This window comes from Panthera tigris, chromosome A1 (assembly GCF_018350195.1).
Source record: "Panthera tigris isolate Pti1 chromosome A1, P.tigris_Pti1_mat1.1, whole genome shotgun sequence".
Classification (NCBI taxonomy): Eukaryota; Metazoa; Chordata; class Mammalia; order Carnivora; family Felidae; genus Panthera; species Panthera tigris.
In genome coordinates, this window is record NC_056660.1 from 116,452,745 (window position 1) to 116,577,911 (window position 125,167).

The 125,167-nt window shown below is 40.2% G+C and overlaps 11 protein-coding genes across 16 annotated transcripts; all 11 read left to right on the forward strand.

Annotated features, from left to right (window-relative positions):
• Positions 1-1,025: 1,025 nt before the first annotated feature.
• Positions 1,026-3,482, forward strand: PCDHB1 (protocadherin beta 1). The gene has a single exon (XM_007077907.2). The coding sequence runs from the start codon at positions 1,026-1,028 to the stop codon at positions 3,480-3,482; it is 2,457 nt and encodes an 818-aa protein (XP_007077969.1).
• A 20,088-nt stretch (positions 3,483-23,570) lies between these two features.
• PCDHB2 (protocadherin beta 2) lies at positions 23,571-27,246 on the forward strand. The gene is given in 2 exon segments (XM_042985493.1): positions 23,571-24,108; positions 24,110-27,246. Coding segments are annotated over 2 exon segments (2,394 nt in total). The 5' UTR covers positions 23,571-23,880; the 3' UTR covers positions 26,276-27,246.
• A 2,359-nt stretch (positions 27,247-29,605) lies between these two features.
• LOC102955779 (protocadherin beta-3) lies at positions 29,606-61,373 on the forward strand. The gene is made up of 2 exons (XM_042985523.1): positions 29,606-32,253; positions 60,627-61,373. The coding sequence occupies exons 1-2, from the start codon at positions 29,983-29,985 to the stop codon at positions 60,636-60,638; spliced, it is 2,283 nt and encodes a 760-aa protein (XP_042841457.1). The 5' UTR covers positions 29,606-29,982; the 3' UTR covers positions 60,639-61,373.
• On the forward strand, positions 42,638-64,977 carry LOC102956068 (protocadherin beta-4). 2 transcript variants are annotated; one of them, XM_042985503.1, is made up of 2 exons: positions 42,638-45,502; positions 64,493-64,977. In XM_042985503.1, exons 1-2 carry the CDS (start codon positions 43,222-43,224, stop codon positions 64,534-64,536), a joined length of 2,325 nt encoding a protein of 774 aa, XP_042841437.1. In that variant the 5' UTR covers positions 42,638-43,221; the 3' UTR covers positions 64,537-64,977. The 2 variants fall into 2 exon arrangements, with proteins under 2 accessions (XP_042841437.1, XP_042841433.1); XM_042985499.1 differs by lacking the exon at positions 64,493-64,977 and adding an exon at positions 46,574-47,444.
• Positions 53,486-60,710, forward strand: LOC102956351 (protocadherin beta-5). Of its 2 annotated transcripts, none has more exons than XR_006217432.1 (2): positions 53,486-56,480; positions 60,627-60,710. XR_006217432.1 is itself a non-coding variant. In XM_042985505.1 (2 exons), the coding sequence occupies exon 1, from the start codon at positions 53,999-54,001 to the stop codon at positions 56,384-56,386; it is 2,388 nt and encodes a 795-aa protein (XP_042841439.1). In that variant the 5' UTR covers positions 53,486-53,998; the 3' UTR covers positions 56,387-56,404; positions 60,627-60,709. The 2 variants fall into 2 exon arrangements, 1 of the variants encoding a protein (XP_042841439.1); XM_042985505.1 differs by having other exon boundaries at positions 53,486-56,404; positions 60,627-60,709.
• A 13-nt stretch (positions 64,978-64,990) lies between the features above and the next one.
• Positions 64,991-78,945, forward strand: LOC102956921 (protocadherin beta-6). Of its 3 annotated transcripts, none has more exons than XM_042985479.1 (2): positions 64,991-65,006; positions 65,605-68,369. In XM_042985479.1, the coding sequence occupies exon 2, from the start codon at positions 65,714-65,716 to the stop codon at positions 68,159-68,161; it is 2,448 nt and encodes an 815-aa protein (XP_042841413.1). In that variant the 5' UTR covers positions 64,991-65,006; positions 65,605-65,713; the 3' UTR covers positions 68,162-68,369. The 3 variants fall into 3 exon arrangements, with proteins under 3 accessions (XP_042841413.1, XP_042841421.1, XP_042841418.1); XM_042985487.1 differs by lacking the exon at positions 64,991-65,006 and adding an exon at positions 71,189-73,856 and having other exon boundaries at positions 65,017-66,139; XM_042985484.1 differs by lacking the exons at positions 64,991-65,006; positions 65,605-68,369 and adding exons at positions 69,353-73,078; positions 78,867-78,945.
• A 2,998-nt stretch (positions 78,946-81,943) lies between these two features.
• Positions 81,944-84,657, forward strand: LOC107179227 (protocadherin beta-7). Its single transcript, XM_042985513.1, has one exon. The coding sequence runs from the start codon at positions 82,065-82,067 to the stop codon at positions 84,450-84,452; it is 2,388 nt and encodes a 795-aa protein (XP_042841447.1). The 5' UTR covers positions 81,944-82,064; the 3' UTR covers positions 84,453-84,657.
• A 2,745-nt stretch (positions 84,658-87,402) lies between these two features.
• PCDHB16 (protocadherin beta 16) lies at positions 87,403-98,022 on the forward strand. Of its 2 annotated transcripts, XM_042985594.1 has the most exons (2): positions 87,403-87,702; positions 95,434-98,022. In XM_042985594.1, exons 1-2 carry the CDS (start codon positions 87,486-87,488, stop codon positions 97,602-97,604), a joined length of 2,388 nt encoding a protein of 795 aa, XP_042841528.1. In that variant the 5' UTR covers positions 87,403-87,485; the 3' UTR covers positions 97,605-98,022. The 2 variants fall into 2 exon arrangements, with proteins under 2 accessions (XP_042841528.1, XP_042841519.1); XM_042985585.1 differs by lacking the exon at positions 87,403-87,702 and having other exon boundaries at positions 94,548-98,022.
• Positions 98,023-98,108: 86 nt separating this feature from the next.
• On the forward strand, positions 98,109-102,785 carry LOC102957182 (protocadherin beta-10-like). Its single transcript, XM_042985572.1, has one exon. It carries the CDS (start codon positions 99,745-99,747, stop codon positions 102,136-102,138), a length of 2,394 nt encoding a protein of 797 aa, XP_042841506.1. The 5' UTR covers positions 98,109-99,744; the 3' UTR covers positions 102,139-102,785.
• Positions 102,786-107,734: 4,949 nt separating this feature from the next.
• On the forward strand, positions 107,735-111,271 carry LOC102957462 (protocadherin beta-11-like). Its single transcript, XM_042985565.1, has one exon. It carries the CDS (start codon positions 108,535-108,537, stop codon positions 110,926-110,928), a length of 2,394 nt encoding a protein of 797 aa, XP_042841499.1. The 5' UTR covers positions 107,735-108,534; the 3' UTR covers positions 110,929-111,271.
• A 6,990-nt stretch (positions 111,272-118,261) lies between these two features.
• LOC102957756 (protocadherin beta-14) lies at positions 118,262-121,471 on the forward strand. The gene has a single exon (XM_042985560.1). It carries the CDS (start codon positions 118,593-118,595, stop codon positions 120,987-120,989), a length of 2,397 nt encoding a protein of 798 aa, XP_042841494.1. The 5' UTR covers positions 118,262-118,592; the 3' UTR covers positions 120,990-121,471.
• Positions 121,472-125,167: the final 3,696 nt, after the last annotated feature.

A 125,167-nucleotide genomic window follows, 5' to 3' on the forward strand; every position in this document is an offset into this window, starting at 1 on the left:
GTTCGAGCCGCGTGTTGGCCTCTGTTCCCACAGCACAGAACCTGGAGCCTGCTTCGGATTCTATGTCTCTTCTCTTTCACTCACAGTCTCTCTCTCTCTCTCTCTCTCTCTCTCTCTCTCTCAAAAATAAACATTAAAAAATGTTAAATAATGTGTACTTAATAGAGCTGTTGCAAGGATTAAATAATGCATGTAAACCACTTAACACAGTCCCAGTGCTATATAGAAACCATACCCAGTAAATATTACTATCATTATAATCCTAAGTGCCAAGCCAACTGCTTCTTGAGGGTGAGGGTTCTAGGAAAGGAATGGATTTGTGCATATCAAGAGCCTAGTTGGCCAGTTCTCCTATCAATGTACCTACTGGACACCAGGTTCCTGAAAGAAAAACCTCTGTCTGTCCCCTTTCTTTTTCCTGCTGACCACTTTCTCCAAACCCCTGCCCCTGCCTGACTTCCATCTGGCTCCAAAAGACACTGCAGGATCTTTTTTACTACCCCCCCCCCCACCTTTTTTGGTGCAAAACAGGTGATTTTATTAAAACACAGGGACAGGACCCGTGGGCAAAAAGAGCTGCCTTTTTGACTCTCCCTTGATCTCTGGACAAGCAAGGTAGCTTGCTTACTTCTCGCTGTTTGCCGGTTGCTGCAGCAGCCCCAGCCGGCTCCCAGATTGGTGACTTCAGCTTAAGTGACTATCCTCATTGGCTTCTTAATTCCCAAGGACTTTTTTTCTGAAAGGGAATTAAAGACTCTGCGTTGCTTTGGCAACAACTTTCATCCTCTGCCTAACTCTCCAGAATGAGAGCATATCTATTAATACACTGGATAGACTGGGGAGTTGAGTTGCTCAATGCAAATTTTCTTCCAAGTGCAAAACAGCTTACCGGGCTTTGCTAGCCCGGTGCTGCAGTTACAGAGGAGCAAAGCCGAGAGCAGCAGTTCCAAGAATCTGTGGGCAGAAAAGTGAAGTATACCCGCAACAGGTGGCGGCTGCTGCAGAGAGTGCGCTTGTGAGACCGGATGGCGGTTGCGCACAGAAAGCTCATGCAGAACAGGCAAGTAGGGTCTCTTCTCTTTTTTGTGTGCATATCTATGGGAAGTGCAGCAACCATCCGCTACTCCGTGGCAGAAGAGATGGAGAGCGGTTCGTTTGTAGCTAATGTGGCTAAGGACCTGGGGCTGGAGGTAGGGAAGCTGGCTGCGCGCGGGGCGCGGCTGGTTTCCGAGGGCAACAAAGTGCACTTCCGGCTCCACCGCAAGACAGGGGATCTGTTCGTGAAGGAGAAACTGGATAGGGAGTCACTCTGTGGCAAAGCTGACCCGTGTGTTCTGCATTTTGAAATAGTCTTGGTGGAGCCGCTGCAGTCCTTTCGTGTCGAGGTCAGGGTATTTGATATCAATGACAATGCCCCGATTTTCCTAAACAAGGAGCCGCTTTTAAAGATTCCGGAGAGTACCCCCTTGGGTTCACGTTTTCCTCTGCAGAGTGCCCAGGATCTGGACGTGGGCCTCAATGGTCTCCAAAACTACACCTTAAGCCCCAACACGTATTTCCACCTGCATACCCGCTTTCGCAGCCATGGGCCCAAATACGCTGAGCTGGTGCTGGATAAGCCCCTGGACAGAGAGGAGCAGCCTGAAGTCAACTTGACAATTACAGCGGTGGATGGCGGGTCCCCTCCCAAATCTGGCATCGCTCACATCCGTGTGGTCGTTCTGGACGTCAATGACCACGTGCCTCAGTTCTCCAGATTGGTGTACCGCGCTCAGGTACTAGAAAATAGTGCCAATGGTTCTTTGGTGGTCACTGTGAGTGCCACAGACCTGGATGAGGGCTCCAACAAAGATATAACTTATTCCTTAGCTCAAAACCCAGAAGCAATTCTCCAGACGTTTCAGATTGACTCGCAGACTGGGGATGTTCGACTAAGAGGGCCCCTAGATTTTGAAGCAATTGAAACATATGATATTGACATTCAAGCCACCGATGGAGGGGGCCTTTCTGCCCACAGCAAAGTCCTGGTGGAAGTGGTGGATGTTAATGACAATCCTCCTGAAGTGACAATCTCCTCTGTGTCCAGCCCTCTCCCTGAGGACTCCCCATTAGAGACTGTAGTGGCCCTTTTCTCTATCCGAGACCGGGACATTCGAGTGGGAGGAAAAATCATCTGCTTCCTCAGAGAAGACCTTCCCTTTGCAGTCAAACCTACTTTCCGGAATTCTTACTCTCTGGTTACTGACAGAGTCTTGGATCGGGAAGAGGTCTCAGGCTACAATATCACCGTTGTTGCCATGGATACTGGGCCACCCAGTCTGTTCACAGAAACTGTGATTGAGGTGCTAATATCTGACATTAATGACAATCCCCCAATATTTCAGGAAGACTCATACATTTTGACTGTTCGAGAAAACAACAGCCCTGCAATTTTTATTGGCAAAGTTCATGCTGAGGATCTAGATTTGGGTGAGAATGCCCAAGTAACATATACTCTGCTTCCTCCAGAAAGTGGAGATTTATCAGTCTTTGCTTACATCTCCATAAATTCAGACAATGGGAAGCTCTATGCACTGAGAACCATGGATTATGAGGCCATTCAAAAATTTCAGTTTGTGGTAAAGGCAACTGATGGGGGCTTCCTGTCACTGAGTAGCCAGGTTACTGTCAGAGTGGTTGTTCTGGATGACAATGACAACCGCCCAATGATCTTGTACCCACTGCAGAATGGCACCTTGCCCTGCAATGACCTAGTGCCCAGGTCTGCAGAGGCAGGCTACCTGGTGACCAAGGTAGTGGCTGTGGACGGTGACTCAGGTCAGAATTCTTGGCTTTCATATCATCTCCTTAAGGCCACTGACACTGGGTTATTCTCTGTTCAACAACAAAATGGGGAAATCCGTACACTGCGGCAGATAGCTGAAAGAGACCCCGTGGTTCAGAAACTTACAATTCTTGTTCAGGATCATGGCCAACCAGCTCTTTCCACTACTGCCTCACTCAACATTTTGCTGGTAGATGGGTTTTCTGAGCCCTATCTACAGTTTCGGGATCCATCCAAGCATCCTACAAGGGTAAATCCATCCACTAAATATTTGGTCATTTCTCTGGCTGTGCTTTCCTTTCTCTTTCTCCTCTCTGTCACAGTGATCTTTGTTATACACATCTACCAGAAGGTTAAATATAGAGAAAAGTTCACAGTTCAAGAGCATTTCTATGATGACTGTAATTTCCCTAACAACTTGGTACAAGAAGGAGCCAATGGATCTTTATCTCAGCCATGTCCCTATGAAATGTGCTCTGCCACTGGCACTGGCAATAGTGAGTTTCGGTTCCTTAAGCGCTTTATGCCCAACTTCCCCTTCCCACATGGCACTGGAGAAGCAAAAACAGAGGCTGGCTCCAGTTTACCCCCAGATTCTGGTAGGAATAGGTCTCGGGGGTCAGAGGGCCATGGCCAAGTACCTGATAACTATATGTAGTTCTTGCTCATGAGCTATAAGTAATCATTATTCATGTGTCCTCTGGACACATGAATTCTGGACCTGGAAATGCTCAGTTCATTAGTTCTGGACCTGGAAATGCTTAGTTCCACAGAGATATCCTGTTATTTTGCCTTTAAATTGTTTTCTAGTAGACAGTTATGCATGCATGGGGAAGAAAACTAGCTTCTAGTTTTGATACATCAGGAAGCAGTTAGGTTTGAGAAACAGATATATAGCTTATCATTACTCAGAAATTTCTAGATTTTTATTCCTTAGTAAGTGGAGATCATCTTTGAATCATAAGGACACAAATGCCTGGTGAATGGTCCTCATAGATAATCAGGTAAAAGGAAAGGTAAAGAAAAAAAAAGAATTGACTTATTTGAGACTGTGAGTAAGGGTAGAAAGACTAAAGAGATTCAGTTCAGGAATGTTCTCCAAAATTAAGTTAGATGGGATTTCTTAATGGTCGTTTAGGCCTTAGGCAAGCCGAAACCTCTCTTTGTATACAGGTGTCTATCCCTTACTTATCAGAGAACAGTTATTTGAATGTGGAGAATAAAAGGTAGATGAGGGGGAAAAAAATCAGTAAGGCTTATTGTCGTTAACAAATGCTATCAAAATAAAAGATATTAAAGGAAAAAGTGATAATACCAATTAAGTGGCCTTAAGAAAAGATACATTTTCAGATATTACCAGATTGGATTTTAGGCCATTTTCCCTTCTGAGGATTCTGAAGTGATGTCATGGAAACTGAGAAAAAAGGTACTTCCTAGCAAATCATTCATAAAATGAAATGGAATCATGAAAGAAGTTAGGCTTTTTTTTTGATTATCATGGTTTTGCCTTCATAAGCTATTTTAATTTCTCTCATTCTAAAATTTAAAAAACCAATATTAAAACGTTAACATATTTCAATGATGCTAACCACACTACTAACTTGCCTTAAAAGTTTTTTTTAACGTTTGCTTTAGTGACACTTTAATCATGTGCCTTATTTTATTTAAATGTGTGTAAATTCAGACCCATGAGGATATGTCCTGTACAGGAGAGCACAATATTTGTACCTGGATTTCTTAGGGTACAGAAGTATCTCTTAAAATACTTCTTAAATCATATTCATTGATATAAGCTTCATTCATAGAATTATGACTGACTCCGAATGGTACTATCTGGCTGCCTACCTGGTGACCAAGATATACTAAAATTTAGTGATAAGTTATTTTTAAAATGTTAGAAATGCTTAGGGCAGAACTGGTATAACCTATGTCTGCCTTCAGTATTTTCCTTAATATTTTGAGAATGGATAAATCAAATGTGGAATACCAATGAATTGTCTTTTTTATTAATATTAACTGTTTTCCATAAATCATGTTATAATCTGCTCATTTGGAGTAAAGGTCTTTCTTGAACAAAACATGGAATAGTGTTTCAGTATATTTAGGTTAGGATTGTTAAGGTATGCTGAAATCAGAGGCCTTAAGTGAGAAAGAAGATAGAATTCTTTTTTGGGTAAATAGTAATTAGTTAAAACATTATTAACTAAAAGCCTCTGGGTTAACTGCATTTGATTAAATAATTGTCATGGATTAACTGTATTTGATTACATTTCATGATGTGACCATAATCAATGGCAAGACTCTGGCTTGATAGTAAGAATAAGGAAAGAAAATTGTATAGAATGGTGATTTTAAGACTTTGAATTTCATTTTTTTTAAGTTTATTTATTTATTTTGAGAGAGCGGGCAGAGAGAAAGGGAGAGAGAATCTCAAGTAGGCTCCCCAACATTAGCACAATGCCTAACGTGGGGCTCGAACTCATGAACTGTGAGATCATGACCTGAGCTGAAATCCAGAGTCCACGCTTAACTGACTGAGCCACCCAGGTGCCCCTAAGACTTTGAATTTCAAATAGTAAAGTTCACATACACAAATACACAAAATGGATGGAAAATGTAGATTTGTCAACTTTTTCCATGTATGGAAAAATAATTAAAATGAAACAAACACTATTAATTTGTAACATTATTTCACAAAGGAAATGGCATTTTAATGTAAAAATGATAATACAGTGATCCAATAAAGGAAACTGTCCTCTAAACTAAAAACGTCATTTTATGAAAAATGTATTATGCCATTATTGGGCTCATTTTTGCCTTAGACCAGTGAAACTTTGGCCATGGACTTCAGATTGACAACCACTGTGTTAATTGATGATCTATCATTTTTATTCAGACTTCAAGTTTCTAAGAAAATTCCAATTGTACTTGATGATTAAAAACTAAAAACATCTCTGTATCAATTTGCTGAATGTGATGTGAGCCATTTGAATTTGGAGAGCACTCTATATACCAGCTGAGATTAAGTCAGATTTCCATCCGCAAGTTAAAATAAAGAATGGAAATAATTAGGACAGTTACCTTCCCTCAAATGTCAACTGACGTTATAACTATGTATTTAGTCAAAGACCTAATTCAAGTGCTTTAAAGTGCTCTTGTATAAAAAGGCCATGATAAATATTCAATTAAAAATATCTAATTTGGGCAAATTGCTTCAATAACCTATTTAACTTTGAAATATATATAGACTTACATTTATACTGGAAGTTTTAAGTTATAAGGAATTTAAGCCCTTTAGAAATTTTTTGTTATGAGATAATTTTAGACTTACAAAACCACATGAGTAGTATAAAGTTCCCTTCACCTAGCTTCCCTTAATGTTAACATCTTACATAACCGTTGCCAGTTATCAAAATTAAGAAATTAACCTTCGTACAATTCTATTAACTAAACTACAGACTTTACTTAGGTTTCACCACTTTTTTCCCTAGTGTCCTTTTTCTTTTCAAGGATCCAATCCAAAATCCTACAACACATTTAATTATGTCTCCTTAGTTTCTACCATCCATGATAGTTTCTTAACCTTTCCTTGTCTTTCATGACCTCAAGACTTTTGAAGAGTACTAGTCAGTTATTTGTAAAAATGTTCCTCAACTTTTTTCAGTTTTATTGAGATATAATTGACATATAGTACTGAATATGTTAAAGGCATACAGGATAATGACTTGATTTACATGTATTGTGAAATGATTACCATAATAATTTTAGTTAACAAACATGTTCCTCAATTTGAGATTGTCTTTGTCTTCTGTAGATTATTTTCCTTTTAACTTTTTTTAATGTTTATTATTTATTTTTGAGAGAGAGAGAGAGAGAGAGAGAGAGAGAGAGAGAGAGTGGGGGAGGGGCAGACAGAGAAGGAGACACGGAATCCGAAGCAGGCTCCAGACTCTGAGCTGTCAGCGCAGAGCCCAATGCAGGGCTTGAACCCGTGAACCATGAGATCATGAGATCATGACCTGAGCCAAAGTCGGACACTCAACCAACTAAGCCACCCAGGCACCCCATAGATTATTGATGCTATGCATTATTGGGAAGAATACTGCAGAAATGATATTGTATCCTTCTCAGTACATCATTATCAGGGGGTACATGATGTCAATGTGTCCTATTGACTGGTGACATTAATCTTTTAAAAAAATTGTGGTTAAAAATAACACAAAATTTACCATGTTAAAGATTTTTAAGTGTACAGTTCAGTAGTGTTAAGGTGATATTAATCTCCAACACTTGCTTAATATAATATCTGTCAAGTTTCTCCACTGTAAAGTTACTATTTCTCTCTTTGTAATTAATAAATACTTGGAGAGAGACGCTTTGAAACTATGCAAATATCATGTTTCTGCTTAAACTTTTGCCCATTAATTTTTGTATCCATTGCTGGATATTTCCTATGGCAATTAACACTGTGGCATTTAGATGGTAATTTTCTATTTCCCTGATTCCTTTTACACTAATTAATTGAAATTCTCCTATAAGGAAATCTTGTCATTTCTCCTCTATTTACTTATTATGTAGTCATTTCTTTATGTATAGTCTCATGGATATTTACCTTTTTATTTGGGTTATAATTCAATGTTATTATTATTTATTTTGTTGTTCAGGAAGTCTTTTTATCTGGGATGAAAAGCAGATTTATAAGACTGGAATTATCCACATAGAACACATTTGGCCAAAATAAGTATTTCTTTGTAACTCTATATTCTGTATGATCTTAAACAAGTATAAGTTTCTTAAATCTTGTTAAAGTTTCTTCATAATGATGTTTTAACTTCAAATAAAAATTACATTAATTTGATTTAAAATTTCCATTACAGTTATAAAACTACTAAATAAACAGTAAACTATGAAAACTTTAAATTTTATTATGTGGGCATGTTTATATATTTATAAGCTATGTTTAATAGAGTTGTCAGTTAAGACATAGATTTATATGCTGAAATTAGACATACAGATATACAAGAAATGGAATTGGTCTGTCTGGTTCTACTTAATTCTCCTAAAAATAAGTAAATATATTGCTTTCTCTGCAATGTCTCTGTATTTTGCTGTTGTTGGTTTCTTTTTTTTAATGTTTTTAAATTTATTTTTGAGAGAGAGAGCATGAGAAGGGGAGGGGCAGAGAGAGAGAGGGAGACAGAGGATCTGAAGTGGGCTCTGCTCTGACAGCAGTGAGCCCTATGTGGAGCTCGAACTCAGAAACCGCGAGATCATGACCTGAGCCGAAGTCAGACACTCAACCAGTGAGGCACCCAAGTGCCCGTGTTGGTTTCTATTTAAAGATGAATTTGTCTCCTTTGTGGAAGCAGAACTCATCCATGTAAGTCTCCTATACAAAGGCCTATTTTCTGTACAGTTGAGTATCATTAAAGTATGCAACTAATCAGACACTCTTCAACCAAAAATTTGACTTCATTTACAATTTCTGTAACACTTAAAAATATTACTAAAGTATTGGTTGTGTTTATATAACACTGAAATAAAATATTAAAAAGTAAAAATGACACAGTTTTCTCTTAAGCTGGTGAAGCAAGCTTATACTTCTGTGCACCATGCCCTGCTCACATGAACACACAAAAAAATAGATAAAAATTAAAAATTAGAAAATGTGTAAAACAAAATGGAACAAACATAAAATAGTGAACAAGGATGAAGCCCTTATATTTCTGAGCTACAGAATGGGAAGCTGGCATTGGTTGTCATAAGTTTGGCTCTGATGGGCTATTGGGAGAAAAATGTTCTCCATGCAAGATGGAAAATAAAAGCTGGGGTCGCTGCTTAGAGCCAGAAGCTAAATGGGTCTATCTTGCTCATGAAAAAAATGTTGAAAAACCACTGCCAAAAATTTCTGAAGTTATGACACACACAAATGGAAATATATTCCACTCTCATGGATTGGAAGAAAAAATATTGTTAAAAGGTTCATACTACCCAAAGCAATCTATAGATTTAATGCAATCCCTATCAAAATACCAACAGCATTTTTCACAAAACTAGAACAAGTGATCCTAAAATTTGTGTGAAACCACAAAGGACCCCAGATAGCCTAAACAATCTTGAAAATACAAAACAAAGCTGAAATTATCAAAATTCCAGATTTCAAGTTATATTACAAAGCTATAATAATCAAAACAGTATGATATTGGCACAGAAATAGACACATACATGAGTAGAACAGGATGGGAAGCCCAGAAACAAACCCATGATTATATGGTCAGTTAATCTTAAACAAAAGAGACAAGAATACACAATAGGAAAATGACAGTCCAACAAATGATGTTTGGAAAACTGGATGGCTACATGCAAAAGAATGAAACTGGATTACTCTCTTACACCATAAAGAAAAATAAACTCAAAATGGATTAAAGACCTAAATGTAAGACCTGAAATCATAAAAATCCAAGAAGAGAGCACATGCAGTAATTTCTCTGATATTGGCCATAGCAACATTTTTCTAGATATATCTCCTGTGGCAAAAGTTAAAGCAAAAATAAATTATTGGGATGAGATCAAACTAAAAAGCTTCTGCACAGCAAAGGAAACAACGAAACTAATGGAAAACCAACTGAATGAGAGAAAGACATTTGCAAATGATGTATCCAATAAAGGGTTAGTATCCAAAATATATAAAGAATTTACACAACTCAACATCCCAAAAACAAATAATCCAATTAAAAAATAAGCAGAAGACATGAACAGATATTTCTCCAAAGAAGACATCCAGATGTCCAAAAGACTCATAAAAAGATGCTCAGCATTACTCATCATCAAGAAAACACAAGTCAAAACTACAATGAGATATCACCTCATACCTGTCAGAATGGTTAAAATCAAAAACACAGGAAACAAGTGTTGGCAAGGATGTGGAGAAAAAGGAACCCTCATGCACTCTTAGTGGGAATGCAAACTGGTACAGCCACTGTGGAAAACAGCATGGAAGTTCCTCAAAAAATTAAAAATAGAACTACTCCATGATCCAGTAATCACACTACTGGGAATTTACCCAAAGAACACAAAAACACCAATTCAAAAGGATATATGCATCCCTATGTTTATGGCAGCATTATTTACAATAATTAGAAGCAGTCCAAGTGTCTGTTGATAGATGAATGGATAAAGAGGTGAAACACACACACACACTCACACACACACTTGAATTTATTCAGCCATATAAAGAATGAAATCTTGACATTTGCAACAACATGGATGGAGCTAGAGAGTATAATGCTAACCAAAATATGTCAGTCAGAGAAAGACAAATACCATATGGTTTCATTCGTATATGGAATTTAAGAAACCAGTGAACGAAGGAAGAAAAAGACACAAACCAAGAAACAGACTCTTAACTATAGAGAACAAACTGATGGTTACCAGAGGGGAGGTCAGTGGGGGAATGGGTGAAATAGGAGATGGGAATTAAATAGTACACTTATCACGATGAGCACTCAGTAATGTATAGAATTGTTGAATCATTATATTGTATACCTGAGACTAATATAGCACTGTATGTTAACTATACCAGAATTAAGATTAAAAACTTAATAAAAATTTAAAAAAGAAAGTCTCAGTAAAGAAATAAAAAATACAAAGAAGAACTAAATGGAAATTTTAGAACTGAAATATACAATAACTAAAATAAAAAGCTTAGTGGATAGGCTGAATAGTAGAATGGAGGAAATAGACAAAAGAATCAGTTAATTGGCATACAGAACAATAGAAATTACCCAGTCTGAACAAGAAAGAAAATATACTTTAAAGTAAATGAACAGAATTTCAGAGATGTGTGGGAAAATAACAAAAGATCTAATATTTGTGTCATTGGAGGTGTAGAAGGAAAGGAGAAGGAGGATAGGGCTAAAAAAGTATGCAAAGGGATAGACTGACAACTATCCATATTTGGCTAAAGACATACGCTTGGATATTTAAAAAGCTGAGCAAGGGGCAACTGGGTGGCTCAGTCAGTTAAGCCTTTGACTCTTGATCTCAACATAGGTCTTGATCTCAAGGTCATGAGTTCAAGCCCTGCATTAGGCTTCATGTTGGGCTCTGCACTGGTCATGAAGCCTACTTAAAAAAAACTGAGACTCCAAACAGTAAAAAACTAAGAAATCCACACCAAGACATGTTATAGTCAAACTTCTGAAAACTAAGACAAAAAGTCTTGAAAGCAGCTAGAAAAAGGACACTAAAAAATTACCTATAGGGGAAAACCAATTTGAATGATAGGGGGTTTCTCATCAGAAATGATGGAGGCCAGAAGCAAGTAGCACAATGTTTCTAGTGACTGAAAGAAAAGAACTGTCAACCCAATATCCCATACCCAGTTAAAAGATCCTTCAGGAATAAAGAGGACATCAAGACATTCTCAGGTGAAGGAAAACTGAGAGCTTTGTCATTAGCAGACTGACCCTAAAAGAATGGCTAAGAGAAGTTCTCTAAACAGAAAGGAAATAATTTAAAAGGGAACCGTGGGGGGTGCCTGGGTGGCTCAGTTGGTTAAGCGTCCAACTTTGGCTTAGGTCGTGATCTAGGAGTCCATGTGTTTGAGCCCCACATTGGGCTCTGTGCTGACAGCTCAGAGCCTGGAGCCTGCTTTTAGATTCTGTGTCTCTGTCTCTCTCTGCCCCTCTCCTGCTCGCACTTGCCCTTTCTCACTCTCGCTCTCTCTCAAAAAATAAATAAACATTAAAAAAAAATTTTTTTAAAAGGAAACTTGGAACATCAGTAAACAATAAAGAACACAGTGAGTAAAAATGGGTGAATACAATAGGCTTTCTTCTCCTCTTGAATTTCCTAAATTATGTTGAAACAAAAATGGCAACACTGCCTGATGTGGTTCTGAATGTATATAGAGGGAATAACTAACTATATTTCATTCAAACAGATGAAATGATATAAGTAGACTGTGAAAAGTTATCTATATATAATGTAATACCTAAAGCAGCCACTAAAAAGTCTTATAAAGCAATATACTCAGAAACACTATAGATAAATCTAAATCAAATGTTTAAAAATGGTCAAGTAACCTACAGAAAGATAGAGAGAAAGAAAACAGAAACAAACAGAAACCAAAAATTAAAATGGCAGACTTAAGCCCTAGCATATGAATAATTACATTAAATGTAAGTGATCCAGCGGTACCTGGGTGGCTCAGTGGGTTAAGCATCCGAATTTGGTTCAGGTCATGATCTCACCGTTCATGGGTTCGAGCCCTGCAGCAGGCTCTGTGCTGACAGCTCGGAGCCTGGAGCCTGTTTCAGATTCTTTGTCTCCCTCTCTCTCTGTCCCTCCCCTGCTCGCACTCTGTCACTCTCTCAAAAATAAACATTAAAAGATTTTTTTTAAATGTAAATGATCCAAACACACCAGTTAAAGACAGAAGTTGGCAGAATGGATTAAAAAACATGACTTCAATATATACTGTCTATAATAAATTCACTTCAGATATAACAATACAGGTTAGTTGAAAGTTAAAGTATGGGAAAATATATATCATAAATATGTTAATAAAAGAAAGCAGGTGTGGCCATATTAATATCAGAAATTTCAGAGAAAGAAAATTATCAGAGGCAGAAAGGTACATGATATAGTGGTAAGAAAGTCAGTTCACTAAGAAGCCATAGTGATCCTAAATGCTCATGTGTGGAACAACAGAGCTGCAATATATGTGAAGCAAAATTGATAGAACAGAAAGGAGAGACAGACAAATTCACAACTGTAGTTTGGAGACCTCAGCATTTCTCTCGGCCATTGACAGAAGAAGTAGACAAACTCAGCAAGAACTCGACAACCAACTAACAGGATCTAATAGACATATATAGGACACTCTACCCAAGAAGAACAGAATTACACTCTTTCTAAGTGCTCACAGAACATGTACCAAAATAGTAGATTATATCCTGGACCATTAAATAAATCTTAACAAATTTAAAGTAATTATTATGATAGAGAAGGCACTCAGCAACCACAAAAAAAGTAAACTAGAAATCACTAATAGAAGGATAAGATAAAACTATCCAAAACACTTCAAACCTAAATGATACACATATAAATAATGCACATATTAAGGAGGAAGTGCCAAGGGCAATTTTAAAGTGCATTGAACTGAATGAAAATGAAAATACAACATATCAGAATTTGTGGGGCACAGCTAAAATAGTGTTAGGAGGGAAATGTATAGTATTAAATGTAAACATTAAGACAGAGGAAAAGCCTCAAATCAATAAGCCTACCCTCAAGAACCTAGACAAAGAAGAACAAAACACATCCAAAGCAAGGAGATGGAAGTATATAATAATAAAAGCAGAAGTCAATGAAATTCAAAACAGAAAAATAATAGAAACAATTAGTGAAGCAGAGAGCTTGTTCTTAGAGAAGTTCAAAGAAAAAGAGAAAATACAAAGTACTAATCCCAGGAATGAAACAGATCATTACCACAGACCTTGGAGATATCAAAAGGATTAAAAGGGAGGGGCGCCTGGGTGGCTCCTTGGTTTAAGCTCAGGTCATGATCTCATGGTTTGTGGGATCCAGCATGTGAATCAGGCTCTTTGCTGACAGAGTGGAGCCTGCTTGGCATTCTCTCTCCCTCTCTGCCACTCCCCTGAATGTGTTTTCTCTCTTTCTCTCTCTCTCTCTCTCTCTCTCTCTCTCTCTCTCTCTCTCTCTCTCTGTAAATAAACATTTAAAAAAGCTGATATTGTTAACACAACAAATTACTCACATGTGCATACAACTCAAGTTGCAGGACTCTGCTTTAAATTGAGTATTAGACATCTGTACCAAATTCAAATCAGAAAAAAGGGCCCATCCCTAGTCGTTTAGTTGTCAACCCACAATACTTCATAAAGTCTCTGTGCTGTTCACCCACTGAAAGACTGCATTGAGGGGCGCCTGGGTGGCTCAGTCGGTTAAGCGGCCGACTTCGGCTCAGGTCATGATCTCGCGGTCCGTGAGTTCGAGCCCCGCGTCGGGCTCTGTGCTGACAGCTCAGAGCCTGGAGCCTGTTTCAGATTCTGTGTCTCCCTCTCTCTGACCCTCCCCCGTTCATGCTCTGTCTCTGTCTCAAAAATAAATAAACGTTAAAAAAAATTAAAAAAAAAAAAGGAAAGACTGCATTGAATTTCACATAAGCCCTGATGTTCCCATCTTTTGAGAAAATCTCATTTCTCACAAAATCAGAAATACTTCATCAGGAGTAGAAAATAATTTCACTGGGTTTGTGTTTAAGTTGGTACCATAAAATTCAACTTAGTTCAAACCTCACCTCCTCTGGAATCTTCCTCATAGCCCATTTCTGTTCTTACTTAGTATCCCTTTGAGTAGTCATAGTGCCTGTGCAAATCTCTTATCTTGGCCCTTAGCTCCCACTAAGGTCATTGTCTCTGGGTCCCCCTTCTAGGCTGTAACCTCCTGGGGTGTAGGCACCAGGCTTTATTCCATTTTCTACCCTCAATATCTTTCACACGGCCTGGATATAATCCCAAACACCTGCCGATGAATTAATAAATTCAATTAATGCATGGCCAAATGGGTGGCCTCTCTGAAATGGAAGAAATCCAGTTCAAGTTACTCTCAAAAGAAATTGTACAGCTATGATAGTATAACAAAATAATTGATAATTAGAAATATAATAAAACCGTGCACCAATTAATAATTGTTTTTGTTCACATTGGTTAAACCAAAAACCCGAGGAGTAGCCCGAAGAAATAATTTAAGAACTGTGCCACCAGACGACGGACATGACGAAGAACAGATTTTGACAGTTTCTGACGGAAAGCTTGGTATATACATCAGGTTTTCAGTTCGGACGCCTGGTGGTGCTACAGGCTAAAAAGTAGGAGGAGGAGCCTGACATTTGCCGCAGACTCCATTTTAGAAAAGACAAAACCTGAAAGGTGCTGGGGATGGACGCGGCTTGGAAAGTGTCGGCTGCAAGCTCGGATTGCAGACCTTTCTTAAAATGAATGAGAACTAGACATAAATTGACGTTATTCCTCTTGCAGGACTCCCAAAGGCTTCGTTTGTTACAGACAGCGCCTTCAGAGGATGTGCAGGAAATTGTGGGAGAGAAAATCTGGCAGAAAAGGCAAGTGGTGAGTTTTCCTTTTCTTCCCGAGCGTATTGCAGGCGGCCCTGGGAAAGGAAGGTGGCTATTAATGGCCGGAGTTTCCGGAGATTTGGCGTCGGCTGCGGGAAGGGGAGCGTCCGTGTACCTGTGGGAGGACAGACAAGAAGAGCAGGGTGGTTTCCAAACAAATCCAAGAATATTTTAGCTCCACCCACAGAAGAGTCTTTTCTCCCGAACAGGAAACCATACCTGTAGGAGTTCAGCGTTTCCAAGTATTACCTGTAAACTTCTTTTTGGTTTTCTGAGAAAAAGCTATGAGTCTAAGATGTACCTTCTTTGAAAAATTCTTCTGAACGTTGCAGAATGTGCACCGGGGACACGCGTGAGATTTGGGTGAATTTTCCGTAACTGGAAACTACACCATCAGTTCAATATCCATTCTCACAATAAAGTGCGATGCAATAGTGGGGTAAGTAATTTACTCATTCGTGGCAAAAGAAATCTCTGGATGAAGAACAACCCAAGGTAAGTCTGACTGTCACAGAGAGGAATGGTAGTTATCAGCACTAGTTGGGACCTCCTAGGTCCAAATAATGACAACCAGCGACAACCCTTTTGATGCATTCCCCTTGGCAACCTGGTTGTCAGAAGTTTCTGCTGAAGATTTAGTCTTAATAATTAAGAAGCGGCTCGCTGAATAATCTGAGCTCACTAAATCCTCCAATATCTGGAAACTACTCGGGAACATTTTAATTACTGCTGATATCTGTGCATTGTAAATATGCACTGCAAGGAAATTACCAGGCAGTTTCAGGGCTATGTGCTGAATACTTAGAAAATTTACAGCAGAAATAGTTTCAGAAATCTTTCTCCCTGTGAAGGATGTTGGATGACAATCTCAATGGATCACAGTTCCACAGAATTGGTCATGTTGACACTTAATCTTCTCATCCTGGAAAACTTCCAGAAACAGACTTCACCTTTTCAAGGATCATAATCTAAGCACTCTGGACTAAAAAGAAGATGCCTTGATCCTTCCTTCCAGAATTTTTTTTCCATTAAATGTTCAAAATATTCCATACTCTGCCAGCCTAATGCAGGACGGAGAGAAGAGAGATTCATGCAAGCAACATCACTTTATCTTCAATGAAACTAAGTTCTTTGAAGCTGAAAACAAGACAATAGGTAGATACAGCTATCATCCTTGGTATTGTTGCTTTGGGGCTCTGGATAAAAAGCAGAGGAAAACATCCCTTTTCTGAATAGCATCATAGTTGTTTTACCGCTCTACCTTTAGTAGTGTTTTCTTCGGAGGCACAGCTAAGGTTAATTTATAGTCAACAAGTACTGATAACTTAGCTATTTTTATCTTTTTATTTACCTCATAATGGTCTTGGTTTAGAAGCCAGTAACTTCTATATTAAGTACTGAAAAAGAATGCATTGTTTTCTGTGCAGACCTAATTTCCTTTGATCTTTCATAAAGGTAAGTTACCCCTAAAATTTTGTGTACACTATCCTAGGAGGTATCCCAGTGCGTGACCAGGAAACTCATCCCACTCTATCCATAAAATGATAATCTTCAAGAGGGAAGTATTCCCAGGGAAGGCTGGGCTATTTCTTTTAAAGTCATCTTTTATTTTCTTGATATTTCATAGAGGATGGCCCATAAATTGTGATAGTTTACTTTTCAGCTAGACTCCTGTCCATCTGCTAAATTCAAATAACTATTTGATTACTATTATGTAGTTTTTACTTTTTATTGAAATAAAGTCACTTTATTTTGATGACATCGATGAGACAAAATCAAATGCAGATATCAAACCTCAGGAAAAAAGTAATTGATAGAAATAAATGTCTCCTTCATTATTTACGGTGTAATCCACTGAGTTGTGTGAAGCTTATTTATTGATATGCTAAATTTGTATGTGTTAATTTTTACTAAGTTTTCTTATTAAGATAAAAAAATAATTCATTCTTTAATAATTAATATCCCAGCATCTCCAATACACTGAAACAGAATGCCATTTAATATGGAGTGGTGAAATAACCTCATCTTTCTTCTCTTTGCATCAATGTTTAATAGTCTCTGGTATGGTTTAGAATAATCAAAGACAGCAGATACAAAAGCATGATATGCCTCAAATGAGATCTAATTGCTGGTTTTTAATGTATTTGTAATAGTTGCTGAGAAACTAAAAATACACATTATTCAATACATTAGATAATAAGCCTATTACATAAATATGAAATATTTGATATTTATGTTTGTCTCCCTAAAATACTTTTCTTCTTTCTGGAGAGTTTGAAAAACTAAGAGAAGCCTGGTGATTACACTGCAGGCTCAGATGGTAGAGCAAGCTGACTGCAAATATACACTGTATGCTCCATATTAAACTACCCTGACTTTGAGAGTGTATTGGAAGCCTGAGACTCTGGTGGCATAAAGAACACAAAGATCAGTGTGATAAAACTGGTTATTCAAAGCTGTATTTGCTAAAAAGGTGTTAGAAGAAGGAATAATGGAATACTTAAAGCCCAATCTAAGACAAACTTTGATTGTTTCTATTTTACTTAGCATATAACATTGAGGAAACTGAACTCCTACAGAATTCTGTTCCAGAGGCACTAGGGAGCACTTCCTTCATTGCTAATTTAGCAGATATTTTGGGCCTGAGAGTGGGGAAGCTATGGGTGGTGGTTGAGGGGGGTGGGGATGAGAGGGTAATTAATATTTCTGAAGATAAAAGACAGCATTTTCGAACCAACAGACTCAGGATTTGCTGCTAAATAGAAATTGGATCCAGAGTTGGTGTACAGACCAAGCGAGACACGGGCGCTGAATTTTCAGTTGCTAAAATAAAATCTTTTGCATTTTTCCAAGATGAGATTCATGGATACAGTCATTCACCAGTGTCTTCTTGGACTTGAAAATGCTGCAAAAAATCCATTAGAGCATTGCTATATTAACCAAAGTCCATAAAGGTGGCAGGACTTGGATATAAACAACAGTATTCATAAGTATACCTTGAATCCCAATTCTCATGTCTACTTTTGACAACTGCCAGGACAGTGGTGGCAAGAAATATCCAGAGCTGGAATGGCAGATTTCTCAGTGGAAAGAAATGGGTTGGGTTTAACTTAACCATAACAATATTGGATGATCAGTATTGGTGGCCAGACCCAGATCTGCACTGGTCTTCATTAGAAAAGTTGTTGGTTGTCAGTTATTTTGCTCAGCTGTATTATAAATTGTTAATCCCAGAAGAAAGCTTTCTCTCCTTGGCTATCACCATTTTTGTCAGAGATTGGAATATAAGATATAATAGAGAAATATTTTTAAGGTATTTCTGGGCTCCTAAAGACTTAAGGAAAACTTCTGATAAAACATAGATATTGGGGGGGGGGTTAAGCAACTGACTTGATTTTGGCTCAGGTCATGATCTCATGGTTTGTGGAATTGAGCCCCCCGTGGGGCTCTACACTGACAGCACAGAGCGTATTTGGGATTCTCTCTCTCTTTCTCTCTCTCTGCCTCTGCCTCTCCCACTCATAAACACACGCACACACTCTCAAAATAAATAAACTTTAAATAAACATAGATAATGGTTTTTAAAAACCCATTAATAAAATCCATAGATTCCAAGGCAATATTAAAGTACAGTGTGTAGGGGCGCCTGGGTGGCTCGGTCGGTTAAGCATCTGACTTCGGCTCAGGTCATGATCTCACGGTCCGTGAGTTCGAGCCCCGCGTCGGGCTCTGTGCTGACTGCTCAGAGCCTGGAGCCTGTTTCACATTCTGTGTCTCCCTCTCTCTCTGCCCCTCCCCTGTTCACGCTCTGTCTCTCACTGTCTCAAAAATAAACGTTAAAAAATATATATATATTAAAAAAATATTCAAAAAAAAATAAAGCACAGTGTGTATTCTGAGATCATCAGTTATGAAGGACTTTCTGGAAAGTATATTGTCCTGATGTAAAGAAGACTCCACTCCTGTTAATCATGTCATTAATTATGAACTACATCCCAGGGCACTAGTTTGAGACCTTAGTTGCTGTTTTTGTTTCAGATCCAAACCAGATAAACAATAGAGATGTTCTGTCTTCATAATACCTTCCCTACACCCTAAAACCTTTGGTTGAGATGGACATTAAAAATACAAGTACAATTCTATTATCACTGCCAGAAATCAGGAGTTTCTCAAGCTGAAAATGAAACGTAATATAACCATATCTTTATTTTCACCAAATGGCCTCTACTTAACAAGCAAGAGAACACAGCTTCTGAGAGCATGTGCTCTAGTAGCACATGTAGCTGCTGTAGATACTTAGAAAACTGCCCAAGTAACTACTGCCTCCTGCTGCCCCTCCCTCAAAATGAACACAAAGAACTTGTTTGCTCTGACATCTCTGAATTGTAAGGCCCTAAGTATCAAGTTCTGCATAAGGGAAAGAGCAGCTGTCTCAAATTGAGCAGCATGTATATACTACCAGTATATACTACCAAGTTTCTGAGTAATAGCAACCTACCCATGATCTGACTTAAGGTTATAGTCAAGGACACTGAGATGCCACCTTACTCCATGTTCAGACTATGACCTGTTGCTGGTCAGTTGTCTTTTTCAGCTCTACTGACCATATTTTAACAGGTGCCAGGAAAAGTTTTAGACTCCTCACTTAGCATCTACTTGGTCATTATTGTGGTCTCAGTATTCTTCAGCTATCTTATCTGCCTATTCCTTTTCATGGTGTGTGTTCAAATAAGTACCCTAATGTGACAGTACACACTCATAATTGCATTTTCTCATTTTCAGATATTATTTCCTTATATATATTTATCACATTTAAATTGGTAATTTATGCTTTGTATTTTGTAGTCAGATTCTCAGGTTTCCTTCCCGTTGACATATTCTTTGCCTTCCCTTACATCTTTAGACTTCATTATTTATTACTTTTCTGTATTGTATTTAGTAGTTAAAAAACACTTAGGCATATTTTCTTTCTAAAATGACATTTCAGGGCGAGGGGATGAGCAAAATGGATGAAGGGAATCAAGAAGTACAGACTTCCAGTTACAAAATAAATGAGTCATGGGGATGTAAAAGTACAGCATAGGGAATATAGTCAGTAATACTGTAATAACTTTGTATGGTGACAGATGGTAACTACACTTATCGTGTGAGCATTTTGTAATGTGTATAAATATTGAGTCACTATGTTGTATACCTGAAACTAATATAATAGCATATGTCAATTATACTTCAATTAATTTTAAAGAGAGAGAGAGAGAAACCAAGAAACAGACTCTTAACTATTGAGGACAAACTGATGGTTTCCAGAGGGGAGGTGGACGGGTGATGGGTGAAATAGGTGATGGGGATTAAGGAATGCATTTGTCCTGATGAGCACTGGGTAATGTATGGAATTGATGAATCACTATATTGTACACCTGAAACTAATATAACATCGTATGTTAACTATGCTGGAATTAAAATGAAATAAAACAAAATGAAATTTTAATTGTGCTCTTAGTAAAAATACAATCATCTACCAGACTGCCAAAACCTGATACAAATTTTAGCTTATTTTAATAATGGGAGAGAAGATATCTGAGATTCTTGGGAAAAAATCATATAGAGTATATGAAAACATATGAAACATATATATACATATGTACGCATATATACATATCCCTAGGAGAGAGAGAGAGAGACGTAGTCCAATATATACACAATACTAGCCAGAACCCATGGCAATGCCTGGTCAAGACTTTCTTTCAAGGGAACACTTTGTACTAATAGACTATGATAATTCTCCTAAAGCAAAAAATGCCAAGGTTCTTATGCAAGTGTCCCTTTCCCAACCATTAGTTGCACATTCATTCTGGGGGAAGCAAAAAAACAGCATCTTCATATCCCCCACTCGAATCACCTTTATTTTGAAATCCTGCTTGCTTGAGATTTGTAAAATATATATCTTAATGGATTATGGGAAAACTTAGTTGTTTGTATCCTTAGTAATTCAAAAACAAATTGTTTGAGTATTACCACAGGCCCACAATTTCCACATTAGGATAAGTGCCAGAACACTTGCTATCAAATGAATTTAAATTTTTTGTTATAATATTAATATAAACATAATTATGAAGAGAAAAACTAATATCAACAGAATAAAGTAGGCATTTATTTTCTAAATGTTAAGGAACATGTGATTGCCCAATTTTTTTTTTTACGTAATTACAGAAAATAAATGAGAACTTTAAAAAGTGTTATGTCATGATTACATTTAATAAATCATCCATTCCAGTTTTCTGGAAATACAGGGGATAGAGGAACAGGTCAGATGATACCACAAGGAAGCAATCAGACAAATTCAGAATGTAGAACAACCTACAAGACAATGAGTCTGGATACTGAAAAAAAACTCAGTATCATAAAAGACAGGGGACTGTTTTACAATAAATAGATGCAACACCAATACAATCATGAAACTGTTAAAAAACAAATTTTCTAAGACATTCTTTATAACAAGTGGTCAAGAAAGTAAGTGCATTTATAAAAGGAAATCAAGAGTGCATATGAGTTCTTACTAAAGTTAAAGGCATTGAGGAAAGATAATAGAAAAATAATGAGATTCAATAGGGATTGGATTTTAGATAATGTTATGGAATTATTGTTAATTTTGTTAAATGTGCTAATAGGATTACAATTATGTAGGATAATGACTTTATACTTAGGAGATGCCTGCTGAAATATATAGAGGTGAAGTATTATATCTTCAAATTACTTTCAAATGGGTAAGCAAAAAAGGGGGTATTTGTGTGTAGAATAAAAAATATATAAAGATAAAAAATATGTAGACAGAATAAATGTGGTAAAAATAAGTTTTAAATTTGGATGGAGGTTAGAATTGTGTTTGTATAATTCTCTTTTCTATGTATTTGAAACATTTCTCAATACAAATATTTAATTGGTAGACTCAATATTCTAGAGAAGTTTTAGGTTTTACAGCACATTGAGCAGATAATACAAAAGGTTCCCATATACCCACTTTCTCTCCCTCACAGTGTTCTCTATTAATATCTTGCATTAGTGTGGTTTATTATAATTGATGAATCAATATTGACCCATTATTATTAACTAAAGTCTAATTTAAATCCGGGTTCACTGTGTGTTGTTTTATGGGTTTTGACAAATGCCTAATGTCATGTATTCACCATTACAGTATCATAAAGAAAAGTTTCAATGCCTCCCAGATCTCACGTGTTTTACCTCCTAATTCCCCTCCTTCTCCTTCCCTCTGGCCACCACTAATCTTAATGTATCTTTACTTTTGTCTTTTCCAGAATGTCATGTAGTTGCAGAAATAGAGTATGTGCCTTTTCAGACTAGTTTCTTTTTTTTTTTTTATTTTTTTTTAACGTTTATTTATTTTTGAGACAGAGAGAGACAGAGCATGAACAGGGGAGGGTCAGAGAGAGGGAGACACAGAATCCGAAACAGGCTCCAGGCTTTGAGCTGTCAGCACAGAGCCTGACGCGGGGCTCGAACTCACGGACCACGAGATCATGACCTGAGCCGAAGTCGGCCGCTTTATCGACTGAGCCACCCAGGCGCCCCCAGACTAGTTTCTTTCACTAAGCAATATGTATTTACATTTCCTACATGTCTTTTTTGGGTTGATAACACTTCTTTTTATAAACATTTTTTAAATACAAAGAGACAATCTTTAAACACCTAACAACAAATTGCAACGTATATATCTTGATTGGCACCTGATTTAACAAATTATCTCTAAAAAGACATTTTAAAAGATAATTGAGAAAAATTCACTACCTACTATTTGATAAGAAATTATTGGCATTGCTAGATGTGACAGCTGATTTGAGGTTATGTAAAAAATGCTCCTGCTGCATCTGGGTGAGTCAGTCGGTTAAGCCTCCAACTCCGGCTCAGGTCATGATCTTGCAGTCTGTGGATTCAAGCCCTGCATGGGGCTCTGTGCTGACAGCTCAGAGCCTGAAGCCTGCTTTGGATTCGTGTCTCCCTCTCTCTGCCCCTCCCCTGCTCGAGTGCGCTCTCGCTCTCAAAAAAAAAAAAAAAAAACACATTAAAAAAAGAAAATAAAAATACTAATACATTAACATGAAGACATTTTCCGACTACTTTTGGAGATTTTCATGTGGCCCAAATGCATCAAATTTCAGGGAAATGTGAATTGAAAGTGGTCCCCAGAGAAAGAGGAGTAAGAGGAATATTTCATCGTCCTAAGAGAATGTTCTCATTTGAATACTGTGCTTGTCCTGGGTTTCTATAGTTTTTGGTTTCTTTGGGGTGTGAGGATGGTAACCTAAACACCACCGAGATGCATACATGCCCAACTTCTAAATAAAACTGGGAACTGCCTACTCAAAGCCTTGTTTCCTCCTGGGACTGAAGTTATTCCCTTCCAGTTTCCGAAGTCGATTTTTTTTTTTCTCATTTAAAAAGAGCCCCTTCGATCTGTGAGAAAACTGGAACGGAAATTTGTCAATGCTTGCCATGGTTGTTATGGATGCAATGAAAAAGCCTTTGGAGACGCAGATAAGACTTTGAGATATTACTTGAAAATACTCCCTTTAGATGGCCATCTGTCTTGAAAGAAAGGATTAGGATTTTCTTCCTGTTTTGGATAAACTAAACACTCGGGAAGGACGCTGGGTGGCGCTGCAGCATTATAAGTAGAACGAAGAGAGCTACCAGCCGGCGCTCCTTGAGCCAAAGGCTCCGCTGAAGAAACAAGCAGGAAGGGGAGGCATTCTAAGGTGGTTGCTCCGGGAAATCAGGGCCCTAGGCGTCTCCATTTCTCCCACCATCTACGAGATACTGGGAGATAAGAGCGACAACTCGAGCCGAAGCTGGGTCAAGTTTGCTGGGAGACCGGAAGGCGATGGAGGCCGGAGAGGGAAAAGAACGCTTTCTAAAACAAAGGCAAGTCTTGATATTCTTTGTTTTGCTGGGCATAGCTCAGGTTGCTTCCAAGCCTAAGCAGTACTCAGTGGCTGAGGAAATGGAGAGTGGCTCCTTTGTGGCCAATTTGTTAAAAGACCTGGGGCTGGAGGTAAATCACCTAGCTGCGCGGGGGGCTCGGGTCGTTTCCAAAGGGAAAAAAAACGCGTTTGCAGTTTGATAGGCAGACAGGGAATTTGTTGTTAAACGAGAAACTGGACCGGGAGGAGCTGTGCGGGCTTGCCGAGCCCTGTGTGCTACCTTTCCAGGTATTATTGGAAAATCCCTTGCAGTTTTTTCAGGCCGAGCTATGGATTAGAGATATAAATGATCATTCCCCGGTTTTCCTAGACAAAGAAATACTTTTGAAAATTTCAGAAAGTATCACTCCCGGAACTACTTTCCTAATAGAACGTGCCCAGGACTTAGATGTGGGAAGCAACAGTCTCCAAAGTTACACGGTCAGTCCAAATTCCCACTTCCATCTTAAATTACAAGACAGTTCCGACGGCATATTACCACAGCTGGTGCTGGACAAAGCGCTGGATCGAGAGGAACAGGCTGAGATCAGGTTAACTCTCACTGCGCTGGACGGCGGGACTCCACCCAGGTCTGGCACTGCCCTGGTCCGCATTGAAGTTTTAGACATCAATGATAACGCGCCCGAGTTTGCAAAGCTGCTCTATGAGGTGCAAGTTCTGGAAAACAGTCCTATTGGATTCCAGGTTGCCGTAGTCTCTGCTAGAGATTTGGACATTGGAACCTATGGAGAAATATCTTATGTATTTTCCCAAGCCTCTGAAGATATTCGCAAAACTTTTCAAATAAATGCAAAGTCAGGAGAACTCATTTTAACACAGAAACTGGATTTCGAATCCATTCAGAGTTATACATTAAATATTCAGGCGACAGATGGTGGAGGCCTATCTGGAAGTTGCATGGTGTTTGTCCAAGTGATGGATTTGAATGACAACCCTCCGGAACTGACTATGTCAACACTTATCGATCACATCCCAGAAAACTTGCAGGAGACCATAATTGCTGTACTCAGTGTTTCAGATCCTGACTCGGGAGACAATGGAAGAATGGTTTGCTCCATTGAAGATGATCTTCCTTTCTTCCTTAAACCTTCTGTTGAGAATTTTTACACCCTACTGACAAACACACCTCTGGACCGAGAGACCAAATCCGAGTACAACATCACCATCACCGTCACCGACTTGGGGACCCCCAGGCTGAAAACGCAGCACAACATAACCGTGACGGTCTCCGACGTCAACGACAACGCCCCCGCCTTCAGCCAAACCACCTACACCCTGCGCGTCCGCGAGAACAACAGCCCCGCCCTGCACATCGGCAGCGTGAGCGCCACGGACAGGGACTCGGGCGCCAACGCCCAGGTCACCTACTCGCTGCTGCCGCCCGCGGACCCGCAGCTGCCCCTGGCCTCCCTGGTGTCCATCAACGCGGACAACGGGCAGCTGTTCGCGCTCAGGTCCCTGGATTACGAGGCGCTGCAGGCGTTCGAGTTCGGCGTGCGCGCGGCCGACCGCGGCTCGCCCGCGCTCAGCAGCCAGGCGCGGGTGCGCGTGCTGGTGCTGGATGACAACGACAACGCGCCCTTCGTGCTGTACCCGCCGCAGAACGGCTCTGCGCCCTGCACCGAGCTGGTGCCCAGGGCGGCCGAGGCGGGCTACCTGGTGACCAAGGTGGTGGCGGTGGACGGCGACTCGGGCCAGAACGCCTGGCTGTCGTACCAGCTGCTCAAGGCCACGGAGCCCGGGCTGTTCGGCGTGTGGGCGCACAACGGCGAGGTGCGCACGGCCCGGCTGCTGAGCGAGCGCGACGCCGTCAAGCACAGGCTGGTGGTGCTGGTCAAGGACAATGGCGAGCCGCCGCGCTCGGCCAGCGTCACGCTGCACGTGCTGCTGGTGGACGGCTTCTCGCAGCCCTACCTGCCGCTCCCGGAGGTGGCGGCGGCCGAGGCGCGGGCAGACCCGCTCACCGTCTACTTGGTCGTGGCCTTGGCGTCCGTGTCGTCGCTCTTCCTGTTCTCGGTGCTGGTGTTCGTGGCGGTGCGGCTGTGCAGGCGGAGCCGGGCGGCGTCTGCGGGTCGCTGCTCGGGGCCCGAGGGCCACTTTCCGGGCCACCTGGTGGACGTCAGCGGCGCGGGGACGCTGTCCCAGAGCTACCAGTACGAGGTGTGTCTGACGGGAGGATCTGGGACCAACGAATTTAAGTTCCTCAAGCCGATTCTCCCCAATTTCCTTGGTCTGGGTGAGGAGAGGGTTCATGAAGCAAACCCCAGTTTCAGGAATAGCTTTAAATTCAGTTAAGTATTAATTAATAAGGGTCTACTGAGCCTAGTCTCCGTTAATTTGTGTAAAGTCTTTTTGTACTGCCTTGCCCACTTGGGTTCTTTTTATTTGGTGTGTAGCTATCCTATTCCAATTCGGTGCATGTTACTGGTGTTTCTAAATGCCTTCGTTTGTAGTGTAAGGAATGCAGCTTTCTTTTTCTTTTTGTTGATTAGTCTCACTGTAACTTAATTCAACTTAAAGTGTGAAAGTAAACTTTGTATTTTCTGAAGTCTTTAATTTTTAAGTTAGAGCATCTTTTTCCAAATTCACCTTCCACAGTTTCTAGGTTACTTTTCAGAACTTAAAATTTAAAACATTTTTTAAATGTTTGCAATCACTACATAAGCTTATTCTTTTTCCAGAATATTTGTGTTTGTATATTCTCTTAAACTAGTATAACTTTAATTCTCTTCACTCACATTGGCTAAAACTTTTAACATATGTATGTTCATGAACACTAAAGCAATGTCTCACATTTTTCTAAATATGTATTTCCTTAAAGTATCCTTAAATGGAAGTTATGATTCCTTTGAGATTGTGACAACCTTGACTGTTGGATTCTACAAACCATTCATATTAAAATGCTCAATAAATCAACCACTAATATTCTCAAATGTAGTTAAATAAGTAGCATATGTCCAGTCGTTTTCAAAGCCATGTAATTCTTAATGCTTTCTATTAAAATTTTTTTCTTTAAACTTTTCACATCAATTCCCCCTTTAAAATATTAGTTTTAGCAATTAAAAACATCTATTAACTTTGAGCAAGTCCTTAAAATCCAAAAGATATGAGGAAATAAACATGTCTTTGTCCTTCACCAAATTTTAGAAACTTCAAATGTAGTTTGGCATTGCATGTTTCAAAAATTTTGGATTGTTTATAATTCCTTTGGGAATAAGCCTGTGAGGAAAAGATTTATCTTGGTCTGGCCATTATTTTGTGTTCTTCTTCTTCTTTTTTTTTTTTTTTTTTTTTTTTTTTGCACCACTATTTTTCCCTGTTCAGTTTCCTAGGGTTTTCAAAGCTCTTTTCTTTTTTTAAGTTTATTTATTTTGAGAGAGAGAGAGAGAATGCATGTGTGATGGGGGGAGGGGCAGAAAGAGAGGAGAGAGAATTCCAAGCAGGCTATCAGATAAAAGCCGGTTCTGGGACTTGAACCCACTAACCGTGAGATGACAACCTGAGCTGAAACCAAGAGTTGGAAGCTTAACCAACTGAGCCACCCAGGTGCCCCAAAGCTTTTTTCTTTTTATGTGCTTGAATATGTGTCTCACTAGCTGCCCTTTTATTGCATGACTAGTGTAGTAACTGGAAGATTATAGGTTCTTAACAAAATTTTTAAATGATTGAAAGGAAAAAGTGTCTTTTCTTCACCTGTGATATTTTGATATTTAAAGACACTAAGATACTCATAGGACAAAATTTTGCTGGCATTAAATGCTCTCTGATTTTTAAGGAATTACATATATAATTTTTGTTTACTAATTGAACCGATGATCACTGTTATTCAAACAATATGCAGTTTCAGTCCCCTGTCTCTCTCCTTCAACATATTTTTGCTTTTCCCTTTCTGCTTAATTGGAGTCTCCTCTCCTGCCTTCTAGCTTAAGGAATACATATGGAGAAACTTTTTTTATTTTATAATTTAAATTTCAGTGTATAATTCCCTAATTCATCCAACTTTATTTGTTGTAGTTCAATTTCTGATCCATACATTAAAACACATTTTTAATTCTTAATGTTCTTCAATCTGTCTTTAAATTATTGTATATTATGTTTATTTGAATGAGCTATACTATTAAAATTATAATATGAATTTTAAAGGTGTCCTATTGAGATTAGCAATGTAGAGCACTATCTTACTATCAAAATTCTCTGATCACCCAACTTGTTACCTGTAGAATCTTGGACAAGTCACATAATTTCTGTCCTGTCAAAAGGATAACAGCTATTTCTATAACTTGAAACCATGACTAAGGTAATACAAAGATATAGAAGTGCAATCGCTGTTATTTTTAGCGTTACTAATATTAAGAGTAAACCTAATAGAGGATCCTTCATGTAGCATTCCTAATTATTGTGAAGATGCTAGATTGAACACATGATATTTGCATTGTTTCATTTCTCTGCTTAAAACCTTGCAATATCTTCGTTTTATTCTTAGAATAAAATCCAGTCACCCATTATTTGCCCTCAGTTTATATCTCCATCCTTCTCTTCCCACTTACTCTTGAGACACTAAGTTTTAGGTGCATTGTCCTTTTATTATCTAGAATAGCTATACTTTACTATTGTATGGCCTTTACCTATCAGTTTTTCATTTATGGGTTCTTCCCATTTTACAGTTTTAGCCTGGCAAACATCTTTTCTTGAATGTTTATTTATTTATTTATTGAGAAAGAGGGAGAGAAAGCATGAGTGGGAGAAGGGCAGAGAGAGAGAGAGAGAATTCCAAGCAGGCCCTCCACTGTAGGTACAGAGCCCAATTCAGTCCCACTAACCATGATGAGATCATGACCGGAGCAGAAATCGAGTCAGATGCTTAAACCACTGAGCCACCCAGGCATCCCAAGCCTAGAAAACATCCTTCATGTTCCAGACTAAATGGCACAACTTTGACAAAACTTTTTCACCCCCCAACTCATTAGGTCAGGTCCCCTATTTCATACTTTCCATGCACTCAGTACCTTTCCTATATAGCACAAACTTATATTTGTTTGTTTGAACATATATTTAAAGTCTGTTTACCCCCTTAGATTGAAAACCATATAAGATATATAGACACAGTCTGTCCTGTTACCACTAGATGCTTAACTTCTACAAACTCAACAAATAGCTGTTTCCACAGATGAAATACAGTTGTACAGTTAATAGTTAATATAGATGAAACCAGTAAGTACAAAAGGAGAAATCTGTGTTCCTTGAGTGATTGTGAAAATTTTATAGAAATTAGGCATTTGTGGTCTCTGGATAATATCCCCTGACATGATCTATTATCATTTTTTGTCACCTTGCATGAGATAATCTTTTCATAGTATTTTTTTCTGAGTATAAATGCAACTGATGCGCATTATACAAACTCTGGAAAATAAGAGAAAAACGCAAATAGGATATGAAGCATGTCATAATTTAAAAAACAATCTTTTAAGGTTTACGTGTAATAATTACAGAAGGGCAGGCGGAGTAGCCCTAGCAGCGAAATCATATAAATAATCAAAATCATGTAAATGAGGACTCCACCAGAGACAGTGGGATTTTTTTTTAGATAACAGCACATTTCATTTACCTCAGTTGTGTTAGTTTCACTGATATAACACAAGAACCTCCTCCAACAGCGTCATATGGGTTTGATAAGGGGAATAAGCGATTAAAATATCGAAACAACACCCACCCCCCTCTCGCCCGAACAAAACACCTTCTCCGGAGATTTCTAAACTGCCAGCGAACGCATGGTGGCACTGTTGTCTAAGAAGGCGAATTAAACCACAGGAACTGTGCGCACTGCGTAAGGCACAGATCCAGTGCCGTAAACTAGGGGTTGTGAGCCTGAGCAGATTTTTAAGCAACCAAAACTGAGCCCTGGAAAGAATTATTCGCTAGGCCTTCTTCAAAGATTGGAAGGCAAAAGACTGCGTTTCCTAGCACTGCCAGAGGCTTAGCTTGGCAATATTTCCAGGAAGAACATGGCCGAAAGCACAATGGAGGCCAGAGGGGAGCGCTTTCTTAGACAAAGGCAAGTCCTGTTTCTGTTTGTTTTTCTGGGTGGGTCTCTGGCTGGGTCTGAGTCAAGACGCTACTCTGTGGTTGAGGAAACAGAGAGGGGCTTTTTAATAGCCAACATAGCAAATGATCTAGGGCTTGGGGAAGGGGAACTGGCTGTGAGGGGTGCACAAGTTGTGTCTAAAGGAAACAAACAGCATTTTCAGCTTAACCATCAAACTGGCGATTTGCACCTGCGTGAGAAATTGGACCGGGAAGAGCTATGCGGCCCCACGGAGCCATGTATACTACATTTTCAGATATTACTGCAAAACCCTTTGCAGTTTATTACAAATGAGCTTCACGTCATAGATGTAAATGACCATTCTCCGGTATTCTTTGAAAATGAAATGCAGCTGAAACTCTTGGAAAACACGCCACCAGGAACCATGATTCCTTTGGGAAATGCTGAGGACTTGGATGTGGGAAGAAACAGTCTCCAAAACTATACGATCACTCCTAATTCCCATTTCCACGTTCTCACACGCAGTCGTAGGGATGGAAGAAAGTACCCACAACTAGTGCTGGACAAATCTCTGGACCGTGAGGAGCAGCCAGAGTTCATTTTGACTCTTACCGCGCTGGATGGCGGCTCTCCACACCGGTCTGGGATCGCCAAGATCCACATCCTGGTCTTAGACATAAACGACAATGCCCCAGAATTTACACAGACACTCTACGAGGTTCAGATTCTAGAGAACAGCCCCCTTAACTCTGTTGTTGTCACTGTCTCAGCTACTGATTTAGATACAGGAAATTTTGGGACAGTATCATATGCATTTTTTCATGCTTCTGAAGAAATTCGTAAAACTTTTCAGCTAAATCCAATTACTGGTGATATCCAGCTAGTCAAATATTTGAATTTTGAGGAGATGAATACTTATGAACTGGACATAGAAGCCAAAGATGGCGGAGGCCTTTCAGGGAAAACAACAGTGATAGTTCAGGTGGTTGATGTGAACGACAACCCACCAGAACTGACATTGTCCTCAATTACCAGCCCTATCCCTGAGAACTCTCCAGAGACTGTGGTGGCTGTTTTCAGTGTTTCTGATCTAGACTCTGGAGAAAATGGAAGAATTATGTGTTCCATCGAGGACAGTCTCCCCTTCATCCTTAAACCCTCTGTTGAGAATTTTTACACCCTACTGACAAACACACCTCTGGACCGAGAGACCAAATCCGAGTACAACATCACCATCACCGTCACCGACTTGGGGACCCCCAGGCTGAAAACGCAGCACAACATAACCGTGACGGTCTCCGACGTCAACGACAACGCCCCCGCCTTCAGCCAAACCACCTACACCCTGCGCGTCCGCGAGAACAACAGCCCCGCCCTGCACATCGGCAGCGTGAGCGCCACGGACAGGGACTCGGGCGCCAACGCCCAGGTCACCTACTCGCTGCTGCCGCCCGCGGACCCGCAGCTGCCCCTGGCCTCCCTGGTGTCCATCAACGCGGACAACGGGCAGCTGTTCGCGCTCAGGTCCCTGGATTACGAGGCGCTGCAGGCGTTCGAGTTCGGCGTGCGCGCGGCCGACCGCGGCTCGCCCGCGCTCAGCAGCCAGGCGCGGGTGCGCGTGCTGGTGCTGGACGACAACGACAACGCGCCCTTCGTGCTGTACCCGCCGCAGAACGGCTCTGCGCCCTGCACCGAGCTGGTGCCCAGGGCGGCCGAGGCGGGCTACCTGGTGACCAAGGTGGTGGCGGTGGACGGCGACTCGGGCCAGAACGCCTGGCTGTCGTACCAGCTGCTCAAGGCCACGGAGCCCGGGCTGTTCGGCGTGTGGGCGCACAACGGCGAGGTGCGCACGGCCCGGCTGCTGAGCGAGCGCGACGCCGTCAAGCACAGGCTGGTGGTGCTGGTCAAGGACAATGGCGAGCCGCCGCGCTCGGCCAGCGTCACGCTGCACGTGCTGCTGGTGGACGGCTTCTCGCAGCCCTACCTGCCGCTCCCGGAGGTGGCGGCGGCCGAGGCGCGGGCAGACCCGCTCACCGTCTACTTGGTCGTGGCCTTGGCGTCCGTGTCGTCGCTCTTCCTGTTCTCGGTGCTGGTGTTCGTGGCGGTGCGGCTGTGCAGGCGGAGCCGGGCGGCGTCTGCGGGTCGCTGCTCGGGGCCCGAGGGCCACTTTCCGGGCCACCTGGTGGACGTCAGCGGCGCGGGGACGCTGTCCCAGAGCTACCAGTACGAGGTGTGTCTGACGGGAGGATTTGGGACCAATGAGTTCAAGTTCCTCAAACCGATTATTACCAATGGTCTGGTTCAAGACACTGAGTGAGACTAAAGCAAAGCTCCAATTTTAATGATAGTTTAGGTCAAAAAGTAATTGTTTGGCTTTGATTGTTTTCTTTTATAATCAAGAATCTTTAGTTGATGTAATATTGTCTTTAAATATTGATTTTACTTTGTGGTTTTTGTTAATCCTCGTGTATTCTCTTTTATCTGCTTCCTGTCTTAGTAATGCAGTCTTAATGCCTCTTTTCTTTTTCTAATAGGTGAGCAGAAATAGATTCATTATCTTTTAATGGTGATTTCAAACAAGTTTACTTTAAGGAACTATCTCAAATTCTCTATCCAAAGCAATGTAGATAGAGTTCCAAAACAGTAATCTTGTAATTTACCCTGTTGAATACAGTCAGATAATGTTCTTTATAATATACTTAAAGCAGCTTTGTAGTTAATGAAGTTTGTGGATAGATTAAAATGTGTTTTCTCTAAGCTGTACCTTCTTTAAGGTACACCATGTTTTTAGGGACAATACATTTAGTTCATTTTCTGTTTTGACATTTGCAATTAATATTTCAATATTTTTACATTTCCGTTGTCATAAATGCACACAAAATACAGGCTATAAGGCAAATTACTCTTGGATTTGCCAAGAATATTCTCATGAAGACTGAAGAAAAAATATAAACCTACAGCATTTTGAAAAACAGATTGTGCTTTTACATTTTGCATGAAAATGTTGTTTAGTGGGGCATCTGATGCTATGACAATTTAGTGTGTAAATTCTGAGAGAAGTTATCAACCTAAGAGTCGTTTTTTAATAATTTCAAGAAAGCACGTACATGTATGATCTCTAAATGCTTTATGTAAAAGTAGTGTCCCATCCAGTCCTACTTTTAAAATTAATATCTACTTGGCATTTAGATGGTGATATATGAGGGAAATCTATAACAAAAATTATAATATATACATATATGTATATTATATAATTTTATTATATTTTATAAAATTATATAATTTTATTATATATATGGATACATACATATATATGTAATTTTTGTTTTTTGTCTTGGTTCCCTTCTCCTGATTTCAACCTGACATGACCCAGGATTATATATGGTCCTTCTGAGGACTGTCCATCCACACTAGCATTCTACCACCTACAATGTAATTAAAAGATATACAAGAATAGGTAGTTCTAAAGAAGACAGAGCAAGGGGCTCCTGGGTGGCTCCAGTTGGTTGAATGACTGATTTGACTCAGGTCATGAATCTCACAGTTTGTGAGTTTGAGCCTTGCATCAGGGCCTGTGCTGATAGGTCAGAACCTCCAACCTGCTTCAGATTCTGTGTCTCCCTCTCTCTCTGCCCCTCCCCCACTCATTCATTTTCTCTTTCTCTCTCTCTCAGAAGTGAATAAACATTGAAAGTTTTCTAAAAGAGCAGTATCACTGTGAAAGTCTAAATTAGCTATAACTATGAATAAAATCTGGAGGCAACCAAAGTCACATTTTATGGCTATTTTGAGTGAAAGAGAAAAACTTATTTTTAAGTGATAAAATATTTAGTCCCCAGTTAAATAAGTTGATTAGGAAAAAATTGGTTTTCTTCTTGAAGGCATTTTCTCATCCAGAAGGACAGAACTTTCCAAGAATTGAATACTTATGACTAGAAGAGAGAAAACTGAAGTTTCTCAACAAATTTGAAAATCCCCAAAAGAGAAGAAAAATTTAAGATTGACATGACTTCAGTCATATTTTAAAGTGCAGCTATAAATGGTGTCATTTTACATAACTGAGATCAAATGCATGAATCCTTAATAATCAGGGGAAAGAGTATTTCCTTTCATTGATGAAGCACTTTATAGAGATATTTTAATCTGGCTCTTCTGTTTAGATTTTTTTTTTCTTCTTTTCATAAATTGGCTGAATTTTCATTAAGAGAGGAAAAGATCAAAGAATTGTGACCAAGTCTTCTCTGTTTGGCTGACTTAGTCCTAGGTAGTATCAGAGCTACTATTCCATTGTGGAAAGTATAGAAAGCAGTTCTTTTTTTGGCCAATATGGTATATGATCTGGGACTAAAGTTGGAGGAGCTATATGCTGAGCACTCATTTAGACCCAGAAGACAGAAGAACAGATGCTGTTAGTAACTTGGTAGATCCATTGAATTCACCTATTGTTGAGTGAACAGAATTTAGTAAAGCCAGAAAAGATCTTCTAGACTAAATTTGAAGATTAGAAACAATTACACCTTACTCTTGTTTCAAAGTTGATTTTTATTTCTGTGCTGTTGGAAGGTTTTTCCCTTTTATTTAAAGACAATTTTCAAAAACTTCTTTACCTGGATATTAAGTACAGGACAGAGAAGGTACCATATGTATAGTACTATCTATTGTGGCCACTTTTTGGAATTCCCATACTGAAAGTCTGGTACAAGGTAAAAGCGATGACCTTCTATGTTAATGATAATTTTTAGTAGTCTTCTGTGAGGACTAGTAAGTTCATTACTGTGAGTTATTTCCAAATTGATCTCTAATATTCTAATTTTCAAAAAGTAAGAGAAATTAAAATGGCTCCTCTGCCCAAATATACTAAATAACCTTACTAGACTTTAAGGAACTTGACAGTAGACTCTGTTTCTGTTTTATTCAGACTTGTATCTCCAACACATGGCATTATGCCTCACACATAGTAGATGCTTGAATAACTTTTGCTGAATGAGTAATTTTTAAAAAACATTTGAGAAATCAATGAATTTTTCAAGAGCTCATTTACTTGGAACTTATCTGTACACTGAATTTCAAAAGAACTAGCTACCTTCAGAAAGGGCTGGGGATTGATAATGCCAATTTCCATAGAACCAATATATTATTTAGCTGTCTTCCTTCACTTGTGTGGAGATTTCTGGAAACTCAGAGAATTGTAAAACAATGTACTGATCTCCAGTTGGGTTCCAGATGCACTTGCTCACATCTTTGATTTCAGCAATAAAGAAGAAATGAAATAAAAGTAATTTATAAAAGCACTGTCAACTTCCCAGACCTTCTGTTTACCAAATTAACTTCCTGAAATCTGTATTTAAATTCACTAGCCTCTAATCGATTATTCTCTTGAACTCTGGTTAGTCCTCGTGGTATAAAAATTAAGTGAAATTTGCAAGATCTGAAAGTCTTTGAATAAACTTTAAAGTAGCCAATCATTAATGTATTTTCAAAATGTAATTCTAGATAGTGTACATTCTTTTACCTCTCTGAAAACATAAATTCATAAATAACTTAAATATTTCCTTGACATTCACAATCTAGTTTTTAACACTTAAAAGCAAAGAAATGACAATGAATTTAAAACTTTTATGTAGGTTTGTTAAAAAACTAAACTAGGGGCGCCTGGGTGGCGCAGTCGGTTAAGCGTCCGACTTCAGCCAGGTCACAATCTCGCGGTCCGTGAGTTCGAGCCCCGCGTCAGGCTCTGGGCTGACAGCTTGGAGCCTGGAGCCTCTTTCCGATTCTGTGTCTTCCTCTCTCTCTGCCCCTCCCCCGTTCATGCTCTGTCTCTCTCTGTCCCAAAAATAAATAAAAAAACGTTGAAAAAAAAAATTTGAAAAAAAAAAAAAAACTAAACTATATTCAAGTATCACTCATTAAAACTAATGAAGTAAGTTACCATACTTTCTAGAACTCTTTCTTAATCCTTAAATATGGCTTCCTTGTAAATGAGGACTTTTTTTTTTTTAATGCAAGTTTTTCTGTACATGTCACCACTTTTATTCTCTATTTATACTTGCTTCTTAGGGTAGCTTGCTGTATATTTTAAAGCTAGAAATCTATACTTTTATGTCTAATAGTTCTCTTCTTAGCCAATAGTTTGGTTGAACATAGATATTTAAATCTAAACTCATTTTCCTTCTGTTCTTTGGTATTCAACACTGTTGATTAAAAGTATGAACTCAGTATAGTTGCCATTTTTTATCTGTAAACTTCTTTATTTTATTTTTTTAAAGTAATCTCTATTCCAACTATGGGGCTTAAGCTCATTCCCCAAGATCAAAGTCACATGCTCTACCAACTGAGCCAGCCAAGAGCCCCTTCTTTACTCTGTTTTAGATTTTTTACCTTTATCCCGATGTTCTGGTACTTTCTCGGTCTCAGCCTGAGATTCACCCAATATACTGAAAAAAAACTATAGTTTTTTTTTTCTTTTCAAAATTTCCATTTGATAAGTTTTCATAACAGCTTGTTCTTTATTTACAACTTATTTTTTGTTTGAGGACATTAAATGTCTTTTACTCTTAAGTTCTTTCCATATTGTTCTGAATCTGTGTTTGTTATGTATACATTCTTTTATCTGTTGAGTGCATTTTTCACACTGTTAGTCTTCCTCATATGCTTGGTGATACTTTACTGATCACTCCTCTCCTACTGGAGGTTTCACTCACACCAGTACTGATTTTGGTAGCCTTATCGAAGGGAGGAAAGAGGAGTCTCACGGTGGTTTCAGTCCCAGGTTCTACAAACCCAAGCCTTAATTAAGAAGCTTAGCTCAACTTTGTAAGACACAGAAGTTTGAGACCAACACCTAATGATGTGTTTGATTTGGTCCCGCTCTCCCTACTACAGAGTAGGTGGTCCTACTCTGCATTTGCTCCATGAGGCAAAATCTCAGGGAGTGTCACCCTCTGCCTCTTGTTTATCTTGGTGTCTGTTACAGCTGTAGACTTGGGAGCTAATGGAGACATTTTTTACTTTTCAATCTTCAGAGTGAACAAACTGATTTTGAGGAAAATCGAGTTGTAGCTGAAGTAATTGATACATAGGGTTTACCTACAGGAAAAAAATCATGGTCTTTATTAATATATATGACACTGCTGCACATGGTAGTCCTGGATGACACACATACTTGCTGGATAGCCAGAAAAACTTGCTGCAAAACTATCTTATTTTATGCATTGAGCTGGTGCCACATAAAACAAGGTGGTAACCTGGATGTAACTTGAGTTAAAACTCAGGACTTTTATCAATGACTCGAATTTGATATTTCTACTAGTATTTGATGTTTACATGTCGAAGTATGGAGCATTGAAGCATAACTACTAGGCTCCTAAGTGACAGGCACAGCCAGGCACAAGCTGTTGCTGTTATTAAGGACTGTAAGCCACCTCCATTTGACATGGTCTAGGACCTATCCCAGCCTGACCTGTCATTCCCTGAACCTCCACATAAGTCTACTCAGCTGACAGGTTCTCTATCCTCTTGATCACTGAGTTGACTCAGCCATCTTCCACTCTCGGTTTTCTGCTCCTGTTGTGGAGGACTAACAGGGAACCTTCAGTGGACTACTTCTCATAAGGCCATTTTTTGAGTATTTGGGGGATATCAACATCATCGGGACTTAGTTGCAGAACTATTAATGTGAGAGGTTTCTGACCAGAATATCAGAGACAAATGGGTTCAGATTTCTAAAGTCATTTGGCTCCAGATAATATGGGCTGTCTATGAGGAAAAGAGCTTTGATGAGAAACTCAACTTCTAGAACAATTTGGGGTTTATCAAAAATTAAAATTGTGTTCTCTATTGTCATTTTCAGATTTGTTTTGCCTAAATTTATCTCTGGGAAAGTGAATTTTTTCATCTTGAATGTTTTCCTATTCAAGGTTTAATAAGTAATCAAAAAACTTTCCAGGGGCTCCTGGGTGGCTCAGTTGGTTAAGCATCCATCTCTTGATTTTGGCTCAGGTCATGATCTCATGGTTTCTGAGTTTGAGCCTGGTGTCAGGCTCTGAACTGACAGCATGGAGCCTACTTGGGATTCTCTCTCTCCCTGTCTCTCTGTCCCTCCCCTGCACTCTCTCTGTCTCTCTCAAAATGAATAAATAAACTTAAAAAATAATAATACTATTTTTAAAAAAATTTACACAAAGAAAGTCCCAGGACTAGAATTCTATTGAATGTTTAAAAAATTAACACCAGTCCTTCACAAACCTGATTTTAAAAAGAGGAGCAGGGACCACTTCCCAATTCATTCTGTGAGGCCCATATTATTCTGATGTTAAATGCAGGCAAAGATAACACAAGAAAAGAAAACTCTATGCCATTATCCCTTACGAATATAGATGCAAAAATTCTCACCCAAATATTAGCAACCTGACTCCAGCAACATATGAAAGGGATTAAACACCACAGCCAAGTGGAATTTATCCCAGAAATCAAAAGCTGGTTTAACATATGAAAATCAATCAATAAAATATACCATATTAACAAAAAGGGAAAAGCCATACAATCATCTCAATTTACACAGAAAAAGCACTTTACAAAGTCTAACACCTTTTCGTGATAAAAACACTTAACAAATTAGTAAGAATAGGAAATATCCTCAACCTGATAATGGGCAATTATAAAAACCCACAGCCAACTTCATATTTAATGGTGAAAGATGAGAAATGAACAAGAATGCCCCCTCTCCCTGCTTCTATTTAATATTGTACTGGAAATCTAGCCAGGGCAATTAGATGAGAAAAAGAAAATCATTCAGATTGAAAAGAAGTAAAAGCATATTTGTGGATGACATGATCTTGCCTAAAGAAAATCCTCAGGAATCCACAAAAGTTACTAAAATTAATAAATGAGTTCAGAAAGGTTGGAGGATACAAGATCAACGTACAAAAATCAATTGTATTTCTATACACTAGCATTGGACAATCCAAAAAGGAAATGAAGAAAACAATTCCATTTATGATAGCATCAAAAAGAATAAAATGCTTAGGAACAAATTTAACAAAATAAGTGCAAGACTTGTACACAACAAAGCATCATTGAAAGAAATTAAAGCTGACTTAAATAAATGGGAAGTGTTCATGGACTAGAAGACTCGACATTGTTGAAATGATGATACCTCCCAAATTGCCAAATTGGTCTACAGGTTCAATGCAATCCCTATCAATATCCCAGGCAGATTTGGTTTTGTTTTTTTTTATTTTGGAAATTGGCATATTGACCTTAAAATTCATATGGAAATATAGGGGACCCAGAATAGCCAAACAGTCTTTGAAAAAGAACAACAGATTTGGAAGACTCATACTTCCTGAGTTTAAAGATGTATTGTGAGGCAGACATTAGATGTTTGAAATTTTTGATACATTAAACATATAATCTCTTTATTTAGTATGTCCTACAAGGAATTATTAGAAATTGTCTTAGACTACATCATAAATTTCTCAAGCCAAATTCTCATTATTCAAATATCTCCTTTCTAAATTTCCATTTCAATACATGTGATAAAAAATATCTTATAGATTTAGTTTGGAATTTTAGCTGATATTAATAATAATTTTAGTTTGCTTTCACCAGTGAGCTGTATCTTTTGCTTTATAGTTATTTCACTCAAATGGCAAGCCTGAGGTATCTAATTTATCTATCTAGTAGAAACAAATCTCAAAAATTTATAAGACTTTCTTACAAAATCCACAAACCATCAATATTAACCAATTATTAATGTTAGTTTAGTAATTTGAAATAATATTATTAAAGTGCAATTTAAGGAACTAAAAATACTAATTAATATCTAATACCTATTTCACCAATTAATTTCTCTTTCTCTCAACAATTAATGTTCAAACTCCTTCTACTTTCCCCCTTAAAAACAGCCCTCAAGTCATCAGGAAGTTTGAAAAAATTCTTGCTTTTTTTAAAACAAGTGAGAGTATTCAAAACTTCAGAGTATGGATTTTGCATTTTGAATTTTCCATCTACTTGTATTCAAATTCCTTTAAAATGATTTTTACCTTTTCTTCAATGAAATTTAAAGTTCTTGCCTATATTTTACCAGGGAGATATTAAAACTATTCTCTCTCTCTTTGTATACTCAAAATGGAAAAAATACTTTAAATGTCATATTTCAGGTCCTGCAAAAGTTGTGTAAATTGTATGAATCCTTCAGAATGGATAATGCAACTTTCCTGACTGCAATAGAATGGTTTTTTGGATGATCATTATTTATATCATTAACTCCTCCTCCATGCAGGGAAAATATAATAGGCTGTTTTTAAATTTAGCAGTTTATTTGGGGGGAATAATCTATGATGTAATATGTTAGACTGTCCTTTTAGGCCATCTTTCTTGATTTTAACTTCACATACTGATAACATTTCAAAAGAGCATACATAGATATCTTTTTCTCCAATAATTAAGGCTATAGGGAATTCATTAAATACGTCATTCTTAATTTTTTTTTACCTAATTAATGGTCACAACAAAGCACTATTAGTTTCCCCTCCAATTCCTAAGTTTTGTAAGCACCTCTTTTTGCTGGTTTCTAACTCTAAAGGAAGACAGACCATCTTGAAGATGGTCATCTTAGGTTAACTACAAACTTGAACATAAATATATCTCACCTATGATGTCTGTGTACCCAAGACTTAAATTTGGATCTACATTATCTAAAAAGTTGCCCACTTCTCCAATTCCACTTATGTAGATAAGAGAATAGATTCTGAAGCCACACACAAACAACAGTTTGAGTCCCAGCTCTGCCATTTCATATGATGTGTGATTATGGGTAGGTTATTTAAACCTAAATTTCTTCATCTATAAAATGCAGATGATAAGAGTGTCCACCTCATAAGGTTGTTGGGGGATAAAATGAATTAGTATATGTAATTGCTTAGAGTATTACATAGAATGGCATATAGAGACACATTTGTGTTAATATTATCTAGATTTCATTTGCTTTGGATTGACAAAAGGAACTGAAAAGAGTTGGTTTGCAACACTATTTGAATGTCAACAAATAGGAATAAGCAAATGAAATATAGTTTGAGATTTGTTCTGAACACTTTAATTTGAATCTAACTAGAACTTCATTATTATATTGTATTCAATTTGCTCTTTGTTTTGCCCAGGATATTTGTTTTCCATTTATATCTAAAATAATATCCTTGCTTTTTATTCTTTTCAGTATTTATTTCACTTAATGTTCATATATATATTGTATCTCCTCTGATTTGCCTTAAATGTAAAAGAATTCTAAAGTGTATTAATGTTATTATTGCCAATGCTGTATCTCTTATAGGAATTCATTAATAGAACTAGACTCAAAGTAAATTTAATTGAATAGTACTTAGCATGTACTATACTCTCATCTCTGAGAATTCTATATTTATTTTCAGACATGTTCATGGCTGCATACATGATCTGGCAATAATCTTACATATATAGAAACATGATCATTAGAGTGGATTAATTTATTTATTCAGCTGATATTTTTGAATGATCACCATTATCCAGGCTTCTTTCAAAAATATTTTTTAGGTTTATTTATTTTTGGGAGAGAGAGAGAGAGAGAGCGAGAGCACGAACAAGGGAGAAGCGGAGACAGAGAGAGAGAATCCCAAGCAGGCTCTGCACTCACAGTGCAGAGCCCAATGCGGGGCTTGAGCTCCCAAATCGAATCACCACCTGAGCCAAAATCAAGTGTCAGACACTTAACCAAGGTGCCCCCCAAAATATTTTTATAATACTTTCTGTCACTAACAGAATCTAAGATTATCATGCTTTTAAAATAACTCATTCTACATGAATTATAATTTATTAAGTTAATTAACTAATTAAATAAAATGACAGGGTATTTAAGGAGGGGAAATCCCATATGTGCCAAGATAAATGGCACTCCACTTAATATACTAATTGTAACCAACAAACTGGTTAACTGTATCTCAGTTAACTTACTGTATCAGGGCAATTACAATAGCTGCACACTGTGCTGGAACCCATTTTATAAATACGTTTCTTCTCTTTATGATATATGAATAGACAAGGCCTGAGGCACCCTTTGTTCACAGATTAAAATGTTTTAAATCAAGATTTCCTATCCACCCCCCACCCCGCAGTGAGTTGGTTGAAGAATATAGTATCTGGGATACAAAGGATGAATGTGCTAAGAAGCAAACATAAAATATAGATATCTATCTAACAAAGTAAGCTTAAACTTAAACCCTTTATCTTAACAAAATATTATGATTTTTATTCACTTGATTTTGTCTTTATATTATCCTGCTAATAGTCAAGTAGAGTAATCAAATCCTATACCCTTCAGTTTCCTTGTCGGTAAAACCCCTTTCATTTACTCTCCAAGTCTATTACTTGGAGAGAATAGAATCAAATTCTAATACTTTTTTATTCCTTCTGAATTTAATGTGGGTTTACACTGTAAAAGGATTCATAACAAATCAAGATGCCTCTTCATTCAACTATATTACTATTTGTACCAGTGTAGCGACATAGAAACTTTCCTTTGAAAAATAGTCTCCCTGAGACCTTGTGATACAGAACACCTTAACAAGCTTTTGCATCATCATTAATTCCTCACATACTTGGAAATAAACAAATGTAACTATTATGAATTATAATTTTATGAGAATTTATATCCCCTGGTTAGATTATGCAAAGGGAAAATGGAATTCTTTGAAGTTACACTGATTAGAATGTGGGGAGATCAGGGTATCCTGCTTTGTGCTCACAATTTCTCTAGCTCATGCAATATAATGAAGTAACCTTATATATTATGCAATTGGATGGAATAACAAGGTTTGTAAAAGTTATATACACCTTAAAAAATAGTTTACATTTGGACCCTTAACAAAATATGCTTTGACTTGAAAATATTAATTTCCCAATCAAGACGCAGGGTGGCGCTGCAGGCTAAGACTGTGAATAAAGAGCTGTAAAAAGCTCCGTATTCCTTTGTTGCAAAAAGGAATCAAATACACGGAAGAAGCTTTGCCACCCGTACTGGGTTACCAGCGAGTTTGGGCTGCGATAAACGAATTTAAGATTAAAGGCAACTTTGTGAGGATTCTGCCAAACAAGAAACCAGAATTTAGTATCTCCAGTTTTTTTGTGGTTGCTAGGAAGGTTTGGATGTAAGCGCCCGGACTCCAACATGAAGACGCCAGGGAGAATTCAACCAAACAGGCAAGTGGTGGCCTTTATTTTGATGGTGTTCTTGTCCCAGGCTTGCCAGGAGCCTATTCGTTATTCTGTGATAGAAGAAACAGAGAGTGGCTCCTTTATAGCCCATCTGGCCAAAGATCTGGGCCTGGGAATTGGGGAACTGACCGCTAGGTCAGCCCGGGTGGTGTCTGACGATGACAAGCAGCGCTTGCAACTGGATCGTCAGACTGGAGATTTGCTTTTGAAAGAGAAAATAGACCGGGAAGAACTATGTGGCTCTGTTGAACCGTGTGTACTGCATTTCCAAGTGTTGCTGGAAACGCCGGTGCAATTTTTTGAAGGAGAGTTATCAATCCAGGACATAAATGACCACTCCCCAGTATTCCCGACTGGGGAAATGCTCTTGAAAATACCGGAGAACAGCCAGCCAGGGACTCTGTTTCCGTTGAAATTAGCTCAGGATTTGGATGTGGGTAGCAATGGCCTTCAAAAGTACACTATCAGCCCCAATTCTTATTTTCATGTTCTAACTCGAAATCATAGTGAGGCCAAGAAATACCCAGATTTGGTGCAGGACAAAGCGCTGGATCGAGAGGAGCAGCCTGCGTTCAGCTTAACCCTCATAGCACTGGATGGTGGATCTCCACCTAAGTCTGGCACCATCACAGTGCGAATCCTGATCACAGACGTCAATGACAATGCTCCAGAGTTTGTGCACACCCCATATGAAGTACAGGTCTTGGAAAACAGCTCCCTAGACTCCCCAGTACTTAGTGTCTCAGCTAAAGATATAGATTCTGGAAACTTCGGGAGTGTTTCCTACGGCTTTTTCCAAGCATCAGATGAAATTAAACAAACTTTCTCAATTAATGAAGTCACAGGAGAAATCCGACTGACAAAGAAACTGGATTTTGAACACATTAAATCTTACCACGTACAAATTGAGGCCATAGATGGCGGAGGCCTTTCTGGAAAAGGCACTGTAGTCATACACGTGGTGGATGTGAACGACAATGCCCCTGAGCTTACCATATCTTCACTCACCAACTCCATCCCAGAAAATGCTCCTGAGACTGTAGTGTCTATCTTCAGAATTCGAGATAGAGACTCTGGAGACAATGGAAAGATGATTTGCTCTATCCCAGATAATCTGCCGTTCCTTCTGAAACCGACTTTCAAGAATTTCTACTCGCTGGTAACGGAGAGTCCCCTCGACAGAGAGAGCAGAGCCGAATACAACATCACCATCACGGTCACCGACTTGGGGACCCCCAGGCTGAAAACGCAGCACAACATAACCGTGACGGTCTCCGACGTCAACGACAACGCCCCCGCCTTCAGCCAAACCACCTACACCCTGCGCGTCCGCGAGAACAACAGCCCCGCCCTGCACATCGGCAGCGTGAGCGCCACGGACAGGGACTCGGGCGCCAACGCCCAGGTCACCTACTCGCTGCTGCCGCCCGCGGACCCGCAGCTGCCCCTGGCCTCCCTGGTGTCCATCAACGCGGACAACGGGCAGCTGTTCGCGCTCAGGTCCCTGGATTACGAGGCGCTGCAGGCGTTCGAGTTCGGCGTGCGCGCGGCCGACCGCGGCTCGCCCGCGCTCAGCAGCCAGGCGCGGGTGCGCGTGCTGGTGCTGGACGACAACGACAACGCGCCCTTCGTGCTGTACCCGCCGCAGAACGGCTCTGCGCCCTGCACCGAGCTGGTGCCCAGGGCGGCCGAGGCGGGCTACCTGGTGACCAAGGTGGTGGCGGTGGACGGCGACTCGGGCCAGAACGCCTGGCTGTCGTACCAGCTGCTCAAGGCCACGGAGCCCGGGCTGTTCGGCGTGTGGGCGCACAACGGCGAGGTGCGCACGGCCCGGCTGCTGAGCGAGCGCGACGCCGTCAAGCACAGGCTGGTGGTGCTGGTCAAGGACAATGGCGAGCCGCCGCGCTCGGCCAGCGTCACGCTGCACGTGCTGCTGGTGGACGGCTTCTCGCAGCCCTACCTGCCGCTCCCGGAGGTGGCGGCGGCCGAGGCGCGGGCCGACCCGCTCACCGTCTACTTGGTCGTGGCCTTGGCGTCCGTGTCGTCGCTCTTCCTGTTCTCGGTGCTGGTGTTCGTGGCGGTGCGGCTGTGCAGGCGGAGCCGGGCGGCGTCTGCGGGTCGCTGCTCGGGGCCCGAGGGCCACTTTCCGGGCCACCTGGTGGACGTCAGTGGCGCGGGGACGCTGTCGCAGAGCTACCAGTATGACGTGTGTCTGACGGGAGACCCTAGGACTGGTGAGTTCAAATTCCTGAAGCCGATATTTCCCAACCTCTTGGTTGAAGACACTGAGAGAGAAATAAAAGAAAACCCCAACTGCAGGAATAGCTTTGTATTCAGTTAAGGATTGTATTTGGTCAAGTCAGCCTCTCCTTAATTTTGGTCAACCTAACTCCCATTGCAACACCTTTCTTTTAAAAAAGTTTGTTGTCTAAATATGTGCACCTCTATTCCAAACCTATGGGTGTCCCTGATTGTGCCAAATTTTTCTCCTTTTATTAATATTCATTGGACTTGGCATTTTTAGTTAACTGATTAAGTATGTATATTCTCCATATTTGATCTTCTCTTGGTGATTAATCTTTCCATAACTGTAAATTACTCAAGTAGCATAAGAAGAAATTTTATTTAAATCGACTTCTTAATGTCTTAAAGCTTTTATGTAATTATGCATTTCTCTATATTTGTGGTGTTTGTCTTTACCGTTAACTTTATCTGTAGAGTGTTTGAAATACCTAGGCTTTGTTCATTGCTCTCCAGGCTCCTCCCTGAATAACCATAAGCATATAACTTATTTGTATCTCTCAGATTGTACATAAACATGCACTTCCATTAAAATATTAATACACTAAAATTGTGACTTTCTGTTGTGCACACCATGTATGCTAGAATTTAAAAAATGTATTTGATCGATACTTACATGGCACACTGTATGTATTCCATAAATACTAATAATAAATTTTAAAAATTATTCTCATAAATAATTGAAGAGAAAAATCTTCTATAATTTGGTATCAGGTTCACTAAACAAAACTAAGTCACTACTTGGTAAAATCCTTTATAACTATTTCAGAACCTTAAGTACACCTTAGATCCTTTCAAAGGATGCAAAACAGGAAAGGCATCATTACTTCCTTGTCCTTCCTTTTCCTCTGTAAATAAAAGTTCAAGTATAATGTATATTTCTTTTGGTTTTCCTGCAGCTTCTCCTCACCTTTCAAAAGAAAGAATTTCTTCTGAGTTTCTCTTATCCTATTCAGGTTTGATTATTGGCTGGTACAAGATTTTCACTTTAAATTACTTTGCAGACATGAACATCCGTTATCAACCAAATAATTATTTACCTTTGATGTCCAAGTTATCTTCTCTTCAGTGTAGCTTTGAGGTATTTTATTTCAATTTATCAGTTTTATGTTAAACTTTCATTGTAAGAAATAAGCATTATTTTGTCATTTTGGACAATAAGAACAGAAATAGAAATTAAATAAGAATGAACTTATCTTAAGTGTAATTGTTTTATGTTGTGTTCAGTAAGCCTAGTGAGCTGATCATGCGGTTTCCAACTAAATTTATATGGATATAAGTATAAGACCTCTTAGTTGAACTTTTGGTACAATGTGAGCAATTAAAGAGTCTGTTTTGTAGTCTAAATATTTTTAAATCTCATGGGTCATTCTACTGGAATTTAATTACTTGTACTTATTAACCTTGAATTACTTTTTTCTCTAAGGGTAAAGTGACATAAAAAGGGGAATTACTGGTTAAGTTATTCTTGAAACATAACTTTTAGCCTTCATCCAGTCTAAAAATTGAAATGAGAAAGCAATAAAAATGAGAACAAAATTAAGCACAAGTATATATGGACATAAATTTGGTAGTCAACTTTAACAACTACTGATTAGCTATTATATGAATAGCTTTATGTATGGTGACAAGAAATCTGACTGAACTGTTTATTAGCTATTATATGAATAGCTTTATGTATGATGACAAGAAATCTGACTGAAGCTTTCACCAGTGTATTTCACCATTATGAAAATCCAAGTTGACACTCTCTCTCTCTCTCTCTCTCTCTCTCTCTCTCTCTCTTTTTGTTTATGTCAGGAAATTCCCAATTGTATAATTGCCCAAATGAGACTGGCTAAATAAACACCCAGAACCCACCTTTATGAATTTGTAGGTAAATTTGTGAATTACTTTGTATATTATTTTATGGATTTCTGTATGTATTCATAAAGCACAGATCATTCTTTACCATAAAGCATAGGTCATTCCTTACACCAGACTTTGAAAATCAGTCATTATAATTTAGTAGTAAATATGATCCAAATAACTTGCACAAATGCCTACATTATGAAAAATTGGCCAGTTCTATTGTTGCAAAACAAAAATAAAGAATGGAGGCCAAATATCTTGATAACATTGTTCATTTCAATTCTATGTTTCTCACATGTTTCTGTTTTAAGTGCATCCTTTTCCCAGTGTTATTGATAAATAATTGAGAAATAATTTCATTATTAATAATATTAATAATTTTCATTGAGAAATAATTTACAGCACTGTAAATTTAAGGTGTACAGCATGATGCTTTGAATTACACATATTGTGAAATGATTACCACAATAGGTTCAACTAACTTCTATCTTATACATACATCTTTTACAGTTACTTTACTGTTTTTAGGCACAGCATTTGGTCAGTTTAACATATGCTGTTTTGGGGGCAGAAATTTTACTGAAGGCATTGTATAGGACTTTACAACCACTTTAAGGACCCCTCTTCCTTTACTACCAAAGTTACAAAATACAGATTTTAAAAAGCCTGAGGTTAAAAGTTATACACTTATTTGGTGGAATTCTGCTTACAGGTAGACTGGATGTATTATCTAACAGCAGAAACAACCACAAAAACTCGTTAAAATTCAGAAATTATCTGTTGGAAGCAACAGACAGCAGGTGTTATAATAAGAACAGAAAGGGCTAAGATTTCTGAAAAGGAGAATCCTCTAGTTGTGAACCGACTTCTACAGTCGATTTGCCCTGAGGAAATTTGCTAAGTCTTAGAACAGACAAAAGACTCTTGCTAGGGGTAGAGCACATTCATTAGCCTTCCGCAGACTGGAAGATTGAAGCTCAAGGCCAGTTTTCCCCTCAGGATACTTGTCAAACTCAGGGACATTCCATTTAGTCTTTTAGAAGACTAAAAACCTAAGTAAAAAAAAAAAATCTCTGAATAGCAGAGTGCACTTTTGATAGTCTTGATGCGTAAAGATTAGGGTTTAGAAACTGCCATGGGAAGGGACTGTGGACAATACACTAAGTTCTGAACTGGTAATTCTGGAGGGTTAGGTGTTATTAGGACTGCAAAGCAGCTTGACTAATTACAGTGCCTGTTTGGATTAAGGAAATTGGATTTCACATGATTCAAGTTAATGGGAAAAGGTGAACTCTTTTTGGAAAAAGATAATATCATCTGGATCCTGGACAGCTTTTTACATAAATATTGAGAATTCAATAAAAAAACTACTAGGAAGACATACAAAAAACTGGTTGACATGAAAAAAACCTAGAGAAAAAACAGACAATACAAACAGATACTAGAATTTACTGACAATGATGTTAAAATAAGTATGACTAATAGATTGTAAAGAATAGAGAAAATAGGGGCACCTGGGTGTCTCAGTCGGTTAAGTGTCCGACTTCAGCTCAGGTCATGATCTCACAGTCTGTGAGTTCGAGCCCCGCGTCAGGCTCTGTGCTGACAGCTCGGAGCCTGGAGCCTGCTTCAGCTTCTGAGTCTCTCTCTCTCTCTTCCCCTCCTCTGCTTATGCTGTGTCTCTCTCTGTCTCAAAAATAAATAAAAACATTTTTAAAAATTTTTAAAAAAAAGAATAGAGAAAACAAAAGAGAATTTCACCAGAGAATTGATATTTAAAATAGAAATTCATTACAGAACAGAAAAATATAATATCTGAAATTAAAAGCTATTAAGGTAGTTTATATGACTTAGTAGATATAAAGGAATACAGGATTAATGAATGAAAGACAGACCAATATAAAATATCCAAAAAGCAGCATAGGAAAAAATATTGAAAAATACAGAAACATATATGGCCTTTTGTTGCAACGTGGATGGAACTGGAGTGTTATGCTAAGTGAAATAAGTCATACAGAGAAAGATACCATATGTTTTCACTCTTATGTGGATACTGAGAAACTTAACAGAAGACCATGGGGGAGTGGGAGGGGGAAAAATTACAGAGAGGGAAGGAGGCAAACCATAAGAGACTCTTAAAAACTGAGAATAAACTGAGGGTTGTTGGGGGATGGGCGGTAGGGGAAAGTGGATGATGGACAATGAGGAGAGCACCTGTTGGGATGAGCACTGGGTTTTGTATGGAAACCAATTTGACAATAAATTTCATATAAAAAAGAAAGAAAGATACAGAAAAGAACATAATTGACAAGTGAGACATAATGAAAAACTCTAATATACATAGGATTGTAATCCTAAAAGGAGAAGAGATACTAGGAATGGAGAATAAGCAGTGTTTGAAGAGATAATGACGAAGAATTTGTACAAATCCTTCATCACCCAAAATGCTAAGGGAAACCCAGTCAATAGAAATAAAATACAGGGGCACCTGGGTGGCTCAGTTGGTCAAGCCTCTGACTTTGGCTCAGGTCATGATCTTACGGTTCGGTTCATGAGTTCCAGCTCCGTGTTGGGCTCTGTGCTGACAGGTCAGAGCCTGGAGCCTGCTTCAGATTCTGTGTCTCCTCTCTCTGCCCCTCCCATGCTCCCATGTCTGTCTGTCTGTCTCTCTCTCTCTCTCTCTCTCAAAAATAAACATTAAAAAATTTTAAAAAGAGAGAGAAATAAAATACAAAATACAACTAGGAAATATCATAGGAAAACTGCTGAAGACCAGCGTCAAGGAGAAAATCTTAAAAGCAACCACATAAAAATGACACATTACTCTTAAAGGAGCAACAGTAAAATTGAGAGCTGGCTTTTCAACATAAATCATGAAACCAAAAGACAAAGAAATGAGGTCTTTAAGGTCGTGGGAAAAAGAAACCAGATTAGCACTCTTCTATCATCAGAAAATATCCTTCAAAAATAAAGTTTTCAAACAGATAAAAACCAAGAGAATTAGTGATAGTCACATTTGCACCAAAACAAATGTTTTTAGTAGAATTCACTGGGTAGAGGGAGAACAGTCCTAAAGGAATCAGACTTGCAGGAAGAAACGAAGAGCAACAGGAAGAATAAATACAAATTAATATTGATTATACGAGGCAAAAACAGTTTCTTAAAAGATTTAAAATATATACAAGATTTAAATTCATGACAACAATAATGTAAAGGGGAAGATGATATAGATACAGTCGATGGGTTCTAAGGTTCTAAGAATGATCATGGAAGTAGTAAAATTAAAAAGTTTGTATCAGACTCTTGTAGATCAAAGATACATGCTTTAATCTGTAGGATAATTACTACAAAATTAACTAAAAAACTAACTGAAGGAAAATGAAAAATAACAAATATCTGAATAGTCTAAAAAGAACAAAACTTTAGGGACAAATAGAAAAAAATAGATGGTAAATATAAATAGAGAATTATCAAATATTACATCAATCGTGGTTAGATTAAATAATTAATTAAACAACCAAAAGTTTTCAGACTATGGGGCGCCTGGGTGACAGTTTGTTCAGCATCTGACTCCTGATTTCCACTCCAGTCATGATCTCAATGTTTATGAGTTTGAGCGACATGTCAGGTTCTGTGCTGACAGTGCAGAGCCTGCTTGGGATTCTGTCTCTCCCTTTCCCTGACCCTCCCCTGCTTGTGCTCTCTCTTTTTCTCTCTCTAAATAAACTTTAAAAAATGACATGATTGTACATATAAAAAGTCGTAAAGAATCACTTGATGATTAGGCTTAATAAATAAACTAGTTAGCAATTCCACTGGTTATAAGGTAGCATAAAATATAAATTGTATTTCTGATAGCAACAAAAATCCTAAAATTAAAAATCTTAAGTATAATTTACAATAGTTTAAAAAATATCAATTATCTAGAAACTAACAGAATATGTGTAAGACTTATATACTGAAAAACTATAAAATATTGAGAAAGGTTAAAGATCTAAATAAATAGAGGATATATAATTTTCAATAGTTGGAAGACTCAATGTTGGGAATATGTCAATTATCCCCAGTCTATAGATGGAATAAAATTCTAAACAAAATTTCAGCAGATTTCTTTGTAAAAATTGACAGGCCAAATCTAGAGATTATATAGAAATGCAAAGGGACAAGAAGAACCAAAACAATCTTGAAGAAAAAGAATGAAAGTGGAGGACTTATTTATTAAGTAATTTCTATACCTGACATGGGGCCTGAACTCACAACCCTGAGATCAAGAGTCACAAGCGTTTCTGACAGACCCAGCCAGATGCCCCAATAATAATGACTATTATAAAGCTATAGTAATTAAGAAAATATGGTATTGCAGGATAAATTAAGGGAAAAATGGAAAGAAGAGTCTTGAATAGACCTATGGTCACCTGATTTATAACAAAAATGACACTTCAAAAACAAAGGGGAATGAAACTTCTCAAAGGATAGTGCAAAATCTGGATATTTTTATGAAAAATGATGTAACCCTAACTTCATATGAAAAAAATTCTGGAATACTATAGCTCTAAATGTGAAAGGTAAAGCAATTGATTTTTCAAAAACGCCATACAAGAATATTTCCATGACCTTGAGATGTGCAAAGGTTTCAAGAGAACACAAAAAAGTGTTTTTTTTAATGTTTATTTATTTTGAGAGAGAGAGTGAGTGCAGGAGCGGGGTGGGGGGTGGTGCAGAGAGAGAAGAGAGAATTCCAAGCAGACTCCATGCCCAGCATGGAGCCAGACTAGGGGCTCATTCCAACAGACCATGAGATCATGACCTGAACCAAAAACAAGAGTGGGATACTTAACTGATTGAGCCACCCCAAGAACACAAAAAGTCTTAAAACCATAAATTAAAAAATATTGATAAATTAGACTAAAAATAAGAAGTTTTGTTCATCAAAGATAGCACAAGAGAACTAAAATGCAAGCCATAGAGTAGGAGAAGATATTTGCCATACTTACTTCTGAAAAAGTGCTTATACTCAGAATATAATAAGGAACTTCTAAAGATTGATAAGAAAAAAAGGCAAATGCCCTAAATAGGTAGATAGATTAATTAATCAAGGAGTTGCTAATTAAAGTTACAATATGATATCACTACACACTCATCAGGGTGGTTAAAATTAAAAGACAATATCAAGTGTTGACAAGGACATGGAACAACTGAAACTGTCATTCTTTGCTGGTTTTCATGGAACCACATTTGTAAACTTTTGCAATATCTGTTAAAGCTAAATATATATTCATGTCTTATAACACAGAAGTCTAAGTCGTAGGAATATATTCAACATAAATGCTCCCATAGACGCTAAAAGACATGTTCAAGAATGTTCATAGCAGCACTATCCAAAATACCCTCAAACTGGAGCACCCAATCAATTGGAGAATAAACAAATAGTAGTACAGTCATACAATAGAATAATATAAAGCACTGAGAATAAAATTAATTAGGATAGTGTGTAACAGATGAATTTTACAAACATAATGTTGAGTAAAAGAAGCCAAACATAAAAGAGAAATACTCCATAAGTCCATTTGTATAAAAGTTAAAAAAAAAAGAGGGGTGCCTGGGTAGGTCAGTCGGTTAAGCGAACGACTTCGGCTAAGGTCAAGATCTCGCGGTCCGTGAGTTCGAGCCCTGCGTCGGGCTCTGTGCTGACTGCTCAGAGTCTGGAGCCTGTTTCAGATTCTGTGTCTCCCTCTCTCTCTGACCCTCCCCCGCTCATGCTCTGTCTCTCTCTGTCTCAAAAATAAACGTTAAAAAAAAGAAACGAATCTATGATAATAGAAGTCAGAAGCATGCTTACATTTAGCAGGGAGGGTGATGAGCACACAAAAACAGAAGGGGGCTTCAAGGGTTTTGGTAACAGTTTTAATTTAGGTTCTACTTATACAAGTGTGCTCACTTCATGAAAATGTATTGAGTTGTACACTTAGAATGTGTACCCTTTTCTGATATGTATTTCAAAATAGTGACTTTTTAAAAATTGTAAACTTTTGTAAACATCAGTTATCACTTATTTCTTAAATATAATCAAACCCACAAGAGAAAGTTTCTTCTCAAAATGTATTTTATGAGGAACACTAATATATCATTTCAGTTTGTTCTGAAAAGTGTTCTTTTACTGAAAGCTAACCCAACAGATATTTCTTTAGAACTTCCACTACTTAAGAACTGGAGAAACGATCGGGCGCACTTCTGTGACTTAAAAGGACATTGGTATGACAACAGTTATAATTTGGAATGAAATGACAAATACTATATGCAATAGTAAATAAGGACGCCTGGTGGCGCTGCAGGCTAGGAGTATGAATGAAAAGCTCTGTGACTATGCCGGACGCCATTAAGCTGGGACTCAGAATAATGAATGCTTCCTGAAAGACGGAAGTATTTTAGGTAAGATCTAGGGGCAGATGTCTTCAGAGAGGACATCATTCTAGGGCGAGTCAGTCAGAAAGATCTAATTCAAGGTTATTTAACCAAATCATCTGGGTCGACCGTATACAGAGGTGAAGAAACTGCACCACATGAATTTGGTCTGAACAATGGAGACAGCGCTAGCAAAAACGCCACAGAAAAGGCAAGTTCTCTTTCTTGCTATATTGATGCTTTTGTGGGAGGCTGGCTGTGACTCAATTAGGTATTCCATTCCAGAAGAAACAGAAAGTGGCTCCTTTGTGGCCAACCTGGCAAAGGACCTGGGGCTCAGGGTGGGGGAACTAGCTACTCGAGGCGCGCGAATCCATTACAAAGGAAACAAACAGCTCTTGGAACTGGATGTAGAAACCGGGAATTTGCTGCTATATGAAAAACTAGACCGGGAGGTGCTGTGCGGAGTGACAGATCCCTGTATACTGTACTTCCAGTTATTACTGGAAAACCCAGTGCAGTTTTTTCAGGCTGATCTGCAGCTCACAGATATAAATGACCATTCCCCAGAGTTCCTAGACAAGGAAATGCTCCTCAAAATCCCAGAAAGCGTTCAGCCTGGGACTGTATTTCCTTTGAAAATAGCTCAGGACTTTGACATAGGTAGCAACACTGTTCAGAACTACACAATCAGCCCCAACTCCCATTTTCATGTTGTCACTCATAATCGCGGAGATGGCAGAAAATACCCAGAGCTCATGCTGGACAAATCGCTGGACCGGGAGGAGCAGTCTGAACTCAGTTTAACCCTTACGGCGCTGGATGGTGGGGATCCACCTAGGTCCGGGACCACTGCAGTCCGTATTGAAGTCGTGGACATCAATGATAATGCCCCTGCGTTTTTACAGTCGCTCTATGAGGTACAGGTCCCGGAGAACAGCCCCCCAAACTCCTTAGTTGTCGTTGTCTCTGCCCAAGATTTAGATGCAGGAACATATGGGAATGTACGCTACACTCTATTCCAAGGCAATCAAGTTATTCAACCATTTGTAGTAGACGAAATAACAGGAGAAATTCATCTGAAAAAGGCATTGGATTTCGAGGCAACTCGATACTATAACGTGGAAATTGCAGGCACAGACGGTGGGGGCCTTTCAGGAAAATGCACTGTAGCTATAGAAGTTGTGGATGTGAATGACAACGCCCCCGAACTGACCATGTCAACGCTCACAAGCACAACCCCAGAAAACTCCCCAGAGACTGTAGTTGCTGTTTTCAGTGTTTCTGATCCAGACTCCGGGGACAACGGTAGGATGGTTTGCTCCATCCAGAACGATCTTCCCTTTCTCTTGAAACCCACATTCAAGAACTTTTACACCCTAGTTACAGAAAAGCCACTGGACAGAGAAAGCCAAGCCGAGTACAACATCACCATCACGGTCACCGACTTGGGGACCCCCAGGCTGAAAACGCAGCACAACATAACCGTGACGGTCTCCGACGTCAACGACAACGCCCCCGCCTTCAGCCAAACCACCTACACCCTGCGCGTCCGCGAGAACAACAGCCCCGCCCTGCACATCGGCAGCGTGAGCGCCACGGACAGGGACTCGGGCGCCAACGCCCAGGTCACCTACTCGCTGCTGCCGCCCGCGGACCCGCAGCTGCCCCTGGCCTCCCTGGTGTCCATCAACGCGGACAACGGGCAGCTGTTCGCGCTCAGGTCCCTGGATTACGAGGCGCTGCAGGCGTTCGAGTTCGGCGTGCGCGCGGCCGACCGCGGCTCGCCCGCGCTCAGCAGCCAGGCGCGGGTGCGCGTGCTGGTGCTGGACGACAACGACAACGCGCCCTTCGTGCTGTACCCGCCGCAGAACGGCTCTGCGCCCTGCACCGAGCTGGTGCCCAGGGCGGCCGAGGCGGGCTACCTGGTGACCAAGGTGGTGGCGGTGGACGGCGACTCGGGCCAGAACGCCTGGCTGTCGTACCAGCTGCTCAAGGCCACGGAGCCCGGGCTGTTCGGCGTGTGGGCGCACAACGGCGAGGTGCGCACGGCCCGGCTGCTGAGCGAGCGCGACGCCGTCAAGCACAGGCTGGTGGTGCTGGTCAAGGACAATGGCGAGCCGCCGCGCTCGGCCAGCGTCACGCTGCACGTGCTGCTGGTGGACGGCTTCTCGCAGCCCTACCTGCCGCTCCCGGAGGTGGCGGCGGCCGAGGCGCGGGCAGACCCGCTCACCGTCTACTTGGTCGTGGCCTTGGCGTCCGTGTCGTCGCTCTTCCTGTTCTCGGTGCTGGTGTTCGTGGCGGTGCGGCTGTGCAGGCGGAGCCGGGCGGCGTCTGCGGGTCGCTGCTCGGGGCCCGAGGGCCACTTTCCGGGCCACCTGGTGGACGTCAGCGGCGCGGGGACGCTGTCCCAGAGCTACCAGTATGAGGTGTGTCTGACGGGAGGCTCGGAGACTAGTGAGTTCAAGTTCTTGAAGCCGATTATCCCGAACTTCCCTCCCCAGGGCATTGGAAAGGAAATGGAGGAAAACGCCACCTTCCGGAATAGCTTTGGATTCAATTAGGGATCTGATCACAATGCCGTGAGTTTTGTCATTTATCTCTAATTTCCCCAAATACCGAGTTTGAGAGCGTCATGGAGAAAAATCCCACCTTCAGGTATGATTTCCCTGAATTTATCCTTTTCAACTTTATCTTGCCCAATTTTGGGAAAACTGAATTCTCTGTCACTGCATCTATGTATACACAGTGCCATCCCAAATCTATGCATGCTGTTGACTTTCCTAAAATGTTTGCTTTTGATGGTATTTGTCAGGATAAGCTGTCTTAATGAAATCAAATACTGTTTTTCTCTGTATTCTGTCCATTCTGTTTCATCACACTGTTTTTGATGCTAAATAGCAAAAATAAAAAGGTTTTACATAATTTTATTTTGTTTTCAAAGGAATACATGCAAATGATAATGAATGTAATATGTGAGAAAACTTGACAAAAAGCAACAATGTTCTAACTACTCTTCTTTCCTAGCTTTCATCCATACTGGCAAACATTTTTTAAACAATTTTTATTGAATTATACATACAGAAAAGGGAACGAATCATAATTTCAATGTGTTTTCAGAAAGTTAATATACTTGGTACCAGCATCTTGGTGGTTAGTAATGAAACGTTACTAACATTTCAGGTGCCACACAAATTACCCCTTAAAGTCACTACCAGCCCAAGTATAACAATATCCTGACTTCCAATACTATGATTTACTTTTGCCTGTTTTGAATTTATATAATTGGAATAGTAGAGTATGAACTGCTTTGTGTCTGGCTGATTTCACTCAACATTATGTTTATGATATTTGTCCATGACAATGCTTTTAATTTTAGTTTTTCATTCTCATTGCTGTATAGTATTCCACTGTATGAATATTTTACAATTTATGACCCATCCCACTATAGACGGATATTTGGGTTGGTGCACAGTTTGCCTGTTTGAATAGTACTACTTTGAACATTCTCATACACGTCCTTTGGCAAACATGTATATGCATTTCTGTTGGTATATACCTAGGGGTGAAATTGCTGCTCATTTAGTAAGTACATGTTCCCTTTTTGTAGATTCTTCCAAATAGTTTCCAAAGTGGTTGTACCAGTTTACACTGCTCTCAGTACTGTCTGGATGTACCAGTTCCTCCATATTTTTGCCAACACTTTCATTTTATCCCATTGGAAAGTACCTTTAAACCTTTTATTTCTAGTCCTTCTTATATTCTTTTTTTATTACTAAAGAATATGTTTGTAACCTTTTCATAAAGTCTAAACAATTTCCTTAATTTTCTGCTACTGTTGTCTAGTACCTAGCACACTTAAAACTTCTCTCATTCATCCTTTACATAGAGCTCTGTCACTATTTTCCAGTACTTCCCTGAGCAAGCTGAAACCCTCCACTTATTGTTCATAACAACAGTTCCTTTCATTTACTTGTCTGACAGAAAAAATACAATTCTTATTTTTTTCTCTTACTTCTTTCTCCCTTACACTTTACAACCTCTGTCAAATTAACTTACACTTTTATATAGTCCAGATTGATGACATTTTTACTCTATAACCATAGCTAAGAATAGAATTCCCCCCTTTTGTCTGTATATCTGTTGTAGAATCTGAAATCAATATTAAAAATTCACTTTTAATGACCATTATATTATGAATGCCCTGTACCCAAAGATCACAAGGACACACTGGATCAGAACAAAGCTGAGTTTATTGACTTGTTGTAACAAGGGAGACTGCACGTTCTGGGAAAGCTTTGGTCACCTTAGTAATAGCTCCTTAAAAAAGTATAAGGCTTTTTTGTTTGGTAGTTTTGCATAGGGCTCAAGGAAGTAGCCCTGGACTGGATGCTTCCAGTGAATGGGAGTAATTCTATTATAGGGTATCTTATTGAATTGTATTCAGGAAATGAGAAGAACAAAGGGAGGTTAAAATGTAATTGTTTTTTTAAAAACCAGCATTCAATCATAATCAGCCAGGACAGAGTACTCTGGGCATTGTTTTGGTTTATACAACGTTCTTGTTTTTGACTGTGCTCAAGCATGATCATGATGTCATCTTATTGCAGTTTTGTTCCATCTGATCACAATCCCTCTTTAATGATGTTGTTCTGTGAAGTTGTTTATATTCAACAGGAGATCATGGCCTATTTGTGAGTGCCACGCCAATTCCTATGTATAAGAGACTGATTTGCTTAAAATATTCATTGCACTATAAAATTCCTAGAAGAAAGCATAGGAGAAAAGCTTCATGACATTGAATTTGGTGGTGATTTCTTGGCTTTCACACCAGAAGCACATGGAACAAAGCGAAAATAGACCAATGAGACTACATCAAACTTAAAAAATTTTGTGCACCAAAGAACACCATCAACAGTGAAAAGGCAACCTATGGAATGGGAGAAAATATTTGCAAATACTATATCTGATATGGGGTTAATGTCCATAATATTTAAGAACTCCTACAACCCAACAAAAACAAAAAAATCAAATAACCTGATTAAAAAATGAGCAAAGGACTTAGATATTTCTCCAGAGATGATATGCAGATGACCAACAAACATATGCAAAAATGTTCAACATCACTAATCATCAGAGAAATGGAAATCCAAACCACAATGTAGTGTCACCCTACACACATTAGGACGACTGCTATCAAAAAAAAAAACCAAACCAGAAAATAGCAAGTGTTCAAAAGGATGTGGAGAAACTATTCCCTCCGTGCACTGTTGGTGAGATTGTAGAATGGTGCAACTGCTATAAAAACAGTATGAAGTCTTCTCAAAAAAGTGTAAAAGAGAACTTCTATATGATCTGGCAATCCCATATCTGGGTATATACCTAAAGGAATTGAAAGTAGGGTCTCAAAGATATTTGTGCACCCATGTTCATAGCAGCAGTATTCACAACTGGCCAGAGATGGAACCAACCCAAATACCCATGTATGGAATCTTAAAAAAGGAAGGGAAGCCTATCACATGCTACAACATGGATGAACTTTGAGGGCATTATTCTAAGTGAAAGAAGACAGTCACAAAAAGGCAAATACAGTATGATTCCACTTATATGATGTATCCAAGGTTGTTAAATTCATACAAACAGAAAGTAGAATGGTGCCTACCAGGGACTGGGGGAGGAGGAAAAGGAGAGTTTTTGTTTGATGGGTATAGAGTTTCAGATTTGCAAAGTGGAAACGTTCTGGAGATCTGCTTCCCAACAATGTGAATGTACTTAACACTATGGAACTGTATACCTCAAAATGGTTATGATGGTAAATTTTGTGTTACATTTTTTAACCGCAGTAAAATACATTGCTCATTGCAGAGCCATATTACTTAAGGACTGTATTTTCTGCTCCTTTGATCTACTGTTGTGTTTCTGTGCCATTGAAAATACAGTGTTCGTAGAATCAAGATAAAATAAATTCACCATTTTATTTTATTTTACTTTACTTTAGGTTACTTTTTCTTTTTTAGAGAGAGAGCACAGAAGTGGGGGACAGAGGCACAGGGAGAGAGAGGGAGAGGGGGGGATCCCAAGCAGGCTCCATGCTTAGCACAGAGCCTGATGTGGGGCTTGATCCCACAACCCTGGGATCATGACCTGAACAGAAATCAAGAGTCAGATTTGGCCAACTGAGCCACCCAGGTGCTACAGATTCACCATTTTAGACTCCATCAGTTGGCTTTACCATATCTTCAAATATTTCTAAATAATTCAGGTTCCCATAACTCTTGCCCGAAGCTCTCTTTCTGCTTCTGTCTAGACTAAATGATCTCTAAATGTGTACAAAACTATCATCTTGTTTTTATACCTCTCCTAGTTAAGCCCATTGTTTGATAGATTACTTATCTCCTATTTTTAAAGCCCTCTCTGTGCTACAGTATATCCTCAAGTGGATTCCTAAGAGAGGGCACATGAAAAATAAACTCTGTCTCTGCATGTCTGAAAATGCATTTAGTTTTCTTTTACACTTAATTGATGTGCTATATAGCATATATGTCATTTAATGTCCGAAAAATTCTAAAAATTCCTGCCTTTTCATATCTGGGATCATTTCATCTCTACTATTATTTCCTTAATAACTGTATTCCTAACTTTATTTTTTTCTGAGCCTTGTGTTTTGTCAGATATTGAACATTCTCAATAATATCTCTAGTTTCTTATATTTCTCCTTTATTTTACATCTTTGGTTTTTCCTCTCCATCCTCTTTTAAAGTGAGTCCCTCACTTTATTTTGAGCATTTCTGTTTCTTCCCCTAGGAGAAGTGTTGATATTTGTTGCTACAGGATGCAGGGATATCCTGGCAACTTCACAGCAGAAGAGTGACATGCTGAAAACGGGAAAAACCTCATGACGTCAAATCTGGTAATCCACACCAAATTTCTGAAAACTAAAGAGAAGGAAAAAATCTTGATGGCAGTGACAGTAGATTTCTCACCAAAAACCATGGGAGTCAGAAACAAGTGACACATATTTTTCAAGTGCTGAAAGAAAAGAAATGTTAAAAGAATCATATATCCAGTGAAAATATCTTTCAGGAAGAGAATTTGTTGCCAGTAGACCTACCCTAAAAGACTGGCTGACGGAAGTTCTCCAAACAGAAAGGAATCAATTAAAAAAAGAGTCTTGGAACATCAGGAAAGAAGAACACAGTAAATAAAAATACGGTTAAATGCCATAGACATTCCTTCTCCTCTTGAGTTTTCTAAATTATGTTTGATGGTTGAATCCCAAATTATATATGATTATGTCTGATTAGTTCTAAGTATATATTGAAGAAATACTTAAGACAGCTTTAAATGGGGGAGGTTAAAGGGAGGTAAGTTTTCTACCCTTCTCTTGAACTGGTAAAATGACATACCAGTAAACTGTAATAAGTTAAGTATGGAGCAACTACTATAAAAGCTATACAGTGTGATACACCAAAAAACGCTATAGATAAAGTGGAATTCTAAAAAAGTGTTCTAATAAACTACAAGAAAGGCAGGAAAAAGAAAACAGAAACAAAAATCAGAACAAATATAAAAGAAAAAATAAAATGTCAGGCTTAGGCTCTAATATATCAGTAATTACATTTAAGGTAAATGGTCTAACATATCAGTAATTACATTTAATGCAAATGGTCTGAACACACCAATCAATACAAAGAGATTGATATAATGTGTTTAAAAATGACCAACTGTATGCTGTCTACAAGAAACTTCAAATATGATATAGGCAAGTTGAATGTAAAAAGATGGAAAACATATTATGCAAATGTTGATAAAAATGTATTAGGAGTGGCCATACTAATGTCAGATAAAGTGACATCAGAGGAAAGAAAATGACCAGAGACAGAGTAGGACATTAGGTAATGATAAAAGAGGACAGAGCATTCCTAAATACGTACACATATTTACAAACAACAAAGGTACAAAATATGTGAAGCAAAAACTGACAAAACTGAAAGGAGAAATAGATCTACAATACAAGTTGGATACTTCAATACAGAAAATCAGCAAGAACACAGAACCGAACAACACCCTCAACAGGATGGATCTAATCCATATTTACAGAACACCTAGCCAAAAATACCAGAATACACATTCTTTTCAAATGCTTCCCAAAAGTATGCAAGATAGACTGTGTAAACAAGGCCATACACAAACTTCAATCAATTTAAAAGAATTGAAATCATACAGTGTGGGTTCTCCATTCACAATAGAATCAAACTAAAAAATCAAACATAAAGTAACAGGAAAATCTTCAAATGCTTGAAAACGAAACATTTCTAATTAATCCATGGATCAAAGGCAAAGTCTCAAGGAATATAAAAAATACATCAAGCTTAACTAAAAATGAAAAGACAACAAATTAAAATTTATAAGACACAGCTAAAGCAGTGCAGAGGGACATTTATAGCACTAAATGCATATTAGAAAAGAGGAAGGGGCTCCTGGGTGGCTCACTCGGTTAAGCGTCTTGACTCTTGATTTCAGCTCAGATCATGATCTCACAGTTCGTTTATTGAGTTCCAGCCCTGCGTGGGACTCATCACTGATGGTGTGGAGCCTGTCTGGGATTCTTTTTCTCTCCTTCTCTTTCTGCCCTGCCTCTGTGCACATGTGATGTTTCTCTCTCTCTCTCTCTAAAACTTAAAACAATTTTTTAAAGAAAGGAGGAAAAGTCCCAATCATCTAATCTCCCACCTCCAGAATCTAGAAAAATAAGAGAAAAATAACCCAAAGCAAGCAGGAGAAGCAGGAGGAAGAAAATAGTATAAATAATAGAAGAAACCAATTAAATTCCAAATAAAAATAATAGAGAAAATCAATGAAATAAAAAGTTGATTCTTTGAAAAAATAAAACTGACAGATATCTAACAAGGAAGTCTTCTTCCCCAAACATTTGAGATTTCAAATGTGTTTAGCATCAATTCCTTTATATTTTCAGACTTTTATGCATCATTTCTTTCTCCCATCAATTGAGAGGGTTCTTTAAGTGATTGCTTACATGTCTCCATCTTTGCCCTGAGTCATTGTTTTTTCTTGCATATAGTTAAATGAGATTTTAAGAGATTTATAACAAAATTAAAGAGTTCTAAGATGAACCATGAGGGTTGGTCTTTATCTTTCATTTTTAGTAAACTTGAAGAATTTTTAAAATGTATAATGGAATGAAAGGAAAACAAACATTTGTAGCATAAAAATGGAAATCAGCTTGATCAGCTATGCAATAATTATAAGCTAACTAAATAAAATTAAGTTTAATATACTTTATAATGTTTCATCAAAGTATTATTTCAGCTCTTTGATAATAATCAGTTAATCTTAATGATCTGTCACTTCACATAAGCATACACGAACATAATAAGTATTGGTATGAGTATTGGAAATGGTGTTTTTTTACATTGTTTCCCTTTACATGTTGTGTCTAGAGGAAACCAAGGTTTTGCCACCTAATTATTAAAAATAAGCTGGAATATGAGTAAGAAGGTTCCCAATGAATGAAGGAAACCTTCTATATCTTGAAAGAGTTGTGGGTTACATGGATGGATCCATTGTTAAAATGGCACAGTTAAGATTGGTGCATTTGAATTTGTGTAAATGTTACCTTAAAACAACTATACAAAAATAAACATTGACTGGGAGGCGGAAGGTGGAGGGAAAGATATAGATGAAGCAAGACAAGATGTTTTGAAGCTGGGTGATGTGTACATGGAAGTTATGCTGTTTGCCTTGTATGTACTGAACTTGTTCCACAATAAATGCTAATGAGTTATTACTTGTGAGACAAGTTGATAAATGTCAATTCAATTCTACTCTAGCAAAGCAAAACAAAAGAGAGTAAAACAGAGACGCATTCTCCTGAAAGAATCTAAAGTAATCCATTTCCATAAAAAGGCAGTTTCTTCACATACCAACTGACACCCTTGGAGGATACATTAAGATATTCTGTTCTTCTTTCTATAATAAAAAGCAATGTTCTACAAGATATTTCAGTGATCTAAACTGAGTTCTACAAATGCTTTACTGCTAGTAAAATTTGCTTTAAAATGAAAAATTATTCAGTAAGCTATCTGTGAAGATGTGTGGTGGTGCTGCAGGTCAAGAGAGTAAATAAAGGACTGCACAGATGTCAGGGATGCCGTTAAGCTGGAATCAGAATATCCATTGAAGGAAGGAAATCTTTAGGGTTGGACTAGAAATAGCTGTTTCAAAGAAGAAACTACACCCATATAATGTGTTTATGGTTGTTGGTTTTACTTCATCAGTTTATTTTGTCATTCATACCCTCAAGGAAATCTATTCTCAGTAACATTTATCAAGTGAACCATAGAGACTGGTCACCATAATCTTATTTTTTTATCCTTCTGGATATATAGAGTGCTTTTTAAGTACAAAATTATTTCATATGGTCAGAGTTTAGATTTTATTTAGCTTTACTTATTTTACCTAGAGTTGAAACATTTTGAAAAAGATCCTCAGTTTTAATCTTTCATCATTTTGGCTCTTACCTGAAGTGAAGTTTGGTTGAACTCAGTTGATTTAATCTCTCAATATATATGAAATCAATCTGAAATGAAATTATGCTTGGCGCATTTTGTGTTGTTATATGTGCACTGACCCAGTTCATGTATTTTCAGGATGTTTAAAGACATGTTTTCCTATTAATCTGAACAGAAACTGAGGAGATAGAAATGGATAAAGCCATGATGAACCATCATTGAATTCTGTGGAATCCACTCAAGTGTAATTCACCTTTCACATTACCTTATTTGATGTTTATTTATAGAAACTCATGTCATCTTTGTTGTGGGAGGGTGGTAGAGGTGAATGTTTATTTTCTGCATTGCATTATGTCCTTACAACAGGATAATATATTTGGGCCTCGATTAATTACTATAGGAGTTAAATTTGATTTAAAAATTACAATAATACAAACAATCCTAATAAAAATCATGACCAATTCTACCTGTACAAAATGAAGTAAAATCCCAAGATGTGTACTCATGACAGACAATTGATTGTTGCTAGTTCCTCTTTTAAATAATTGAATTGATTAGATACTTCTATCTTAAGTATTTCTTGGCCTCAGTTTTCCTTCTAATAGCCTAATTCTTTCCTTTATTTTGCAGGTATAAGCACAAAATAAAGTAGGTCTGTTGTTTATGTCATTTTATGAGCCATATAACTTAGAGAAATAGTTTTTTTATTTTATAATTGGTGTTGCTAACCAACATTTACATTTTGTAGTTTATTGATTTGTTTGTTGGGACAAATAATGTACATTTTGAATTCACAAATCACACTATTCGTCAGAGATAAATTTCATTTCCAAAGAATACAAGATTATTATAGTAAATTTACATTACTTGGGGTAGTGATTTTTAAACGTTAGTATGCATGAGAATCACTTAAAGACAAAGATTGAAGTGCAGATTTCAGTTAGCACCCCCAGAGAATTTGATTCAAGATCTAGAGGGAAGACTAGGAGTTGACTTTGAAAAAAAAACAACCCAAGACTCCCAAGTAATTATTTATGCATATGGTTCACACACTATGGTTTGAGAAACACTGACTCCACCTCAAAGTCTTTATAACGCTCAGATTTGGGGAATAGTATTGCCTGTATGTTATCATATTGAAGTTATCAATTTGAACGCGTGGTGGCAGTGCAGGCTAAGAGAGTGAATAAAGCTCTGCAGATTCGGAGGACTCCATTTTATTCAGAGACCCCCTCTCCCCTCAAATATAGGACACATTTACAGCTAGAGCAAAGTTAGAAGTATTCAGGAAGGCAGTCGTCACCAGAGAAGTTATAAGACAAATTCGAAATTCAACAGCAAAGAGATTACGGAGGGTAGATGATGGACGTGGTGATTGGGACTGGAAAAGGATTTTTTCCTCTGGAATCAGACCTAATAGAAATGGCGCAAACAAAAATACATCGCAAGAAAAGGCAAGTGACTATCCTCATTATATGGATGATTTTGTGGGAAGTGGGTTCAGAATCGATTCAATATTCTGTACTGGAGGAGACAGAAAGTGGCACGTTTGTGGCCAATTTGACAAAGGATCTGGGACTCAAGAGAGGAGAGCTGGCTGAGCGGGGTGCTCAGGTCGTTTTCAAGGGGAACAGACAGCATTTGCAGCTTGACCCACAGACTTATGATTTGCTGCTAAATGAGAAACTGGACCGGGAAGAGCTGTGCGGTTCCACTGAGCCCTGTGTGCTACCTTTCCAAGTATTACTGGAAAATCCCTTGCAGTTTTTTCAGGCTGCTTTACGAGTCAGAGATATAAATGACCACGCCCCAGAGTTCCCAACCAGAGAAATGCTACTAAAAATATCAGAAATTACTACACCAGGAAAGCTATTTCCTTTGAAAATGGCACAGGATTTAGACGCTGGTAGCAACGGTCTTCAGAGCTACATAATCAGCTCCAATCCTCATTTCCACGTTCTCACTCGCATTCGCAGCGACGGCAGGAAGTTCCCGGAGCTGGTGCTAGACAAAGCCTTGGACCGGGAGGAGCAGCCCGAGCTTAGGCTTACCCTCACAGCACTGGATGGTGGGTCTCCGCCGCGTTCTGGAACCACGGAGATTCAGATACTGGTCTTGGACATCAATGACAACGCCCCCGAGTTTGCTCAGGAGCAATATGAGGCGCAAATCCCTGAAAACAATTCCCTGGGCTCTCTGATTATCACCGTCTCAGCGAGGGATTTAGATGCTGGATCTTTTGGGGAAGTATCTTACGCCCTATTTCAGGTAGATGACATTAATCAGCCCTTCGAAATAAACGCAATTACAGGCGAAATTCGACTGAGAAAGACTTTGGATTTTGAGGAATTTCAATCTTACCATGTGGATATTGAGGCTACAGATGGCGGGGGACTATCAGGAAAATGCTCTTTGGTCATCAAGGTTCTGGACGTAAATGACAACACTCCTGAATTGACCATGTCCTCACTCACCAGTCCCATTCCCGAAAACCTGCCAGACATCATAGTGGCAGTTTTCAGTGTATCAGATGCAGATTCTGGACAAAATCAACAGATTGTTTGCTCTATAGATGACAATCTCCCCTTTCTTCTAAGACCATCAGTGGAGAATTTCTACACATTGGTAACTGAAGGAGCGCTGGATAGAGAGAGCCAGGCCGAGTACAACATCACCATCACCGTCACCGACTTGGGGACCCCCAGGCTGAAAACGCAGCACAACATAACCGTGACGGTCTCCGACGTCAACGACAACGCCCCCGCCTTCAGCCAAACCACCTACACCCTGCGCGTCCGCGAGAACAACAGCCCCGCCCTGCACATCGGCAGCGTGAGCGCCACGGACAGGGACTCGGGCGCCAACGCCCAGGTCACCTACTCGCTGCTGCCGCCCGCGGACCCGCAGCTGCCCCTGGCCTCCCTGGTGTCCATCAACGCGGACAACGGGCAGCTGTTCGCGCTCAGGTCCCTGGATTACGAGGCGCTGCAGGCGTTCGAGGTCGGCGTGCGCGCGGCCGACCGCGGCTCGCCCGCGCTCAGCAGCCAGGCGCGGGTGCGCGTGCTGGTGCTGGACGACAACGACAACGCGCCCTTCGTGCTGTACCCGCCGCAGAACGGCTCTGCGCCCTGCACCGAGCTGGTGCCCAGGGCGGCCGAGGCGGGCTACCTGGTGACCAAGGTGGTGGCGGTGGACGGCGACTCGGGCCAGAACGCCTGGCTGTCGTACCAGCTGCTCAAGGCCACGGAGCCCGGGCTGTTCGGCGTGTGGGCGCACAACGGCGAGGTGCGCACGGCCCGGCTGCTGAGCGAGCGCGACGCCGTCAAGCACAGGCTGGTGGTGCTGGTCAAGGACAATGGCGAGCCGCCGCGCTCGGCCAGCGTCACGCTGCACGTGCTGCTGGTGGACGGCTTCTCGCAGCCCTACCTGCCGCTCCCGGAGGTGGCGGCGGCCGAGGCGCGGGCCGACCCGCTCACCGTCTACTTGGTCGTGGCCTTGGCGTCCGTGTCGTCGCTCTTCCTGTTCTCGGTGCTGGTGTTCGTGGCGGTGCGGCTGTGCAGGCGGAGCCGGGCGGCGTCTGCGGGTCGCTGCTCGGGGCCCGAGGGCCACTTTCCGGGCCACCTGGTGGACGTCAGCGGCGCGGGGACGCTGTCCCAGAGCTACCAGTATGAGGTGTGTCTGCGGGGAGGCTCGGGGACTAGTGAGTTCAAGTTCTTGAAGCCGATTATCCCGAACTTCCCTCCCCAGGGCATTGGAAAGGAAATGGAGGAAAGCCCCACGGTTCGGGATAGTTTCTTATTCAGTTAAGTATTCTATTCAGCTCTTTTGAAAATCTCTTTTAACTCAAAGTTACATGTTATTGATGGTCCGATTTTAATTATTTACGACACGTCCTTAGATTGAGAAAAAATCAGATACTGAGTATACACAGTATTTTCCCTATGCTATGGTTAGTAGATTTTTGTTTCTCTCAACTATTTTGACAGTCTGAATAAAAAGTAAATTTTTATTTGAATACTTTAAAATTTTTGAAACTCACTCTATTCATTTTACAAAAATTGTAATGCAAAGTCCTTAAGTAGGATTGTATATCTATTAGTGACAATGGTCATCACTATAGCTATGTAAGGAAATTTTTAAAATGTGAGTGTTTGGGGCATTTGGCTGACTCAGTTGGTAGAGCATTCGACTCTTGACCTGGGTGGTGAGTTCAAGTCCCATGTTGGTTATAGAGCCTACTTAAAAAAAAAAAAAAAAAAAAAGAATAAAATGTGAATGTTTGATATTTAATCTGCTTGTTTAAGTTTCATTTTGGGGTGACTGCCACAGTGTGAATAACTAAAGATAAATACTAAAGATGGCTAAATGCGAGGATAGCCATTCATATTTATGGGTAATTCAACATACCATAATAGTCAATACATTTTTCTATGCATATAAACTTTACAAAAGTATCAGTACATTAAACTCCAATTTGTGAGCTTCATGTAAGCCTATGATAGTCTTTTTTAATAATACCAACCCAATTATAAGTGCATAATAAATATTTGTTGAAAGTTATTAACATTCCAATAGTGAATTTTAAAAATTAATTTTCAAGGAATACAGAAAAATGCTAATGAAGTACCTTTGTCAGTAAGTGAAACTACACATCATTGTTTTATTTTCTTTCTAAACAGAAAACACCCTCCATGCACCCTAAACTCTATTACAGAATATAAAATGTTGAGAGTATATTTCATCTCCTTGTCTTTATCTAACAATCTGAAAGTTCAAATGTATTATTTAGTAAAATCCAAATTATATTGAAAAATACCTTCCTCCTAGCTTCTAAAGCCTTTTTATATGTGATACCTGCCAAGACCTAAGTAAGCTATTAGTGTCATGTTATTAGGTAATGTCGGATTTTCTGTTCTAGTGCTGTATAAGTATCATTTATCTTTCTTTTTTAAGTAGGCTCCATGCTCAGTGTGGAGCCCAGTGCAGGTTCTGAACTCACAACCCTGTGATTAAAACCTGAGCTGAGATCAAGTCAGTTGCTCAACCAGCTGAGCCAGCCAGGCACCCTGTCATTTATCTTTATTAACCATAAAATCATTTACTTTCACAGTTTAGCCCGTATTTGTCTTGTGCTGGTTTTATTTGTAGTATTTTAAGAAAAATTTCTCATTTCACCTTCCCATCAAAGTCAGGCAATTTATACTAAAGTGACAGCTGAGTGAATATTTTATTTTTATACTTAATTAAAATGGAACTAGCCTTAACTAAATTATATTTGGCTGTGATTTGTGTCCAAATAAGTGAACTGTCATGGATTATTACTAGGTGGTTCAATGAGTATAGGGAACACTTACTGTTTTGCATTCTTAGATATTTATCCCCTGCTCCTCGGAATAGCATTCTTCTTTGGGGGAAACTACTTTTCCTGCTAGGTCACTGCAACCACTTGGCTTTCGTTGGTGCCGTGGTATCTTTTGGTATACTCATTTCCATAGTGCCAGGGGATATACACTGGGATGGACCCCTGTCCAATGTTGACAGGTTAAAACACTTCCCCAGAAAGTGTATCTTTAACTCCATTGACTTTTTTTTCCTTCTTCATCTTTGTAGAAAAGACACTGCCTGAATCCTGAACTTATATTGATTTCTAACAAATCAAACAGCCATTTCCTCGTAGTCTTACTGGGCATTGCATGGAGTGATTTTATGAAGGAAAAAGAATTGCCAAAGGCTATGTAGTCCAGGAGACTGACACGAAATCACATTTTAATTTTTTTCAGGGGTTACAGGCACATTTCACTTTGGGAGTGGAAAGTAAATTTTAAAATTTGTAACTTCTTCCAACAATACAACAAATTAGTATTTTTGTAATTGAATGTAAGCACCCATGAGGAAGAACTTTTGTGTTTATTTTACCACTTAATCACCAGAAGCTGGAAAAATGCCTGCATGGAGAAATACTGGTTAAATGGGTAAGTGAATTTGTCTTGAGCAGAGTTTTGTGTTACTGAACTTGTACCTTGTACCTTTAACGAAGATGAATATAGACATAGATATATAGGTATTACTTTTGCTCTCACAAATATTGTTAGTTACCTGTTACCTGCAATTGGGTGGAAGAGAGTTTATAACCCAAAAGGCTTTCTATTTGTTTTAACTGTTGCATGATGCTTTGAAAAGGAAAAAAACCCTGAAGTTGTAAGGCAAGACGCTTGGTGGCGCTGCAGGCTAAGAAAGTAAAAAACTATCTCTGCAGGCACCATAATAGCTGAGCAGTTTCTAGCTGTTCAAAAAGGAAGTGTTTTACACCATTAGGGGGATAGTAGGTTTCTGAGAGGCAGCTATCGCCATATCAATCAGTGTTAAGAACTAACTCAAGATTATTGAACCGAGATAGCGGAGTTGGCTGCACAGCAATTATTTTGTGATTAAATAACTGCATCTTTTGGACGCTAAGGAACGATGGAAACACCGCTACCCAAAGCGCCACAGAAAAGGCAAGTGACCGCCATTATTATTGTATTAATACTATTAATTCTGTGGGAGGTGGACGGTATGACCATTAAATATTCGGTTCTAGAAGAGAGGGAAAGCGGCTCTTATGTGGCCAACCTTGCAAAAGATCTGGGGCTTGGCTTAGGGGAGCTGGAGGCACGGGACGCCCGGATTCTTTCCAAAGGGAATCAACAGTATTTGCAGCTCGAGAAGAGTGGGAATTTGATCCTAAAAGAAAAATTGGACCGGGAAGAGTTGTGCAGTGACACAGATCCATGTATACTGCATTTCCAGGTGTTACTAAAAAGCCCAGTGCACTTTATTCAAGGTGAACTACAGCTACTAGATATAAATGACCATGCCCCAGAATTCCTGGAAAATGAAATCCTCCTGAAAATCTCGGAAAGCAGCCATCCAGGGACTGCATTTCCTTTGAAAATAGCTCAAGATTTAGACGTGGGCAGTAACACAGTTCAGAACTACACTATTAGCACCAACTCCTATTTCCACCTTTTCACTCTAAATCACAGTGATGGCAGGAGATACCCTGAGCTGGTGCTGGACAAAGCGCTGGACCGTGAGGAGCAGTCAGAGCTCAGGTTAACGCTCACGGCGCTGGATGGTGGGTCACCGCCGAGAACTGGGACTTCTCAGGTTCTCGTTGTAGTCCTGGACATAAATGATAATGCCCCTGAATTTGCTCAGCTGCTCTATGAGGTCCAGGTCCCAGAAAACAGCCCTGTAGGTTCCCTCGTCATCACCGTGTTTGCTACAGATTTAGATGCTGGGACCTATGGAGAGTTATCCTACTCATTTTTCCAATCCTCAAATCAAGTGATTCAGGCCTTTGAAATAAACACAGTCACGGGGGAAATTCGATTAAAAAAACCGTTGGATTTTGAGGAAATTCGATCTTATCGTTTGGAAATTGAGGCCTCAGATGGTGGGGGTCTTTCGGGAAAATGCACTATAGCCATAGAAGTGATGGATGTAAACGACAACGCCCCCGAACTGACGATGTCAGTACTCATCAGTGATGTCCCAGAAAACACCCCTGACACCGTCGTCGCGATTTTCGGAATTTCAGATCCAGACTCCGGGGAAAATGGCAAAATGATGTGTACCATCCAAGACCGTCTCCCCTTCTTTCTGAAACTTACTGTAGAAAATTTCTACACTTTGGTGACTGAAAGAGCGCTGGATAGAGAGAGCCAGGCCGAGTACAACATCACCATCACCGTCACCGACTTGGGGACCCCCAGGCTGAAAACGCAGCACAACATAACCGTGACGGTCTCCGACGTCAACGACAACGCCCCCGCCTTCAGCCAAACCACCTACACCCTGCGCGTCCGCGAGAACAACAGCCCCGCCCTGCACATCGGCAGCGTGAGCGCCACGGACAGGGACTCGGGCGCCAACGCCCAGGTCACCTACTCGCTGCTGCCGCCCGCGGACCCGCAGCTGCCCCTGGCCTCCCTGGTGTCCATCAACGCGGACAACGGGCAGCTGTTCGCGCTCAGGTCCCTGGATTACGAGGCGCTGCAGGCGTTCGAGGTCGGCGTGCGCGCGGCCGACCGCGGCTCGCCCGCGCTCAGCAGCCAGGCGCGGGTGCGCGTGCTGGTGCTGGACGACAACGACAACGCGCCCTTCGTGCTGTACCCGCCGCAGAACGGCTCTGCGCCCTGCACCGAGCTGGTGCCCAGGGCGGCCGAGGCGGGCTACCTGGTGACCAAGGTGGTGGCGGTGGACGGCGACTCGGGCCAGAACGCCTGGCTGTCGTACCAGCTGCTCAAGGCCACGGAGCCCGGGCTGTTCGGCGTGTGGGCGCACAACGGCGAGGTGCGCACGGCCCGGCTGCTGAGCGAGCGCGACGCCGTCAAGCACAGGCTGGTGGTGCTGGTCAAGGACAATGGCGAGCCGCCGCGCTCGGCCAGCGTCACGCTGCACGTGCTGCTGGTGGACGGCTTCTCGCAGCCCTACCTGCCGCTCCCGGAGGTGGCGGCGGCCGAGGCGCGGGCAGACCCGCTCACCGTCTACTTGGTCGTGGCCTTGGCGTCCGTGTCGTCGCTCTTCCTGTTCTCGGTGCTGGTGTTCGTGGCGGTGCGGCTGTGCAGGCGGAGCCGGGCGGCGTCTGCGGGTCGCTGCTCGGGGCCCGAGGGCCACTTTCCGGGCCACTTGGTGGACGTCAGCGGCGCGGGGACGCTGTCCCAGAGCTACCAGTATGAGGTGTGTCTGCGGGGAGGCTCGGGGACCAGTGAGTTCAAGTTTCTCAAGCCCATTTTCCCCAACTTCGTGGGTGAAGCAGCTGGTAGGGACGCCGAGGAAAACTCTAATTTTACAAATAATTTTGGGTTCACTTAGGCATCTCACCTTAAGGGGAGATATATGATAATACTAACTAATGTATTATTAGTTCGCAACCTGTTCATTCACATAAAGAACTACATATTCACACAATAATTATTGTCATATTTATAGGTATTTCATCCTATTGAAGTATTTTACATTCTGAATCTCTGTGTTTTTGTTGGTGGTGGTGGTGGTGTTTTTAGCCAGCTCACATTTTGCATGTTCATACAATAGGGGAGAAATGGTGTATCTGTTTTTTGGGGGTAAGATTTTTGGAGGTCAGAAATGTTTTCAGGTTCCTGATGTTTGAGCTTGTTCACTAATATCTTGTTATGGCTAAGAGAATTGTGTTTTCTGATTATCATTAGCATAGAGTATTGTAAATCATGACTTCCAATTTTAAAAATACTTTTCATTTATACAAATGAATTATACTTTTCATTTATACAAAAAAATTTTGTCACGTTAGAAATTGTTAGATTTCTGTAGTAGTGTTTTGTCTTGCCTCAAAGGAACTAATATTTTATCTGGGTGTCGTCTAAGTTGAGTATTGTCTTTCAAAATTGATCTCTTTGGACTATACCATCTGATACAATTTTAAAGAATTCAATCCCTGTTAAATAGAAAAAATGTTGGTAGACTTATGATTACTTTTTCAAAATAAATGATTTGGGTATGTAAATAATGATTCTCATTCTTTTAAAATAATAGAAAGTTACATGATTCAAACATATTCAATATGAATAGAAAACAGAAAATTTTTTTCTCTTTCAGATTTTTGTTTAAATTCTAATTAGTTAACATAGAGTGTAATATTAGTTTCAGTAGAATTTAGTGATTCATTACTTACAAGACCCAGTGCTCATCATAGATTCATAATTAAAACTATCATGTTTCACCTGAATGTAATAAAGCAAAAATTATATGCAACTATAGATTTTGCTTAAGCTTAAATAAATAATCTCTATAAGGTTAAAACACAAGAATATAATGCATAGTAAGATATTAGCATCACTTAACTGCCTGCTAAAAAATGAGGCATCCTCTAATACATGCCCCCTCACCTTACTTTATACTTTTTGTTATATATAGTACCTTTTCAATGTTTATAGTATTTACAATGTATTTTTAAAGGATAATCCCCATGATTTTTTAGACTTTTTATGTTTTCAAAGTCAGTGTACCCTTTCACTCTGTTTCATGCAAATATGTTCAAGCATTTATTTATTTACATATGGTAAGCATAGTTAGTTTTTAAACCTGATACTTCTGATAGCTGAAGTTTGTATGCGCCTATTTCTGCTGTATTGTTACTGATTTTTCTTATTGGTTTTATCTTTGTTTCTTTGTGTGACTCATATGGTTGATTGCCCTTGAAAAATTTATTTGTAGGATGTCCTCAAAGCCTAGGTTGCATGTTTCATCCTTCAAAATGTATTTTCATTGAACCCATTGGGTTCAGCTAGGATTCTTAAATCACTCTCAGTAGGGAACCACTGCAAACCAATTTTATGGCTTGATGTTTCTCACAACTCAACATATGCATATTGAAAATTAAACACACATGAAGACCAGTCTGTAGCTATAATTTCCCAGGCATCTTTTCTTTTTTTCTACTCTACTTAACATCAGGAGCACTTCCATATAGTTTCCTGAAGTTGGGGTGAGGGAGCATCTTTAGATTTGTTTATGTTTACGTTGTATCAACATACGTATATATAGTGGATATAGCCCTGTGGGGATCTCTTAAAATGGGAGGATCTTTGTAGAATATGCTGCAAATTTGGTTGACCCTGAGTCTTGATTTATATTTAATGTCATGAATAGCTTCAAATCAAAGTCCAAGGGCAAATATTTTTAATTGCCCTGAGGGAATAATGAGTTTTGTTGTTCTGACAAATGGTTTACTCCTCCATTACAAGCTTCCATCAAAAATTGGGCTTTTTTTCCATTGTGTTTTCTACTGTGTTTTTAGCTCTTCAATTTTTTTAAGAGAGAGAGCGAGCGAGTGGGGAGAGGGGCAGAGGGAGAGAGAGAGAGAGAGAGAGAGAGAGAGAGAGAGAGAGTGAGAGTGTCTTAAGCAGGCTCCACACTTAGTGTGGAGCTGGAGGCAGGACTTGATTCCAGGACGATAACTTGAGCTGAAATCAAGAGGGAATTGCTCAACCACTCAACCCACTGAGCCACCCAAGCACCCCTAGCTCTTCAATATTTTTAAAGTAGTTTTTTTTTTTAAAGTCTTGTCCATTATTCTTTATTGTTTTCCATTGGAAAGTCATCTGAATTATCTATACCATCCATTTCAGAAATGAGGAGTTTTGCCTAATGTTGTTTCAATTTGCAGATTCAGTTTTGCCATCATTCCAATGATATATGAGGCTATTTTTTTCTTTGAATCCGGTGTTTCATTCTTTGGGTACCCTGCCCAGGCAAATGATCTCCTTTCCTTACTAAACTTTAATCTCATGGAGAGAGCTCTTTTTCTATTACATTTAGGAAAATACATACTGAAGTAAATATAGACGAATGAGAGTTGAATAAATTATTGAATTAATGAATTAGTGTGTTATTTTATCATCTGGCTTTATAAACTTATAAACTACAACAAAAAAATTACCTATTTTTATAAAATGCTCATGTACTGTTTACACTATTTGACATTTGTTTCATTCACCTAACAATTTATCATTTACAAGTGCCTGGGCTCAGTGGTTGGGTGTTCGACTCTTGATTTTGGCTCAGACAATGATCTTACAGCCCATGGGTTCAAGCCCTGCATCAGTCTGTATGCTGACAGTGTAGAGCCTGCTAGGGATTCTCTCTCCCTCTCTTTGCCCCTCCCCCACTCATGTGTGCATGCACACACACACACTCTCTCTCTCAAAATAAATAAATAATAAAACTTAAAAAAGAATGATTTATCATTTAGAATATGTGAGCCCACTATCATCTTGTAAAGTGTATGATATGTTGAGCACTTTCCATATTTATTCACAAATAATGAAATTTAAGCTAATTTTATTTATTGTATTACACATAAGGGGAGAAAGAGTCTAAGATTCAGTTTCAGACTGTATATATATATATATATACACACACACATATATGCAACTAATTATATATATAATTAGATTATTAAACATTTTTATCCTTAGTTTCTCAGGAATGTACCTGTAATTTTTTATTCTGCCCTAGTTTTGAACCAACTAAGATGTGTTAGCATAAGGGAACACTTTAATTGCTTGATGATTTTGTACCTTACTTCTTTTCCTTTACAAACTCTGACAAGCTCCTATTCCTTATAATTTGAGTGAAGGCATGCAATTTTGACTTTGACCTTGGGTGACTTTAGGTGAATTATTCAGAATTCAGCACAATAAAAAAATAGAAACCACTTTATGTATATCTAACCAAAAACAGATATTTGCTAGAAGGTATTAGATGCTTACAGAATCAGAAGAACTGGACAAGCAGAAGTGAGAGAGCCTGCAATTAACTCCTGGTTTTGAAGCCATACTACCATTTTTGTAGTATAGAAATCAGGAAGCCACTGCTACTGCTACTATCAAAACTGTTGCTCCTACAATGTCCTCTCCCATCATCACCTCTAAAACTGGTGAAAATTCAGGGGAACCTAGTGTCTAGCTGCCACAATGGCCTCCAATTACTTCTGAAACTGATGGCTCGACACAGAAATGCTGACTTGGCTGCAAGCACTCACATCTCTCTGACCTTGCTGATTAATAGCATTGACAGTGGGTAGATGACCTTTGCCTGTCTTCTCAGGCTCATCATCTGAAGCCATCTCATTGGTAAAACCTAATTTTCATCCAGAATAATAATTCAGAGTCCTTAAAATTAAATTTTAAGATATCTAGACCCAGAATTTTTTAAAAATCATAAAAAGAAGTAGGAATGGATGACAGTTGCCAAGAGCCCACTGAGGAAGCATCATTAGTTCAAAGAGAATCTTGTCTCAGCAAATGAATTCATTTATTGCTTTGGGGCTAAGTTTTCAGTGGAACAAAAATTCTTTTGGCTACAAATCACACCACCAATATGTAGAAATGCAATCATATGCTCCTCTAATAACCAACCCAAACAGGCAAGTTAGTTGACCCTATCTGCTTCTAGTGAGCAATGGGAACTATAGGTGTGGTTTGAGTGGGTATGACATAGACTACTCATTTCACCCAAATATATGTTATCCCCTTATTTTTTTTTTTTTACTAATAGACCTCTCATTTTTTAGTTGCTCATGTGGATATGTGGGCTATAAATTATATTTCCCAACTTCTGCTGTGATTGGAAGTGGTCTTGTACCAAAGTTATGGTCACTGAGACATGACTACAAGTGCCATGGAATATTTCATGGAAGTAGTCTTTAAAAATGAAGACAAAGCCTTCCCTTTCTCCTACTTATTGGTCTTAATGGAGCTATAAAGGGTGGATATTAGACAGCGGTCTTGAACTGTAAAGTGAAGGCCATGATTTGAAGGTGATAAAACAAGATGGAAAGTGACTATCCCAGATAGCACTGAATGCATTTCAAGCCACTATCCTTTTATAAGAGAAAATAAAATTATATTTTGGAGAAGCCATTGTTGTTATGGTTTCTTCTATAATATCAGGTTGAAATTATAGAGAACATATTTATATATAGAAATTACCTAGAACATAATTCTTGCTGTTATAGTAAGCTTCTTTAACAAAATGATATTTAAGATAACCAAAGAAGGAACAGAGAAAGTTATGAGGTTTACATGCATATCTTACAAAGAAAACAGCTCAAGATTTAAGAAAAATAATTTTTAAAAATGAATTGATTATAGGAATAAAAGTAAATTAATTAAGTAGAATAATAACCACAGAAGATTTCACCAATAAAACATAAGTCTATTTCTTTGAAAAATTCAAGGGTATTTTGAGTTAAATTGGTGGGTTGGACATATACCTTTAATTTGGCTTCCTCTAAATATGCACTAACATGAAAGTAAAGAGATATTTTCAAAAATAGAAACTTATAATAATGGAAAGAACAAGGTAGAGGACAACAGGGAAAAATATTAGTAGGTGGAAAGTAAATGAATGACTTAGTGGAATGACAAACCAACTACCAAATCCTGAAGTGTGAAAAGCTGAGAACCAATCCTGTTGAGGCTGCAGGATTTTCAGAAGCATCAGAGCCATCAGCCCTACATACTATGGAAATGATGATAGCATGCCAAATATGGAGGGTCACATTAAAATTGCGTGAAAAGTGGTTAAATCTACAGCAGATAACTTTTCCCCAATGTAGTCAATGAGCAACCTCTTTCTCTGATCCTAGCATTAATTCTAGAATTTTGATTTCTCATCACCACAAAAAAGGAGAGTCATTATATTAGAGGTTCCACTGGCAAAGTTGAGAGCAGGGGTCATATGGGTAGTAGAAATAAATGACCATCTAAACATTGTATGCTGACGGATTGTTAAAATGCAATGAGAGTCATTGGGACCAATTACAGATGTTTCCGTTCTCAGACACATGGCAGAATTTTAATTGTGTTTCTTCTTTAAATTACATGTGGCCAATAAAATGTGAGAATAAATGATATATGTTACTTCTGGGCTAAGGCTTTCAGAGACTGCACATGGGTTAACACATTTACTTTCTCCAATACAGTGATCCTGAAAGCATAGGTAGAGATGGAGTCTCCAGAAGCCTGGATCCCTGGCTGAGCACCATGAGGACTCCATGCTGAACTGTATAGGATATATAGTGTGAGAAATGAATCAACCTTCATTGTGTTAAGCCTCTGAGATTTGTAAGGGTTGTTTGATATTGAAGCATTACCTATCATATTCTGAGTGATGCAGATATCCACTCGTCTTCCTCCATCAGTCCTTTACCTTTTCAACTTACACCTTTTCCTTTTGAGTAGGAGATTTTATAGAGTTGAAGAATCTAACCAGTCCAAGTGGCAAAGACCTATTCCGACTGACACTAGGGTTTCCCCAACCACAAGTGCTTCCAGTTCACCTTAGAGCACACATCAAAATGGACAAGCCCTGCCAACATGCTTAGAGCTAGCACTGAACTCCTTAGGCTACCAAACTAAGTTAAGAACAGACACCTGAATGATACCCCTGAAGAAAGCTTCTAAAAAGAAAAACTGAAACAAAAACCAGGCAAAGAGGAAAAAAGGTAAATTGGACAAAATAAAGATTTCAGAGATGAAAACTTGAAAAAAAAAACCCTAAAATTAATATGATCAGATAAGTTGTTGCATCTATGAAATAAGCACAAAAAGAGGACTCTCTTGAAAAATTCCTTAAGGTGCGCCTGGGTGGCTCAGTCGGTTAAGCCTCTGACTTCAGCTCAGGTCAGGTCTCGTGGTCCGTGAGTTCGAGCCCCGCCTCGGGCTCTGGGCTGATGGCTCAGAGCCTGGAGCCTGCTTCCCATTCTGTGTCTCCCTCTCTCTCTGCCCCACCCCTGTTCATGCTCTGTCTCTCTCTGTCTCAAAAATAAATAAACGTTAAAAAAAATTTAAAAAAAGAAAAATTCCTTAAAAACAGCTCTTGTAAAATATGAACATAATAAATGAAAATCTCAATAGAAGAGCTTGAAGGTAAGGTTGAGAAAGTATTCCAGGAGATATTACAAAAGTATTTTAAAATGGCAAAAAGGTGAGAAAAAAATAAGGAAATTAGAGATCATACCAGAGGTCCAACATCTTATTTGTAGTAATTGAGAGAGACAGAGAGAGGAGAGAGAGAGAGAGAAAAAAATAACATTACCCATGAAATAATTCCAGAAAATTTCTAAAAGCTGTAGAAAATTAGTTCCCTAGTAGAAAGCGCTTACCAATTGTCAATGCATGAACTTAAACCCAAACCAAGACACATCAGTGTTTAATTTGAAAATAGCACAATGATGAAATACTCCAAGAAGTAAAAATACAGGTTATATAGAAACTATAAAATAAGATTTCCTTTAGACTTCTTAGCAAGCACATTGATTTTAGGGAGCTCACTAACAAAATATTTTAAAATTCTGAAGAAAAATATTTCCAACCTCAAACTCTATCATCAAATTTCCAATCAAGTTTGAGGGCAGACTAAAGATATTTTAATACCCTCAAGGTCACAACAAAATGTAACTCTCATACATTCTTCTCTGGAGACTACTGGAATATATCTATTAAAATGATAGAGTAATCCAAGAGAGGAAGTCAGAATAAAAAGAGAAGAGAATATTGAAAAAAAGAAATGAAATGAATCTTCAAATGATGTTCAAGGATAATCCCAGGATGACAACTGTGTCTCAAGTGCAAACTAGTCCAATTTGGAGCTGTGTAACTCAAGAGACAGGCATTTTGGAGGATATCATCATCAAGTCCCCTGACATCTTTTCAGATGAAACTATTATAGGATGAATCTATTAAAGCATGGAGTAAACCAAAAAAAGAGGAAGAAATAAAATCCTAAAATAGGAAATCCAACGAGAATAAAAGACAAAGAGAACTCCAAGAATGACAGCAAAGGAAAGTTCCAGGATGATAGCAATGCAGCAGATGTAGAAAACAAACACTCAATTTAAAGAAAATTGGTATCTCGGGAGATATGGGAATGACCATGTGGAAATTCTACTGAGAGGCAATTGGAAGTATGGGAAGAACACGTGATAAATAATAAAGAAAATCAAGTAAATGAAAAAGCAAGGCAATTATTAACTTCAAGAAAACAGTGAAAAAGAAAATATAATTAGTACACAACCATGTTTGAAATAGTACTACAACTAAAGGAGGCATGAAAGGGCCTTGAGTGTACAAGAGCTAAACCTAATCCAATATAATAAGGAGTCAATTGATAATGCCTAAAATTAATAAAAATACAGCAGAATACAGAATAAGGCAGAAGAGAAAACTAAAGGAGTTTAAAATGACTGCCTATTGGGAAGGGATCTAGGAAAGTAAGGAAACAAAGGCGGACAAAGATTTTATTCTAAACCACTTAGTACTATTTGATTTTGAACCAAGGGTCACATATTTTGAAAAAAGAACCGCATTTTAAAAGATCAGCAAAATAGAGATCTTACAAGTCTCCCCAAGAATAAAAAGGAGATAAAAAATTAAACATTACTAATAAGAACAAGGCTATAACCAAAGATAAAAAATACAATGAATTTTGCAAATCCAGATAAAATGACTAGTTTTTAAAATTAAATACAAATTACTTTAAAACCAAACAAAACCTGGACAGATAGATAACCAAAAGTGAAATGGAAAAGATAGTCATAGATTTACCACCAGCAAAGCCACCAAACCCCCAATCCATTAAAAAATTGGAGAAAGGTTTAAGATTTACTTCTGGTGGGAAGCCAGAGTTGAATATCCTGTTCCCAGATTAAGGAAAACAACAAATTTACTTTTCTACGAATTCAGACTATCAGAGGGGTAAACAATGTAGGCCCTTACTAACATTACTGTGACCATTTAAGGTAAATGGTAATAAAACCGCAAAGACACTTGGCGGGGGGGGGGGGGGGGGGGGGGGAGCTACTCCTGTTGCAGTTCCTTTAATCCGCCATCTTTTTGTTCTATTCTTGAAAGTGGGAATAACATCCACAAAACGCAAGGTGGCGCTGCAGGCTTAAAAAGAGGGGGAAATATTCGCACAAAGGATGTTACAGACTCCAGTTTTCAGAGGAAAGCTGGCCAGACAAAAGTAGAAGAAAGGAAACCGTGGTGTTGGAGTTGGGGAAAAGTAGGACCCCTCCCCACAAACATACCAACTCATTTCTAAGGATTCGGTTTCTGCCATTTCTGAGAACTGCTTGAGGCCGAGTGAACGTGGTTTCGAAAGATTGTTTAAACGAAGAATGGAGGCCAGAGTGATGCCTGAAGTGCAGAAAAGGCAAGTGTTTTTTCTTTGTGTATTTCTGGGAATGTCTTGGGCTGGCACAGAACCGCTTCGGTATTTTGTGGCGGAGGAAACGGAGAGAGAGACCTTTCTGGCCAACCTAGCAAATGATCTGGGGTTGGGGGTGGGGGAACTGTCAGCTCGGGGATCTAGAGTCATTTCAGATGAGAACATACGATTTTTACTATTCAAGCCGCTTACTGGTGATTTACTTCTAAATGAGAAATTAGACCGAGAGGAACTGTGTGGGCCCAGAGAGCCGTGTGTGCTACCTTTCCAGTTGTTACTTGAAAAGCCTTTTCAGATTTTCCGTGCTGAACTATGGGTCAGAGACATCAACGATCATTCTCCAGTATTTCTAGATAGAGAGACTACCTTGAAAATATTAGAAAGTACCACTCCAGGGGCAACATTTCTCCTAGAAAGTGCACAGGATTCAGATGTTGGAATCAACAACCTGAGAAACTACACGATCAGCTCCAATGCCTATTTCCATATTAATGTCCGTGATAGTGGGGAGGGGAATGTTTATCCTGAATTGGTCCTGGATGCAGTGCTGGATCGTGAAAAGGTTTCTGAGCTCAATTTAACCCTCACAGCCTTGGATGGCGGGTCTCCGCCCAGATCCGGGACTGCCCTCATACGCATCCTGGTTTTGGACATAAATGACAACATCCCTGAATTTGTACAGTCCCTCTACAAGGTGCAGGTGCCTGAAGACAGCCATGTTGGCTCCCTGGTTGTCGCTGTGTCAGCTAGAGATTTAGATACCGGAACTAATGGAGAAATAGTCTATGCATTTTTTTATGCCACTGAAGTAATTCTCAAAACATTTCGAATCAATTCAACATCTGGCAAGCTTTATCTTAAAGCCGAATTGAACTACGAGGCAATACAAACTTATACATTAACTATTCAGGCCAAAGATGGTGGAGGGCTTTCTGGAAAATGTACAGTGGTGGTCCATGTAACAGATATAAATGATAATCCACCGGAACTGCTTATGTCATCACTTACTAGCCCAATTGCAGAAAACTCACCTGAGACAGTAGTAGCTGTTTTTAGGATTAGAGACAGAGATTCAGGGAACAATGCAAAGATGGTGTGCTCCATCCAAGACCATCTCCCCTTCGTCCTGAAGCCTTCAGTACAGAATTTCTACACCCTGGTAACAGAGAGACCCCTGGACAGAGAGAGCCAGGCCGAGTACAACATCACCATCACCGTCACCGACTTGGGGACCCCCAGGCTGAAAACGCAGCACAACATAACCGTGACGGTCTCCGACGTCAACGACAACGCCCCCGCCTTCAGCCAAACCACCTACACCCTGCGCGTCCGCGAGAACAACAGCCCCGCCCTGCACATCGGCAGCGTGAGCGCCACGGACAGGGACTCGGGCGCCAACGCCCAGGTCACCTACTCGCTGCTGCCGCCCGCGGACCCGCAGCTGCCCCTGGCCTCCCTGGTGTCCATCAACGCGGACAACGGGCAGCTGTTCGCGCTCAGGTCCCTGGATTACGAGGCGCTGCAGGCGTTCGAGGTCGGCGTGCGCGCGGCCGACCGCGGCTCGCCCGCGCTCAGCAGCCAGGCGCGGGTGCGCGTGCTGGTGCTGGACGACAACGACAACGCGCCCTTCGTGCTGTACCCGCCGCAGAACGGCTCTGCGCCCTGCACCGAGCTGGTGCCCAGGGCGGCCGAGGCGGGCTACCTGGTGACCAAGGTGGTGGCGGTGGACGGCGACTCGGGCCAGAACGCCTGGCTGTCGTACCAGCTGCTCAAGGCCACGGAGCCCGGGCTGTTCGGCGTGTGGGCGCACAACGGCGAGGTGCGCACGGCCCGGCTGCTGAGCGAGCGCGACGCCGTCAAGCACAGGCTGGTGGTGCTGGTCAAGGACAATGGCGAGCCGCCGCGCTCGGCCAGCGTCACGCTGCACGTGCTGCTGGTGGACGGCTTCTCGCAGCCCTACCTGCCGCTCCCGGAGGTGGCGGCGGCCGAGGCGCGGGCAGACCCGCTCACCGTCTACTTGGTCGTGGCCTTGGCGTCCGTGTCGTCGCTCTTCCTGTTCTCGGTGCTGGTGTTCGTGGCGGTGCGGCTGTGCAGGCGGAGCCGGGCGGCGTCTGCGGGTCGCTGCTCGGGGCCCGAGGGCCACTTTCCGGGCCACCTGGTGGACGTCAGCGGCGCGGGGACGCTGTCCCAGAGCTACCAGTATGAGGTGTGTCTGCAGGGAGGCTCGGGGACCAGTGAGTTCAAGTTCCTCAAGCCCATTATCCCTAATCTGCAGTTTCAAAGTACAAGAAGGGAAGTGGAAGAATATCCCTCATTTCAGAATGATTTGGGTTTCTGATAAGGGATGGAACATAAATGTCCATTTTGTGTCTGTAAATATTTTTCTATTATGAAATTCGTCCTGAGTTACCTGTAGAGGAGTGCTTTAATATTATTTAAAGTCAGGGTAAATTTCTTTACAGAGAAACGGATCCAGCTTTAGCCCTAGGAAACTTCCACAAAGCATGTAATGTATATGTGTTATATTTTATCTCAAACAATTGTGCATTTTTTGCAGCCTATTACATGATTAATCTTGTTTATGTTTTAAGTTGGTTTTGTCTTTAAAATTTTGCTACTCTTATTTTCTGAGTTGGAGTGTTCTAGTATACCTACTCTTAGTTTTAGAAGTATAGATAGTATCTTTTAAAGCTTTTTAAAAAACGCTTACTATGCATCATACACAATTTTAACACTTTTAACATTAGAAGTAAATCTGTAAGGTGTTTTAGAAATCAGCAAATAGATATTCATAGAGGCCCAGCGAGTTCACTAGGGTCAGCAACTAATAAATGGTAGAGCTGAGCATCTCTCCTAGATCTGTCTGACTCTGGGATCTTGCTATGATGCTATACTGCTTTCTGTCATTAGATATCACCTGGCAAGTTTCTCCTAATTAAGGAGAAGAAATCTTCTCAGGTTAGTATTCCTGTTGAGTGTTTTCTACGTTTGGAAATAATAATGTGTGTAGTGGTCTGTGGTTATATGTTCTCACATACCAATAAGCCAGCTTTTCTGGATCAATTATTCAACTATTATTATTAGAGCTGTGATCTGACCAAAGCTTAAGTTAAAAAATATTGAAGGATCCATTTGTGCTTTCTCCTTGTTATCTGAACATATGACCTTCATGTCACAGAAAACTTAATGACCCTGAATAGAAATAATACATCAGTTTGATTGCTTCATTAGTTTATTTTTCCTCACATTGCAATAACTTTTCTACAGTGGTCCCTACCTACTTTTAAAACACATTTTCCTTCCTTAATTTTAAAGTTAATTTTTAAAACTTCCTATTCAATATATTGCAGTGATGAATCAGGGAAATATAAGAAAAAGAATAGTTTTAAATATGTCATATTAAAGAAACAAATTGTCATTAAATTGCTTAGAGATTCTGGAAAGTTAATGAGAAGTTTTGCTTGCTATAATAATCTGCCACTGCTTTTTCTTTAACAACTATTCAGATAATTTCTACATAGCTGTATTCTGAATGTATTATATGCTAAGTGCTGGTAGCTCTTAAAATAGTACTGCTACTATGAATTACTAATGGGATATAGTCTAAGGGCAAAAGAAAAACCCCTCATGGCAGTAAAATCCTAAATTGTTTTCATGGTGTCAGGGTAAAATTACCCTTTTTCCAACAAATCAATGAAATGGAAAAAGGGAGGAGGGAATTCTACACAATGAAAGAAATTAAGACACATACCAAGCAAATATAATGCTTGGTGGGTCTTGATTCAAACAACCATAACAACTGAAAGAATTAGAGAAATTTGAATCTAAGTGGATATTAAATAATGCTAACCTAACTTCTTAGGTGTGGGGATGGCATTATAGTTTTTTTATTTTTTTAAGTATTAAAAGTTGGAGATCTATAATGAAGTATTTATGGGTGAAAACTTAGTTTGGGATTGGAAAATGATGGGCAGATAGAGTGAGCAATAATGGCAAAATATTGAGAACTGTTGAAGCTAGTGATGAGTACCTGGAGATTCATCATACAGTTCTTCCTTATGGGGTTTGAAATTTTTCATAATAAAAAGTTTTTACAATTGACACTGTAAGAAGGGAAGTTAATGAAATTAGGACATCCATCTGAGATGTGGAATCACCACTGCAGTTACAGATTATATCTCTCTTAGATAAACTCTCCAGCCTTTCCTTGTTTCATCATTTGAGATGATAATTTCTGAGTAATCCTGCTCATGCATTCTTCTACCACATGAATCTTGGGTGTTTTCAAGTCACAGCAATGGACTCATGTAAACTCTGCTAACTGATGGCATCAAATTACATGCTTTGTGTGTGTGTGTGTGTGTGTGTGTGTGTGTGTGTGTGTGTGTGTAAAGTTAATCTCTCTCTGTCTCAGTATCTTCATCTGTAAAGTGAGGAAACTCAAGGCGGCCCTATGAGGTATACACTATTACTATCTCCACCCATCAGGTGAGAAAACTGGGAGAGGTTAAATAATTTGTCCAAGTTTCATAGCTAGCAGTTTCCATAGTTCTTGGCAATAAAAATATGTAACTCTGAAAGTTTTCTATATGACTCCAATTGTGTGTGTGTATGTATATGTATGTGTGTGTGTATATATATATACATAATACATATACTATATACTATATATATATGAGTTTAATTTTGAGAGGGAGCACAAGCAGGATAGGGGCAGAGAGAGGTGGGGGCAGAGCATCTGAAGCAGGCTCTGTGCTGACAGCAGTGAGCCGAAAGTGGGGCTCTAACTCACAAACCACAAGATCATGACTTGAAGTCAGACGCTCAACCAATGAGCCACTCAGGCACCCCTCCAGTTGTATATTTTAATTGTATATGTTTTCTTCTTAGCCAGGCTGTTACATAAATATTTTCTTTTTGCTCCAAATTCACTTAGCGTTATTGAAAGTAGAAAGTCCTTACTAGTGTTATTTCTCTTTTTTGGCTCTCAGACAGTTGTCTGCACCGTAAAGTCCAGGGATAGTAAAGGTAAGACTCAGTACAGTACATACAGGCAAGAGTTGGGAATACTGCATCATTTTTCATCCCAAAAAATGTAAGATCCTTTGAGGACGCCTGGTGGCGCTGCAGGATAAGACGGTACAGACCAGCACCGCAGCTGCAGCACCATTAACAGGCAAAAAAACTAAGCAACAGAACCTGGAAGCCCACGGGAAGCTTGGATGCCACTGGAGGAGGACTGTGTCCTTTGATAAGGACCACTCACTGGAATATTTCTGAGGTATCCTGTGACAGAGCCACAGTCTCGGATACTGAAGTCGTTACAGTTCAGCAGAACCACCCTGGAGGGAGGCTTTACCAGACAACAACAATGGAGGCCAGTGGGAAGTTCATTTGCAGACAAAGGCAAGTCGTTTTATTCTTTGTCCTCTTGGGCTTATCTCAGGCGGGTATAGAACCTAGGCGCTATTCTGTGGTGGAGGAAACCGAGGGGAGCTCCTTTGTAACCAATTTAGCAAAGGATCTAGGTCTGGGTCAGAGGGAACTCTCCAAGCGTGGGGCAAGGGTTATTTCCAAAGGAAACAAACTACATTTGAAGCTGGATCAGGAGACTGGAGATTTGTTGCTAAATGAGAAACTGGACCGGGAGGAATTGTGCGGTCACACAGACCCCTGTGTGCTGCGTTTCCAGGTGTTGCTAGAAAATCCCTTACAGTTTTTTCAAGCTGAGCTACAAGTAATAGACATAAATGACCATTCCCCAGTATTCGTAGACAGAGATATGTTGCTAAAAATATCAGAGAGCAGTCCACCTGGAACTACATTTCCACTGAAGAACGCTCAGGACGTGGACGTAGGCCGAAATAATATTGAGACCTATATAATCAGTCCCAACTCTTATTTTCGCGTCCTCACCCGCAAGAGCAGTGATGGCAGCAGATATCCTGAGTTGGTGCTGGATAAAGCGCTAGATCGAGAGCAGGAACCTGAGCTCAGGTTAACCCTTACAGCTCAGGATGGCGGCTCTCCACCCAGGTCTGGCATCGCTCAGATCAACATTGAAGTCGTGGACATCAATGATAACGCCCCTGAATTTGAGCAGTCTCTCTATAGGGTGAAAATTCCTGAGGACAGTCCAATAGGCTTCCTGATTGTCACAGTCTCTGCTACGGATGCAGACATAGGAGTCAACGGAGAGATTTCCTATTCACTTTTCCAGGCTTCTGAAGAGATTTGCAAAACCTTTGAAATCAATTCCATGACAGGAGAAATTCGACTTAAAAAACAACTTGATTTTGAAAGAATACAGTTCTATGAAGTCAATATTGAGGCCAGAGATTCTGGCAGCTTTTCTGGAAAATGCACCGTCCTGACTCAAGTCTTGGATGTGAACGACAATGCCCCAGAAATCACCATGTCTGCATTTACTAGACACATACCTGAGAACTCGCCTGAGGCTATGGTTGCAGTTCTCAGTGTTTCAGACCTTGATTCGGAAGAAAATGGGAAAATAAATTGCACAATTCAGGACGATCTACCCTTTCTCCTGAAATCTTCCTTAGAAAATTTTTACACCCTGGTAACAGAGAGACCCCTGGACAGAGAGAGCCAGGCCGAGTACAACATCACCATCACCGTCACCGACTTGGGGACCCCCAGGCTGAAAACGCAGCACAACATAACCGTGACGGTCTCCGACGTCAACGACAACGCCCCCGCCTTCAGCCAAACCACCTACACCCTGCGCGTCCGCGAGAACAACAGCCCCGCCCTGCACATCGGCAGCGTGAGCGCCACGGACAGGGACTCGGGCGCCAACGCCCAGGTCACCTACTCGCTGCTGCCGCCCGCGGACCCGCAGCTGCCCCTGGCCTCCCTGGTGTCCATCAACGCGGACAACGGGCAGCTGTTCGCGCTCAGGTCCCTGGATTACGAGGCGCTGCAGGCGTTCGAGGTCGGCGTGCGCGCGGCCGACCGCGGCTCGCCCGCGCTCAGCAGCCAGGCGCGGGTGCGCGTGCTGGTGCTGGACGACAACGACAACGCGCCCTTCGTGCTGTACCCGCCGCAGAACGGCTCTGCGCCCTGCACCGAGCTGGTGCCCAGGGCGGCCGAGGCGGGCTACCTGGTGACCAAGGTGGTGGCGGTGGACGGCGACTCGGGCCAGAACGCCTGGCTGTCGTACCAGCTGCTCAAGGCCACGGAGCCCGGGCTGTTCGGCGTGTGGGCGCACAACGGCGAGGTGCGCACGGCCCGGCTGCTGAGCGAGCGCGACGCCGTCAAGCACAGGCTGGTGGTGCTGGTCAAGGACAATGGCGAGCCGCCGCGCTCGGCCAGCGTCACGCTGCACGTGCTGCTGGTGGACGGCTTCTCGCAGCCCTACCTGCCGCTCCCGGAGGTGGCGGCGGCCGAGGCGCGGGCAGACCCGCTCACCGTCTACTTGGTCGTGGCCTTGGCGTCCGTGTCGTCGCTCTTCCTGTTCTCGGTGCTGGTGTTCGTGGCGGTGCGGCTGTGCAGGCGGAGCCGGGCGGCGTCTGCGGGTCGCTGCTCGGGGCCCGAGGGCCACTTTCCGGGCCACCTGGTGGACGTCAGCGGCGCGGGGACGCTGTCCCAGAGCTACCAGTATGAGGTGTGTCTTCGGGGAGGTTCGGGGACCAGTGAGTTCAAGTTCCTCAAGCCAAATGTGCCCAATTTCCAGGGCCACTCCCCTGGGCCAGAAATAGAAGAAAACGCCAACTTTAGGAATGACTTTGGTTTTAGTATTCAGTGATTGTATTGTTTTTCATATTCCAGATATTTAAAATTGGTAAGTTCAAGATATAGCTTTCCTGGCCACCCGTTAAGACTTTTTAAATCACACTAAATTTGCCTGCAAAATACTTTATATTACCCCTTTGTTATAAAGAATAGTCTTTTTTTCATCACTATGAGATGACTGGTCTTAAATTTTGCCCTCAAAACATTGGTGAAGTCATTGTACAAATTGTTGCTGTGGAATAGTTTAGGAATGGATTAGGATGGGGCACCTGGGTAGCCCGGGTGAGCATCCCAACTTCCCCTCAGGTCATGATCTCACTGCTCCAGAGTTGGAGCCCAGAATAGGGCTGGATGCTGTGGGAGCCCTATTCGGATCCTCTGTCTCCTTCTCTTTCTGCCCCTCCCCCTCAAAAAGGAATAAACATTTTTTAAATAGAGCTTGAAAAAAGAAATGGATTAGGAAAAAACAGTGGAAAGTTAATTTTATACAATCAATTGTATTCCCTTTTCTTGTTTTAAATCATTAGATAAATAAAAGCAGTAATACACTAACACATGAAGTATGCCTGGTGGAGAAGGAAATAACTGGTACAGTGAGAATCTGGCTCTTGCTTTATTCTGCTCTCATAGCTCTTTTTTAATTTACTTAGAGGATGTGTGCACACATGCATGCGAAGGAGGGGCAGAGAGAGGGCAGAAAAGAGAGAATCCCAAGCAGACTCTGCGCAGTCAGGGAAGCTGCTCTCATAGCTCTTAACTCTGATATTGTTTTCTCTTAAATGTTATACTAACTGTGCTTCCTTTCATTCATATAGTAGTGTTAATTTTAATGTAATTATTTTAATTGTTTTCTATTAAGTTTCATTGCTGTTAACTGGAGAAAAAATAGCTACATTGTGTTCACCCAGTGACATAAGATAGCATAGTAGTGAAATGGACTTTTTCTATTTGAGAAACATTGAGCATGGATGACAGAAAATGCAGTGGCCAGCAAATATCCATTTATTTTTTTCTTCCTTAGTAACAGACCACAAATTACATGTAGAGCATTAGCAAATTTAGTGGAAAAAAAATACTTTTTCCCTCCTTGGCAGCTGGAATGGAGCATTTCACTAGGTTATTGCCAATGGAATGTATATACAGATTTGTAGGAGATTTCCAAGAAGGCTATTTAAAGGGAGAGGTACCTTTTTGTTCTTCTCTAACTGCTTCTTATGGCTTGGAATGTGTAAGTAATAGCTGAAACATAATTAGCCATGTTGGACCATAGAACAACACTTAGAATGGAAATAATGTACAAAGACAGTCAGTGTAGAATAAACTTAAAAGAAATGAGGGTCCCTTGTAACTATGGAGTCATCATATCACCCCTGGAGTGCCTACTTCTGAATTTCTTTTTTTACTTGAGAGATAAAAGAACTTCTATCTCATTTCAGCCACCATCATTTTAGTTTTTGTGCTACCTCCAGTGGAATCGAATCCTAAGGCTTTAACAGTAAGATTTTTTTAAACTAAAATGTTATGTAAGACAGTAAAATGCACAGATCTTAAGTGTATAGTTTGATATAACTGATCTTTTAAAGCTCTTATTCATGATTTCTAATTTAGTTCAAAGTAGGGTATGGAAAAAAAATAGTAGACTAGAATGCTTTACATTCATTATCTTTTTAGTCCTCTGCCAAACTCTAAGGTCTGAATAAGGGACTTAGAAAAAATGTATGTAATAAAGTGAACTTTAACTTTCTAAGTCACATATGAGAAAACTGAAGCTTAGAAAGGTTAGTAACTTGCTAGCAATTATAAAGTAATAAAAGGAGAAATTTGAATATCTGTCTGTTTTAACTGAATACTCCAGTTCTTAATCCATGTGTTATAATGGCAGGCATTAACTGGTAGCATTGTCTTCCTAACTAAGGAAAGTGAAATCCATCTATTCCATAAACTGAACCTTATGTAGAAATGTAGCTTTTAGTCTACAGTTTGTACTTGTTTCTTTACTGTAGACTAAAATACTACTCTGGACCAGTAGATCCAAAGTTCTTATAGAAGCACTGACCTACTATCTGGGTGAGACACCACAGTTAATCTTCATTGGGAGTAATACAGCCTGATCATTTTCCTGTACCGTCTCAACATATCACATTCATTATTGCAATAATGAATGCCCTGAATAAGGAATAAAGTTACCTTATGGTTATGTTTCTTGAGTTTCTTGTACTTAGCCCTTCAGTCTGTTTTCTGTCAGTCCTAATATAAAATTTTTATTTTCCTTAGAAAGTTGAAATTCACTTTATTATTTACATTTTTTTCTAAGTCCCTTATGCAGATTAAATACACTGTATTTATTTTAGCACACTATTATTTGAAAGCAATTGATATTCTAGTATTAATTTTATTTTTTAAAGCTTATTTTTTTATTTTGAGAGAGGGAGAATGAGCATGGGAGAGGGGCAGAGGGAGAGAGAGAGAGAGAGAGAGAGAGAGAGAGAGACAGAGGATGGGAAACAGGCTCTGTGCTGACAGCAGAGAGCCAGATGGGGGGCTTGAACTCATGATTGCAAGATCATGACCTGAGCTGAAGTCAGATGCTTAACCAACTGAGCCACCCAGGTGCTCCTCATATTCTAGCATTAATTTTAAATGAAATAACTAATTTCAGAGAAGTATAGGCAATGATGTGGAAGAATTTTTTTCACTGAATAATTTAGAGATTCTGGAAATTTAGTAGGAACAAAACTGATAGGCTCCAGCTATGTTCTGTTAAAATTAACCACATCTTTGGCAACTCCACAAAAAAATTATGCTGCAAAAAATATAGAGAGTCATAAATGACTTTATTCTGAAAGGATGGCTTACTGGAGCTGAATCAGACATCTTCCAGCAATTGCTGTGGGAAACTATTCTTGTAGAGTGATAAATTGTTGTTGACTCAGCTGTGAGGTGCATGAATATCCATACTTGTGTAACGTATTTTTTTTCCATTGTTGCTATAAAAAATTACCACAAAGTTGCTTAAAACAAAAAGTATTACCTTATAGCTTTTTAGGTCTCATGTCTGGTATAGATATCACTGGGATAAATCAAAGTGTTGGCAGGAGTGCATGTCTTTCTGGGCTCTAGAGGAGAATCTGTTTCTTTGTCTTTTCCAAATTCTAGATTCTGCCTACATTACTTGACTCATGTCACCTTTCATCCATTGTCAAAACCAAATACTATATCTCTTAAACAGATTATTCCATAATCACATCTCCTTTTGACCAGTCCCAACAAAAGTTTTCCCACCCAGATAATCCAGGATAATATTCCCTTCATAAGATCTTCAATTTAATTACATCTATAAACCTTTTGCCATGTAAGATATATATTTACAGATTTGGGGAATTAGGATGTCTTTGGGTGGGTAGCCATTATTCTATCTACCACAGATTGGCTGCTTGGAAGAAAATCATCCAGTCTAGCAATACCACTGGTAGCCAATGGAAAGCACATAAAGGTCTTTATAACAGGAATTTAGGCCTCATTGATTAGATGCTTTAATCCCAGACAAGGTATTTAACAAACTTCTAAGAATTACTAAGAAAAACACTGAATTGATAAAGATATGAAGCTTACTGCAATTCAATTCAAATTATAGAAATGGAAAGCCTGAACAAATAAATACAAATCTGAAAGGGAATTGTATCTAGGATATACAAAGAACGCTTGCAACTCAATTATGAAAAGATAAATAATCCAGTTTAAAATGGACAAAGATCTGAATAGATGGTTTTCTAAGGAAGATATGCAAATGGACAATAAGCACATGAAAAGATGTCCAACATCATTAGTCATCAGAGAAATGCAAATTAAAATCATGTGATACAACTTCATACCCACTAGAGTGGGTAGAATCAAAAAGTCAGATAACCAGTGTTGGAAGGATGTGGGAAAACTGGAATGCTGATACAAAGCTGGTGGGAATGTAAAATGGTGCAGCCACCTTGGAAAATATAGAGCTACCTTATGACCTGGCAATTCTGCCAGAGAAATGAAAGTTTATGTCCACATGAACTCTTGTATATGAATGTTTGCAGCAGCAGGACTCTGAATAGTGAAAAGGTGGAAACAAACCAAATGTCTATCAACAGACGAATGGATAATCAAAATGTTATATATATCTATACAATGGAATATTATTTATCCATAAAAAGGAATGAAGTACTGATACATGCTACAACTTGAACCTCGAAAACATGCTCAGTGAAAGAAGCCAGTCACAAAACTCCACATATTAAATTATTCTATTCATATGAAAGTCCAGAATAGGGGAATCTATAGAGATCGAAAGTAAATTAGTTATTGATTAGTGCTCAGCACGGGAGGGATAGGGGATTAGGGTTGTTGCTAAAGGGTATGGATTTTGAGGGGTGATGAAAATGTTCTAAAATTGACTATGGTGATGGATGTACTACTCTGTGAATATACTATAATTCACTGAATTGTACACTTTAAATGAGTGAACTGTGTGGTATGTGAGTTATATGTCATTAAACCTTTTTAAATATAACAAATTATTCTTGTTATATATATATTTTAAAAGAATCCAAAAGCATGGCAGGCCTATATTGAGATCTATGTATTTGGGAAATAATTTTTCAATAACTTGAAAATTGCAAAAACAGCTCTCAGTCTTCGGTGTTGTAAAGACGAGGAAGTATGCAATTTAATAACACATTGGTTAAATAATATCTTTAGAACTGTCACTAATTGCAATTTTGCAGTGTCCATTCATTTGTAATTCTGTAATGTGTACCATGAAAATGATCTACTTGTGAAACTGTTCCCATGGTAATTCAAAAACATTTTGCTCCTAAATGTACATTGTTTTCAGCTTAAATGTTAATTATTTTATTTAATCATTAACTCTCAACAGGTTTTAACAGTAACATAAGTGACAGTTTGATCTTTGTACTCCTCCTGTGCAACAACACAGAGCTCTATCTGAACACACACACATCACATGAAAATAGAGCTCATTGTTTTATATTACAGAACACATTTTACACAACTTATTCGGTACATTTAGGAGTATTTTGTGGAAAATATAAGACTCAGTGAGAACACATGGTGGCGCTGCAGGTTAAATGATGAAAAACAGAATTGCCTATGCAGCTCCAGTATCCAGCCAAACAATTTCACATTGCCTGGAAGCTAAAGTACGTTTTTCTTGGCCACAGCAAACGTGAATCTGAAATCTCTTTAAAACTATATTTAGTGGCATAGTTTTGATATCTGGACTGCAGGACCAGGCTACCAGGATCCTGGACATACACAAAGCTCCTGTAAACCAAATTTTCATGAAAGAGCAATGGAGATTGGCTGGATGTGCTATCTGAGACAAAGGCAAGTCCTAGTTTTCTTTGTTTTGCTGAGCATGCTTGGGGTGGGTGCCGAGTTAGGTCCCTATTCAGTAGTGGAAGAAATGGAGAAAGGCTCCTTTGTGGCAAATCTAGGAAAAGACCTGGGGTTGGGATTGACAGAGATGTACAACCGCAGGGCTCGGATCATTTTTCAGGGGAACAAAGAGCATTTGCAGCTCAAGGTTCAGACTGGGGATTTGGTCATAAACGAGAAACTAGATCGAGAGGAGCTATGTGGTCCAGCTGACCCTTGCTTGTTACATTTCCAACTGTTAATGGAAAAGCCCTTAGAGATATTTCAGGCTGAACTGAGGGTGAAAGACATAAATGACAATTCTCCTGTGTTCACCGAAAGAGAAATGATTCTAAGAATACCTGAAAACAGTCCTCTAGGAATTGCATTCCCTCTGAGTAATGCTCTGGACTTGGATGTAGGAAGCAACAATGTTCAAAACTATAAAATCAGCCCCAACTCCCATTTCCGGGTTCTAACCCGCAAACTCAGTGACGGCAGAATATACCCTGAGCTGGTGTTGGAAGAAGAGCTGGACAGGGAGGAGGAGCCTGAAATCGTTTTAACCCTAACGGCGCTGGATGGCGGCTCTCCACCTCGGTATGGGACCGCTCAGGTGCGCATTGAAGTGGTGGACAGCAACGATAACGCCCCTGAGTTTGAGCAGCCCATCTACAAGGTGCAAATTCCTGAGAACAGCCACGTAGGCTCCTTGGTTGTCACTGTCTCTGCCAGAGATTTAGACAGCGGAGTACATGGAAAAATAGCCTACACGCTCTTTCAGCCTTCAGAAGATATTAGCAAAACTTTGGAGGTGAATCCTGTAACAGGAGAAATTCAAATGAGAAAACAAGTAGATTTTGAAACAGTTCAATCTTATGAGGTGGACATCAAGGCCACAGATGGGGGAGGCCTTTCAGGAAAATGCACTCTTCTCCTACAGGTGGTGGATGTAAATGATAATCCCCCAGAAGTGACCATGTCTGCACTCACCAGCCCTATCCTGGAGAACTCACCTGAGATTGTAGTTGCTGTTTTCAGTGTTTCAGATCCTGACTCTGGGGATAACGGGAAGACTGTTTCCTCCATCCAGGATGACCTTCCTTTTCTTCTAAAACCTTCAGTCAAGAACTTTTACACCTTGGTAACCAAGAGAGCACTAGACAGAGAAGAAAGAGCCCAATACAACATCACTATCACCGTCACTGACTTGGGGACCCCCAGGCTGAAAACGCAGCACAACATAACCGTGACGGTCTCTGACGTCAACGACAACGCGCCCGCCTTCAGCCAAACCACCTACACCCTGCGCGTCCGCGAGAACAACAGCCCCGCCCTGCACATCGGCAGCGTGAGCGCCACGGACAGGGACTCGGGCGCCAACGCCCAGGTCACCTACTCGCTGCTGCCGCCCGCGGACCCGCAGCTGCCCCTGGCCTCCCTGGTGTCCATCAACGCGGACAACGGGCAGCTGTTCGCGCTCAGGTCCCTGGATTACGAGGCGCTGCAGGCGTTCGAGGTCGGCGTGCGCGCGGCCGACCGCGGCTCGCCCGCGCTCAGCAGCCAGGCGCGGGTGCGCGTGCTGGTGCTGGACGACAACGACAACGCGCCCTTCGTGCTGTACCCGCCGCAGAACGGCTCTGCGCCCTGCACCGAGCTGGTGCCCAGGGCGGCCGAGGCGGGCTACCTGGTGACCAAGGTGGTGGCGGTGGACGGCGACTCGGGCCAGAACGCCTGGCTGTCGTACCAGCTGCTCAAGGCCACGGAGCCCGGGCTGTTCGGCGTGTGGGCGCACAACGGCGAGGTGCGCACGGCCCGGCTGCTGAGCGAGCGCGACGCCGTCAAGCACAGGCTGGTGGTGCTGGTCAAGGACAATGGCGAGCCGCCGCGCTCGGCCAGCGTCACGCTGCACGTGCTGCTGGTGGACGGCTTCTCGCAGCCCTACCTGCCGCTCCCGGAGGTGGCGGCGGCCGAGGCGCGGGCAGACCCGCTCACCGTCTACTTGGTCGTGGCCTTGGCGTCCGTGTCGTCGCTCTTCCTGTTCTCGGTGCTGGTGTTCGTGGCGGTGCGGCTGTGCAGGCGGAGCCGGGCGGCGTCTGCGGGTCGCTGCTCGGGGCCCGAGGGCCACTTTCCGGGCCACCTGGTGGACGTCAGCGGCGCGGGGACGCTGTCCCAGAGCTACCAGTATGACGTGTGTCTTCGGGGAGGTTCGGGGACCAGTGAGTTCAAATTCCTCAAGCCCATTATCCCTAATCTGCAGTTTCAGAGCACAGGGAAGGAAGTGGAAGAAAATCCCCCCTTCCAGAATAATTTTGGGATTTAATTATTGCTAGGAACCTATTTAATAAAGACATTAACTTCTAATTTTTTTCTTGACTAAATTGTTTATGCCTGCCACCACAAATAAGGTGTTAATTTTCTCTATTTGGTTCATCCTCAATTTCCAATTTTATACCTGTCTTCACAGGTTTCTTTACCCTCATATTTTAGTCCAGTGAAGTATTTTTCAGTAGAATCCCAGTAAGTGAAATAAGCTCTACTTTCAAAGATGATACCATTAACATTTTCTACTACTTTATGAATAAGTGTCTTTATTGGCTTTGTACTCACAATTTTCATTTTAGTTTTCTTTCCGGAGCTTCTTCAGTTATGAAAATAATGTGCATGTGATCTACGCATTTCCTATTTGGTAGTTCTTCTCTTCCCTTTTAAAACTGGTATTTTTGTTGGTTTATCGACCTCAATTTTTATTATAGAGATTTTTAAAACTATTACTTTTTTAAAGTTGTTTTCCCATTATTGGTATTTGCATCTTTAAAGTATTTACATTGTGTGATAAGATAAATAAATCCCTAATAAATCTTATGTAAAATAAGAAGAAACACCTCCGTAAGATACTGAGTGTGTGTATGTGTATTTAAGTTTGGAGACAAAAACAATGTTTAGGTGTTTTATAGCATCATGTAGAAATATTTAATCATTTGTTTTAAATCCTGTATGAAAAAAACCAGAGATTCCTGTTAAGTTTTTAATGGCTAACAAAGCAGTCCCATTCAGTTGGAAAAGAACTGTAGAAATCGTCAGAAGTTTATATGGTATAGATTCTTCGTTTAGCAGTTAGAGTTTTTGGCAGTATCTAGCCCTTTCCCTCTACAATGTCCTTCAGTTTAATCTGTATCACTTGCTTATTAGAGGAAAAACAGAGTTATTTCTGGATATTAGGCCTTTGAATAAAATTTTCTATGAGGTAGATGTTATCATGCTTTTCTTACTGTAGGTAGTGTTTGGATAGGCATTATGCTGGTCTATTCTTTCCCTCCCTTTTATTTGGTACAGAGAAATTAGATCCCACCAGATTTTAATTAAGAGGGACTTTAAAATAAAAACCAGTCCCTTCTTTAATTTTGTAAGTAATTTTAAAGCTAATATAAGAAAAACAAAGACATATGAAAAAAAGAAACAAGTTGATAAGAATGAGTTTAAGTGAAAGAATACAATTTTCGAATGGTATGGATTTAAGGCACAGAAGGTCGTTTCATATCCTAGTAAGTAGAGCTTATTTATCCATTCCGTAATATAGCAAGCATTGAGTGTCTGATTTGTGAATTTAAGATGATTAAGGCATCCTTCCATCCTTACATAGGGACAGGTTGACTTGAATAAGGGACAAATTGGCATGAAACAGGAAGCAGTAATATGTACAGAGCAATTATACAAGTTTCTATGGGAGCACAGAGGAGGGAAAGCCTAAACCCTTCCCTCTGGATGATTATATTTAGGCAATATGATTAGATTTTAAGGAAATTGTTGAAGAATGTGTGAAACAAGTTTCTTTTTTCAGTTTGGTCAATGTTTTTGGAAAAGTAAAATCTGTTATTTTGGTCCCAGAGGTCACCACTGTTTTCCACTTTGGTTCATGACATTGCATGGGAGTAGTTTCAGGAGTGAAAGGCCTACTACAGAACTAAATGTAGCACAATGAGGTGGACAGAGTTAACTGCTAGAAACATTTTCCAAGTTTTGAATTTTTAACTTTTCCCATGAATCAGTGAAAAATCTCAACAATGTGAGCAGTACTCTATCTCAACATTACTTTCTACCAAACAAAAGAAAAGAAAAATAAAATACTTAAATGAGCCACTAAAGAAAAAAATTGTAAATACACACACAAATTGGGTAGAGCCATTTGAGTCTGTTGGAGGCCACGCGGTGGCGCTGCAGGCTAAAGAGACAAAAAAAAAAAAAAAATCGACCATGAACTGAGAATGCTGCGGAAGGCATTAACAAAAAGGATCAAGGCAGATGAGCTGGGAGAAAACCTGTACTGGCCCAAGATTGGAAAAGGAAAAAAACCCAGACTCCTGCTACAAATGGCATAGGTCTGGGGGTTGCAACTGCTGGTTCTGTATGCTGGGAGCTGTGATTGTGACCAACATTGACAAAAGACGTGTTCTGAAAAAGCAATGGAGGCTGGAATGTTGTGCTGCCCAAGACAAAGGCAAGTCCTATTTCTCTTTATGTTTGGGGGAGTATCCTTAGCAGGTTCTGGGTTTGGACAATATTCTGTGACAGAGGAAACAGAGAGAGGATCATTTGTGGTTAATCTGGCAAAGGATCTGGGGCTAGGGGACCAGGAATTGGTTTCAAGGGGAGCCCGGGTGGTCTCTGATAACAAACAACACTTGCTCCTGGATCCTCATTCTGGAGATTTGCTCACAAATGAGAAACTGGACCGGGAAAAGCTGTGTGGCCTCACAGAGCCCTGTTTGCTGTATTTCCAAATTTTAATGGATAACCCCTTTCAGATTTACCGGGCTGAGCTGAGGGTCAGGGACATAAATGATCATTCACCAATGTTTCGGGACAAAGAGACGGTCTTAAAAATATTAGAAAATACAGCTGAAGGGACAGCATTTCGACTAGAAAGAGCAGAGGATTCAGATGGAGGACTTAACGGTATACAAAGCTACATTATCAACCCGAACCCTTTTTTCCATATTAAAATTAGTGACAGTGATGAAGGCATGATATATCCAGAACTAGTATTGGATAAGGCACTGGACCGGGAGAAGCAGCACGAACTCAGTTTAACACTCACGGCACTGGATGGTGGGTCTCCACCCAGGTCTGGGACCACCACAATACGAATTGTGATCCTGGACATCAATGATAATGCTCCCCAGTTTTCTCAGACAATGTATGAGACCCAGGCCCCAGAAAACACCCCAGTAGGGTCCCTTATTGCAAAAGTCTCTGCAGGAGATATAGATTCTGGAGTCAATGCAGACCTATCCTATTCATTTTTTGATGCTTCTGAAGATATTCGAGAAACCTTTCAAATCAATCCTTTTTCTGGAGAAATTGTCCTCATAGTGTTGCTTGATTATGAGCTAGTAAAGTCTTACAAAATAAATATACAGGCAATGGATGGAGGGGGTCTTGCTGCAACATGTACCGTTTTGGTGGAAGTATTAGATATCAATGACAATCCCCCTGAACTGATCATGTCATCACTTTCCAACCATGTCGCTGAGAACTCTCCTGAGACGGTACTGGCTGTTTTTAGAATTAAAGACAGAGACTCTGGAGAAAATGGAAAAATGCACTGCTACATTCAAGATAATCTGCCATTCCTTCTGAAACCCTCTGTGGAAAATTTTTACATCCTCATGACAGAAGGAGGGCTGGACAGGGAAAGTCAAGCCCAGTACAACATCACCATCACCGTCACCGACTTAGGGACCCCCAGGCTGAAAACGCAGCACAACATAACCGTGACGGTCTCCGACGTCAACGACAACGCCCCCGCCTTCAGCCAAACCACCTACACCCTGCGCGTCCGCGAAAACAACAGCCCCGCCCTGCACATCGGCAGCGTGAGCGCCACGGACAGGGACTCGGGCGCCAACGCCCAGGTCACCTACTCGCTGCTGCCGCCCGCGGACCCGCAGCTGCCCCTGGCCTCCCTGGTGTCCATCAACGCGGACAACGGGCAGCTGTTCGCGCTCAGGTCCCTGGATTACGAGGCGCTGCAGGCGTTCGAGTTCGGCGTGCGCGCGGCCGACCGCGGCTCGCCCGCGCTCAGCAGCCAGGCGCGGGTGCGCGTGCTGGTGCTGGACGACAACGACAACGCGCCCTTCGTGCTGTACCCGCCGCAGAACGGCTCTGCGCCCTGCACCGAGCTGGTGCCCAGGGCGGCCGAGGCGGGCTACCTGGTGACCAAGGTGGTGGCGGTGGACGGCGACTCGGGCCAGAACGCCTGGCTGTCGTACCAGCTGCTCAAGGCCACGGAGCCCGGGCTGTTCGGCGTGTGGGCGCACAACGGCGAGGTGCGCACGGCCCGGCTGCTGAGCGAGCGCGACGCCGTCAAGCACAGGCTGGTGGTGCTGGTCAAGGACAATGGCGAGCCGCCGCGCTCGGCCAGCGTCACGCTGCACGTGCTGCTGGTGGACGGCTTCTCGCAGCCCTACCTGCCGCTCCCGGAGGTGGCGGCGGCCGAGGCGCGGGCCGACCCGCTCACCGTCTACTTGGTCGTGGCCTTGGCGTCCGTGTCGTCGCTCTTCCTGTTCTCGGTGCTGGTGTTCGTGGCGGTGCGGCTGTGCAGGCGGAGCCGGGCGGCGTCTGCGGGTCGCTGCTCGGGGCCCGAGGGCCACTTTCCGGGCCACCTGGTGGACGTCAGCGGCGCGGGGACGCTGTCGCAGAGCTACCAGTACGAGGTGTGTCTGCGGGGAGGCTCGGGGACCAGTGAGTTCAAGTTCCTCAAGCCCATTATCCCCAATATCCAGGCACAGGACTCTGGGGGGCAAAGCGAAGAAAATTCCACCTTTCGAAATAGCTTTGGATTTAACTTACAGTAAAAATTCTTTTTCATATTTTCACGCACTTTTAAGTGGTGTACAATCATATCAATATCAGTTTAGTTTTAAAATTCCTAGTTATTGTACAATTTTAAGCCTAATTTTAAGTACTATATATCTATGATTTACAATGTCATTTCATCCTTTTTTGCATTTAATCAATAGGTAGCTTTAATTAGCACTCATTTGTAAATAATAGTTTAAGGTTTAATCATTTCAAAATGTACAAGGATGTAGTTATTCTTACCTAGAAAATCGAAATTTGTCTTTTCCTTTTAGTATATTTCATAGACTAATCTCTGTCCTCATCACCTTGTACTTCCTTCATGTCAGCAGACATCCCTCCACTTCTGATCTTCTCTAACATTCTGTTTCATCATGTGAAAAAAAATCATGTCATCTAGCGTTTTAAAGATATTTCTCTCTTACTCTGCTCGTGAGAAAATGAGAGAGATCATTTTGTGAGTGATATGGGACTACAGTAATATCTTGTAGTCATATTATTATTCCATTTCCTTCAAATACACTACTCTTACTATTTTCTGGTGTTCACTTTTGCTGACATATGTTAAAAAATAGGTCGTGTCTCTTAATGGCAAAAAAATGTAATAACCTGCATGAAAATAAATAAAAGCATTTTGAAAATTTGTGAAGAATATTTGTGGACTGTTGGAAAGGTACTCACTTTTCATTTCGTTTTATAAATATATTTTAGTTATGAAATTTTTAAATCACGATGAACTAAAAGTCACAAAGAAAAACAATAAATTCTTCAGTGTCTGGCCCCTCTTATGGAGTAGTTTCTCTAGAATTGATCATCTTTTGAAGTAATATTTTTATGCCACTATATCTTAAACAGTTTTATACTTTAATCACTCCTTCATATGACAAAAGATGATTTCACTTCCTTACTTTCCAACTAATACACATACAACATTGCATGTGCCCTTTCTCCTGTTCTCCCAATAGAACTGTCATTTTTTTAGGTTAAACTAGTAGTTTTTATGTATATTGCAAAAATTACTTCAAAATACACATTAGTGTAATGATTACATTTCTTTTCTTGAAAAACTTAATTCCTAGAGTTGATCCTTGTTTTTACTTGCATCATTTTCTATTTACTATTATTGATTTTTCACATTAACTCTCATTTCAATAACAATAATTCTCTTAAATATTAAAAAATGCCAGATACCTATCAATTTATTTTAGATCTTTCACCCAGAACCTTTTGTATCTCTGATTCATTAACACTGGTTGTTCTTTTTTTTATTTTTAGTTTTTATTTAAATTCTGGTTAGTTAACATACAGAGTAAATATTAGTTTCAGATGTAAAATTTAGTGATTCAGTGTTTCCATCCAACACCCAGTGCTCATTGCTACAAGTGCCCTTCTTAATCCTCATCACTTATTTTACCCATCCCCCACCCATCTCCCCTCTGGTAACCATTGGTTTGTTCTCTATAGTTAAGAGTTTGTTTTTTGTTTTTTTTCTCCTATGATCGTTTGTTTTCTTAAATTCCACATACAAGTGAAATCATATGGTATTTGTCTTTCTCTGACTTATTTTGCTTAGCGTAATACTCTTTAGCTCCATCCATGTGGTTGCAAGTGACAAGATTCCACTCTTTTTATGGCTGAGTAATATTCCGTTCCATATATACATACACACATACATCTTACTTTATCCATTCATCAGTCAGTGGACACTTGGGCTCTTTCCATAATTTAGCTATTGTTGATAATACTGCCATAAATATGAGAGTGCATGTATCCCTTCAAATTAGTATTTGTGTATTCATTGGATAAATACCCAGTAGTGCAATTGCTGGATCATAAGGTGGTTCTATTTTTAACTTTTTTAGAAACTTCCACACTGTTTCTAGAGTGTCTGCACCAGTGTACATTACCACCAACAGTGCAAGATGGTTCTCTTTTCCCTGTGTCTTCACCAACACCTGTTGTTTGTCTTGTTAATTTTAGCCATTCTGACTGGTATGAGGTGATAATTCACAGTAGTTTTGATTTATGTTTCCCCAATGATGAATGATGGTGAGCTTTTCAGGTGTTTGTTGTCCATCTGAATGTCTTCTTTGGAAAAATGTCTATTCAGTCTTCTGCCCCTTTTTAAACTGTTTTTTTTGGGGGGGTTGAGTTGTATAAGTTCTTTATATATTTTGGATACTAACCCTTTATCAGATATGTCATTTGCAAATATCTTCTCCCATCACTTAGGTTGCCTTTTAGTTTTGTTAATTTTTTCCAACATTGGTTGTTCTAATGGCTGTCACCCTAGAACTTTTTCCTTTATTACTTTCTTGTGTTGGTCCCCTTTTACAAGATCCAATATATTCTTTTTTATTAGCGTATTCCTTACTTAACTAACACACATCTCTCACTAGTTTCATAAAAATGATTCAGAGGAGGTGAAAGTTTTTGAAAATTTGCTTAGTAAAGCACTCTTGTTTTTCTTTTGAGTGATACTTCGGGTGTAAAATTCTAAGTTGAAAATAATTTTCCCTCACATTTTGAAAGCAGTGTTCTTTTTACTGATTGCAATTAGAGTTCCTGTTCAGAATACTGAGTGCCTTCTAATTCTGATCTCTTTTAATGTCACCCCTAATTTTTCATTCTGGAAGAATTGGAAACTTTTTCTTCATATTCTGAAAATACTCTATTATCACTTATTTATCTATTTGGTCACAGGGGTGTACTCTATTAACATTTAAACTCTCACTTCCAGTTCTGAGAAATTTTCTTGTTATGCTTTTGATAATAAGTTCTCCCTTGAATTTTCTACATTCTCACTTTATCCAGAATTTCATTAGTTAAATATTGGATCTTCTAGATTGATACTCTAAGACACTAAATATTTTCCTTATTTTCTCTGTCTGTTGCTCTACTTTTTTGGACAATTTATTTTATAATCCAACCTTTATATTTAAGTTTTTCTTTTTGGCTAACTATTTTTAATAGCTCTTTTGGTTCTCTGAGTGTTTTGCATAGGATCCTTTTGTAGATATGTAAATGTATTATCTTCTCTCATCTATAATTAATTTATTCTTTTAAAATACATTATACACAAAATGCATTATGCAGTAGAAACCGTTACATCCATTATTAAAATGAGAGTGAGTTACAGGGAAGTTAAGAACTTATCCAAGGTTATATAGTTAGTAAGGGGGACTGAAGCCATAATCTATTCTCAATCTTATAGTAAGAACACATACTTCATGAAGTTACTGTTAATATTAAATGAATAAAAGCATATGTGTCACTTAGAACAATGGATATGACAGAGCAAATTTTCAGTAAGTGTTAGCTCTTATGAGATTTTACTGCTCTGGGGATATTAGACATTTTTAAAGACTTTCTTCTGTTTTCTCTATTATGTCTATTTCCTCTTGTTTTTGTTTTTGTTTTTGGAGATGGTGGTTTGACCTTGCTATGTCATGTCATAGGTATTTCTTCAAATTTCTTGTGGTCCTGGGCTATCTTTTCATTATTAAGAATGATATTCTCAGGGGCGCCTGAGTGGCTCAGTACGTTAATCATCGAACTCTTCTTGATTTTGGCTCAGGTCATGATCTCACATGGTTCATGAGTTCAAGCCCCCCATCAGGCTCTGTGCTGACAGTGTGGAACCTGCTTGGGATTGTCTTTCTCCCCTCTCTCTTTGTCGCTACCCCATTTGTGCTCTTTCTATCTCAAAATAAATAAATAAACTTTAAAGAAGGATGATGCTCTCATATTTAAGAGTGATGAGAGGGGCTCCTGTGTCACTCAGATGGTTTAGCCTCTGACTCTCAATTTCGGCTTAGGTCATGATCTCAGAGTTGTGGGAATGAGCCTATCCCAGCATCAGTGAAAGAGAGAAAGAGAGACAGAGACAGACAGAGACGAAGGAAGGAAGGAAGGAAGGAAGGAAGGAAGGAAGGAAGGAAGGAAGGAAGGAAGGAAAGAAGGAAGGAAAGAAGGAAGGAAAGAAGGAAGGAAAGAAGGAAGGAAAGAAGGAAGGAAGGAAGTTTGGATGGAAGGACGAAGAGATACCATCCTGTCAGCTCTTTGTGAGTGCGTGAGGCCTGTTGATGGTAGGACTTCACTCTAATGTAACCATGCTAGGATAAGACTATTATTTTGGGAGACCCTTCCGAATATTAGTATGTGTAAATGGTTTTTTATAAGATTTTTTAAATTTTTAAGTAATCTCCACATCTCATGCAGGACTTGAACTCACAACCCAGAGACCAAGAGTTGTATGCTTCACTGACTGAGCCAGCTAGGCGCCCCATTATATGTAAATCTTTAAGCTTTTAATATTCTCCAGGTTAGAATTCTACAATATCTGCTGTGTGAAGGAAAGTTAGAGAGGAGATCAGGTATACACCCTGTGTGCTACAATTGGAGAGTATTGCATGATAAGGGTGATCTGGAAATTTCATTCAGGATGCAAAGTTTTGCTTCACCTCCCTATTTTTAGTTTCACGCTTCAACTTTTACTCAGCTTTGCCTAAGGTCTCCTAAAGTAGGGGTCATCCCATTTAATTTCTCTGCCTCTGAGATACTTTCCTGTCTATATAGGCTGATGAAATGGTTGGACTATCCAACTTTCCTTTTTAGTTCTTAACTGACTTCAGCTTTCTTATACATGGTTCCTCTAAATCTTGTACATAAATGGAATACCGTAGGACAAACCCACTAGTTTTGTATGAACATTTCCAATGCAGGCACTTTACATGTTTCTTAGAACTGCTAACTCAATTGCTCTTCTTTCGGCTTTCTGTCATCAAAATTTTGGGTGTTCACTTGTGCATTCTTAGTCTTTATGTGTTCATACCACTTTTGCTCTTTTTTTGTCATTTTAGTTAGTATTTTATGGGTTTTATGTTTATTTTTGAAAGAGAGTACAATTGGGGAAAGGGCGGGGGGGGGGGACAGGATCTGAAGCAGGCTCTGCACCAACAGCAGAGATTCGAGGCTCAAACTCACAGAAATAGGATGCTCAACTGACTGAGCCACCCAGGAGCTCCCTAGTGAGTATTTTTAAAGGAGGGAGAATAACTAAGAGTAGTCAACCCACCTACTTTTCTATTTCTACCCTTGTAGTGGTCAATTTTTCAATAACGTATCTATCTTACATTTTTTAAATGTAATTTGAACTTAACATTTTTAGATGCAAATTTTTTAGATCCCTCCTTAATCCATTTTTGAGAGCATTTTTGAGATCATTGAATGTATAGCATCTATTCCAAACAATTTCCCTCCTTATGTAGCAACCTTTCACTTTGGCTAGGACTCAGGCTACCCAAAGCTTCCGAGGTGGTCCCAGACAGTTAAAGCAAGGCCAAAGATGGGTCTTCAGATTCTGAGACTAAAATCTCCACGTTATAATTCTCTGCCTCGTGAAATAATGATTGCTTCAATAGCAGGTATAGGATCTTAATTAGTCTAATCAGAGTAAAACTAAGTTTTGCTCTATGACTGGGAATGGGAATCTCTTGTGGGGCGGAAAATGAAAGCAGGTGACCATAGTTGTAGCTGGAATAAATCTTGTGAACCTAAGGGAAGGTGGCTTTAGGAGTAAGCCTGCTTTAAACAAAACTAGCATGTTTGTGTACTTATTAAATACTTTGGTAAATTATGAGAAGCTGGAACTAAATTATGACTTTACATAATGCGTTCCACCCCAATATTTTAGTTCATTTTCTCCCAGTTCACAGTTCACTGCTGTTAAGGAAATCTACAGAGATGCCTTCTTGTACTATAATAACTATCTATTTGTGTTCCATCTTACAGTTTATCCAATTTCATATCCTCTGAGAAGACTCTCAAAGTGACTCATGTATACTTTCCCTTTGCATTACAACCGAAAGAAGGCCAAGTAATGATGCAATCTTCTTTCAGGTTTTCAGTCTTCTCAGAAATATTACAAACTTCTGGGGCCAGGAATCACATCTTGTTTTTAAAACAATACTAACAACATCAGAAACTGTAAAGAGTATAAAACAATTCTTATGGAAGATAGAATATATTTTTAATCACTAAACACAATGAGTAAAACAACATTTGTTTCTAAAGGGACATTTATATTAGTGGAATTTAGGTAGCTTTCATCTAACTGAAAATCTGTGGAGACGCATGGTGGCGCTGCAGGATAACATCGCGCCGGGGGAAAAGAAACTGAATTGGATGATGTTCTGGGCCCTGTTACCCAGTGCGCACAGAGCGTTGGGAAGACAAAAAGAACACACCTTCAAAGGGTGAACTACAAGCTATTCAAAGGGGTTAAAATCCTTAGGCCTCCGAAGATTCGACGGACATTATCAGAGGCACATTTCCCAGAACTGCGAAGGGTAGCTGAAGCGATTCTGCAGGAAGCTTTCAGGAAAGGAGCTATGGAGAACGGAAGAGCAGACACTCTGCAGATAAGGCAAGTCCTGCTTCTCTTTGTTTTGCTAGGAATATCTCAGGCGGGTTCCGAGTCTGGGCGCTTTTCTGTGGCAGAGGAAATGCAGAGTGGGAGCTTTGTAGGCAACTTGGCAAAGGACCTGGGAGTAGAAGTGGGTGAGCTGTTCTCAAGGGGGGCTCAGGTGGTCTCTAATGATAACAAAAACCGTTTGCAGCTGGACAAAAACACCGGGGATTTGCTCTTAAGCGAATCGCTAGACCGGGAGGAACTCTGTGGCTCCACTGAGCCTTGTGTGCTGCATTTCCAGGTATTAATGAAAAACCCTTTGCAGTTTTTACGCATTGAGCTCCAGGTCACGGACATAAATGACCACTCTCCCATATTCTTAGAAAAAGAAATGCTCCTAGAAATCCCAGAGAATAGTCCTGTTGGTGCTGTGTTCTTACTAGAAAGTGCGAAGGATTTAGATGTAGGAATCAATGCTCTAAACAACTACATAATAAGCCCCAACTCTCATTTCCACATTAAAATGCGAGTCAATCCGGACAATAGGAAATACCCAGAGTTGGTTCTGGACAAGGCACTGGATTATGAAGAGCAGTCGGAGCTCAGTTTCATCCTTACTGCTCTGGATGGTGGGTCTCCACCTAGGTCTGGGACTGCAACTGTCCGGGTGGTGGTTGTGGACATTAATGACAACTCCCCCGAGTTTGAGCAACCATTTTATGAGGTGAAGATTCCAGAGAATAGCATATTAGGCTCACTCATTGTCACCGTCTCAGCTTGGGATTTCGACTCGGGAAAAAATGGAGAAATATCATATTCTTTTTCCCATGCCTCAGAAGATATTCGCAAGACATTTGAAATTAATCAAAAGTCTGGAGAAGTCAGTTTAACCGCATCCATGGATTTTGAAACAATTGAATCATATTCAGTAATCATTCAAGCTACAGATGGGGGAGGTCTCTTTGGAAAATCAACAGTCAGAATTCAGGTGATGGATGTGAATGACAATGCTCCTGAAATAGCCATATCGTCAATTACCAGTCCAATCCCAGAAAATTCGCCTGAGACTGTGGTTATGGTTTTTAGCATCCGAGACAGAGACTCTGGGGACAATGGGAGGATGATTTGTTCTATCCCAGAAGACCTCCCTTTCATGCTAAAATCTTCAGTTGAGAATTATTACACTTTGGAAACGGAGAAAATGCTGGATAGAGAGAGCCAGGCCGAGTACAACATCACCATCACCGTCACCGACTTGGGGACCCCCAGGCTGAAAACGCAGCACAACATAACCGTGACGGTCTCCGACGTCAACGACAACGCCCCCGCCTTCAGCCAAACCACCTACACCCTGCGCGTCCGCGAGAACAACAGCCCCGCCCTGCACATCGGCAGCGTGAGCGCCACGGACAGGGACTCGGGCGCCAACGCCCAGGTCACCTACTCGCTGCTGCCGCCCGCGGACCCGCAGCTGCCCCTGGCCTCCCTGGTGTCCATCAACGCGGACAACGGGCAGCTGTTCGCGCTCAGGTCCCTGGATTACGAGGCGCTGCAGGCGTTCGAGTTCGGCGTGCGCGCGGCCGACCGCGGCTCGCCCGCGCTCAGCAGCCAGGCGCGGGTGCGCGTGCTGGTGCTGGACGACAACGACAACGCGCCCTTCGTGCTGTACCCGCCGCAGAACGGCTCTGCGCCCTGCACCGAGCTGGTGCCCAGGGCGGCCGAGGCGGGCTACCTGGTGACCAAGGTGGTGGCGGTGGACGGCGACTCGGGCCAGAACGCCTGGCTGTCGTACCAGCTGCTCAAGGCCACGGAGCCCGGGCTGTTCGGCGTGTGGGCGCACAACGGCGAGGTGCGCACGGCCCGGCTGCTGAGCGAGCGCGACGCCGTCAAGCACAGGCTGGTGGTGCTGGTCAAGGACAATGGCGAGCCGCCGCGCTCGGCCAGCGTCACGCTGCACGTGCTGCTGGTGGACGGCTTCTCGCAGCCCTACCTGCCGCTCCCGGAGGTGGCGGCGGCCGAGGCGCGGGCCGACCCGCTCACCGTCTACTTGGTCGTGGCCTTGGCGTCCGTGTCGTCGCTCTTCCTGTTCTCGGTGCTGGTGTTCGTGGCGGTGCGGCTGTGCAGGCGGAGCCGGGCGGCGTCTGCGGGTCGCTGCTCGGGGCCCGAGGGCCACTTTCCGGGCCCCCTGGTGGACGTCAGCGGCGCGGGGACGCTGTCGCAGAGCTACCAATATGAGGTGTGTCTTCGGGGAGGCTCGGGGACTAGTGAGTTCAAGTTCTTGAAGCCGATTATCCCGAACCTCCCACCCCAGTGCTCTGGGAAAGAAACGGAAGAAAATCCTACCTTTGGCAATAGCTTTGGGTTCAATATATAGTGACAATAAGTAGCTTTTATATTCCATATATGACACTTTTTTGTTGCCCCTTCCAAATCAATGCTATTTCCCCTAATTTGTGTGTATTTTAAATTGTATTCAGTGTACATTTATACTGTCACAAATTCTACCCATTTTTACTTTTAAGAGAATGTTTATCTTTGTGATTGTAATGAGATGGTAATTTATTTTGTAATCCAAGGCGTCTTAATGTGTAATGAGTTTGCGTCCTTAAGTTATAACACCAAATCACTTTTTGTCCATGACCCTCTCTCCAGTTGAATTTTGAACTTTCACCCACAATTATGCTTATGGTAAAATAAAGCAGACCATTTTCAGAGTATTTCAAGTGTGCAAGTATTTCTTCATTCTTTCTTGCATTTTTTTCTTGCGGTTTAGTAATGGTTACTATTCAGAAATGTAATTTTTGTTTCCTTAAATTCACTGCATTTATATTAACATTTAAAAATGTTTATTGCTGTTTAAAATACACCTGAAAAATCATGTCCTTAATAGTATTGTAAGTGTAATCACCTTGTTAGAAAGGGCCAGAGCCAAATTTTTAGCATCTTTTCTTCATGCATCCTGGAGAGTGATTATGAAAGCATATCAATATTGTGGCTACCCAGAGAGTCTTGGAATATGAAGTTATAATTTTCCAGATTTCTTGTTGATATTACAAAGCTATGATACAATCCACTTGAATCCATCTGAATAATTATTTGTATAGCATAAAGTGGACTGTATGCTAATATTTATAATTTTTGCTTTCTGTATCCTCCCAGAATCACACACACACACACACACAGGGCACCAATTTCTTTTTTTTTAATTCATTTTTAAGTCCTCTCTATACCTAACGTGGGGCTTGAACTCATGACTCAAGATCAAGAGTTGCACACTTTACCGACTGAGCCAGCCAGTGCTCCTGGGTACTAATTTCTAAATGTAAAATGAGAGCCAACAGAAAAGTTATGTTGTATATATTATGTAATATACAAACATAATAGAAAGAAATGTTTTGTAAATAATTATTAGATGTTTTATGAAGTCTGAAATTGCCCATATTATTCCATTCTCATTAATTTTCAAGCATGGTTATGATCCACTAAAGTGATTTCATGACCCTACTAATAATGGACTGTAATCCAAATTGTGAAAACCACTTTTCTCAGAGATATATGTAAGTATTTGGGGAGCATTGAGAAGTATCAAACGATAATCCTTTAAGTTTCTAATTCAAAACATTTTTTTTCTGAACACATTGTAAGAGAAAGTTTTGTCTAATGCAGCACAGGCACCAACAAACCACTCTTGGCTTTAGTAATGTGACTACATTACAGAAGAGAAAGCTTTCATTGTTGGGGCAAGAGTTTGCCAGTGAATCTCATCAATAAGCCCAAAGTCTATACATTGTGGAAGGAAAGTGTAGAGAAACAAAATCAGTGAGGCTATCGAGGAAAGGAAGTGTGTGAGAGAGAGAGTAGGCACAGGAAGGATGAAATGGGTGAGGGTGAGGAAAATGATTGTTCTGTTACCTCTAGTACCTCTAGAATCAGTGCCAGAAACTGCCTCTTTAATAAATTTAAAAACTTTATCTTCTCAATTAGCAGGGCTAGGTATTAGTTAATGTCGGGAAGCAGAATCTCTTGCTCCAGCATATCCAAAATAATGTTCACACTTTCTGAAAGCTACAATTTCACTACCGGTTCTTCTGAACTGCATAAACTGATTCATAATGCTTTGAATTCAAGACAAATGGAGGGAACAGAAGTTTCTTCTGCAGGCTAATTAAATTCTAATTTCCTATTTTTAGAAGAGGAACTAGGAGCAAGTTCTTTCCTCCCCTAAATGAAAGCTGCTTTACATAGAGAACAAAGATTCATAAAAAATTTATAAATCAAAGTCAAGTATTAAGATTACCTCCTCTCTTGGGGTACCTGGGTGGCTCAGTTGGTTAAGTGTCTGACTTTAGCTCAAGTCGTGATCCCATTGTTTTTGAACCCCACATTGGGCTCTGTGCTGACAACATGGAACCTGCTTGGGATTCTCTCTCCTTCTCTCTCTTCCTCTCCCCAAATTGTGCCTTCTCTCATAAATAAATAAACTTTAAAAATATCCTATATTGTATGATCCCATTCGTATGATATGTTATGAACAGGCAAATCTATAGGGACAGAAAGCAGATTAGTGGTTGCCTACAGCTGGAGGGAGGGTATAGGATGGAGAGTGGCTAAAGGGTAACAGGTTTCTTTTTAGGGCATGGTGTTCTGAGATTAGACTGTGGTGATAATTGCACAACTCTGGAAATATACTAAAAATCATTGCACTGTACACTTTAAATGGGAAAACTCTCTGGTATGTAAGTGATATGTCAATAATGCTATTAATAGCAGTGGTGAGAGTGGTTCTAGCAGCCTGTGTCCCAAGTTAGATGGGCCTTCTGTCATCTATAATATGGGAGGGGGAAAGTGCAGTTCAAATAGCTCAGGCACGGGTCGCTTGGGTGGCTCAGTCGGTTAAGTGTCTGACTTAGGCTCAGGTCATGATCTCACAGTTCATGGGTTTGAGCCCCACATCAGACTCTGTGCGGAATGCTTGTTCAGAGCCTGGAGCCTGCTTCAGATTCTTTGTCTCCTCTCTCTGCCCCTCCTCTGCTCATGCTCTGTCTCATTCTTTCTCTCAAAAATAAATGTATATTAAAAAATTTCAAATAGCTCAGGCAGAAAATCTAATGTGTTGCAAGAGCAGAAAAAAAGACTAGGTTTTCTTGCTTCAAGTTTTTCCAGAAATCTGAACAGGAGGACTTGGGACTTGTGTATTTATAAAAAGAACTATGTGTTTCCTGACTCTAATGGAGAGTGGCCAGGCCTTCAGGAGCTCAGATGCCCAGATAAAAGCAACCAACCAATTCTCTTCAAAGGTATAACTAAAAACAAATTTTGTTCTTATGCATCAAATAACTCATTTATAGTTAAATTTAAGCCAATGCATAGAATTCAAACTGGATCAGCCAATTTTATATCAAAGGACTATACATTGTCCACTGGGGAAAAGGTCACTTACAAAATGGAGATGTGAGAGATGGCCCAGCCTCCCAGAGATGATTTCCCTGAAAATCGTTACCAATAAAAATCAAGTAAAAATTTACGTTGGAATTCACTATGAGAAAGGACATAAAGACATTTTAGCTTACAAACACTTTGTTCTGCTCATCTCCTTTCTACTTCAAGTCCTGCTACCACTCCCAGGTCCACTGGTTAATCTAACAACATGGCTTTTCAATCCCTAGATATTCACCTCTCCTCTGGCTCAATCCTTATGCCCTGGCCATGTGCTGTACTTTTCTACCACCCCAACTTGGTTCTTTATATGAAATAAAAATTTCAGATATCTCTCTGAGAATATAATCCACTATGTCTTTAACCCTCTCATTCTGCTATTCCTGTCACATCTTGTCTTTACCTTATTAGAATCTTTATTCCACGATGCTTTTACTATATATTAACTCCCTTCATGTTCTAATTTCTCTCCTGTTCAGCTGATTCCCTGGTCTACCACTTCTAATCATCCTCATGCCCATATTCTCTATTCCCTTGTTCAATTTTCCTTCACAAAAATCACCTGATGAAAATCCACTCCAGATGAATATAATTGTCTCCTTCCTCTTCTGTCATGTCAGGGATGCTGCACTCTCTAAGTGGAAAGTTAGAGAATTATCACTACTATCACACTAATTTTATCACATCTACTTAATTGGGCTTTCAAGACCAAGAAATCATTTTATATTTTCCTAATCAGTTTTCTCTTCTATTCTTCATAACAACTACTTCAAACCTAGTTATCTTACTTTAAATTTCTCACTCTACTACTTACTTACCCACCCCTTTCAGCAGATAACTTGCTTAATACCTTACCAAGAAAATAGAATCTATCAGATAGGAATTCTCTTAAATTTCTGGCCCCAAACCTACACACTGGATAGCATCGGTACTTATAATGACCTTCTACCCAAGTCCAATCCCTTCATTTGTTTTCTGGATCCTATCTTTAACCACCTTCTAGGGGCTTCACTTTGATTAAGTCTTCTCTTTTCTCCCTCTCTATTGAATACTACAAATCAGCATTTTAAATAAGTTCAAATTTCCCTAGGTTTAAAAAAAACCCTACTGAGTCTCAAGACTCCTCCAGAGACTATCAATTTTTTTCTTTGGAGCTAAATTTGAAAGGATTGTCATCTTTACTTCCTTATCCTTCTCTCTTTTCAACCAAGTGCAATCTGATTTTCATTGTGACCATTCTAAACAGCTACTGTAAAAGTGGTTGAAGATTTCTGTACAAGTTAGATAAGGTTATATTGCTGAACAAAGCAGTACAATTACATAGTGGCTTGTAAAAGTGTGTATATCCTTAAAACAGTTCAAGTGTAAATGACTAGGTATACGAGGCAGCTTTGCTCATTACAGTCCTTTGTTCCAAGTAATTGCTCCTACCTTTCCTACTGCAATGTCATAATCTGCATGACTGTAGCTGAGTCACTGCCACATCTAGGTTCTAGCTGGCTGGGAGGGAGGAAACACATCTAGATGTCTTCTATTCTAGACCTAGGAGTGGCAAACAAAAATTCTATTCACAATGTTAGTGAGAACTTAATTCAATTGGCCATGCCTAACTACAAGGGAGACTGGGACTGGCAACTATGAATAGCCAATGTGCCTGGGTACAGGGAACAGGTTCCCTGTTCTATAAAGGGAACAGGTTTTGGCAGACATCTATTAGAATCCTCCACAATGACCATCTTCTTAATACAAGGAATCATTTCAACATTCATTTTTCTTGAGTTTACTGAAGCATTTGCTACCATTGATCTTCCTCATATCCTTGAAATACTATTTGCTTTTGGTTTCATGATTCTCGACTCTGAGCTGTCTTTGTCTTTTAAAAGATACTTTATTTCCTCTCTCTTCTAATGAAGGTGTATTTTTCAGACTTTTGCCTCTTCTGTTGTTACCTGACATACTTTTGCTTGATTATCTTAGAATTCTCATGGTTTCAATCACCATATACATGCTGGTGAAACCCAAAGTCCATATCTACCCCAGTTTATATTCTATATATAATTACATACAGCTCCACATAGGGACATGCATGTGCGAACACTTACACATATCTTCCAAGGCATTCATGTTAGTATCAGCACGTACAAAATTGACTTCAGCTTTTTCCACTTCAGTCTTTTTTGTTCTTCAGTGTTCTCTGTCTTAGGGAATGACACAACTAACCATCCAGTTGCCAAGTCCCGAAGTGTGTTAATCATCCTTGATTCTTTCCTTTTTTTTCTCCACATGCAACCTATCAGTGACCAGATCCTAAGTATCTTTCTAAGCATCCTTCTTCTCTCCATCCACACCAGCATTACTCTTAAACAGGCTGCCACCATCTCCTAACTGGTGTCTCTGATTCCAGTCATTCCTCCTGAAATTGATTCTCTATACTTCCTTCAAAATGATTTTTCAAAAATGCAGATGCAATCATGTTAATCAAATGTTTAAAACTCTACATTGTGTTATAATTTTCCATAGGATAAAATTTTAAATTCATGCTATATCCTATATAATAACTTGTGTCCTCACCCCACTCCCCCCACCCCTGCCAGTCTCCCTTTTTTTTTAAACAACAAACATTTATTTCTCACAGTTATGGATGCTGGGAAGTCCAAGGTCAGGGTGTAAGCAGATTCTGTCTGGTGAGTCCACTTCCTAGTGGTTCTCTTCTTGCTGTGTCTTCACAAGGGAGCTCTCTAGGATCTCTTTTATACGGTCACTAATCCCACTCATGAGAGCTCCAACCTAATGACCAAATCACCTCCCAATGGCCTTACCTCTCCAAATAACATCATACTGGGGATTAGGTTTAAACATGTGAATTTGGGGGAACAAAAACATTTAGTATCAGTTTCCTTTATATTTTAAATATAATTTATTATCAAGTTGGCTAACAAACAGTGTATATACAGTGTGCTCTTGGTTTGCGGGGGTTGGGGGGTAGATTCCCATGATTCATCGCTTACATACAACACCCAGTGCTCCCCCCAGTCTCATTTTTAAATTATCTCCTTCTATGGTTTAAAGTTCAAGGCATATTTAACTTCTTTCTGTTCTTCAAAAGGTCTGCCGGAAACACTCCTTCTCCTGGCTAGCTCCTTCAGATCACAACTTATAGTTTACTACCTTAGGAAAGCTTTCACTGATGTTCAAAAATTTGGGCTAGATTTTATTTTTTAGTAGGTACTTAACTAGCACTTACTAGCAATTTTGTAAATATTAATTCATTTGATTCCTACTATAATAATCCTAGGAGGTAAATACCACTATCACCCCTATTTTATAGGTAAGGAAACAGAGGTACATTACTTGTCTAAGACTGAAGATATTGAATGGTAGAAGTAGGATTCAAATGTAAATATTTTGGTTCCAGAATCCATGTTCATATGCTATGCTGCCTCCTAGGTACAAGATGGCCCTTCTAGGTATTTCTGTATTACTCTTTACCTATGAATACATTGTGAAATATTTTAATAATGTGTCTGCCAAATTTTCAGCCAGTGAACTCCATAAAGACAAGGACTAAATCTATTTTATTTATGCCACATTCTTACATGTAAATTAAATTTTTAAAAATGTTTATTTATTTATTTTGAGAAAGAGAAACAGAGCACAGGCAGGGGAGGGGCAGAGAGAGAGGGAGAGGAAGAATCCTAAGAAGGCTCTACACTGTCAGTGCAGAGCCCGATGTGGGGGCTGGATCCTGCGAACTGTGAGATCATCACCTGAGCTGAAATCAAGAGCTGGAGGCTTAACTGTGTGGGCCCAGGTGCCCCCACATGTATATTTTTAAAATATATGAGAAAAAGTTAATGACATTACTAACTATAGTTAACTGAATTCAAACGTATTTACAAGAGCAAAGGAGATAATATATTTGAAATTCTCAAGAAATGGCCTAAATAAAATATTATTTCTTCAATTCAGGACATCTTTCTTCCCAACCTCCCTTCAGTTCAAGACATTTTAATAGAGTCTTCTTGTCAGCATTCAAAACAGCACTAATTAAATGCCCTGTATAGACTTTGTTTGGATCGTGATTCAAACAAACCAACAGTAAAAAACATTTTGGAGAAAAATGAGGAATACCAAACACAGACTGAGTATAAAGTATATCAAGGAATTATTGCTAAATTTGCTGGTTTTAATAGTGGTATTGTATTTATATTTTAAAGCCTTTATCTATTAGAGACACTTGAAGTATTTAGAGGTAAAGATATATGATGTCTGGGATTTGCTTTAAAATACTCCAGAGGTATTCATGAATTATTTGTTCAAAGAAAACAAAATTTTTTAAAAAAATTCATGGAAACACATGGTGGCGCTGTAGGATAAGATGAAATCAGTGCATGGACTACACTGTGGGCTCCATTATTCAGGGAACAGAGAACATCCAAGCCACTGAGAAGAGAGGGAGTAAAGGAGCTTCATCTACTAAAGCTGCTGGAGGATTATATACTCTCCGGGGGGGGGGGGTCTTATTTTTTAAAATTCAGCTTCAGCTTCCAAAATTAGGGCTGAACTTAAATTTTTCTACAAAAGAGGTTGCTGGAAGGAGCCATGGAGATCAAAGGGGTGCTCGCTCTGCAGAAAAGGCAAGTCCTGATTCTCTTTGTTTTGCTGGGATTATCTCAGGCGGGTCCTGAATCGGTGCGATATTCAGTGGCAGAGGAAACAGAAGTTGGTTCTTTTGTGGCAAATCTTGCAAGGGATCTAGGGCTTGGGGTGGAGGAGCTGTCCTCACGCGATGCCCGGGTAGTGTCTGATGATAATGAAAAGCACTTACAACTTGATTTATTGACGGGGGATTTGCTCCTAAATGAGAAACTGGACCGAGAAGAGCTCTGTGGCTTCACCGAGCCGTGTGTGCTACATTTTCAGATGGTATTGGAAAATCCTTTAGAGTTTTTTCGGGGTGAGCTGCATGTCAAAGACATAAATGATCACTCCCCTATGTTTCTGGACAAGGAAATACTTCTTAAAATATCAGAAAGTACCAGCAGTGGAACCACATTCCTAATGGAGAGTGCCCAAGATTTGGATGTAGGAACCAACAGTCTCCAAAACTACACACTTAGCCCTAATTCTCATTTCTACATTAAAATTCGAGACAGTGGTGATGGAAAGATATACCCAGAACTGGTCCTGGACAGAGCATTAGATCATGAGGAGGAGCCTGAGCTCACATTAACACTCATAGCACTGGATGGTGGATCTCCACCCAGGACTGGAACAACTTTGGTTCTCATCAAGGTCTTGGACATCAATGACAATGCCCCTGAGTTTGCTCAGAGGCTCTATGAAGTACATGTCCTGGAGGACACACCTGCTGGCTCCTGGATTATCACCATTTCTGCTAAGGATATGGATTCAGGAAATTATGGGAAAATATCATACACATTTTTGCATGCATCAGAAGATATTCGTAAAACATTTGAAATTAATCCAATATCTGGGGAGGTTCATTTGAGATCATGCCTGGATTTTGAAGTAATACAGTTCTACACTATAAATATTCAGGCAACAGATGGTGGGGGTCTTTCAGAAGAATGCAGTCTTCTGGTTAAAGTAGTAGATATAAATGATAATCCACCAGAAGTGACCATTTCATCATTTACAAAGACAATTCCAGAGAACGCCTCAGAGACTCTGGTTGCTCTTTTCAGCGTCCGAGACCAAGACGCTGGGGATAATGGAAGGATGGTTTGCTCTATTCAAGACGAGCTGCCTTTTTTTCTGAAACCAACCTTCAAGAACTTTTTCACTCTAGTTTCGGAAAAAGCACTGGACAGAGAGACAAGATCTGAGTACAACATCACCATCACCGTCACCGACTTGGGGACCCCCAGGCTGAAAACGCAGCACAACATAACCGTGACGGTCTCCGACGTCAACGACAACGCCCCCGCCTTCAGCCAAACCACCTACACCCTGCGCGTCCGCGAGAACAACAGCCCCGCCCTGCACATCGGCAGCGTGAGCGCCACGGACAGGGACTCGGGCGCCAACGCCCAGGTCACCTACTCGCTGCTGCCGCCCGCGGACCCGCAGCTGCCCCTGGCCTCCCTGGTGTCCATCAACGCGGACAACGGGCAGCTGTTCGCGCTCAGGTCCCTGGATTACGAGGCGCTGCAGGCGTTCGAGTTCGGCGTGCGCGCGGCCGACCGCGGCTCGCCCGCGCTCAGCAGCCAGGCGCGGGTGCGCGTGCTGGTGCTGGACGACAACGACAACGCGCCCTTCGTGCTGTACCCGCCGCAGAACGGCTCTGCGCCCTGCACCGAGCTGGTGCCCAGGGCGGCCGAGGCGGGCTACCTGGTGACCAAGGTGGTGGCGGTGGACGGCGACTCGGGCCAGAACGCCTGGCTGTCGTACCAGCTGCTCAAGGCCACGGAGCCCGGGCTGTTCGGCGTGTGGGCGCACAACGGCGAGGTGCGCACGGCCCGGCTGCTGAGCGAGCGCGACGCCGTCAAGCACAGGCTGGTGGTGCTGGTCAAGGACAATGGCGAGCCGCCGCGCTCGGCCAGCGTCACGCTGCACGTGCTGCTGGTGGACGGCTTCTCGCAGCCCTACCTGCCGCTCCCGGAGGTGGCGGCGGCCGAGGCGCGGGCAGACCCGCTCACCGTCTACTTGGTCGTGGCCTTGGCGTCCGTGTCGTCGCTCTTCCTGTTCTCGGTGCTGGTGTTCGTGGCGGTGCGGCTGTGCAGGCGGAGCCGGGCGGCGTCTGCGGGTCGCTGCTCGGGGCCCGAGGGCCACTTTCCGGGCCACCTGGTGGACGTCAGCGGCACGGGTACCTTGTCGCAGAGCTACCAGTATGAGGTGTGTCTGACGGGAGACTCGGGGACCAATGAGTTTAAATTTCTGAAGCCAATTATCCCCAGCCTTCCAGTCCCTGACACTGGCAGGAATATAGGGGGAAATGAGAACTTTAGGAATAGCTTTGGATTCAACATTCAATAAAATTACTTTAAACTTTGAATCTTTTGTTATTCTTGACAATCTGTGGATACTTTTTGCCAGTCTATAATGAATATTAGGCTGTATTATAGTTGCATGCACTATCACTTCTTGCGCTCTCCTTATAGTTGCTTTGAAAATCTTTATTAGTGGTCATAATGAAATGGAAATATAATCTGTGTTTTCTGTTTTTTTACACTTATTTGGTCATAAATGTTATATTAACAGAGTTATTAGAATTTTTTGTTTTGGTAATGGTGTTATTTTGCAAGATAATGTTACTAATTATTTGGAGGTACAAACTGATGTATTAAGAGTGAATGCCCCTATATATGTGATTGACTACTAGACATTACATTAAATCATAAAGAAAAAATAAAAAGTGCTGTTGGATCTGGGTGGAGGAATATTGGATTTTATTGCACTATTCACTTTGCAGAGTTTCATCATAAAGTTTAAAAAATGATACTCCTCCATATTCAGTACCTAGGATACCTTATTTGCTTGCTTTTTTAGTGTTTTTCAAGAATTCACTTTATGACAAAATAAAAGTGACCACATTGAAAATTATTGATTTCTTAAGTAAGTTTCCTTTGTTGTTCTTGTTAAGCTGTTGTGGGGAAGGAGCCTTATAATGCTGTGGGCCTTGATGTCACTGTTTTGTTTTCTTAAATACCATGTTTGCTAGTTTAAATTTATTTTTTATAGTTTATGATTTAACTAGAATGTAGGTCATGGTATCATCCTGGGTATGATAATAACTCTCCTTCAGAAGAGTACAGATAGAAACTTCTTAAGAAATTGAAATGAAAATTCAAACTGTTAAATGAATGAGGTTCGCTTTTCTATTGATTTGTAAGAGTAAATATAAAAAATCTTTAATACTTTGTGGTCTCTCTCAGATATCCACAAAGAAGGAATGTGTCTGTATTTATGGTTTATAGATATCTCATGGTATTACAGATTATGTCTCTAATATAGTCAGTTTAATGGAAGATTATAGGTAGAGATTTTCATAGCTATAATGCAATGTGGATATAGAGCTAGTGTAGCTTACATTTTTGTAGTTTCTCTCTTAAAATTAGATATTATAGACTAAATGGTCTAATAAAATGGAATTTGACATTGTGAAATGGGTGAAACAAATACCAATTTCCTTAGGAATTTTTTCTTTCCTTCATTGAATTTTTACTTATTTTGTGTTGCAATAGGTATTTACTAGTTGTGAGAATTTCATATAAATAGATATTTAAACAGTAAAATCTTGAAAAACAATGTTTGGGCCCTCTTAATCCCTCAGACTCATAAGAAGTAAATCTTATGCTTCTTACACACTAATAAGAATAGATAAGAACAGGGGCGCCTGGGTGGCTCAGTCGGTTAAGCGTCCAACTTCAGCTCAGGTCATGATCTCACGGTCCGTGAGTTCAAGCCCCGTGTCGGGCTCTGGGCTGATGGCTCAGAGCCTGGAGCCTGCTTCCGATTCTGTGTCTCCCTCTCTCTCTGCCCCTCCCCTGTTCATGCTCTGTCTCTCTCTGTCTCAAAAATAAATAAAAAACGTTAATAAAAAAAAAATTAAAAAAAAAGAATAGATAAGAACAGAATAACCTATTTGAATAATGTGGGAACAAATTTGTAGACTACCAGATAGAGTAGAAGAGAATAGAATCCAGGGTCAGATCCTTTTATATGAGAACTTGGTCTCTTTTTTTTAATTCCAAGATTTTTTATTTAAATTCAGGTTAGTTAACATATACTGTAGTATTGGTTTCAGGAGTAGAATTTAGTGATTCATCACTTACATGTTGTTACCCAATACTCATCCCAACAAGTGGCCTCCTTAATGCCCATTGCCCATTTAGCCCTTATCCTCACCCACCTCCCCTCCAGCAACCTTCGTCAGTTTGTTCTCTATATTTAAGAGTCTTTTATGGTTTGCCTCCCTCTCTGTTTTTATCTTATTTTATTTTTCCTTCCCTTCCCCTATGTTCATCAGTTTTTGTTTCTTAAATTCCACATGTGAGTGAAATCATAGTATTTGTCTTTCTGTGACTGACTTACTTTGCTTAGCATAATACACTCTAGCTCCATCCACATCTTTGCAAATGGCAAGATTTTATTCTTTTGATAGTTGTGTAATATTGCACATCTTCTTTATCCATTCATAAGTCAATGGACATTTGGGCTCTTTCCATAATTTGGCTATTGTTCATAGTGCTGCTATAAACATTGGGGTATATGTGCTCCTTTGGATCAGTAGTTTTGTATCCTTTGGATAAATACCTAGCAGTGCAATTTCTGAGTTATAGGGTAGTTCTATCTTTAATTTTCGGAGGAACCCTCACACTATTTTCTAGAGTAGCTGTACCAGGTCATGTTCCCACCAACATTATAAGAGGGTTCCCTTTTCTCTCCATCCTTGCCAACTTCTATTGTTTCCTGAGTTGTTAATTTTAGCCATTCTGACAGATGGGAGGTAGTATCTCATTGCAGTTTTGGCTTGTATTTCCCTGATGATGAGTCATGTTGACCATCTTTTCATGTGTCTTAGCTATTTGTATGTCTTATTTGGAGAAATGCCTATTCATGTCTTCTGCTAATTCTTAACTGGATTATTTATTTTTGGCCATGTTGAGTTTGATTAAGAGAACTTGGTTGTAATAGGGGAGGTGTTAAAATCACTAGGAGGTAGGAGCAAGTCATATTACTTAGAAAATGCTATTGGGAAAATTGGGTCACTATATAAAGAAAATCCTGATCTCATGCCATGTAAGAATAAACTTTATATGGATCTAAGAGGTGAATTTAAAGTATTTTAATTGAGAAAATGTAATAAATCTAGGTAAAAATATATTTATGACCATACTATTAGTTTGAATTTCTTAAACAAGGCTTTAAAAGTACAAAATAAAGATGAAAGTTGACAAATATTTCTATCTCAGAACTAAAGGACAGCATAGGCTAGATAAAAGACAGGTAGAAGCTACTTGCAGCAGTTTACCTGAGAAGGATTAATATTCAGATTATTCAAATAATTGTTGCAGATAAGCAAAAATCAAAAAGTCGAGAGACAATAAGATTTTTTAAAGGATAAAGGGAAAAGAAATTTTAAAAAGGGAAACCTAAGTCTGAAAAGAACTTGAAATGATGCTTGACCTCATTAGTTGGTGAAAAAACATACTACAATAAGACACTAGTTTACACCCATTGCATGCGTAAAAATGAGAAATTTGCATAATATCAAGTGGAACAACAGGAAATCACATGTACAGCCCACTTTGAGAGATTTTCATAGGACTTAATGAAATTTAGAATGAATATACCCTCTGATTCAGGAATTCTACTTCGGGTAAATAAGACAGAAAATTCTTTCATTTTTCATTGAAGTATAGTTGACACACAATGTTGTAAGTTTAAGAGGTATAAGCCAGAAAATTTCTTTCACGGCTTCACAAATGATATATATAAGAATGTTCATCTTGGGAATCAATCCCAAGAATAGGAGTCAATCCTACATATCCATCAGTGAAACAACTGATAAATTAAATGTGGAAAAGGTTTCTGAAGGATATTTTATTTTTTATTTTATTAGTTTTTTTTAGTGTTTATTTTATTTTTGAGAGAGAGAGAGACAGAGCGTGAGTGGGAGAGGGGCAGAGAGAGAGGGAAACACAGAATCTGAAACAGGCTTCCAGGCTCTGAGTTGTCAGCACAGAGCCTGATGCAGGGCTCGAACCCACGAACTGCGAGATCATGACCTGAGCTAAAGTTGGACGCTTAACCGAATGAGCCACCCAGGCACCCCTAAATCCCAAATACTTTAAAGTTTATTTTTATTTATTTATTTTGAGAGAAACAGAGGCAGCATGAGTCAGGGAGGGGCAGAGAGAGAATCCCAAGCAGGTTCTGAGTTGCCAATGCAGGCCTTGACATGGGGCTTATCTCATGAACCATGAGATCATGACCTGTGCCAAAATCAAGAGTCAGACGCTTAACTGACTGAGCCACCGAGGCACCCCCCCCAAGATATTTTGAAAGGAAGAAAGATACTGAAATTTATGGCACAGTGCCATACGTATCTATGTAATACATAATTTCTTATATATTTATAAATATATAAATAAGCATATTGGAGGGAGAGAAATAAGAAATGCAGGAAAGAAGATGTGTTTAAAGCAGAA

Coding starts and splice junctions, on each gene's coding strand:
- PCDHB1 (XM_007077907.2), top strand. CDS start 1,026: ATGGCGGTTGCGCACAGAAAGCTCATGCAGAACAGGCAAGTAGGGTCT.
- LOC102955779 (XM_042985523.1), top strand. CDS start 29,983: ATGGCCGAAAGCACAATGGAGGCCAGAGGGGAGCGCTTTCTTAGACAA.
- LOC102956068 (XM_042985499.1), top strand. CDS start 43,222: ATGAAGACGCCAGGGAGAATTCAACCAAACAGGCAAGTGGTGGCCTTT. Junction 45,503..46,573: donor GACGGGAGACCCTAGGACTG/GTGAGTTCAAAT, acceptor ATTACTTTGCAG/ACATGAACATCCGTTATCAA.
- LOC102956351 (XM_042985505.1), top strand. CDS start 53,999: ATGGAGACAGCGCTAGCAAAAACGCCACAGAAAAGGCAAGTTCTCTTT.
- LOC102956921 (XM_042985487.1), top strand. CDS start 65,714: ATGATGGACGTGGTGATTGGGACTGGAAAAGGATTTTTTCCTCTGGAA. Junction 66,140..71,188: donor TTTTTCAGGCTGCTTTACGA/GTCAGAGATATA, acceptor GGTGAACTACAG/CTACTAGATATAAATGACCA.
- LOC107179227 (XM_042985513.1), top strand. CDS start 82,065: ATGGAGGCCAGAGTGATGCCTGAAGTGCAGAAAAGGCAAGTGTTTTTT.
- PCDHB16 (XM_042985594.1), top strand. CDS start 87,486: ATGGAGGCCAGTGGGAAGTTCATTTGCAGACAAAGGCAAGTCGTTTTA. Junction 87,703..95,433: donor TATTTCCAAAGGAAACAAAC/TACATTTGAAGC, acceptor AGGGGAACAAAG/AGCATTTGCAGCTCAAGGTT.
- LOC102957182 (XM_042985572.1), top strand. CDS start 99,745: ATGGAGGCTGGAATGTTGTGCTGCCCAAGACAAAGGCAAGTCCTATTT.
- LOC102957462 (XM_042985565.1), top strand. CDS start 108,535: ATGGAGAACGGAAGAGCAGACACTCTGCAGATAAGGCAAGTCCTGCTT.
- LOC102957756 (XM_042985560.1), top strand. CDS start 118,593: ATGGAGATCAAAGGGGTGCTCGCTCTGCAGAAAAGGCAAGTCCTGATT.